Source organism: Ciconia boyciana, chromosome 16 (genome assembly GCF_034638445.1).
Source record: "Ciconia boyciana chromosome 16, ASM3463844v1, whole genome shotgun sequence".
NCBI classification, from domain to species: Eukaryota; Metazoa; Chordata; class Aves; order Ciconiiformes; family Ciconiidae; genus Ciconia; species Ciconia boyciana.
The window spans coordinates 6849117-6959261 of NC_132949.1; the positions used below are offsets into that span (position 1 = coordinate 6849117).

A 110145-nucleotide genomic window follows, 5' to 3' on the forward strand; every position below is an offset into this window, starting at 1 on the left:
CTGATGCATGCAATTTGTTTCTAATGGGCCTTGTTGTGGAAAATTAAAACTACAGCTCTGCAAGTCTTACCAGTCAGAGGTTTCTCCATTCTATTTTTGGCCTAATTTACTAACGAAATGAGGCTTAAGCAATTACTGTACCTGTGTGTCTTTCGGTCCTTGTAATAATTACTTAACCTGTTGGCTAGCCTTAATAAAAGTCAGCAGTCCCAAAGATACTAAGTTCCCATAGGTTTAATGAAATAATGGATAACTCCATTTCAGTTACAAGCCTGTTCTTCCCTTGCAAATCCTTCAAGGTATTTCAACAGAAGATAGGACATGGTTTGACTTAGTGATCAGCATTTATTTTCCTGTCTGAATATAGTTACTGTTAGTGAAGCTGTCTGCAGAGGTGCTTGTCACCACTTCATAGTTACAGCTGACTATAAAGGCATATAAATTCCAGTCTTTAATAGTGGCCTTCCTAGCTGAGTATCTACAGAGTGTTAGCCTTAATAATGGTTGGGAGGTTTTTTGTGTGTATGGGTTTAATTTTAATTTTTCACATTTTCTAAACCAGTCTTTAATTTTCTGCAACTGTTTGAACTGATATTTAAATTTTTAACAAGCATTTAAAAAAAAAAAGGTTATGCTCTTGGATAGCATTATGGCAAGAAATTAAAGATGAAACTGCTTTTAATTTTGCACCTATATGATCATTTTGAAATAGTAAATATTCAAGGAACACATAGTCCCTATGCCACATTATTTTTGAGTTAGAGGCTGGTCCTGCACACAGAATAATCAGATCTTTAGAAAACATAACATTCCTACAAACTGTTTAGCTAAGACTAGACTGAGGGAGGGGAAGGTCAGGAATATCTCCCCCTCCACTTCTGTCCTCTGATGTTTGTTATGTCGCCTATTATGACTCCAAATGCTTACCATAGTTACATGCTTCAAATCCAACTTGATCTAGCTCATGCAACTCAACGACACTATGTGGTCTACTTGTTAAAAGCGCATACAAGGCTAGTCTAGCTAGACAATCTACATGCCAGAATTCTTCAAAAGAAAAAAGTCAAGGACTGTGACATATAGTAGCATGTATTATTATTCAAAAGAGTAACTAGGAGTAGGGAAAAAGTACTTAAATGCTGCTAAGCAAGGAACCAAGAGGTTTCTCGGCCTGATATACCACGACTGGCAAAAAAATGCATGCATATCACATCACTGTCTTTTTCCATATCAGGTCTCCAGAGTCATCTGTAAATGACACCTAAAATTGCTGTGACCATACAAGGCTGCTGGACCCAGACTGGAGACAACCTAGCCCTAGCATTTTCTCTTAAATCTGCCTTCTTCTCAGACTTACTGTGCACAGTTGAGCTGACAGTTAATCAGAATTTGGGCAGGAAGCATTTGGCAGATTGCTTCTGCAGTGGGAGGCAAAACAAATGAACTCCATTTTCACAAGATCAAAGGTTTATATGTTGAAGGGAGACATGGGCACCTTGCTAGCATGAAGAAGCAATAAAACATGAATTATTATTGCAACACATTTTGCTCTAGAACATTATATGATAGTTTGGGACTTTGCAAGTTGCAACTCATGAATAGTAAATTGTGATTGATTTGTTTTCCCCACATAGCTTCAAATCATCATCATGATATGAGCTCAGCAAAGACTGCTTTTAATGGGGTGAAGAACACCACAGTGATTTCTCAAACTAACGTGGAATAGGAAATCTGGTACACTGCAGATATGCTACTAATTATGCAATTAACAAAAACATTCTTCCTAAATTATTGTGCTTTTAATAGGTGTCTCTACTAGTTTTGATGTTAAACCTCTCTTTCACTCCAATCCTCAAAAAGGGCATTGCCTCCACTTTCTTCACGTCTGCAATTACAGATTTTATTTGCTATTATGAAAAGCAAAGCGGTAGAGGATGGCATCTCATCCTAAAGCAGTTAACGCTCCCATGCATTGCACAAGAGAGCCAGGACACCCAAGTCAGGGAGGCAGACAGCAGGCAGAGGGAGAAGGATGCCTAAACATTGGATATTACTGTGGAACATCCACTTTCTCTGTGACCTGATCCTGCTGAATTCCTTAAGAAAATCCAAGAGATCTGTAGCCCAGCAAAAGTCAAATCCGGGTATTTCAAATCCCTCGTTAGAGTGTCTCAGACAGTGGGCTATCTCCTTTCCTTTAATACTATGACAGTTATGAAGAGAAAGGACTATACATATATATAGTTATAGTTATGAAAGAAAGGAATAAAATCACAACAAAAATCCCTCACTGGAAATGGCAATTTCTTTATAAATCTCTTTATAAAGAAAACTTCATTCTTGGACAGGCCTGAATTGTGAGAAAACACACTAGTCTATGTGAGGTGACAGCTATCATCCAATCTGCAGATGATATAGTGATTATAAATTCTTTTTTCTCATTGACACGTAGTGAATACTTTGATATTTCTGAGTTACATCTCTCCTGCAGAAGCCCTATATAGGAGTTCTGAACTCTTAAGGAAGCTCCATCATCTTTAAACAGTATCTTCTCTTTTTTACGCCCCCACCTCCCCCCTTCTTCTTCCAATCCCAAGCAGCTTTGGATTTCTAATAGTTCTCTCACAATCATCATATTCCAAGTCAAGAGGTGTTTTGGTAACATGTATTAGTTCATATAAACACTACAGTATCAACAGGATGAATGAGAGGCACTGATGAAGTTAGACACTAGCATTCTTTCACAAACTGTTTTTTTAATATTGCTTTATGATACTTACACCAAGCCTTGCCAGCTCACGGAGGTGGACCTGCCAGAAGTGTTGCAAAACCCAGCATACAGATGTACACCATATTGTGTCACACAGCCTTTCTCAGAATACCCAACACGGGTGCTGCTGGTTTTAGTATGACCATCCAGACAAGAGAGTGTCACACTGGCTTCTCTAATTTCGTTTTGATTGTCCACTTACAAGACCATTCTACCAGAAGCTATTTTATGAAGTTTTGTTTTTAACAAAGCATTTATCACAGTTACATCTGAGCACTTTTCAGCAGAAGTGTTAACATCTGCTATAGGATGTATTTTCTATCATTGCCATGTATGCAGGTTATAGGATTATCATCCTGGATAGCTATTTGCAGCAGGCTTTGGCAAAATTATCTGTGGTACTGTTGTGGTTTAGTACCAGTCGGCAATTAAGTACCACACAGCCGCCCGCTCAACCTCCCCCCCGGTGAGAAGGGGGAGAGAATTGGAAGAGCAAAAGTAAGAAAACTCGTGGGTTGAGATAAGAACAGTTTAATAATTGGAACAAAAATATAATAATAATAATAATAATAATAATAATAATAATAATAATTGTAATGAGAAGAAAAACAACAAGAGAGGGAGAGAGGAACAAAACCCAGGAAAAAACCAAATGATACAACTGCTCACCACCCACTGACCGATGCCCAGCCAGTCCCCAAGCAGCGATCACCGCCCCCCAGCCAACTCCCCCCCCAGTTTATATACGGAGCATGACGCCATATGGTATGGAATAGCCCTTGGGCCAGTTGGGCTGTGCCCCCTCCCAGCTTCTTGTGCAGCTGGCAGAGCATGGGAAGCTGAAGAGGCCTTGACCAGTGTAAGCACTACTTAGCAACAGCTAAAACATCAGTGTGTTATCAACATTATTCTCATACTAAATCCAAAACACAGCACTATACCAGCTACTAGGAAGAAAATTAACTCTATCCCAGCTGAAACCAGGACAGGTACTAATGCTGCTGCAGTGCAAGTTTTGCGATATTAGTTTTGTCTGTGTTTGCTTGCACCATAGTTTCTGTCCTGTGTGCCATATGCTGAAACTACAGTTTAACAGTAACCATTAGTCAGGTCTTCAACTATTCATCCTCTTGCTCTTCAACAGGAGCTGAGCAAGACTGGAACAAATCCGTGAGTCTTTACAGTGGAATTGGGAGTGCTGCTCTGTCCTTTTGCCTTTGAGGAGGTGACCTGCCATCATAATATGATCATGATGTGGACTAGGGAACGATGATGTGCTCAATTTCTACACGAAGTCCAAAAAGTTTATTTTCCATGAGTGTGGGGGTGGAAAAAACCTGCTGAGTACCTTGACAAAATACAGTTCTACATGCAAAAGGATTTAATCCAGAGAACATGCTTCCGCTTGGTGGCTCTATTTCAGCCTCTCCCAGGGGAAGTTTTATTAACCTTTTGTCTGTGGAGAAGTTAGACTTCACCAAAACTGCACAAGTTATAAAAATACAGCTTAAGAAACACAAACCAAAGCATTCACAGTTTTTCCAGCCATAAGGTTTGTCATTCAAATGCAAAGCAAACACATAAGGGCAGTTCAACATAGTCCCCAGTGGAAGAATATAATGCTTTCAGGGCTAGCAGTGTGAGCACAGGAATGCTAAAATCCTCAGTTCTCATCCTCATTTGCAAAATCCTTCTGCGGCCTTAGTAAACAAGGATAAGTCACACAAAGATTTCCTCAGCATCTGCTGATAGCTCTAAGTACTCAGCACTTGGAAAAAAAAAAAAAAAAATCAGATTCTGTCTACAAAGAAAGATCTGTTTAAGTGTCATTAATCTGGTGGTTGTTTAACCTACTCTGCCAGGACTTGATAATAATAAACAAAGAAGTGTCATAAGAAAGGGAAATACATGTTTATATAAACTCCCTCCCTCATTCGCAATGTGAAATTATATTGGAAAATACTCAGTTATCACCCACTGCCCCCAGGATATAAACAGAGAGTTTTAATGGATTCATGCAAGAAATTCATGGAATTCTCTCCGCTGTAAACAGCTCTTCTTCCTATTCTATCAAAGGCTATTTCAACATCAAGCAGCACAACCACCTCCCCTGGTGAATCCAATTTTGTATCTGCAATCACTGCTCCCAGATGGTGGATATTATCAGTCAAGAATCTGTTTTTAATAACAACTTGTTTGATCTGTACAGCCTATTGCAAAGAGCAGATCCCCCTGGCACAAAGTACTTTTCACTAATATTTTGCAATTATCATAAAAGGGGGCTGCATAACCCCATCTTGAAAAGATTCTTCACAAGTTTAATTTAAAAAGAGGAGAAAACAAAACCAGATGCTAGATTAGGACCAGAAGAATTGAAAGCCTTCCAAATCTTTTTAGCAATGGTCATGTTTAAGGGGGGTAAATAATATATCCAGAAATACATGCACACAACCTAGGCCACCTAAATTTTTGCCCTTGGTTTTCTGACTGTAGATGTTTTTTATCTACAGTCAGAAAACTATAGTCCATTTTACAGTTTCTTGTTCAGAGTCAGGACTTTAAAGTCAAATGAATTTTTAACATCAGGTTAAAAAAAAAAAAAAAATTACAGCATGAAATGCCATTAGCCTGAGCATAAAGAGATTCTTGATTCACTCTAGCTGAGTTTTACACACCTCTGCCACAAAAGATGTGGTATGAACTTTTCCCATGCACTGAAAAGTTTAAATACCCAGATTCTCCTGTTCTGGCCAACCCACTCAGGAAGATACATGTAATAAGTAAAAGCGAACAGAACTTTGCTAGTTAAGCCCTCATGAATTTATGGAAGAAGACTTGTTTGTCTTCCTTACTTTTTATTAGCAGCACATCTTTAAATGCATAGTTCCATTAAAGCTTTTTTCCCTGCAATCACTATCCTTAAACACAGTAAGTTTCAAATGGAAAACAAAAAGAGTGAAACTAAAATGCATTAAGACCCAAATATAAATGAATGAAATTAACTGTCAGGTCTCTTAAGCCATATTTGCACGGAGATGGGAAGCACAATTTTTAGAATGTGTTTAGTATGTGATCAGGATTTATTAAACAAGCATAGTAACTTTTGCAGCAGCAAGAAACAGAATGAGTATCACCAATGTTATTTCATATTCTCTGATTTGGTCAAGACATAGGGTCTTTTAAACACTTTTTTTTTTTCTTCCCAATATACCATTTAATAGTAGAAACAGATTCAGATTAAATCTCTTCCTGTAACATGTCTGAACACATTTGGAAGAATTTAGTATAGAAGAGTAATAGAAGACTATATTCAAGGTTTGAAGCTAGTCTGGCTCTTGGATTTACAGATGGGTGGTAACTTCACTTTATCAGCACCACTGACATATGTTGAATTCTGGAAGTCTGGATTTTTAGCCAATGTATCTCCTAAGCCTGTTTTTACCTGAAATGGGATAACTTTTTATGCTCCATCAATTCACGGCACATTTGCAGCTATCAGGAGAAGGAGGGCTCCACTAGTCATAATCAATTACACCTACTGCAAATAATCTGTGTATTTTTCATAAACTCTAAAACTATAAAGACACTCAAAATTTTAAAATGGGTTGGTCCTTGTTTGTTCTCCAGATTTATGATTCTGTATCAATGCAAGTCTTATTCTACTCTGTGCAGTGTAAATGAATGCATCTTCATAGACCTATCTGCATTTTGATGCTTAGCTTTTGTATTGGTGTATATACATACACATATATATGCATGTATATATATTTATATATAAATAAAATCAAAGTCAGTTCCCAATTTCGTGTTTGAAATCAAACAGTCTGGGATAAGCATGCTTTGAATTTTAATAAATCCCTTCAGGGCAATTGCAGGTTATGAATACAGAAGACAAGCTCTGTGCACACATTTCCAGAGCTATATTCTCATTTAAGTGTCCTTTATTTCCTGCCCTTCGATTTGAGTATAAAAACCCTTTCTGATTTCATTTTAGATCAAACTCTTGATCAAAAACCAATGACCAGTAAAACAAAACCAAAACATTTACCCTCCTATGCATCAACTCTCTATATTAAACTATATCACATGTCAATACACAGTAATGTCTAGTGCAAAACAGACAGTATGATAAGAACTGAAAGAAGTTTCAAAAAAATCAGATAAGCAGCAGTTCACAGAAGATCAGATGTGTCTGGGCTGTTGATACCAACATAAAGGGAGGGGGGTGATGGAGGGCGACATGAAAGAAATTAAAAGTATCTTCTTAATACCAAGAATTGTCAGCTAAAAGCTTGTAAGTAGGATTTTTTTATTTTATTTTATAAAGAGTCACGGGGTTGTGATTTCGAGTCAGCAATCATGAAAAACACTGCCCCAAGGGTACACACAACTCCACAGACCAGTATGGGGTAGGTGAAGGGGCTGACCATACAGAAGAAAAGTCTATTCAAAGTGTTATATACCTTCTCCATGGACACATACATCAATGGTTTTTATTTGTGAGCCCTGGGTGTACACTTCAGAACTCTGCCATGATGGGTTAGGACAGCGAGAGATGTGTGTTACGACATCCATATTTCAGCCTTGATAATACAGGGGATTGCATAGTGCTCAGCTATGCCTGTGCAGTTTCCTCATGTTCTTGTGTACCCACGTTATAGTAAAGAATTAAGTACCTGCAAACACAGAATGGATGGATTTTGCATCAGTGCCTATAAATTCAGAAGAGAAAAAAGAACTGGGTTTTGGGATACACGTAGCTTCATTATCAGTTACCTCCCCTAGTTCAAAGGGACACCATTTCCTCCACTTTGCAAAGACGTGAAGTTTGTGAAACAAACAGGGAACTTGTGCAGCTTTCTGTCCCGCAGCCCTGCTGACCAGTTCCCTCAGTCACCCCTACCCCGGGAAAGATCACTTCGGAAAGCAAGAAACCCACTTAATTAAGCGCTTCCTAATGGCCACAGCAACAGATAAATCTTAACGTTCAAATGGTAACATTACTCGTCTTTCCAGGAGCTTACCAATGTATATGAATCCTTGAAATAATTTTGTGTTTCTATTCCAGACTTCTAATGAAAGACCTTTAGGTGAAATCCAGCCAACTCATTTCCCAGTATTATAAAAGCTTATGAAATGCTCAATTTTTGTTATGTGATGATACCTTTTATAAAAGCTTAGCAAAACAACAGTAACCACTAAAACAGCCCCTTAAGAAAGGCTCAAACCTATGCCTAGCAAAAGGGTTTATAATATTGCTGTATTCATCAAAACCAATCCATTAAGTAAACAAATTACAAACACAGAAGGTTCAGCTCTTACGGAGTTTTTCTTTACAGTTAGCCCAGCACTGGCAGAATTGGACACATTAAAACTCTTCCAAACTGTGAAGGATAAATTCCTCTCGTAAGTGAAGTCATGCAGACAATTCTCAGCTGGATAGTCTTCATTTTTCATATTGATATTTGTTGTGCTCAGGGGACATTAGCAGCCCAGCATGCAAGAATGGAAAAAAGCCGAGACCACCACTACTAATAGTCCTTAACTGCTTTAAAAGATTGGTTACAGTTCACATGTATATATACACACACACACGATACATATATAAAATATATATAAAAATAATGTGGCTTTGGGTAATCCTTATTGGTTAAAGAAAAGGGGAGGGGGGGAGAATGCCAGAAGACTCAGGGATGCCACTGCATATAAGAAGGAAGATGGAGAGCTACGCTCCTAAAGCTCATCAGAAGCCTTTGCTGCAGAAGAACTTGCTCACACAGAAATTATCTGACCAGCCTCATCCACAATTCATTAAGAAGAACAAACAGACCCACAAGGAGAAAGATTCTGACATGTGGTGAGAGAGAAGAGAGTTTCACTGCTTTCCCCCCGCATATGTATTTATTCAGGGAAAATTACCCCCTGCTCCCAGTTAAAAGCTTACCAGGTTCAGATTTCATGCACCATTCTCCCTTTAAGTTTTTTTAACAGATAGTCACAATAAGAAGCTGCATTAATTCCACTGACAAAATGCCTCTTTATTGCAGGTAAGAAAAATATTTTTCCAACCACTTTTATCTATGGAACTGAGCAGCAACACCAAAACAAGTATAAAGGGAGCTGCAGATCTCTGTGCTTACAGGTTTCTGGAGTTATTTTTGCAACCCAAAAACTCAAATGTGGTCTTGGGATTAGAGGGCAGAAATGGGATCAAGAACTGGAGAGTCATTTCCATGGCTCAGTGGATTTGCTGTGCACCACTGGTCAAATCTCTTAATCACTTTGGGCCTCACTTACTTGTATAATGGGGTTGATAATACTCCATAACCCCTACTACGATGGGGGTAAAGCATAAGTAAGGCACTTTAGGATCCCCACAGTAAGGCACTCGTAGGAAATGCAAACTATACGATTACTTGTCTAATGGCATTGTAGTCCTCAGCATTTAGTGTCATTACTGATGTCTGTTAGGAATGTGACCCTTCAGGTTTAGGCTTTTAGAGCTCTAAAGCCACCTAGACACTGTGACAGTTTTCATAGTGGTGACTTGCCTGATCCCAGCAATGAAGCAGTAAATTTTTGGTGCAGAGCAACAGAATTTAGTCACAGGTCACCATCACAGGATTTGTGTCCAATTCCCCAGCTGAAAACATACCACAGGTGTCCTGTATTGGCAGAGTTCTCGTGCTCTGCTGGGCACAACGTAACTTCAGGCAACTTTGACAAAGCCTTGCACAATGCACGCTTTTTCAATCAGTCAAATTCCATTTCTTTGTTTTAAATAAAACAGTCTGAATCAACATGCTTCAAAATTTTATAAGCCTCTTCAGAAAAGTCATAGATTACGTATGCAACAGACAAACTTCTGAATGTGATTCCACTATGATAGGTATCTAAAAAAAATAAAAGCATAAAAGGCCTCCTGTACTAGTTTAGCTTAAAAATTACTGATAAATTGACAAAAGAAAGCCAAATATGAAAACAGTACTTTCTCCCAAAATAGTGACACAGTTCTGATCTTGATCGAGAAGCAGCTAGAGTAGAAATACTGTGACCCTTTTGGAGTGATATCACCTGGTTGAACTGTAAGCTTTACTCGGGTTTTGTTAGTCACTATCACAAAGGAAACATTCAGTAAGTTTGATGTGCCTCCTATAAAAACACTCAAAAAAAAAGAAGTAGTGTCAGCCAGAGGATGCCAGACCAATAAACTCAGCCACCATTAAATCTAAAGATGTAGCTGACCATTTTGTTTCTTACAATATCACTTACTATTTGGTGAGAAGGAACAAATAATTCCTGTATAAAGACACAAACACCTAAAATGTTATCTCTGGGGGGTGGGGGGAGCTGTGCAGTCTAATGCTGTTGCATGTTTGGTTTTGCTTTGTTGTCTGTTTCCACCCCCCTCCCCCCAAACACACAACATTCGTTAGTTCTGAGTTTTCTCCAAAATTCAAGAGTACTCAGACCCCACAAAGTTTGACTTATCTCCACAAAACAATAAAGAGGATTATGAGTTGGTCTAATTCCGAAGCATTTTCCAGCCTGCTAGCATCCCTTCCCCATCCCTGATCAACCAGCCTGTCCTAGGACTGGTACCAGCCAAGTGTCTGAAGAACAGCAGACCTAGAGCACTCCTGGAGTAGGTTCATTCTCCATCACAGCTGTCTGAGCTCCTGAGCTCATTTCCCTTCTTTTCCATGTTGCTGAGTAGGAATGGGAGAGGTAGAACTGACTGTGTGTGCAAAAGGCCTTAGGAAATCCAAGCCAATAAGGAAAGAGTAACTGTATATCCCGTAAGTTAGAGAAGTAAAGGCAAACAATTTGTGAGTTTCTTGGAATGCTCCCAGCGCACATCTACCGCTGGGGAAAAATTCAGTTTGACTGATCAAAATGACGGTATTTAAAACCCTTGCTCTACCATCACCACACCCCTGAGAGAAGCCAGCCCGTACCATCATGACAGGAAGGGGCTGGTTTCCATGAAAATATCAAAACTATCAAAAAACCAGTTCTTCTCAGCTGGCAGCACAGAAAGAAAGACTGCCTACATTTTTCTGACAGTTTTTAAGAAGGAATTCACAGTTTAGGGTCCAAAAATAACTTTAATCCCATGCACATTAAAAAAAAAATCCCAATGCTATGACAACACAGGAGAGTTAGCAAGAGATAAGCAAATTTTGTTTAATACATTTTCACGAGAGCAGAACACATTGCTACACCAAATTCAATATAGCCAACTCCACACATTTATAAACCATGAGCAAAGCCATGAAGATTAGATTACTTTTTTCCCCTTTTATTTAAAACTGAGATTCCCATGGTTCCAGGAGCTTGGATTTTAGTAAAAACAGCAAGCGCTGCTAGACTCCCACCACTGCAATCAGCTTAACTACCAAGGAACGTAAAGCAATGCAGTCCCAGACTCCTTCCCCTCTGTTCATTTAAGTTCATTTCTGTGACTGCCTGCTGTCTTTTTTTAAAGTTGAGTTATTGCACCAAGTCCTGAGATGGCTACCTGCTATCAGTGTAAAAATAGCAATAGTGTTTCCTAGGTACTGACAGATATAACCTAACACTCATTTCTTCAAGAAAAGAAAGTGTTATCCCCATCTTGCAGAAGACCAGGTAGTGCATCACTAGTTTAAATGACATGTTCAAGGTTACAGAAAAAAAATTAGCAAGTCAGATTTTGAGTCTACTTCTTCTGTAACCCAGCCCAGTGCTTCTACTAGATTATCATCTCTGATCTGCTGACACTGATGTCTTAATTAGAACTTGTATCACTTCAGTTGTACGCTTTCTCTAACTACTATTTGACTATTATTTTGAAATACAGATAAACAGTTACAAAAAGATCCAAACCAAGAAAAGATGCAGCATTAAAATTTATTGCTTTTGCCCAGAAGCATCAATATCCATTTTACAGCAATGGGGATCCCGCTAGATCCCACACAATATTCTTTGTCACTGGTTGCCATTTTAAATCCCTTTTGCTAGCAGAGCCCATCAGTTTAGCAGTTGATGTATAGCTGTTGGAAATTATTTGACATTTGCTGCTTCAACCTTGACTCTTTAAATAAAACAATAATTATTTTAATACCACTGAGATGGTTCCTCCAGGTAGTACAGGAATAGGTAAAGCTATCTAAATACATTCTTCAGTCTTGGTATGATCCAATTTAACCACATTTGTTAAAAGGAAGAAGAAGAAAAAAAAAAAAAAAGGAAAGAAAGAAATTACAACAAGGCTGATTCCTTAGCTAGGAAAAAACCACATGGATTTATTTTATGACTGTAGGCTAAAGTCATATTAATTTTGTTCAAATTGTGGTATATGCTGGTACTAGAAGGAATTACTGCAAAAGGTTCAAATCCTAAATCAAGCACTGCTCCAGATAAGGTCATTGGTGACAGGAGGAAATATTAAGAAGATGTGTAACCCTGACTGATATGCACACATAATAGAAAAGGGCTGGACGTGCACCTGTATAGCAGAGGTGACCAGTACTAAATTGCCTACAACAATGTAATTGTCAACTAACATTACTCAGATTTTAAAACAGAACCTGCTGAAACTTCACAATTTTTCACATTTCATGAGAGCTGCACTGAAGGCTTCGTTCACTGTAAATGAATTCTGTTCATGATATCAAGTCTGACCTTCCATTCCTCTCCCATATCTTTCTGTACACGTTATGCAATTAATCTGTAAAGCATCGCCTACACTCCACATGTGTTATTTAACATTGCTACAATAATGCAGAGCACTTAGTTTCATCATCCCTGCATAACTGAAATTTTGAATTGCTGGAAGAAGAAGTTGTGATTTAATAATACTAAGTTTTCAGTCACAGTTGTTGAGATATTACATTAAAGAGTTAGATTTTTCTCCCAGAAACCAACAGAAACGCTCTGAATTTACAATATTACAGCAAAGCCTAAATGGAAAAAAAAAAAAAAAACCACCCCAAAAACCAAACACGCCCATTTACTTCCATTCACGGTCACAGGGCAAGTTTGACAGTTTCATGTATCCATCATTCAAGACTAAGATAATCACAGCATCTCCATTTACCATATGCTAGATAACACTCAAGGAGACTGCTTCTCAAGCTGAACTCAGTCTTTACTAGAACAACTCATAGATATGCCACAATCACAACAGCTCACTTCCAAGCCATACGTACACGGGCTGACATCCTAGGGATGATATATCCTGGTGCATTGACTCAGTTTGGATTGTTGAGTCCACTGGAAAAGATTTTACTCTGAGAACAAAACCACAGTAAAAATTTAATCAGACTGTCCAATCAGCCCTTAGACTTACTTTAAAAGTTTGAGACATTTGGATTTTTACACAAAGCAAAAGCAATTAGAAAATATTCCTCTGAACTCAAGCTCTGGCTACAGTTTATGCTGAGGCAGTAAAACATCTCTGGTCTCAAGAGGTAGCCCAATACCTAGAGAGCTAGACCACAAGGTAAAGACTTTTATACATCGATACAAAACATATAAAGGTACCTTATGGAGTTTGAGATTTGGTTGAGCTGTCCTGACAGACATAACTAATATTTCATAGAACACAATTGTCTTCCACTTTAGAGTTATAAAGACTGATTTTAAAAAAAAAACTGTACTCTCATCAGTAGGCAGGATCACATTTCAGCTTGTGTACCTGAGGATCCTTCCTATGATTTATTGAATCTAAGATCAAAGTCATTATCCTCTAGCACAGAAAAGAAGTGTAATAAATAATATATAAGAATTTCCTAGTGTTGTACTAAAGACCTTTGTTTCAGTAAAGAGAATTTTAAAGTCTTAGAAAATTGGGAACATAACCAACACATTACCAAGAAACAAAGTCCATATTCTCATCAGTATTATACAAACTAATAACGTCCTATTATTCTTTCTCACTTAATTCATGAAGTTGCTACAACGCAGTGCAATATTATTTAAACTGAGATTTTTGTCATATTCTGTTTCCTAATTTTAAGATTTCAGAACTGAAAATGTTCTTAAGACATTTTTTATTGGGTAGGATGACGAAGAAATGTGATTCAGGGGTTAATGAGGACACTAGACCCTGGTTGCCTGGACGCTTTTTATGACCATCTTCCCTACTAGTGAACAGAGGCAAGAAATTTAAATCTGATGTAATTGCATTTATGCAGACAAAAGCATCCTGAACTACAAACAAAATAATTGACCCAAGTGTAACTGTTACAGCATGCCAGAGATTTCATCAACTTACTGCAGTAACGTACCCAGCCCATGTTTGCATACACAAATGATCTTGCAGGTCAGCCAGTAGAGTCAGCCTTGGCTCTGACCCGTCTCATTTGCAAGCCATCGAAAGAGTCGATCTAGTATCAATCATGCTGAGTTTCTGGGTTCTCTCTCTTCTTTGCCTGATGCAAGCAGGTGTTTAATGAGATGCTGTTTGTTGCTTTGAGGAGGAACTATGTCCCCTCCTACGTCATCTTAATCTGAGCTGAAACTGCCTTCCAGCTGCCATTCCCTACAGCTAACTTGCCTTGACTCCACCTAAATGTAGGCGAGAAACATACCCTTGAGAGGCATGCCTTCTTGTTTTTTTTCCCCTCACATTATGCTGGGAAAGATCCATGTGGCAGGCAACACAAGGAACCCTTTCTTAAGTTTAAGTGTCCAAACATCAAATAGCATTTGTACAAAAAAGAAAGGTAGTGAGCAAGATGGCAGCTGATGCACGTAGACAGTATTCCTACGGTGAAGGGATACAGTTCTGCCAACAAGCAAGCTTCTCTAGCTCTGAACAGGTTGCCAACACAGCTTAACCCATCCCTGGTTTGCATTTGTCCCCCAGCAAAGCTGGCATATCACCTTCTGAACAGGCTCCATACCTTTATAACATGAGCTTCGGTATTTATAGCCAAGTGATTATGCATTCCTCCTGGACACTTGGGGAAGGAGTCCAAGCACTGGAAGCCAATACAATAGCTTTCTCTTTTGGACTTCTAACACCTATGGCTTAAGGGATGTATGCTTGCTATACACATTCTGAGAAAGATTATTTTGGAAAAATTCAGAAATCACTTCTGCAGCTGCTGAAGGTGGAGCTTTTTGACCAATGAAGCAATTGCAAGTCCATGAGGGAAGAGGCAGGCACAGACAACATTGCCAGGTTGCCAGACTTCAGTAGATTGGTTGAAAAGCTCCATTTTGCAGTCTTCTGGGGATCAGTTTCACACATGGAAGGGCTAATGTCTTCTGCAGGAGAGCTCCATTTTTCCTCAACTTCACTCTACGTGCAAATAAAATCCACTTGGCAAGAGTGTGGTCCAGACCACAGGACACAAGGGGGAGTCCACACACTGCTGGGGGTCATCTTCTGGAGAGTAACGTTTTGGAAGCAGACCAGCTCTTCTCCAAAGTTATCCGCTATGGAAATTTAATCCAATTGTCTTTCGGTGGAGATTTGTACTTATTTAGCTTCAGACAAAAACTCTACTCCTGAAACTAAATAATACTTCAGAACATGCTTGCATTTCTAAAACTGATGCACAGCTGTATACGGTTGGCTCTGGTGAGTACAATGCACATGAAATTCAGAAAGCTGTGCTCAGCTTAGCCCCACATGAAACTAGCTTCTATGATGGACAATGAGAGAAGATACTTAAACTAACGCAGAAAAACAGGTGCAGCTTCTGAAGCAACCTCAAATGATTTGGGCCAATTTTCCTATTTAAAAAAAGCTTTTTAAGGATCCTCAAGAGAACTCTAGTTGCTATTGCAAATATAAGTCCTTATGGTGAAACAGTGAGCTCCAACAGACCCCTCAGACAAAACTGAACATTTTAAATGGACAAGCTGCAGGATAGGTAGTCCTTAACTGCACCTAAACAGCAGTACTGGCAGAAGACTGAGGAAACACTCAAAATGTTTTCAGGGCAGAAAAAAAAAAAAGTGACTGCTGATTTAAAATTCCTTTTACGGCTATGTTTATTGCCATTCTTATTGTAATGTCTAAGCTTGCTCTACTGCATGAGCCTCAGGCCTCTCTTCCCATCAACTTCAAACAGGGAATTTATTACAGAAATAAGTACAGCTTTGGCCCAAAAAAGTACACACAGAATACTGCTAACTGCAAGCAGCCCTAAATACAAAATGTCCCCAGTATAGCCCTTTAAAAAGCCAACCCAACAGAGCTAATAAGCAACCATCTTAGTTATTGAAAACACTTAACAGTACATTTCTTCTTTACAAAGCTGCAGATTATTTCCAAATCACCAATGTCATAATGTGGAAAAAAAAAAAATCTGATAGCCCAACAGAGGTCAGATGTTTTGCTGGTGTCAACAGGTCCCTACCCTTTCTGTGCATCTGGTAGAACGCTTATTAGTGGGAGATCGAATGGATTTCAAGTCCACAGGATCAGAGAGAAAAACAGGAATAAACGATGTAGCATGTCTAGGGACCAGGCTTCCTTTCAAGCCAGTGACAGATGAAGCAGGCTGGCTTTAGTATCTTAACGGGTCAGGGATAAAATGAGCCCTTAGCAGCTGGAGAGGAGTCCCAGTGCAGATGATGTTTTTAACCTCTGCTGTAAGCTTCCAACAGAATAAAGCAGGAGATGATAAACATGAGTACGTAACGAGCCACTGTGCCTTGATGGCTCAAGATAGACTTGACACTGCCAGGACAGCCATATCAGCCTGAAATTGTGCCAGCTCTATTAGGGAGCATAAGCCATATTACATTCAATGTCAAAAAGGAAACAAAACAGAGATGTGCTATGGTGAAAGATACAGATAAAGAGCATTCTGCATTCAACTTTAATCTGAGCTTTTCACTTTGCCTAGCTTGGTTACAACTTGGGTCCCACAAAATTGAGAGGATTTAATGCAATACCTTATTCGTGTAATTCCTTTTAATCAAAACAATGAAAAAAAAAGATTAGTTCTTTAAAAACTAACCTAACCTTTTCATACCTGCCATATTCCAACCAAGAGAAAGTTATTTCTTTCAAGACCTTCACGTCTGCTACGCCTTGACTCCCATTCTACAGGACTAGTTAAACTTGAGACATCTATAAAATAGGATGGAGATACTGGCACTATTACAGTTCAGATTTAGGCTTTGCCGAGTTCAGAGTTTGTTTACTGGGAGAAAAAGAAAAAAAAAATCAATATTTAGAACTGATACTTATTTGGGCTTCGGATGTTTACTGCACATTACTAATTTATTGTTAGATTCAACTTTTCCTCAGTGTCCATAGGTGCTTCTTTGCCATCCCGCCCCCCCGCCCCATCCTACCTCTCGAGTTCTGATTTCTCCCTCCAACTCTCTTCATTACACTCCTGCCTTACCACAAGGCCACCTCTGCCTCCCTGCTCCACTACATCGACTTTCTGGCCACTCTCCATACGTGCCCGGACCAGAACATCCAACTGACGGCTCTAGGAAAGGAAAGCAGAAGGCAGCGCTGCAAGTTTCTGGCTGCAGAGAGGAGAGGCTGAGATCAGCTGAAAGGAAAAGACCCACATGGGGAATAAAAAGCCAGCAAGCACATCAATAGATCTTTTCCAGTTATTGATTAAAATATGCATATATTTAGCCTACCAATATTGCACAGGCTCCACATATAACCAGAAAACGTCATTCTTTTGGATTTCAGTCTGGCATGAGTTTAAACGTCAGCAAATTAATCACCCCAGAAATAACAATGCCATGACAGCAGTTAAAGGAGAGAAGTTAGAAAGCCTCTGTGTGGTGTTCCACCACAGCACAAGCTCAAAGCCAATGGAAATACCAGAGAAACAAGTTGGACTTCCTCCCGCTGCTGTTTATTTGTATAATTCATTTTTTTCCCAGACTCACAAGATGATGAGGGTATTTACAGACACGGTGCTTGAGAGCAGACAGAGACCCCCCCTCTCCCTGCTTTGACTCTGGATTCTTTTGACTCCTTGACATTCAGAGTTCTATCAGGACTCCCAGGGATCCCTATACGTGGAAGGTAATCTGGTACCCAGTCTACTGGAGTTTCTTTCTCATACCGTTATCTTCCCTCAAGACACGATAGGGGAAAGTACAGCCCGTTGTCCCTGTGCTCCTTGTGCTTTCCCAAACTTCTTTTGCAACCATTTCTTCCGGTGAGTTACAACACAAGGTGACTGCTGAATATCGGATACTCAGTTCATCCCTATTTTGGGGACACGAGTATCTTCTACTGCAAGTGGAATGGAGCTACATGAGAAGGTGCTTATGAAAGACCGAGTCCCATCTCTAGAGCTGCAACAAGCCTGTGGGCAGGCACAGCACCATCCAAACAGACGGGCACAAGCACGGGCAGCCAAGAGACTCTGTATGCACATGAAGTCTGGTGGCTGCAAGCAGGATTGCCAACCAAGCTCACCAGAAAGGCTGCCCACTCAGAAGCAGCATGCCGCTGCTTCAGAAGATATTGTCCTCTGTAACATATCCTTAACATCAGTTCATTTCTGCAGCCACATGAAGTGATGCCTGACCTTTGCAGATTACGAGAAGCAGACCCAGATGGCGAGAGAGGTGTTTTAATGCAGTGATCACACTGTGTGGGCTCTCTGCTCAAATCCCTACAGAAGAGGCTAACACTAACTGTTGTTTCTGTAATAGTTTCATCAAAATCAGCACACAGCACCACAGCCAACTTTGATAACACTTCCATATCCATTCACACAGCAAGAAAAATGGGGAGAAAGGAGAGGAGCTATTTTGCAGGATGTGAAAATGGAGCCTATAGCAGTGACGTACTGCAGAACTTGTTATTTTCTCTGTAGAAATATTTCACGTCATGCCTCTGACCCATGAAAATAGTTTAACAGGGAACATTCCAAACCGATTTTTACCGTGATTTTTTTCCCCTCAGGACTGAAGTATGAAAGTAACCAGACAATTTGTGCAGCTTCTGGTGAAAGAGCTGAAATAAGAAGGCCACTATTAAACAGCTTTATAGTAACTACAGTATGCTGGAATCATCATACATATATTAGTATAATACTGCTGCCTTCCACTTGCCTCAGTCCTAACGTGATGAAGATAAACTGGAAAAAGTTATCCCAGCAATTGCCTGACTCAGGGAACAGTCTATTTCCATACCGTGCCACACATTTGTGGGTTTTAGTGAAGAAATATCATTTAAACAAGCACATGTACATTTTACATACACATTGCCCAGTACCTTTCTCTACCTGCTATATCATTTTTATTTTGTAGGTATCTTTGCAGTTCAGGGAGCACAGTATTAATTTATGTCATGTATCCTGCAGAGGAGCGTCAGCTGGAAGTTTGCTCTGTGATTGCCATCTTGTGGCCACAGAAACCTGTCCTCCTCGGTGTTTACTGCTCCAGAACAAATCCATCTTAGAAAAGGTAACCTTTTTGCTATTCCTTGAGCTGTAAGGGATAATACAGGGCTTTGCCTGTCAGAAAGACAGGTTGTGGTGTCCTGGTGAACAGCTCGACCAAACCCCCCAGCCCTGTGCACCTAAATATTGGCGAGAAAGGATTAAGGTGAGCTTTTGGTGATTTGGTGAAAGGTGATTTTGGTGATTTGGTGAAAGGATTAAGGTGAGCTTTTTTCCCGAGCATCTGCTCCACGGCTTCAGCAGGCGTGCAGCAGGGGCAGGAGCTGGCTCTGCTTTCCCAAGGACATGGGAACTGTCTCTGGTTGTTATCATCAATGACACCATGGAAGTCATCATTTGATGACATATGAAATACAGCAGAGGTCACATAGCAAGTCACTACAAGAGAAGAATTTTTGACAATAAGACCCTTTAAGCTTATTTCATCTCACCTGGGAAAACCCACATATATTGTTTTAAGTGGCATTTAGCATCTGTTGATTGAAAAAATACTAAACACTCACTATGTTTGATAAACATATAGATTGTGTTTAAAAAATACATCTCTTCAAATATATACATTTCAGAATATATTGGCTAGGATTCACACACTGCTACACAGCATAACCACAAAAAATATATAATTTGTTAAAATTATCACCCATAGAATGTCTTCCCATGAGTTTAGGGTATTTCATATACTGAGACATCACAAATCTGAAACCAAATGAGACTTTTCTCCTGTGGTTATAAAAATTTATGATGCAAAACATCATTTTATCCGTGCCACCAACTGAGTATTTTGATCCCTGCTCTCAGACTCATTGTGTAGTTTAGCACATCTCCAGCATGAAATATGAATACATTGTAATTCTGACAACCACAAAACCCAGAGGCAGAAGCTTGGAAGGATTCCCAGCAAGAACTGCGAGGGAGAGAAATCGCCAAAACTCTTTAATGCTCATTAAAGGGACAAAAGTAATCCAGTCTTAAATTTCACTAACAGGTTTCAACAGAAAGCAAGCCTTCAGGCTTCCTCTGTAAGAGCTGAAAGGTTAAACAAACCAACCAACCCACACAAACCCAACAACTTCTCCCTTAGAAGTTGCCCTCTAGATTGGACGCCGTTGTAGATACCAAAGTTTGCCGATCCCTTTTATGGTGTTCTGGTCTTTTCTGAAAGCATCCACCTTACCCACCTGCAAGAGATTTTTATTTTAAGAATTTCTATTTTAATATGTGCTGGCAGGTGCTATACAGAAAGAATGGTTAAAAAAACAACAACAAAACAACACGCCTAGTGACTCATTATATGAAAAGGGCCACATGCAGATAACAGATACCTCTTATCTTTCTTCCTTAGCTCTCCTAAGATCTGTTCTACTGTGTTCTTGTGTCGTCTAGAGCTTCTATAATTTTGTCCAGCTATGCCAGTTCTTGTAATAAGTTACAGCACCTACATGTCTTACCCCATCTATGTCCATATACCACCATGGCTATAGCAAAATACTACAAGACACTTTTCCCTATTTCATCCTCATCCTGGGATCTTCCTGTCAGCCTCTTTTAGCCTCTCCTTTTCCAAAGAAGTGACTGGAGAAACAGCACCATCTTTCAATGGTACCAAACCCTTTTAGCCAGGGAATGGAATTTGCAATCTCACAGCACAGATCAATATGTAAGTGCTTTCAGAAAGAAAAAAGCCTTAATTATTCCATCCAAAGCTCACACACAAAGAACAGGCTCATTGGTTTAATTATTTTGGGAGAGACCAGTTATTTGTTTAAAAACAAAACAAAACAAAACAAAAACATGTTAGGTAGAGCTTTTTCTCTTGAGATCAGCACTAATCCACCAAGCACAAACCAGGAGGGCATTAATTCTTCAGGCTCACCCTCCTTTACCTGCTTCATAACCAGGAGGGAGCAAAATCTACAGTTAAACCTATTGCAAACTGCAAATAGAGGAAGGACTCCACACACACACACACACAAAACCGCAGAGACTTTCCTCCTCACTTCAGGAACTGCCTCGCTGCCTCCCAGCCTCCCCTTCCTGAACAATCCTGTTCTCACTACTGGGATGAGCAGAAGACATGGAGACCTCAGGTTCCCTCCTCCTTTTCTCAGCACACATCTGGAGGACAACAGCCGATACAAAGTTCACAAAGGAGAAACACAAAGCTTCTGTTTGACAATTTTTCCCATCTTTTTCTAAAGCTCCTGTGTAAGTGATGAGAACATCTGTCTTGGTTTGCAAGGCAAGCTGCTCTGTATTCATCTTCCTGGTGACGTTTGTAGCTTTGACGCCCAGCCAAACCCACCCAATTAGTGCATCTCTTTCCTACAGCACAAATACTCCATAACTTTCAGATCAGACTGAATTGGTTGGCAGACAAAAGGCAGCAGAACATTAGGTGTGAATTTGGCTCATTGTGAAAAAAGGAACTTCGACTGTAAAAAAAAAAAAAAAAAAACGTTTTTCAGTACCTTAGAGAAAAGTGAAGAAAAGCTATATTAAGAAAGGCAACTAGTAACAGCTGTAATCAAAAAAGCCACTCACAATTCTGCACTAGATCTGTCTACAGCTGTGCCTCAGAAATACAGAGGGAAACAGCAAAGGGCAGGGGCGAGCCCAGGGCCATTCCCGAGCTCCAGCCCCCTGCACCCCCTCAGCCCCCAGCTCTGCACGAGCAGCCAGCAGCCACCATCTCTGCTGCAGTAGTTCCCTGAAAAACAACGATGTGGGGTGCTGTTTTAAGCTTTAAAGCTTTCTTTTAAGTAACCTAAAACAAAGAACTTCTTACAGTAGTCAGAACTCAGATCCACTGGCCAAGAGAATGAAATTAAAGGGGGCTATAAACACCCCCCACACACACTTGCATCTATGCAGAGCAGGCTCTTTCCGTCAGCCTTGGACATTGCCACAGCCGCCCCTCAGCTGCTCTAGTTCTCCAGATAAAAGCCGCTTTCGGTCCCTGGGAGGACGAGCAGCACCCTACCCGTCCCAGCATCAGCCGTCCCCACAGAGCCCCTCTCCTTCCCAGGGAAGCTGCTCCCAGGGATGAGGCTGCTCCCTCTCCCCTCCAGCACAACCGGGGAAAGCAAAGACAATCTTCCCCTCTGCTTTCCAGTCACTCCCTTCCTAAAGGAAAATAAACACCCAAACTGCAAAGCAAATAAAGCAGATATCTTCCATCAAAGCCCTATTCAGAAAGGTCCCCTCAGTTCAAGAAAACCAAGGGCTCCAAGTAGAAAGTCATAATTAAAATGTAAAATCAAGCTTTGGAGGCTGCGGACAGCTGGAATCAGAGCAAACACCACCCTCTGGCCTCACATTCGCTTTATCCCCTAGGAACAGGGATCTTGCAATTATATCTCAGTCTTTTAGCAATAGAGCATCAAGGGGCCAGAAACAGAGCAATGCAACAGAGATGCACTTTGGTGAATCCCCAGCCCCAATTACGACAGTGACAATACAGCGTCTGGAGGATTTACCCCGTATAGGTGATGAACACATTAACAATTCAAGCAATGAGCATTGTTTAAACAAGATAACACTAAAGTTTCCCTCTGGGGGACTACACAAATCATAAGCTGCCTTTCTCAAGGACATTCAAAATGCAATAATAAAACTTCTATCAAAGAAAGATAAACACTAAAACAGGATTAGCAACATCCAGTACTTTGACATGTGATGTGTTCCAAAATTAATCTGAGCAGCAGGAACAGTAAAAGAAATCCTGAATACACAGCTATAAACATAATTTTTCTTTTAATTTCAAGAGGTCCAGAAACACAAGAAATTAATCTTTTCACCTAGATCTCCCCTTCCAAGTGTGATCTCAAACAGATTAGAAAGAGGTTAATGGGGTACATTTTATGTATGATTTCCTTGGAATTTTTATTCCCCTCTTGTAGGGGCCAGACCAGCAGTTCAGCACATGATTTCAGCGCTTAGCGAGATCTGGGGCAAAGACTGTTCACAAAGATCTCGCGCGGCCGATCATCCAGATCGTTATTTAGCAACCGCTGGCTGCAGGGAGCACACTTCCACACCACCCCCAGCTGCGGGGAGAACCAAGAGAGGCTGTACATGGTGAAATCTCAGTGACCTGCTCACGTATGTTTAATCCCAGTAAACACATTGAACCCTCTCATGTAAAAGTTTACCAGAGATTTCACAGCAGATGCAATTAAATTGTCCTGTAGGTGCCTTCAATGGTATCCTTGAAGCCACATTTATCAGCTGGCCAAACCGACTAGCACTCATGCCGTCAGAGGAGGACGGCTCAACTGGGGCTGGTTCAGACAGGGCCACTTGGGCTACACAATCCAGCAGCCAAGGTAGAGAAAATGAACTGCCCGCTACGGCTGCCACTAGCTCCATCGAATGCAGGAGTCTAGGCAGCTGTCTTGGACTAGACACCTAAAGTTAGGTTAGATTAATCTCAGCTCAAGTGCTTCAATATCATTTAAAATCTTCAGGAGGAAAAAAAAAAAAGCACCAAATTATTTACTATTAGTTTGGTTTGAAGGGGAAAACAGAAACAAAACATCTTTCTTAATGAACTTCAAGTATTCTGTCAGTGATGTTTACTGTTGCTACTAGTAACGCATCCTGTCAAACACAGGATTTATTTTAATTGGCTTTTTGTGTGTGTGACCAGTTTGTTTCTGCAGGTCTTTGACACATCGACATGAGAGGAAAAACTGCAATGCTTGAAAGCCAGGTGCTTGTTATTGTAAAACAGTGCAAAAGCGACACAGGGTCTTCTTGGAATTACTTAAATGAGTTTTTTTTCTGATCACAGCATCCGTAATACTACCTGATAACGTTCTCTTTGATCAGCTTTTTGACTGCCACAACATCCTATTAGTTCAAATTCAGTATTGGTGTAGGATCAAGGTCTATGCTGAATTTGGCTAGCTAGTTTAAATTAGAACTACCTTGTCATGACTGCATTACATTTCAAAGGACTGGGCTGCTACTGGTTTCACTTACATAGCCCAGCAGTAATTAAAACATTTTTCCTCTCAGATATAAGCTTCTTTATAAGAGTAAATGCCATTCGTAAAATACAAATTAACACAGCTAAAGTTTATGTTTTGTAGAGATACGTCTAATCCATCGATGTCTAAGGTGGTGAAAGTAAAACATCGCATGTACTTTCTACAAGGGTTAAAAACTCAGAATACAGAACTGTGAAAGCAGATAGTATGATACAGCAGACAAAATGAGAAAGAGCAAGCAGTGCCATCATAAATGCCAGCAGAAATGAGAAATAAAAGTGAAATGAAAAAGAAATTGAAGGAAAAGAATTAACTGTCTCTATTATCAGGCTCAACTTACAGCCTGACCCTCTTGTTTACACTGTCAGAAAGATTCGTGTTTAGGGGCACCGCGTTGCTTACATCGTATCTGACAATGCCTCCAACATCATTTGCTATTAAATTGTTATCTACATGCAAAGGAGTCTGGACAGATTTCTCATTATGAAATTACTTCTGGTAGCACAATATTATCTCAAGTACTCTGAGCAGCCATAAAATGATCATTATTTGTTCCAAAATAAAAAGGACTCCTCCACCATTTTTCTGAAAAGGTATAATAGCTTCCTTTTGTCGCGGGGGAAATACGCCCCACCAACAAAACAACACAAAAAGCAAAATCACAAACTACACAGTGAGGAAGGGGAAGTGGTTGGGGTTTTTTTTCCTGTTTTTACATCACAGAACATCCTGATTCCAAACAGAATATTTTCAGTGGAAATGAAATTTGGAAAAACACTTGCTTAAGACAAACAGGAACAGATGAGTGCCATCATGTGGCACCGAGGTGTGTAAAATTCAGATTTATTTTCTTTAAACACATAGCATTTTCAAATACAAAACACATACATATGGTAGAAAAATCTTACAATTAAAAAAGTATCTGTAAATACATCCCAGAAATCCTTTGAATTAAGAATGTCATAATCAAATTTCAGGAGTATCAGCTCACAATTAATTGAGTGTGACTCTCTTTAAATAAAATGCTACATTAAAAATAGAGAGACATGATTGAAAACTTCCGATGCATCCATTACTTAATGGAAAATATTCATAGTTCAAGAAAAATATGTAGATTAGGAATGAAAAATGAAATTGATAATTAGAAGGAATAAACACAACTACCTGGGGACAATTCATATGGAGAAGTAGTAACCCATGCTCAAACAGAAACAGGGCTTCACTGAACAGCTATGCACTACTGAAGAAAAAAAAAACAAACCCCAAAGTGAAGTGCATCACGAGTCTGTTCCTGCAAAATGTAAGGGAAAGCTGCATTAGAGAAGACTCCATGTTTCTGATGGGAGATGTCAAGCAAGGGCGATGCCTCAAAAATCACCTTACTAGAAATGAATGCAGAAAATACTGTACAGGGAAAAAAAATAATATCAAAATGTACCAGGATCTTGTCAGTTATTATATCCTAAGATAGCTCAAACCTGAAGGAGGTGGTGCTGCCTCCTGTTTAATGACCATCAACAAGGAGAGTTATAGGGTCAATTGGCTCTTTGCAGGATTAAGATGTGCCTCACTAGAAAAAAGTAGCTTCCATCAGTACTATCCACACACTAATGACTAGTTTATATGTACTTATTAACCTCATAAAATCCACCAAAATCTGATTTTTTTGGTTTAATGACCAGCCATTTCTTAACAGCTAACAGCACCCACAGTTCCTTATATCATATTTCTTAAAGAAAAAAAGGTCAAGGGAAGAATGTCCGTCGCTTCAAAATTAAACACCTTGGCCCTGTTTATGTTCATCTTCAAAGTCCTTCAGCCCCACGCAGGCACGCGCGCAGCAGCAGGAGACCGTGACGCCACGGCAATGGGAAGCTTCACTCCTCCTCTCCCCCGTGGGTCCACGTCCTCTGCATCACAGTCAAGCAGCATCACCAGCGCAGGAGCTACAGACACATCCACGGACAGGCAAAGGCCTTAATTTGAGAAATGCATCCAGCTGAAAAGAAACATGTAGTTTTTCCTGCAGCATTAGAGATGATGCACTATAAATACAGACCCGGAGAACTCACTTCAACGTTAGCAAGAATCCAGGAGTGCTGCCCGCAGGCTAAACGGGGAATGAACCTCCAGTTGCTTTTGTAGGCTGTGTGTGACATTTTCAAGGAAGATTACTCCACATAAACAGAAGAAATAGGGATATACAGTTCCTAGTTCTACTTCTGCCTGTGATAGAATTACTTCAAGCAAGCCTCCCTAACTTCCCTCTGCTTCAATTTGGCAAGCTCAAAAACGCTGAATGCAAAGTGTTACAAAAATGTAATGTAGTCCCACTCTATCACCGGCTTCAGAATATTTTGTCATAAAATGCAATTTTTTTCCCTGAAGATTTTTATCTAAAGAGACAATAATCCAGAAACTGTGCTGAATAGGTGCCTCTTTAGACACTAGAAAGCTTTAGTCAATTATGTGCATAACTATGAGCAATTCAAACTTTGAAGAGACTTTAAATGAGAAAATATAGTATTGAATAAAAATAAAGTAAAAAAAAGGACATTTGAAATTTATTTTCTTTTAGGTTTTTTCCTCCACTGCTCCAGATCAGGTTTTGTTTTCCTATTCTAACCCCTCCTGTAACAGGAAGCTTTATCTTAAAACCAGTTAGGATTTCTTCCTTACACAGTTCCTACAGGAAAGTTGTTTCAAAACTTCATTGCATCAACAGTTACCAATGTCTTTGTTTTCATCATAAATTTGTCTATAAACAGTGACATAGATAAAAAGTCTTTCTTTGCACCGTCATTGTCCTTCTGTTTGGATACCATGTTTCCTTTCCTTTATTTACTTTTCTGAGGGGATTTTACAACAGGGTGCCCAGGACAGCACCAGGGCATCTAGATCTCATGACACCAGAGGTGCCTGCAACCCTTTATGTACAGTAGCCACCCAGGTTCGATTTCCTTGCCCAAATTCCTGATGTTAATACATAGATATTGCTGGGTAATCACTTTTCCCTGACCTTAGAGCCAGAACCTAGCCAGATTATGCACTGTACTTTTACTGACTGTATAGCCTAATGATTTATTCTTTTTAGTAGTTTAAACACCCTCTCTTCACTCTCCACTCTATTACCTCCCGCTATAATAGTACTGAAGGCAGTGGTTGTGGTGCAGTCAAATAAATTACATTCATGGTATCCCTTTCTGGAGTATTTACAATGCTAGTTTAGAATGGCACCATTCTACTCTCTCTCCCTGAAAAGAGGAGAGCTACTCAATAGCAGTTAAAGATTAGAGACCCTCTTTCATTAGTGAATTACCATCCCATAAAGATGCAAATACTGAAAGACTCTTCCAAGGCAGTAAGGTATTGTACACAAGTGAGCTTAAAATAGATACAGGTATATGAAGCAGAAGTCTGCAACAGTAACAAATATATAATGATTGATCCATCAATGTTTTAGATAGATGGCAATTGCAGCAATTAATTTGAGTTCAAGAAACAAGAAAAATGTTAATTCAAAGCATTAGGAGATTGTTCACCTGTTTATTTATCTATTTTTCCATTATCCAAAAGGAAATTGATACACTTCATTTACAGCTTCCAATTTATACATGTTAACATTATTAGTATATACAGATTACCAAAAATCTTCACGTTTTACTTGTTCTGCCATGTTGATTTCCAGACTGCCAAATAAGCTCTGAATCCTAGCTCACAAAATAAGACTGACCTCAGAACCTAGCTCTATCAGCTATCTGACATTCAGAAACATGAGTCTCCATAATGCAAAATTAAAAGCTTTGAAAAGGCATGTTCTTTAGAGAATAGCGAGCTTCTAGAGCACGCACAGTCTGAAAATCTCCACGGCGTCCAACAGGCTACAAGCCATTTGCAGCCTGCCAGGACAACCTGTCTTCTCTAGAGCATGGTCTCTTCTGGACCCACATAGCCCCCAGAAACAGGTTACAGTCTTTGCTCCGGCAGCAGCAGCCGCCTCTATCAGGATAACCAGTGGTCAATATGAGAAGATTGCGAATTACTTGTGCAGATATGTTCGATGCTGCACATGGATAGACCTGATAAAGCACTGGGAAGCATCACGAGCATGCACAGACCAGCTCTGGGATTCTCTTCTGGGTGGATATTTCTTTTGCTGAATTAATAAAATCCTCCTCCCCTTTTCTAAGTACTATTGATTTTTTTAGTTGTTTCCAATATTAGTGTACTGTATGTGTAAACAGTGTATAAAGAGAATAATTAGCCCGATTTCTATGTGTCTACATCTATGTGTTCTATGTCTCTAGAACTTCGAGTCAGATTGCATTTGATATTGTCTCACAGGCATTAACTAGCTTTTATTTACAAGATTCATTTAAAAGCAGGAACCCTTAATTAGATTTTACTAAGTGCATTTTTACCTATATTTAAAGGGCTTATATATAACATTAAGATAAAATCAGGTCTGGTTTTCAATGTCTTTCAAAACTAAGAGGCTGGTGTGAAGATTTTCAGTGGGAGTTTTGCTTTGGTAAAGACTGAAAGAAGCAACCACAAACAAACAGCTTCTACTAATGGAAGATGCTGCTGTTTCACAACAGAAGCCTCATGGAGAAAAAGTAGACTGAAGACATAGCAGCACTCTGCCCAGTGTTTGAAGACGCTTGTGGTGGTAAAATTATTGACATTATTTAGTTGTTTTACTAACCTGAATTTACACTGGCCCTGAAAATGCCAATGTTTTCCCAGGTATGCTGCCTTTTCAAAGGCTCTATCATTATTAGCTTGTTATACCCCAGTGATTTCAAAGCCCTAACTTTTTGTTCCTGTCATATTTACTATTTTATAATCTTTAAAAGAAAAAGGAAGGAAAGTCTATAGAAGCCTATAAAATATTATTTACTCAAGAGGTGGATGGTTTCTTTCAAGCAGCCACTACCTATCTTCCATACAAATAGAAATGACAAAGTATAAGAAACCTCCATACAATTCTTCTGGAAAAGGCAGCATTTCTGTGAACAATAACTACCTCCAATGTCACTTCTCTTATTCCCATAAAAACTTTGATTACCTTTTTTTCCCCCCTAAGAAAATGGGACAGCGCATGTGCCAGTGGCTACCCTGTGCATCAGTACAAGAATATGGTATGGCACTGAAGCCCGTACACTTAATTTCAGATTTAACCAACTATGACATGAAACAACAAATGAAACCAACAAAAGAGAAGAAAACAAAAAAAAAAGTTGAAAGATTTAGATCCCAATTGTGCAGGTAACGTGCTAGCACATAAGAAAGAGGAAAGATCACAGGGGATCTTCTCCCATCCATACAAATATCTACTTAGCACTAACAGCAAAAACACAGCAAACAAGATGCTATCTAGACAGCATTTTCCTGTGAGGTTTAGTCTGGAGCACAGGGGATACAGATAGTATCTGTGGCCATACTGCCAATAAAACACACAGGCAAGTCACTCCTGCCCTGCACTATTGCGACACAAACCATCCCTAGGGCACTCTGCGCTGCTGCAGGGCGAGGAGCCCCCAGCACCAAGCCGTGGTTCCTATTTCCTATCCTCACGCAGGTCTGCGTCCCAGGCAAGTCATGGAGCTAGATGACTGACAATATTTCCATGGCCAGATGCCCCATCACTCTTCTGAACTCAGTCAAGACCAAGACGACTTTGGATACTGGATTTATGAAGCTGATCCCTGAGTGTACAGATGTTCACCCCATTATTCATCAAACATTCATCATTTTTTATTCATCATAAAACTCTTCACACAGATGTGCATACAAACATTTCCTATTTACATATGGTTCCCATGTCCTACCCACCACTGCAAAAGATGAAAGTTCAAGCCAAAACTCCCTCACAACAGGAGGGTTTTTTTTTAATGCAAGTTAATGCTATCAAGTTAACTGGGGCAAGGTAAAGCACACAATTTCTCTAAATTTCAGCTTCATTACATGTGCAAAAGGAGCAACCAGATATGTAATGAGGTGCAAATACATACAGAGGCGATGAAATGCATACAATTGGTAAAAAAAAAAAATCTTCTGGTACAGTTGTGTGGATTGCCATAGTGAGACAACTTTCGTATTTTGTTCCTTTGGAGTCCTTAAGCTTTTTCCCCAACAGGTGCCACACTGAGCTTTGCCAAATTTAACTACCATATTCCAGCAGAAGAATTCTCTTTTTAATACACTGATGTGTTACTATTTGTCCCCACCAAGTGTATACCTGACACACCAAGGATACCAGTCTATCAAAACTCTTATAGTTCAACCAGTGGCTCCTCGGTGTCAAGTTTGAGATACAAGCTCTAGCAAGTCTATCTCAGCAATAAATATCAATCAAGATACAAACAAAAATCTTGCAGTAATCTGATAGCCAGATTTAAAGTGGCAAATCACTTATCATCCACCAGATAGCACAACAGTTGATCACTGAATGCTCAGTGTTGGTTTAGTATTACACGCTGAAATACCAGCAAAACTTTGAAGTTCTGGCCATCCGGGGGGGAGAGAAAAAAAAAGAAAAAGGACCACAAGCTCAAACAAACATAAAGGATCAATTGAACACACGAGCAGCCACACCGCAGGCAGCCCTTTTTTACTCCAGCATGGACAAAGACCGGCTGCACTGAAGAAGGGAAAGCAGGAACCCAGGGGCACAAAGAGCTCCTTAAGGAGGTCAGAGCATGCCATGCTGCTGCCTGCCACCCACGTGCAGGTCCCTTCACAAGAGCTCGATACCTTCATTCATAACTGCAAAACACTGATATCCACAGATGGAAGGTTCTATCGAAATACTATTGCTCTATTAGTAATAAATTAGAAGTTAAACACTCGCCAGGTCTGGGGATTTAGATGAGGAACACGAAGGTATTTTGTCAAACTAATTTCTTTATTCAGTGAATGAAGATTCGTAAGTTCTGTGCATTTGGAATCACACTCCTACAGTTTTATCTTTAAGAAGTAAAAAAGATTATTGCAACAGGGTAAAGTAGGTTTACTTTCTTGGTGTTCTTCAGAATGGATATCTTGCATGATTGAGCAGAGCTTTGTTCAATTCTCAAAGCAATTTACTAGAATTGAGAACAGAACGTTTGGTAGAGCAAGTTGGTCAGTCCTGGATGATTACTTCTTATTCCAAAACAATTACAATAAAGGGAAAATGGGTTATGTTCCTGTAAAAATATGACTCTTTCCAAATAGCAGCAGAGAAACACATAGATACACAATCACAGCCACAGAACCCACTAAAGAAAACAGAGTAAGTCCATATTGTGCCAAGAAATACCTAATTAAAACTCATTACGCAAGTTCTTCATTTTTAGTGTTTTTAAAAGAGCTATATAAAGTAGGATATATGCCCTATGGTAATAGGAAATGTGCTTTTTCCCATTCTGTGTTATTAGCTCCAGCTCCATGCAGGTTAGAAGTAGCTGGTGCAATGCTGAACTGCGATACAAGCAGTGCAAGGGTACTGCTTGGGACTACACCTCTGGTAGATTATTGAATCAAAGAAAATGAAAAGCCATTGCTTTTCACTGCACTTGTTCCATTGACAAAGGACTTCTCCCCCGCTCTGGCAATCGGGACTTTCAATTGCAAAGCTCTGGGTTTTGTTCCTCATACCGCTGCATACTATTTACTCTCTGAAACTGCAAACAGGGGAAGGAAAGCAGCCTCAATTTTCAGAGGTTTCTGCAACTGTAAATGAAGCCTATTTGGAAAATTGAGACCTCATCAGCTTCTGTCTGAGGAAGGAAAGCAAGGGATGAATTCATTTCAGTCTGCAATAAGGTTATCACACAAAATGAAATACAATAAAAATAATTTAGCAGTCAGAGAAAATGTAAAGAGAGACAGAGAGGTTTGAACTCTGAAGATTTTCATTCAGCCAGTCAAATAGTCAGCAGAGTTTTAATCTTTACAAAAATAGCTTGCTTTTGAAAATTTACTAAGCCAGCAGAAGATCATACATACCTGATGAAGTCACATTACCAACACACCAACACCTAAATCCTGTTCTGCATCACAGGGGCTTGATAGCCCAGAGAGCTCCGCGTTTCCCTAACACACTTGTCTGGAGAATCCTTATTTACATGGAGCACTTGGAACAACGTAGGGAAAGTGAGACTTGAAAAAACAGTCTGTGATGCTTATGGATTTATAAGGATTGAGAACTAGAGATTTACCTGTGTATGGGTCTGTCGTTGAATCCCAAGAATGGATTCCAGTGCTCCCATGTATTTGCTAATACCAGGTTCCTTCAACAGAAGTGTTCGTACACGGCAGCAGGATTACAAAACAAGCTTGTGGAGAGATACATTGAATTTGCCCCTTTTCACAAAGTTCTTCTGCATAACAGCCTCTTCAACAGAGCTTGCAGAAATCATCCACACCTGTGGCTTCTCCCCATCGAAGTGCCTCACCTGCAAGCGACTGACCTGGTAACATTTTGGCCCACTGGGCACTAGCTGTTCTCAAGGCTTCACAAAAATACTGAATGTTTGCAAAAATCACTTTACGGAAAGACAAAGGGCCACATTCTTTAAGCTTCAGAGCGCACAGATGTAAATGACAACAAGGTACAAGAGAAAGTACAACAAAGTACAAGACAGACAGAAAAGGAGCAAACTCTGAGGATAAATGGATATTTTAACATCTGTGTTCCTCTCACATTTACATCTCTGGGCAAAGACTGCCAGCAAGGCAGCTAATTAGTGCTAAATCTGGTGAGCATTTTTTGGATGATGAGTATACCTGTCTACTAAAGAACAAAATGAGACCAACAGCTTATTTTGCAGACTGGAATGAGCAGCCATCAGGTGGTGATTATTTTCTGTCTACCAACTAGACACTGTCCTAGAGAACTAAAAATATTTGGAGTCCATACCTTACCTTACCTCTTGAGCCAGTTTTGGACTACCTGCCCTTCCTCAGCATATCTAGTCCAGCAATAAACTCACACTTCGCAAGTCAGGAAAAGTTGCAGACCAGTACTTGTAGAAACATTCCAGCTTTACAGTGGCTTCCTCTCTCAAATAGATATATCTATATAAAAATTAATTAGGTGCCATTGAAGTGCTGCTAGTTGAATATTAAAATAAAACATCTGCTTTCACTGCCCATTTTTACTGAGGAGCACGTTGTAGTGTCAGGTTATTGTAATGTCAGGTTACTGTAGTTTATATGCTAGCCATGTACAAAACCAATTACTTTCAAATGAAGCTGACATCATTTGCCCTCCTGTACTGGAGCTGTTCATCAGATGTCTTACCTCTGCCATGTATCACTTGATTCTCTCTGAATTAATCTGCTAGGTCATGAAACCTGCTCATTTTAAATTTTTAGAAGACTTACTTTTTTTTAACCCTCTTCCATACTCTTCAAATGACTTTACAGTCTTACTCGTGGCTAAACAACAGAATAGATTAATTTACCACCTCAGAACAAAATATAAAGTTGGAGAAACTGGGTTGACTTTTGCAAAAATATAACCTGACAAACCTTTTTGGGGCAGACAACATCCTTTTGCTTTGTGCCTGCCTACTGCCTACAGTAAAGGGGCTCTGCTCTATGGCTGGACTTGCAGATGGCATCTTAATACACAGTAAAAATATACAAGGGAAATTAATTCGGGCCTTAGTTGGGAGAAGCTGAAAATGGTTTTATGGGTATGTGCATATAAACAAGATAAGCCCCAGGTAAAACAGAAGGCAGAACAAAGGAGAAAAGGAAGAAATCCAGCCGTGCAACCAGTCCCTTGAACAGCCTCCTTTTCCCAGCTTCACCGAGCGGTCCCACCCGCTCCTCAAAGGGTACATCACTCCTGCTCTCCTCCACCTACGTCACCATTACAAAATTAAATTTTGCTTGGACACTGGAAAAATCTGGGGACAGCCCTAGTACATATATGCATGCCTGGGACTATTTCTAGGATTTAAAAACATTCCAAGTTTCATGTCATCACTAAAACTGCTGCAAAGAGACAGTACAGTGGCATGTTTAGGGGAAGAGACTGTTCAGTCTTCTTCCCCCTTCCAGCAGCAGTGCATGAGGTTATTAAAGATTTACTTCTTCAAGCTCCAGTCCCAGGTTACAATTAACATCCTGAGCCGTAGGAGCTTTTCAAAAGCTATAAATTTTACCTAGGGTGCAGCAACTTACACTTTGCCTTTATCCCACTTGGGCTAGTTATATTAAAAAGAAAGAAGTGAGGTTGGAAAGCAGATGTAGGGGGAAAAAAAATAGAATTTATCACAATGAAAAGGATTTAGCCCTGCAAATGAGTTTTCTCCAGCAGTTGTCAGAAGCAGGAATGGCAGAGCCAGCACCCCTTGGTAGAGCTGCTAGACCAGGGAAGCCCAACAGCCCAGCCCTACAGGGAGCTGTAAACCAGAACAGCATATACAATCGTAACCAAACACGACAGCGGGGATGGTATGTCAAAGGAGAGCCCCATATAGCCTTGCCAGCTGTTTCACTCCTGCATGCTCTCACACTGATCAAAAAACCTGCATCATGGTAGAAATTCTGCCACATGGCCTAATAAATACTTCTTTTCCCCTCTTTTGTAACCCACATTTTCACTTAGTGGGAGAAAGATTTACTAGAATGAGAATCCTTCTGTCTGAGCAGAGAAGTGGGGAGGAAAAAAAAAATACCCCATATCAGAGCTGTATGTTTTTACATACTATTAGACAAGGAGAACATTTGAAAGATTTAAATTTTGATTTGAACTTTAAAGAGCATCCCGTTCCCTTGGGTAGCAGAGTTCAGCCGAGAGAATGCTCATCCACGCTAACTACTCTGCATATGGTTCTTTTCTGAGTAAGAGCACCAGAAGGCTCTTTTTATAAAAGCTTGATGTCTTTTTTTTCCCCCTGAAATTTTCCAAGACATTTATACATAAAAACCATGAAGCTTCTTTGCAGAGCTAGTACAAATTTTTTTCCGACAAAATAAGAGGCCTTTTTTCACGCTTACAAATCATCCATAGCTCTTTTAGCTTTAGAGGGACCATATCAGCAAAAATACTGCCAAACCAGTTACCTAGAAGTGCACCCAGGTATCAGTGACAAACCTGTCCAGCAGCTCGTTGTCACCTTTGCAAGGGACATACCCCCAGACAGCCTGCTCCATCCTTAAACTGGCAAGGGGAGGTGGTAAGCAACATTAGGGAACCTTGTCAGCGTAATTCATGGAGACGTATCTAACACAGTTAACTGCTACACAGCAAGACCACGCGATAATTTTACACACACTGAGAGCAATTGAATGGCTTTATACGCAGAAAGCAAAATATGATAACCCGCGGGAAAGGAGCACGAGGGATGCGTCTCTGCTCAAATACGAGCTCCTGCCGCACTTCCACCTCCCTCCTCATCCTTACTGGTTTTAAAAGTCACATTGCTAAGCACACTGCAGACACAACAGGGCTAATACCAGGCTGCAGGTCCTTCAGGACAACTGGCTGCATGCAGAGTCACCGGGTTTAACACATTTAACATCATAAAAATCCCTGGCACAGATGGACTCAAAGCAGGACTAATTAGGATACTAATTTCAGGGGCTCTCAGCATTAAACATTGAGGAGCCATGAATTTCCTAGGCACAGCAATACATTAGCATTCTTTTGTTTGTTCTTTTTTACTTCTGTGAGTGCAGGTTAACGTGGAACAAACAGACATTTCATCAGACAATACTGTGGAAAGCTAATCCCAGCAGAGGGGAGGCGATAAAGGAGCACAGCAGCTGCTCCCTCCTCCGTAAACTGGCAATCCGCAGTGCCCTGGGGACAGCGGGCAAACCCAAACCACCAGTGAGAAGCCAGGAATTAGGGAAAAGACCAAGGAACACGTAAGCAGCCTCCTGTCCTAGCAGTAATTCCTCTGGCCTGCATGCCCACAGCTTTCCTGTTAGAAATCTGTGAAGGCAAACAGATCTCTCAGGAAAGGGATCCAGCCTCAATCCATCCCTGAATAGACAGTTTCTGTGACAACAATAATAATATTGCACTCTGTATAGCTCACCATGTTTAGATTAACTGATCTATCCTCGGAGCTTTCAAGAAAGCCCTTTAAATTCCCTTGGGAATGCCTTTCTCCAGAACTCAGTTATTATCAAAATAACAGAACTAAAATGTCTAGATCAGAGCTGGTATCTGCAACTTCAGCTCTGAGCTGCACCAAAGCAACTTACCAGCATTGCATAAATAGACCAACAAAGTTTTGACCTCTAGGACAAGGATTCAGAAAAGCATGATATCATAGGGAAACTCTTACCTGCCTTCCCAAATCCAGCCACACCTTGACCCAAGGTGAAGTTGTCCATGCAGGGAGCTTCTGGCTGTGGTCTGAGCCTGCCCAGGCAGAGCTTCCTGCTGCACCGCTGCCCCATCGCACGCCTGCTAACACAGGCTGGGCCATTTAACCCAGTAACCTGCCAGCGTTAACAAGTTCAACCTGTCCTTGCTCTTGGCACAAATCCATTTGTGTAGTCATTTCTATAATACCATGGATGGTCACAGTTCTTAGTATGAGTAAGAGACAGTTTTTGCTCAGTATGGTGAAAAATCTGGTGCTGCAATTAAAAAATAGTCTAAAATGGAGAAATATATACCTGCTCCTTCAGAATTCTGTGGGAACAAGACCCAGCCTCGTGACTGTGAAGGTTTTTTTCCATTTTGTAAGGACTTGCTGAATCTATGCTTCATTTGTAAGGCTTAGAGGTGAATAATTGATATTAAGTAGGTCTTAAGTGTTTAACCCCATGACTACTCCACTCAGTGAGTGCAGGAAGAGAAGGAACGAACCCCAGGCCCCCCGTAACAACACAAATGCAAGCTTCTCCTACTAACTCCAGCCAGAGCACAGGTGTTCAGCATCTCAAAGCTCAAGGGTTTCTGCAGTCTAAGACCATGACCCCATAAACCTTCATCCAGCCAGAAACACCTGACATACCCAGCTGATATTTTGCTGGGTAAAAACTTCAGAATAAGGCATAAATACAAATGATTAATGAAATGCAGAACTCCTTGAAATACTTTTAAAACTCCCATGCATTCATGAAATTGTTTGACAGAAAAGACATATACATCTGAGTTATTTAGAGTGATCTCGCTTCTGCTACAAAACACGTGTGCAAGCGTATGCTCCAACAATTAATGATGCTTATAAGTGCTATGATACCACTCTGTGCAGGGACTAGCATTTGATATTTATGAAGTCTTAAGTAATTTTGCCTAATAAAGTTAATGAAGTATATGTTAGTAGCTGGAGTATATCAATCTCTTCACTTTTATCACAATATATATATGTATATAAAATCATTACCATAGAAATTTATTAAACTCCCTTCATTTTTGCAAGTTTTCTTCCCTAACCCTTCTTACTACGCTGATCTCTGGAAGTGGCATGGCCACTTACATAGTAAAACGTATCTGTGTGATATCACCATGTGCTTCACAGAAACACGCGCTCTGGCTGTGTCCTTGAGAGCAAAGGATCATTTGCTATCAAAATGCAGGAAAACTACGAGGGGAGAAAACTAATGAAGCAATGACATACTCATCAGGAACGTAATCTAACTGTGAAGTAGCCCCATTAAAAATACTGGCTAACTTTGCACAGACTTAAAACTGTTACGAGTGTTAACAGCAATTACGTGCCTCATATTTTTAGATTGAGAGTACTGGCTGAGCTAGAGACTTACTGCGATCTTTTTTCTAGGGTCTTCTCTGAGTCTACCTGAAAGGAAGGAAGAGGTTCCCAGAGGATAGACTGGGGAAAAGGCAGAAAAGCTCAGAAGAAAGAGAGCAATTCAGGAATTCTGGGACTCCCTAAAGCATCAGACTAGAGCAGCCATAGGCCTCACTTCTTTTACTGAAGTAGTAAGCTGGACCTATACTCAGAGCCACACCAGACCTGTAATACCAGCTTTCTATTGCTCATTAGCCAGACTGCTAAAACACCGATTACCAGAGACACCTAGTGCCTAGAACTCTTGCGAACTGTAAGCAGTAGGAGAAAAATGAGGTTTCCCCTCCCCTTGAGCTTCTTCCCCACATTGAACTTCTGCCTTGAAGTACGACGCATCAGTGGCCGAGCATTAACCTTCTCCTTGCCTCACCAGTACTTTACCAGCCCTTCTGGAGCCTCCTTGCGTAGAAAAGCATCCAAATAACATCCCCTTGCATCCAACCAGGATAACAGAAGCTATTTCATGGGAAGAGTGAAGGTCGCTTGTACTTGCTGAGCCACGTGAGGAGTCTCGGCGGGGCTACCAGCGACCACCTGCCAGGCAGCCGTGCCCCATGTCGGGCACAGAGGGCAGGAAGGGCTGGGGCAGGGGTTCCTCTTTTCGCAGAGCCCTTCAGCAGAAACATGTTAATTGCTATAGTTAATAGTTAGTAAAATCTTCCAGAGCTGGGAAAGTGGGATACCAGAGACCTAACCTATTTGTTAATTTATCATATGTGCTTCACCTTCATTTGTTCTTGGCAATGTTTTGCATAAGCACACACAGGTTTCTGAGCTGAAAACGCACCTGAAAATGTTGGATTTATTCTATGCAACTAAAATACCAAATCAGCTAAGCCAGCTTCGAGATTCCTATCCTTTCAGAGCTCAACAAACACCCACTCGTTTATTATTCTATTTGGAAAATCTTATACGGTACTCAGATTTTCTCCCTCTGGGAGAAAGCAGCATATGGCAAAAGCAGGAGTAAAGCATTAAACGCATTCAGGTGAAGTTCTGTTCCACTGTTTTAATTGCACTGAGGTGAAGACATGATTTGCTGGAGGATATATTCAAACAAATCAGTGAGTTACTATGGCTGTTAATTTTAAAGGTATGCCCCAAAAATGCAGTTTCCAGAGGGGTGTGTCAGCTTTTTTCTGGCTAGAGGTAGGAGTCTACCAAATGTACTGCAGGATTCTGTACGTACTGTAATGAGACATTTGCTTACCAAGACATGCTGAGTTCAGATAAGCAAAATAGCATTAAGTAATTATTTCAGCAATAGATACAACGCTGACTGCATATTACTGAACACTTTTTTCAATTTGCATTTGAGTCTTGTGCAGTGCACCGATGCAGCCTGTAGAAATCATCACAGATTAAAGTTCCCATAGATGGTTTCTTCTAAACTTTTTGCTAACTGCTGGGTCATCATTCTACTGCTAAATGTCACAGCCCCTAAATATCAGACCTACCCCCAATATCACTGGAATTCACTTTATTGATAAGAAACCGGACAGCTAATATAAAAGGCAGTCTCCTTCAGGCTTTGTGTAAAAACTTACTTTCTCAGGGATTTGGGGGTGGGGTTTATTCCATCTCTCTTAAAGGCTTTATTTAATGTCTCTCATATAGAGTGAAGACAGATGGTGACAAAATGTTTAGGATCTCAGACAAAATTCACAGTGGAAAAGCAGCTCTGGCATTATTAGCCATGCAGACAGGAGGATATTTATGTAAGTTTATTATAGTTATTTTTACACAGCCCTGACCACAGCCAACATTATTGCATCTACTTTTTCCACAAGCCCCCCTCCCTTCCACATTGCTGGATTGCATCTTCGCCTCTATCCAAGAGCCACAGGAACCTACAAGTTTTTGTGCAAGATTGAATTTTCTGCAACAATCTGAACTTTTGTAAAGTGAGTATCTTTGCAGAAACCTGCCAAAGCTGACAGGTTAGTTAGAAATACTGATACGAATGTCAGTTCCCACAGAACTAGTATTCTTCACAAAAATCTAAATACCCTATTCATCAGCAGAGTCACTTTTAAGTATCTGGGGAAGGAGAACAGATTGGAGAATGAATGAGACACCTTAAGTATCATTCAAGAACTGCAAGCCAGTTAAAAAGGAAATAGCAGGCATTGCATGCAAGAACAGAACAAGGCATAGCTTTCAATGAGACAAGCTGATCTAGTGTTTTAAAAAAAAAAAAGTGACAGGAAATCAGGAAACTAAGCCGAAATTCCCAGTTTTGACTCAGCATGTAATTCATTTCACCTCTGTATTTCTTTCTCCCACCCACGAGATGAGCCTAATATTACTTACTATGCATGATTCCTTGCCTTAATAAAGCCCTTCTGGATCTTCAAATTGAAAGGGCTGCAGGTACAGATGATTACAATCAAAGAATACATTAACATTTTTCCATAACTTAGCCATGCTGGGCTTCAGGACACTGTTTTGAGTTACACAGTGCCTTCACCTTAAGACTATCAAGTGGACATGGTACCTACAGTAAGTACAAATTGCTGTTAAGTTAAGCACAATAGGATGAGTTTTAAGCAAAGTACTGGTTTCTTTTCTGCACCTTGGCTAGTCTGTGCCTATCATGCCCTTTATTCAAACACCTTGAGGAACGTTAGAAACATGGATTCAGCTTCGCAACACTCCTAGGGGATAAGTGTGAGGCTGCAGCATTTCTCCAAAAGCTATAAGACAGACACATGTAATCCCCATCCTTCAATGGGAAAGAGTATCGTTTATAGCCCTGAATTTCAAAAAGGCTTTCAAATATCCCACAGCTTAGACTTACCCTGAAGTTACATAGGTCTATTTGGGAAGTGTAACTATGCAAAATCTAAAACTTTTGATTGACCCCATTATAATCTGTATATTACTGAATTCCTCAGTATCTTTAGGGTAAGCCATTTGCTGTCAGGACTGATGTCAGACATCACTTAAACCAGGAATAAGAGTCACAAATCAAGAGTTTTCCACTCAACTGGAAACAGCATTCAATCTTGGCTTCTTCTGTAACTGAAATCTGCACACTTGAGGGATCCCAAGTACAGCCTCTATTCTTTTCCACAATTAACGCTAGAATAAGCCATTACATCCAGTTATAATAGGTCAAGACAAATTTAGGGACAGAAATTCAGCATTGTTCAGTCAAACAATGTTCTTTTTTCAAGAAAGAAAACTTTAATTGGAGATTTGCTCAATTTTGGCCAAGTATCTGTCCATAATACTCAATCTTTTACAGTAATTAATTGATACAGATCACTTTATAGCCTCATCACAGTATGTGGTGTAACACACAGCTGAAATACTCCAGCACAAAGTCGTTTGAGAACTGACAGCCCATGAATTCCTCTGTAGTTATTACAAGCAGCTTGGGGGCCTGACTCTGGTAGATAAATTTATGCAGATGAAAGACTAGTTTGTGTTAATATAGACGTACATCTTTTTATAAGCAATAATGGCTTTGTTACATACAAAATTAACTTATACAAATTTGTCTCTTATTCATGAATCCCACCTCATTTTTCTATTATATTTACCCAACCACTTCTTGGGTCTCCTCAATTAAATGTAACCTTGAATTTCCTACTATCAAAGACCTTTCCATTCATTTCCAAGCTACAATCTCTTCATCTCACAGTATAGTGATCTTCCCTCTAGCTTAGCCTTATTGAAGCATACTGCAGCTAGGACAGAGTGGTAACAATTGTCCCACAGTATAACAGATACTTGTATTTTGCTAAGAAGAACTCTTAGCAGTACAAATTCAATACCCTGCAGAATTCACATGAGGAATCTGTGCAAAGGGGGCATAGTTTTTTCTTCTGTAACCTAGCTCATATCTTCCAACCTGTGAAGAAACTGCTTCTTCAACAAATTGAGCTAGTATCTCCAGAATCTAATCCCTGTGTGCAGAAAAAGGTAGTTTGCATGGTCTCCCAGATCCACTGAAGTCTGTTAGAGCACACATAAGCATGGCTGTGATTGCAGTCATCTGTAACATGTTTGTACAAATGAAGGGCAACATTCTCCAAGGAAGGACAATGCAGCTGCGGAGTACAGCGAGACTCAGAACAAACTCTTGCTGCTGCAATGCATTCATTAGAGAAGCTACAGAAGAAAAACCCCATGGCTTAATTATTTCATTCTTAATGCAATTCCCCCCAGTAGATCAGGGCTAACAGTTTTTCACCAAGTAACTGAAACAATCTCATGATAAGCAGGGTGCTGAGGTTCTGAGTGACTACGTAAGTTTTTGAACAATTATTTTTTGAATCGCAAGTACTCAAAACACCTTTTCTCTTCCAGTAACGTAAGCTTTGGATGCAGATTTCTAAAACAAAGATTAAAGAGGAATAAAGAAACTTTGTGTTTAAGCACATGATAGACCATTAGCTAAACACTATACTGCATCAGAATTTGCAGACAGAAGTTACTCAGTCTTCATGAAATGGATGTGTCTTCAAAGATCCTAAATTGAAGTTCAACTCTCCCCCAGTTCCTAGCCATGTAAATCTGTTAAAAACATATTGCTAGGCTTAATTTAAGTCAGCCCCAATTCAGTAGAAGCTCACTGAAAATACAATAGAATACATACTAAACTCATGATAAATAGATCCCTGATCTTCTGACAAGGCAGAAGAATAGCAATGGGTAGCAATTGTAAGTAAGGGCTCCTGCATCACGTTTCCAAACTCCCCTCTGCTTCAACTCTTCCTCCCATCTGTTTAAGCATAATAAAACATTCAATATTGCACACACAAAATGGAAGTCTCATATGGCAGGCAATCTTATGTGCAAAATATAACACTCTGAAGACTGAGATCTTGGGCACATTTTGCAATATCTATTATGAAAACCAAATCATATTGCAGCCATTTCAAAGTGTCTGATCAGCTTACAAGATTTCATTGAGGTTAAGGGGTCTCAAAGTATTTTAATAAGATGTATAACTTTCAGAGTTTTAATCACTGGAAGAAAATACACAGGTGCAGACTGCCTCAATGAAAGTGTCCCAAAACGGGTTAGACTGTATTGCCATCTCACTGTGATACAAACATGGGACAAAAACATCTGAGTAACCCAAGAGATGTTTTGTTCCAGAAAACACAGTAATTGTTCCGTGTTTTCAACAGAAGAAAGCCAAAGACAGACACTAATGTGCCATTAAGTGCCCAGCACACTGCTGCTGCTAGTTATCCAAAAGGAAATGCAGCATAAATACAGCAGAATTCAGTGCAAGAGTAAGCGATGGCGTGGTGTATTGGATACCAGCTAGGCTCCTGGAGGTACTGGACAGCAGTAACTGAGGATTTTATCCTGCACAGACTTATTTCAGACACCCTCCAGAAGACCTCTGTATCCTTCCCTTAGATCTTACAAATTATAGCAAAAAAAGGGATTTAGAGAATCACCAGAGGCCTTCAAATACTTTGAGAAACATCCTTAGGCAAGAAACGAACTGCTTTTCAAGGTGTGCTATGACCACCACATCCACTAGATGGGTTCAGTGCTACATCCAAAGAGGAGAATCTAATCAGCAAGCATTTGGAAAAAATCATGTAGCAGTTGAAACAGTTCCACATGGAAAGAGATTTATAGAACCGCAACTTTCCAAGTAATTTTGAGAGCAGCAATCCTGGATATTGAATGAGACAGAGGAGAAAACAATCATTCAGTCCTTTAAGAATTTGCTAAACCACCTGCACCATAAACACAGCCCTCAAACAGGAGCAGGGTCAAACAGCAGATTCCAGACAGACTTAGTAGCAAACTCAATAATCTTCTAAATAACCAGTGTTACTCTAACATCTAGCCAGGTTTTTTTTTCTTGGAGGTTTCCTTTTAAGCACTAACCAGACTAATTCTCTTTAGCTTGCAAAATCAGACAAGATCACAGCCTGAAGGGGAAAGGCTGCAGTGATAAATATTTAATGGACTACATCAATAAAATTTATTTTGCCAAGGAGAATGGAAGGAGAGGAAAAGCAGAGAAATAATTCATTAAAAGAACTTCAGCTTAGCAATGCCAGAAAAAAAGCCATGCTAGGAAAAAAGGAATTAAACACAAAGAGGTTTTAAATAGGTCAGAAGCTTAAGTACTCTTAACACATGGCAAACTGACAAAGAGCTGAGTTTTTCAGAATGAGAGTACAGTGGTATGTATACTTAACAGTAATTCATCCCATTGCAAATAAATATCCCTGGACACACTAGTAAGTTTCAACTTCTTGCAATACTTCATATAATCCGACCTTTAAGACCTGTTTAGTACATGAAAGTATCATTGCACAAAACCAATAAAGAAATGCAACAAGCACCTTGAGGTTTTCGTTATTTCTCAAGGCAAAAGTCTTCCCTATTTTGTATTGGATGGGGCAGTAAGTTATGCTTTCCAGAAGACAAAAATCAACAGCAAGAATTAAGGTATTTAGTACAAAGCTTAAACATTCTTGTACTGCAGTGCTCCCCATAACTCAGTATAGAGCTTAGTATTTGCAACTTACATCATAGAATTTGCAAAAAGAAATGTTTAATCTTTCCTTCCTTCCTGCCACTATTTGCAATCACTTGCAGTGTTACAAGAGCATACAGTGTCCCAGTATGTCTTATGACACCTTTTCCCTTTACTCTCCTGCTCCATTCAATCTGGACCTCTTACAACCAGAAGTCAGCAGGATGGGCAAGGAAGATCAGAAACTGTTGTGTTTATGCTAACTAAACAAGTCCAGGAACTCATTAATTCTCAAGTTCTAATTCTAGATCTGCTAATGACTTGCTATATGGCTTTCAATCACTGGATTTGGGATTTTTTTTTTTAATGGGTAAAGTGGATAAGCACATACTGTGCAAAGAGGGGCACAGTCTCTGGACAAGTGGATTAAATGGTATTAAAATACTTCACAGCTACTTCAGAGAGATTTCATAGAAGACAACGTATTTTAAAACCTTTTTAGAAGTCTTTGATTTAAAATTATTTAACAGTTTGTGGATGAAGTCACACTACTTAAACCTCCCCAACAGTGAGATACAGAGATGATTAAAAAAAGGCAAATTGTGTCAATAACCACAATCAAAACCTCACTCATCAGCACTGCCATCACAAGACAAACTGTTCAGTGACATGAAGCAGTCAAGTCTCCAAATAAGTGATGAAGTGCTGCCCTCTAGTGAAGTCATAAACCAGTTTCAGCATCTAGATTTCTGAAATTCAACAAAATCTCAGTCCCAGCCAGATTCTAGCTAGATTCGTTTTTAACAGAAGAATCCAACAGCAAGCATCTTAATAAAGTGTGCTTATGATTTCATTTTATTCTTCCATACTAGGGTCTTTAGTTTATGTTTAGCACTGCAATAAGGTTAAACACTGTAGCCAATTTAACACCTCCAGAGCATATTCTGCTTTTTCCTCCGATTTGTGAAATCAAGTTCTCATCTTACAATGAATCACTGGCAAAGCCATTTTAAAACTCCACTACATCAGAAAACACAATATTCTGTTTTTTAAAACAGTATGACAAGAATTTAACAATAGGCTCATGTATTTAAAATTTTTGACAGGGTTCTAGAATTAGCTTTTTCTCATACTCAGAGTACCTTTTTTGTAATGCCACTTTCACTGAAGGCTTAATGACTTCACTACTTGTTACTGGCACACCTTGGCTCTTGATGTTACTGCCCAAAAAGCTCCCCCATGTGAAGTGGACAGACATGTTAGTCACAATTTATTCTCAAAGCAGGGTTTTTATTGTAGCAGATTCCTAGTCAACTTTTTGTTCATGTATTTAAAAAGAAAGAGGTGGCCACTTCAGGAACAAAGTGATCAGAGGTGCAATATTTGGTATCAGATGACAAACCAGCAACAACAGCTGTGAAGCAGTCCTTGCTAGGTGACCCTAATGGTATCAGAATTTCACAACTGATTTAAAAATCAAGTATGAAGTGATACTCAGGATGCTTTGCTTTCACAGAAAAATAAGAATGGGGTCTTCCTTAAGAATTAAAACCACATTACATACAGTTCTTTTTGTGACACGTAGGAGGCAGTAAGCACCACTGAGGGTGGTGTTTCTCACTTCTTGGTTTCAGCTATCTTTAAGCTATAACTGGCCCATTAAGTTGGGCTGAACGACAATGCCTGCATCAACAGGGTTTCAGGTTAATTTGCTCCTCCAGTCAGCAAAATGCTGTTTCCAACCCAGCCTCAAATGAACCTGGCTGATAGAAAAGCTCGAGCTAAATGCATGGAGCAGAGGTGACAGTTTACACAAAACTAGTGTTTTCTGCATTGGAATACTTCATATGCTCATAATAACTAAAGACATTTAGGCATTTCTTGAAGACATTAGCTTGAATGCCAACCATTAAAGTCTACTTAGTCATTAACTTACACAAAACATTGGAAAAAGTTGAAACAACTTGCCTGGAAACTTATCAGGTACATTTATTAAGGAACAACATTCAAAAAACACAGATGTTATATTAGTATTTTTGAACTTCCACATAAAATAAAAAAACTTGTTTGATTCTGTCATCATCAACATCTGCAGGTTACAACACCTGGGGAAAGATCAGTACAGAGAATTTTGTTAGTATCTTCCAAACGTTTAGCCATCAAAAAATTTTATACAAGCTTAACATGCAGAAGACTTACCTGCTTCCAGTCTGAACGAGTTTAGCTTCCAATCATTAACACATTTTGGGTCAAACAGAACTACTGTATTACTATCAAGGCTACAGGTCTTTCCAGTTTCCGAAGAAGAGGTTAAAGTATACAATAAAATCGTATCTGCACACAAGCTATACTTCAAACTTCAGTAATTTATGTAATCTAAATTTGAAATTATGCAGACTCATGTGAGCTCACTTACATGACTTCCTAACAGGATCAAGCCAAGTATCTGCCAGCCTACAGCTGTTTTTAACAACACTGCCTATGAGTTTGATTTAAATAGATTCAGATTTTTAAAACTGCTGTCAACAGGACTGAGCAGAAGTTTAGTTGAACTACCAACTCCCTGTAAGAGTATTATTAGAAAAGCTTAGATTGACAAGACAAGCCTGAATCTTGCCCATCACGTGGAGCCTACTACATGAGTGATCCAGACAGAACAGTTTCAGACTACAAAGTATTAAAAACTTGTTGCCATCTATAAAGAGGTGGAGGTAGCAAAATGAAAATGAGGTTCCTCAAGACAATGTTGTCAACAGTTCTAGTGCTACTTTTACCTCAGTTACTGGTCCATTTTCTCCTGTATCTTCTTTTAAAAATCTGAATAATGTTTCAGCCTGAAGAAAAAAAGTTGAGACAGATTTAAAACTTTTCAGTAACCTGTTGAGTGAACACCACAAAGCAGCAACAACTACTCAGTAGTGTCACTTTGGGTATTCTTAGCTAATCTGAAACACGTGTAGCAAAAGATAGCCATCATCCACATGCTAGATTTACTTGAAGTGTCATTATAATATGCGGATCAAATTAAAATAAAGGACAAATCACAAGATTTAATCCACATTTTTACAGACTTGCTTGGGAGTCTTTTCGTAAATTCTCCCTGTCAGATTTCATAAATCATTAAAATCTCACATTAAAAATACAAAGTGTTTCAAGCATCACATAAAGTCACCTAGTTTAAAAAAAGAAATATTCCTGCTCTGAGTTATTACCACTCCTTACCCCTGACCACAGCAGCAGAAAAAACCACACCACCTCTCCCTTCTCACAAAAAGGCTAAAGTTAAGCTTATGATAGTCAGACATCAACCACTGAGTTCGAGTTCCGCATTAAAACTAGGATTTTAGAATCTAATTGTAAGCTGGCAATTTCCTCACAATAAACTATGCAGTCTTGCCACATGCACTATCCAGCATTTGCAGCAAGCCTTCAAACCTCCCTGAGCCTGAGCAGTAATCGCAGGATCACAGAACGGTTGAGGCTGGAAGGGACCTCTGGGTCATCTGGTCCAACCCCCCCTGCTCAAAGCAGGGCCACCCAGAGACAGCTGCCCTGGACCATGTCCAGATGGCTTTTGAGTATCTCCAAGGATGGAGTCTCCACAACCTCTCTGAGCAACCTGTGCCAGTATTCAGTCACCCTCTCTCCAGAGGTGCTATTCACTCTGCCTTTACAACTAGAACAAACCCATGCCAGATACAGACATTAACACTGAAGCACAGATCTTATTTCAATCCTCTGAACTATTTTTTTTAATGGGGAGAGCATCCAGTATCTAGCTTTTTACATCCTAGTTATTTCAGAAAAGGACAATGACAGTTTTGACAGGAATGTCTGCAGCAATGTATATTTTATAATCAGACAATAAACAAGGCTCATTCTCCAGAAGAGAAAGCCAGCTCTGCACTCAAGTCATCAGGTGAAGTTCAGATCACAAAGTCAAACCTTATCATTTACCAGTCATCTGCCCCATCTTACAGAATATAAACATGTTATCTGCGATTAACAAACCTAATTTAGTACATACCTAAATAACAAAGCTTTGCCTTTGTTATTTGCTACAGAGAAAAAACCACTTCTGGGAGAAAAGTCCATAGATTGAGCAAGATAAATCTGTTTTCTTCTGAACACTGGGAAGTTTGAGAATACAGTATATGAAGGAATGTGTACCTATTAAGAGATAGGTCATTAGTTATAACAATTAGGAAAAAGCCACTAAAATTCAAATTAAAGTACAAATTTAAAATTGAAGGTCAATGTTAAGTTCAAATGTTCAGTTATATTCCTATCCTACACCACTCTATATATAGAGGTCTACCAGAGAAAAGGTTCAATGAACACACTACAAAGCCAGTTATAGCAACTCATTTGTTTTCAAGTAATTACATCTAAGCAGTAAAAATAGGCTTCCAATCCCTCAGATTAATTCAATAGTTCCACTGTTGGCCAGAATTCTGACAACACTGGCAAAATTTTGAAGGAGCTAGGAAAAATACCACATAGTAAGACCATTACAGTTAACAGCTGCTGAAAATTCACATTTGTTGCTGTTATATTTACAGCACTAAAATAAGGGCATTTTTAAAAGGGAAAAACAAAAGGTAAACTAGACCATAAGATGTTATTTTCAGAACAACTTCCCTGAAGAAAAAAATTATTTCCTTATAAATGTACAGTATCTTGTACATGTCCTGATCTGCTCGGTCTAGCAAGTTTTGCAGTATACATATCCGCTCAGTATCAGTTTTACTATGTCACAGGAACATTTTTGATCAAGATGCAAAAAAGCTTGTACTAAAGAAGCTGAACATACCAATTTAACAGCCTCATCAGTTTCACGGGAAGCCACTGCCAAAATTTCCGTGGTGGGATTGAAGGTCACACATGTAGCAGATGTAACTAGGTTCATTATGGCTTTAACTGGTTTAGGACGGTTTTCTTTGAGACAGACATCAGTAGTATATAAATTTACAACTCCAGAAGCTGAACTAAAAGGAGAAATTAACAAAGACTATACCAAGAAGTAACCTTTACAGTACATATTAGCTTGTTATCTGTAGCCACCATTCAACTAAAAATGTAATTTCCAATTAGTTACTGGAGTTTGTAATGATATTTTGTTTGGAGCTTGATTTTGCTTTGGAGTTTATAACAGTATTTAGTAGAGGGGTTTGGTTTGTTTGGGTGTTTTTATTTATTTATATATAGACACACTTAACTGTGGAGAGCCTTGATAAGCCCATCTCTTACACAGAAGGAATTCAAAGCAATGAGAGCTTAGTATCAAAAGATTCTGAAATAGTTTCAAGCTTTTTGATTGTTTTCTATACCTTGTAGAGTAAGTCCACTTAAAAATCCTCTTCTACAGTGGGCTACGAAAATGCATACTGTATTTAAGTATTTGCTAGTCTCATTTAAAAGAATTGATATGCTAGCTGAAGTTGCATCTCAGTAAGCATACTTGGAGAAACGCTTTCAAGCTTGTGGCTTTGAGTTGAGGCACCTCTTCAAATGTTAACATGCTATCTTGCAGGAGCCAAATCAGGAGTATAGGAAAAAGAACTAGAAAAGGGGGAAGACCCTGAACTGACATTTGTACTACAGAATTTATGATTTCAGTCAGTATGATTTCAAAATTAACTGCTAAACCCACACACGGCAACAGTAATACATTAGGAGTGATACTGGTGTGTTATGGTATTTTAGATATACATGGAACACTAAATTATTATCATAAAACAAGCAATATTCCTCTATTCACCTCTACTCTAACTTCATTAAAACCAAACTTATTCCATGTTCCTACACTCTCACCAGCCACCAATAAGTTTACTGAAGAGCTTCAAAATGAGATAGAAAGAAGTTGTCAAATCCAAGTCACTACTTACCCACATGCCACATACTGGTTATTTTTTGAAACAGCGATGCACTTTCCTTCCAATGAACCTTCATCTTCAAATTTATGTAGACACTTTCTGCTTCTCACATCCCAAATGAACACTTCGCCTTCCTCTGGTTGCAGAATAAATTAGAAAATTATAGAAAACATATATACAGAACACATTAGTTTGTCTATTTTGTTAAAATAAATTTCATTAGATGACAACTATTAGCTCATTTGCAACTATCAAATATAGGGTATTTAAAAAAAAAAAGGGCATACTGAAATGGTTAACTCCATTCTTTAATAATTGATCACTTGGTTGTATTTTTTAGGCCAGATACTGGTATAAAGTCTTTTAATTATCTTTGTAAAACAATAAATGACTTAGAAAAACATACACAATTTAAATGGAATTATGATTAGTGCTGTTAGAGAGTACTTACTTGAATAGCTATATATTTTACTGCTGTCTGGAGTGAAAGCAGAAGCAGTGCATCTTCCATTTACCTTCATAGTGCTAATCAGTTCCTTTGTCTATAGGATGAAGAACAACAATGGCAACAATGATTCTGCCAAAAATCTGTAGGAAAGTTGTTTCCATACTCCGTCTCACAAAAACCTTCTGTTAGCTACACTGACATTAAAAGAACAGCATCAACATTTTCAGTGCTTACAGATCAGAGCACAAGCCGATGCTCACGAGTCCATGATCAATTTATTGTTGCACAACTACAGCTAGTTCAAAAAAACTCATTTACTCCCTCACTGAAGGGTCTTCGTTATATAATGGAAATGAACTTTCTTTTTAAAGTGTTTTTCCTAGTAAAAGTTTAAAACAAATCCAGCTGCCATCATATGGCATTTTAAGATTTTAACTGAAAAAATTCTATATACATTATGAATCACAGTAGACCGCATGAGTCATGAACATGGTACACCAGCATGCACTAGTGCTATTCCCAAAAAAGCAGTCCTGTATTTCCTCCACCCTCAGATGCCTGTTTCCATGCTGACGCCATTCCTTTTGCCAGTACAGTGTTTATGCAATCGGCCAAAATACAACATTGACATACAACTTTTTCCAGTGACAGCTTAAAAACCCATGAAACTCTGGCCTTAGCTCCACCAGTCCCAAAGAGAAGTGCATAGTCAGAAAAAAATTCTCAGACACCCCAAAATAATTTTCTAAAGCTACAGTTAGTTGATTCAGCAGCTCATTTTTAAAGGCTGTCATAGTATGCGTCGTACCTTCGTTTCAACTGAAAGCTAGATTGCTTTTCAGATTAAATATAAACAGATTCAAAAGGAAAAAGGTACCAAGAAACTAAAGCTACATGAATAATGAAGAGAAGCTACCTTCATTGACAACAAGTGAAGGTAACCTGAAGTTCCAGTTAGAAGCATAAATGATCCATCTGGAGAGACTTCGAAACTTCTGAGAAATCTTTCCTCCACACCTTTAAAAAGAGATTCAGAACTTCAAATTGGCATAATTTATTCCTTTTCCTCAACATTCAGAGGTATGATGAATAAGACTTGACTCCATTTCAGCTTTTCATTTCTGTAATACAGTCACAGTAAAGCTGTAACTCAACATTGTTTATCTGTGACAATTAACTTTTAATATCCGAGACAAACTAAAGCTAAAGGTACCCAAGTAAAGATCCCTGAAGACAAGTTAAAAATATGACCTCCAACAATTCACTGCACTTCCTTTTAAAGCAAATTCATATGCCATCTCTATTTGGGACAGCTTCAACTATGCCCAGACACTTACAGCACTATAAAACGTACCTCTTACTTTCTGTATAGGAATAATACTTCCACTCATCATGTCATACACAAAGAACATTTTATGGTGAGTACCAGTGGCTATAACTTGTTCTCCATCAACACTGAAACAAGCCTTATAAATTGGAAAACTCTCTAAATAGATGCTCTGTATTCTTGGATTCCTTATACCATCAACCTTCAAAAAAAACAGATTATCATATTAAGGAACATACCAAATACTTTTACATAGAAAATTCATATCAACTAGCCAGTACAAGAGGCTTAAACAGTAAGAGGTACACCAATTCGAAGCATTAATCTCTTCCTCTCATCTCAATCTACAAATAACCTGGCTCTTGGCTCCTCACCCTATGTATCAGGCACTCCCAGCCTTCCTGGATATACCTCACACCTCCTACCCTTCCCTGTCTTGCCCATGCTTTGTTCAAATAATCACTTCTATTGTGATTTTCCTTTAGAAAATCATGCTTTTCTAAACAGGAACATTTGCTTCCGCATTGTTGTTTCCCACAGCCCTGTAGGAGTGTCAAATTCGACTTGTGTCTGACCATTACATTGATACTGGGCCATGTTGAAAGTTCCTAAATAGAGTTATGATCTTTAGTTTTCAGAGGAGCAGGGCAGGAGCATCCCAGAATGAGTAGTTTCCTGCTGCAGTACAGTCTCTCCACCCCCAAAATGATTTCACAGCAATATTACAGGTTTAAATGAAAGTGGACTGCTCCCCACACTACAGGTTTTACAAACAACTTAAGAAAAAGAAAAATCTCATTAGTCCTCATCACTGCAAAACTTAAAACCAAATATTTTTAAAAACAAATCTTCAACTAAACATTCTCATACAACTAAGTTTGCCTATACTCTGTAAGTGGTTGGTATGAAATGACAGATAGAAATTTCTTCCAACAAGATGCTTTCAACCAAGCAAATTCCACTGTAACCACAGACATTACAACCCCTGTGAGCACACCATCACAGGAAGAAAGAAAAGAAAGTCTATCATTCCAGGCTATTTCAGGCATACTTACAAAAAAAAAAGATTCTGTATTAGTGGCCATTTACATAGCATAGATTGAAATTCTTCACCTGAAAGAGTGACACAGATCGATCATGTCCAGCAGTCATGACTACTTGAGCAGACGGGTGAAACTGCACAGTTGCCAGTTTTCCATTAGCAAAACGTTCCTGATTAGCAGGCAAGCAGGTCCTCATCTAGAACAAAGATCAAGCAGTTTAAAAAAAAAATACAACAACAAAAAAACCAAAACATTTTTGCTTACACTGATGAACAGCCAATTTAATTGCTCTTTATTCTACAAGAGCAAGATCTCAAACCCTATGATGAACTTTTAAACAGCATGACATAAGCATAACATACAGTAAGTTCAGTAAGTTGCTTCAATGCAGCAGTGTAGACATAAGATAAACTAGCTAGCCTTTCTACTGACTTTGAAATTAACAGTTTATGTAAAAGTAGTTGCATTCCAACTCATCTGAAATAGCTGTAGAAGAGACAGTGTAAAAAACACTCATTTAAAGCCGTCACTTGTCAAAGACGATTTCAGTAGCCTCAAAGTTGTGGGAGAATTCCATCCTTTCTATGCAGAAATTAAAATCCTACTACAAGATGCTACTTTAAAGTCTTATAAAATAATAATTATGTCAAACAATACATCTCAATTTATTGTTTCATGCTTTCATGATGTGAACTATCCAATTTGTCCAACTGTTTACTCTTTAGAGTTTCCAGTTACAGAAACAAAGAAGAATTAATATGATCACTAATTTTACTGCCCAAATAGCAACAAAGAAGTCAAAGTGTGCATATGGGTCAAACTGAGGTAGAAAGATAGGCTTGCCTTTACCTTCAAAATACCTCTTGGCAGGGACTCTGAGTTTGATATGAAATTACCAGTCCTGCACAGCAGATCATCATCTTCATCACTGTCACCTAATTAAGACAAAGCACATTGAAAAGGCTAATTCCAAAAGCACTCCCACATCAAAACCTACAAATTCCTTACAGAAACAAATTAAATCAAAGCACACTGAAGGAAGAAAGGAATAAAGCTGACTTATCCAGCATATTATCACACTACCGAAACTGAGAAAACATCAAAAATAATTATTTTCTAAGAAGCTGAACAGGTTAACACAAATGCTTATTAGAATAGTAATGGATTTAGTTACTATCACTTGCAGTCCTTTTGGATTTCTTCCTGTTTTCTAAATCAGCCCAGGCAGGAACTCCTCCCATGGCTCGCTGAAACCTAGCAAGAGAAGAGTGAGGGGGGAAGAGGATTAAAAAAACCAGCTTTTTTGAGAAAGTAATTTCCTTCTATGTATTAAGTACTTACAAGACGTACAGTCACAATTTTGCAAGATTACTTGCACTTTGAACGCTACCAAGTTTTTTAAAATTTCACTCAGCTTTCTATGTTTTGCTGACTTCCTGAATGTGAAGCTAAAGCAAAATTGATACCAAACATTAAAACACTGTTTCTTTGGAGCAATACAAGACAACCCAAACACATCTATAAAGTTCTGCTTTGCTGTCCGACTATATTCACATTTAAGCTCATTCTTATATACCATGCTAAGTTAGCATCTTCCATCATCCTATGTACAAAGCAATGTGTCACTATAAAAAAATTCTGGTATAACTCCCTAGAAGACAAATTAGTTTGTACACCTCTACTAAAACAAGTATTAAACAAATTAGTCTAGACAATACTAACGCACATTTTATTTACTATTCTTAGTATTATCTGGCATTTAAAAATACTGCAAATACTATAGGAAGCACTGCCTTTAAACAGGCCACGTGAATATAGTGGGTAAAGAGCAAAGTTGACTTTGAATGTCACGTAAATGTATCTTATGTCATCATTAGCCACAAAAACATTAATCAAACTCACTGTTCTTCGAGTCTTCTTTTTAGCTTTTTCTTAGTAAGTATCTTCTCAGTGTCACTTTTCATGAAATCTTTCCTATACCTATGGGTCATATCAACACTAGAAGGAAAAAACACACAGAACGTGAAGATCATTCAGACTGAAGCCACTTACAGTCACTCTTTAAGTGTGCCACGTGATTCCTACCTGCAAGCTTGAACTTACTTTTCCTCAGCTTCATCATCTTCATCCACCCAGGCTGGCTTTTTAGACAGCAATTTACCTTTTGCTTCATTTTCTACTTCTGAATCACTGGAGTCTTTCTGGAGACTTTTCCTTTCTGCAGCATTAAGCTGAAAACAACCGAACAGGCCATTTTAGCCCAGCCACAGATTGGTGGAGGGAGATGACAGACACGGCGGCGGGAGACAGACGGGGCAAGAAGCCGAAGCAAGCACCAGCCCCTGCTCGGGACCGCAGAAAGCGCCGCCTCCCCGCACTCCCCTCAGGCAGGGCCCAGGCCCCAGGAAAGGCCGTGGGGCAGGAGCCGCCCGCCGGGCCCCGAGCCCTGCCCGCCGGGCCCCGAGCCCTACCCGCCCGGGGCCGGCCAGGCGCTGCAGCAGCTCGTCCTCCTCCACGTTGACACTGTCACCGAACACCAGCTCCTCCAGCTCCCGCTCGGCGCCCGCTGTACGGGAGAGCGCCTTCAAGTGCCGGGCGCGGCGAGCCGCCTCCTCCACCGCCTGCTCTTCTGCCGCCGCCGCCGCCCGCTCAGCCGCCGCCGCCGCCGCCTCCGCGCGCGGCTGGATCTGCTTCACTCTTTTATTCGTTTTCTTTATTTTCGTCGGGTTTTTTTTCTTCTTCTTCATCGCCGGCGCCCCAGCCGGCGCCAGGCCCGGGCGAGGCGCCCCCGCCTGCATCGCTGCTCACGGGGCCGTCGCCCGCCGGAACCGGAAAGCATGCTTGCTCGCCACGTGACTCCCTTATACCGCCTTCCTTGCCCCGCCCCCCGAGCGGGATAGGCTCGCGCCGCTGCCCCTCGCTATCCCACGTGACCCGGCCACTTTCCACAAGACACTGTCACGTGACCTCCTTTCTTTGCCTTCCTTTTCCCCCTCCCCCCACCCCGCGTTCCACGTGACGCGGCCCATGGCTGGGCCCCTCCATTGCGCGCCTAGAGGGGTCCCGCGCCCCGTGTGACAACAACCGCCCCTCACCGGCGGCCCAGCGGCCGCCCCGCGCGTGCCGTCATCCACCGAAAGGCAAAGCGAGCCACGGCGGGGCTGCTTTTATCCCCTAGCCTCTACCCTGGCGCTGAGCCCCCCCGTTTCCGAATGGTTTCCCCCAGAGGGGGTACGGCGAGCGAGGAAGCCCCAAACAGCTGGGAGCCCAATGAGGGCGCGCGGTGGGCCGGGCGCTGCGCGTGCGCATGAGGCGTTATGCTAATGTTGTTGATATCCCGGCGCAGGGAGTTGGGTTTCTTTCTCCGGCTGGGTGAGAGGCTGAACTTTCCAGGCCGCCTCCTGCCCCGCCGGGCCCGGCCCCTCGCAGGGGGAGGCGGCAGGCGGAGGGGGCCGAGCCGAGGGGAGGGGGCAGAGGCAGCGGGCGTCTCCTGCCCGTGAGGGCCTGATGGAAAACACAAAGGACCTGGTGAGTACCGCAGCCCGGGGGAGGCTGCAGCCGCCGCGGGGGCTGTGCTGCTGAGGGGCAAGCGGGGCCCCCGGCGCCTGAGGGGAGCGGCGGGGTGCCCGCGGCAGGGCATGGGGGTAGCCCTGGGGAGGGTAGGCGGCGGGCTTGGGGGCTGGGGGCTGAGCAGCCGTTCTCGGTGCTTGTGCTGGGGAGGCCGGCGGCCGCACCGGTGTGGGAGGAGCAGCCCCAGCACCCTCCGGCTTTTGTGGGGGCGGGGAGGGGGCGGCACGGCGCGGCTTGGGGGGTGGGGAGGGTGCCAGCCCGGGGCGGGGGGCTCCGCCGTGCCGGCCCCCCGCGGGGTGCGGAGCGGGGCTGGCTTTCTGCGGAGCGCTGTTGCGAAAAGTTTATTGCGGAGCCGAGCCGTCCCGCGGAGCGGGGGCAGCCCGAGGCGGAGGGGCCCCCCGGGGCTGGGGGGCGCGGGGGGAGCCGTGGGTGGGCGCTGGCAGCGCTGCGAAGCCTGTCACCCGCCGAGAGCTGCGGGCACGTGGAGGCGGACAGCGGCGGCTCCCCTTTGTTGTGATCGCGGCTGCTGGCGGAGCGCTGCGCTCTGCCCCGGCCTTCCCGGGCTGGGGGGGGTGGTTGGTTTTTTTTTTTTCCTTCCTCCCCTTCTTCCTGCCGGCAGTCAGGGTCGGTAGTAAAAAGTTTCAGCTTATCTCGTACGGAGCGATACTGGCGTACTCGGGTACGCGTTCTTGCAGTGGTCCGCTGAAGTGCTGGTCTTTCAGCAACTTCCTCTTGTCGTTAAAGCCTTTAAGATTTAGTTTTCTAGTCGTGCTCGTTTTAAGTGCTGTAGAGTATTCTTTAATATTAGCACTTCAAAAGTTTTGGACTCTTTGCATCCAGGTTCCCCCCCCATGTAATTTTTATGACTGTTTATATTGTGACTTTCTTCTTAATGTGAAGAGCAGTAAACCCGTGAAACCAGTTTCAGCTTGTTGCTGGAAATGTGTTAAAGTGTAGCAATTTCTGTCCAGTGTGGCTTTAAATAAAAAAATCCTGCTGCAAAGCATATGCTGATTACGGTAGAAACTACTGCGTGTGAAAAAGTAATTAATTTTAAAATAACGATTTAAAATGTGGGTGGCAGCCCTTGTGATTTTTCACATCTAAAACCAGGTAAAACTGAAAGCTGCAGGGCAGTCTTCTGTATTTTAAATTAAGATTATTCTGCAGGTTTGAGAACCTGCATTTACTTACTTGTTTGTTGTATCCATTTATAACAATCTGATTTCAACTTGTAAGGAATGGAATAAAAAGGCTATGAGAGAGTCTAATCTGGAACATTAAATGGGAACTAAAACAATATATTCCTTTCAAAAAAGCAATCAAACTTGGTAGGTTGTTAGTCTTTACTTGTTGCTTCTGCCTAGAGATCATTTTGAGGAAGTGTGTAGTGTAAGCTGTACGGAAACATAGCAGAGGTATATACTCTCCTATGTGGAAGTTACTGTTTATGCCACAAGAATAGTTTAGGTGTTGTTCTTGAGAGTGTGTAGGCTTGTGCATGTGCAAAAGGATCGTAGACTGAAAGTAAGAATTCTCTTCATTGTGGTTCCCTAAGGAGCTAGATGACTGTGTCAGTAATGCAAATATGTACAAAAGTTCCCTCTCTTTGGCTTTCATTTCTCTTACCTTCTAAAATTTGATTTAATTTTGCAAGGCTTTTGATACCTTCTGCAAACTGCTACTGCATACCTACATTTCTCAGGTAAGTCAGTCAGTACACTCTGGGCATGTGTGATATTTTGCTGAATCTGGCTCTGAGCACATGGAATGAATTCAGCTGTTGAAGACTTTGGTTTTGGGTTGCTGTTGGTTTTTTGTTTTTTACATTTAAATTTTTTTTAATGGTAACACAGTGTTTAAAGTGAAATATTTGCCTCTTCCAGATATTCCTGTTAAGGGCTTTGTAGAAACATAATGGAGTTTGTAACAGATTTTCAGTTTTCTCAAAACTCAGATATTTCACATATTAATCATCACACACCCCCTCCAAAATTGCCTGCTAATTTGATATATTTTTTTATGAAAGAGTCTCCCCTCTTGTGTGAAACCCCCTGGGGAAGAGGCTATGGACAAAACCATTGGCAAACAGCAGAAACTGGCTTCAGACAAAATGCTGTCATACATAGCAAATGAAGAGACAGGAAAAAACATTTCTGTAATTTTCCAGCAGAGATTTTACTTATAATAAGAGTGGAAGGCACATTTCCAGATAGAGGTGAGTTGCTTATATAAAAAAGTAAGTTTGGTTGGTTCTGATTTCCAGGAATCCCAAGATGTTTAGCTTTGGGGGTTTTTTGTTTGTTTGTTTTTAATGAAAGCTGAAAGTATGTTTTCTTTAAATTGGTACCATGTTTGAATTTTCTTTTTTTGTCATGCTATGAGGCACGATTAGACTTCAGTTCCACAGGGGGCAAGCTAGTATTACTACAGTAAATTATTTTGGCCAGCTTACATTCAGTTGTAATAAATTAGTTCCATCGTCTTGTTTCCTTAATGCTAACATCCGGAGCTAAAACCAAGCTTGTAGCATAAAATATTAATGAACTTTTGAAAACAAAACTGTGCATCAAATTTAATACCACACTTGGAAATACACTATGGGAAATGCATGATCTGTTAAGGATATGTGATTAAAGTAAATGTGTCTTGTCACAGACCCTTGGCTTGAAGGTTGTGGTGACCTCATTGTTGACCTTGGCCTCAAATACCATCTGTCCATACTTCTGTCATGTTTCTGGGGGTTAGATCTGTATCTAGAAAGTGATGCCTATCTGCATAGGTGCTGGTAGGCCTTTGTTAAGCTACAGCTCTTGTACTCAAAGCTCTAATTTGCTACCTTTCTGAGTTCAAGCACCAAATTGATTCAGTACTAACAACCATTTTGAGTGGTTTGAAACCTTTCTGTGACTGTTCTGGATCATCCTCCTTTGGCCAGGATGCACTTATTTGGGGGCAAGAAGCTTGGTTACTTAATCATGGGGTATTTTTTGTAGCAAGTTTTCACCTTCAAAACATTTTCTCATAAATTTTGCCAGTAGTTGAGCGTAGTCTTCATCAAGACACCAAAGTAATTTCCTGAGTAAGTATTTGATGTCTAATTAACATTAAATAGTTTTATTTTGTGTTTTGGCCATGCATTGTTGACCCTTTGTGACCAACTTTTTATGCTGAAAGAATAGCTATTACGCTCAAAGAACGTATGCTATAATGTGCTGACCAAATTGAACTGTATGTATATAACAGTATATGTTAAGAGAGTGAGAAACTAGTTATTTTTCATATTTGTTTAGAGTTGCTTTCCTGCTTTTAGGGAAACCGGTTTTCTTAACTATATTCTTTTATCGTGCCATTTGCCTTGTGTAATGGTTAATTAAGGGTATTTCTTAAAAATACATTGTTGCCAACTATTCCCAGGGAGGAGAGGAAGAACAGGAAAATGGGAAGTGGGGCAGAATAAGAAGGCAGTTCTTAACAGTTCCTTTCTCCACCCATCCCTTCAATAAAGAAAAGTATGCAAGAAAACCCCCAAGCAAATAGTCGTACAGGCTTATTTGCCAGTCCCGCTTACCCTAGACTTTGTATTGCTCTGACTAAAAATCTTTCCTGTTGAGGAACCGGTAATCTCATTAGGAAAGTAAGCCTTAGCCAGTATGCCTAAAAGTTTGTCTTGTTCTTTTGTTTGTGCATCGCTTCTGCTTAATGTACTAGTAGACTCTTTCTTAGTGGTGGAGTTACTTAAGCTACTGCCATTTTGGTATTAATCAGCTACAAGGTTCTAAATTTTAGAGTAAGCCAGACTCTTGCTCAAAGAATGTTTTGCAGATAGGCAGGATACTATTCCCTCATTTGTTAGAAGTGAAGGACACTGATCTGGTTCAGTTTTGAGGAAAAGACAGCCTCCTCAGCATGACTTTTTAGTGCTAAATCCAGCTTCTGTTGTCTCTCAAACGGAGTTCGTTACCTGGTGTGCAATACCCAATATGCACACAGAGCCGAGACACCGATTTATTTCAAGCTTTGTGCAAAGCCGGGTGCTAGGTGGTAATTCCACAAAGCTAGCACACCACTCGTTCATACAGGTACAGTATTTATACAGTCTAATTATACATATGCATAAGTAATTACACAAAGCAGTTTTCCATTGGTCTACATTTTCTTGTCTTACTCTTAAAGCTACAGTACTACTTCAACATTCTGCGCATGCCCAAAGGTGAGGGCTCTCTGCTTGGGCCGGGGTCTCCAGCTCAAGGGGTGTCACTTTTAGTATTATAATGAGAATAGTTCACGTGAGGGTGTTTCTTATCACACTTCTACTGGTAGCTTCAGATTGTTCCCAAAACATCTTAATTAGCTTACATATTTCTCCAGGATGTGTTTCACTCCCAAGGACAACAATTTTTTTATTAGACATTCTGCGTTCCAGCCTGAATCCCCCTTATCAACTTTACCGAAGTCCTGGCCTTCCACCAGCTCCTGATTGACTACACTTCTGAGAGTAGGAAACTTTTTTTTTTCCTTGTATGCCTGTGTTCTGAAACATGCATTGATCTTACTATGGTTGTAACTGCTAGATCAAGTTACTACTACTGTTAGCCTCTGGTAGCTTTTTTGGGTGAAGGACTGCATTGTCATGGACAGTGACTCAAAATTCAGTGGGAACACCTTGCAGAGTAGTAAGCTGTTCTTTCTGAGGCTTCCATTCATAGAGGCCCTGTAGCTACCATGGTGAGGTGCTTTTTTGTCAGACAGGCAAGATATTGCTAGTCAGCTGATAAGGCACACTGCTGCTCATCACTTGCAAGAACTCAGCAGGAATTGCAGGCTGCTGCTGTTACCGAAGCAGCTGCTTTATCTCAGTTATGGTTCTGTTTGAGATGTGTATTGTCCTTGTTGTAAGGATGCCTTTTTTGACCTTTGAGTTCAGAGTTATACCCCAGCTCTTTTCTGTTTCAGATGTTAGAGAGGGTTTGCAAATGAATAGGGACCTCTAAGTTCTCCAGGAAGGGTTATCAGGAATTCCATGTGTTGTTCGCTTGTTTCTACAAATGCTGTCTCTCAACATGGGTTAAAGAACCGTAGTGGTGTTTATTATCAAAATAGAAATATTTTGATATGCTCTAACAAAATTCCAGCGTAGGTATTTGCATATCATCTTGCCTAACTTCCACCTACTTCTGCGCACAAAGTACTTTGTATTTTTTTGTTGCAAAACTGTACCTTTTCCAAGTCTCACAAATCATATTTTGAGTAGTTTCCCCAGAATTACAATCCATATAACAACTATAAATGAACATTAAGAATGTTCTACGTAAATTGTCTGGCAAACATGGTTATCTTCTGGCAAAAGCTTGGATAAAAATGTTTCATAAAAACTACAGTATTATTTTAAAACAATAAGCAAAGCTGCTGTTTTGAATCGCTCATAACTTTGAACTGGGACAATTTGGCCAAATATAAAGTAAATGGAAAGGTGATATATGAGACTTGTTTTGACAGTGTAGTTAAACTCAACAAACTTGACTGTTCTTTAGGAACCCGCTGAATAATGATTTTCTTAGTAGAGGGCCCAACTTCCCATATAGAAAGTGGAAATATTTTCTTTCTCATCTGTGGATATTTTGGCAAAGAGGGCTTGGCAGTAATATTGAGGTTCTAAATATATGTGATGCAAAAGAAGAACAAAAAAAAAGAGCCAGCTGTGCTATTGTATCTGCAATTGTAATCTTGCACCATGCTTCAACTTGCCTAGAGCAGCCTGTCTTCCCTTCTGTGCCGCTGGTCCTTCATCTTGCCTCCAACCTCCCATGTCTTCTTTCACCTTCCCTTGCAGCGGGAGCAGTGCTGGCTGCAGAGTTTCTGTACTGTAGCATTGCGAGTTGGAGGGACTGGGAATGGGCTGCACTTCTCTCCCTTCTTCTGAGCTGCTGCAGCGTTTCAGACCTCTGCCAGCAGAGTACTGGGCAAAGCAGAACTGCCATGTGGGTCCAGAGTTCTCCAGTCTGGAATTGGAAAAGGGGTGTCCCGAGACTACCTTTTCCTGCAGCCTCCACTAAAGGGTTGAAGTCCTCCTTTATGTGGGACAGGCCCTAATCTCTCAGTGAAATCAGATCAGCTGACTTATGGAGGATGAGTGAATGAGGAAGGAGATCCTGCCTGTGGGCTCTGAAGCACCACTAATATCTCTCCATAACACTAGAAGGCATCATGGTGTTCTGGTATTACTGTTGCGAATGGTTAATATGGTATTGCGTTTTATTTCTTAGTGGAGACTGTGGTCAAGGAAAGTTAAATATTGTGAGACATTAAGGAGTACATGAAATCTTGAGGAAGATGACTAGTCTTCGTGTTCTGATCTGTAAATTACTGGCACTGTTCGCAGAACACTGTATCCATGGCAACGTTGTGCTCAACTTCTGCCTTAATCTACCCACACGTGCACACACAAACAAATAACTGATCTTGCATCTTGTTGGCTAAATAGCATCAGTAATAGTGTACAGGTAAGACTTGTTACCAGTGCAGGTCAGGCCTAGGTTTTGTTCTGCCGTCGCTCAGTGTTTCCTCTAATGATTGCGACTGTTACCCTAGCTACTTCAGGCAGATGTCAGTTCCTTCAAGGAGTTGTTAAGTTATACCCTATCCTAAGCTTTGATTGGTTTTAATATAATTTTGAGTTGTTGGCTGAGGAATGTGTGCATAATTAACATTACAGTGACTTTTTTTGTTGTTTTGTTTCAGAGCTGCTTTAAGTGTTTTAAATTTGTTTACCTTATGGCATAACCTTTTGTGCTTACTGGCTTTTGTTTGTTGTTTTGGTTTTTGTTGTTGGTTTTTGTTTTTTTTTTAATTGGATGCTAGGATTGGGTCAGTGTGGAAATCAGTTTTCCCTTTTAACTATAAGGAAATCCTTCCATAATAGGATTTAGTCAGATTGCAAAGGAGAATAGAGAATATTATAATAAAGGGATAGCATGGCAGAAAAAGGCTCGGATGAGATCCAACAATAAAGATGTTCAGGCATATACTCTCTAGGAAAGGGATTTGGGGAATTACTGTGATGAAATCTTAAAGCTATGAATCCAAATGCAATTTAAGAAGAAAAAGTCTGATCACATATTATTATTTTTCTGTCTGCAATGACTTAAATAAAATTAACTCTTGGAAAAGGAATTAGGAATTAGAGGCAAAGGCTTTCTTAATATTTTTTTCTGTTTTCTTGGCTGTACTTCATTCTCCTAACTTGTGCTTCTATTGCAGAATTTTTCTTTGTCTTCTCTTTATCTGTTATTTCCTCTCAAACTTAGTAGATACTGTTAAGGATAATGGAAATACTTTGAAAAATTTTTTTTTAGCTTAATGAGGGCAGCTCACGTAGCAGTAGCCTTGTTTCAGTAGAGCTGTGTAAGATATTAATAAAATGAAAATTGTTGCTGTATTAAAATGCATGTATTGGATGTGCATCAGAAAAAAGACATCAGTTAATCTATTGCTTATACTTCTTTAATGTCTGTGCTGGAAATTGCTTAACTGTTATGCTTCTTCAAAATTGTATGTTTTTATTTGACCTCAGATTTTTTGGTTGTAGGAAAACTATTATGTAACAAGTTTTTGTATATGACAGTGGCAAATTAGTCACCTTTCTATCTTTTAGCATTTATACAGACCCTATTGCCATAGTAACTGAGCTCTTCATAATTGTTAATGTATTAATCCTCAGAACATCCCTGTGAGGTAGAGAGGTATTGCTGTTTCACACGTGAGAAGCTGAATCATAGGGAAGCTGAGTGGTTTATCGATAACCCCACAAGCCAATGAGAGCACAGATATACTCTCATTTTTGTTCCTGTGGAATAAGTGCCCTCTTGGTTGAACTGTCTTTTCTCTGCCCAGCTTTCTCAAATGAATGAATCTTAGTGAAATTGGCTGCAGCCATCTGGAATGTGCTCATTTGCATATAAGATCTGTGTGGCTGTCATTATTCAGCACATCAGGTTTAATGAACTCTGAAGAGACCAAGAAAAAGAAATGTATGGACTTGCTACTGTGTATTCTCAGTGGATTGAGACAGATTTTTCTTCCTGTATATCACAATACCAAAATTGGCTAATTTTGACTATACCAATACTAATTTAAGTGGCAATATATGGCTCATATCTCTGTGCTGATAAAGCAGTTCGCTAGTACATCTTCTTTTGAAGGCTGACTTTGACCTTTGAAACTTTTTAAGCTTGACTTTGAAATATTTGTGTTCGGAATGCTCTGCTATTCTTTGGGGTTTTTGTTGTTTGTTTTTAATTTTTAGACAGAACATACTTCACGAGCAGAAAGGAAAAGACGTGATTCATTCGGGATGTTTGACGGTTATGATAGTTGTAGTGAGGACACCAGCAGCAGCTCCAGTTCAGATGAGAGCGAAGAGGAGGTTGCTCCTTTGCCGTCCAGTCTCCCAATTATAAAGAACAATGGACAGGTCTATACTTATCCAGATGGCAAATCTGGCATGGGTAAGTATGTGGTGCATGAGTACAAAGAGTTTGATAGTTATGTTTTTTAGCCTGTGCTGTGGGATGTGAGGGTCCAATCCCAAGTGTTGGTCCCAATTGAAAAGGGACCAAAACAGCTGAAGGGCTGGGGTTGGTTTGTTTTGGGAGGGGGGAATTGTTTGGTTTTTGCTAAAGTGAAATAAGATGGATTTTTTTGAATCTTGCTGTCAGGAAAGAAATAGTATGGGAACATCCATCCGCCCATCAAATGTATGTTGTGTATATATGCATATGCATTTGTCTGTTCTCATGTACACTGTTTTTATTCTTTGAGCTTTGAGGAAAATGTCAGCGTGTTCTCTCTACACTTGGGCATATATTCTCTCTACCTTTTATGTTATATATACAATATATTAAAATATATTTCTTCCTGTACTAGGAAAACTTTGTTACTGCTACTGTATAAAGCCTGTCAGCGTATACCTGTTCACTACCCACTAGCTGTGAGCTAGAGTATACTGGAAAAAATAAAAAAAGGAGAGATTGCTTTTATCATCGGGGGAAAAAGTATTTTAGCCAAAATCATTGGTGATTAGTAGAGCGCTCTCTGGGTAAAATCTTGATACTGTCTCATTGGCATAAGTTGGTCACAAACTCTTATTCATCATGGAACAACTCAGTGGGTGATGCTGTCAACCTCAAAGCTAGAAGAGAATATTGGTGGGCTGGGGTACTTTGGCTATAGTAATTTATGATTCAAAAAAGAGATCTGGTTTTATTTCAGGTCGGAAGTATTAAATATTTAGAGGAAATCAAGATTGGCAGGCCCAGCTTCAAAGCAGACGTTTCCTTGAGAACCATGAAAACACAGAAATTTGCTTTAGCCAATTTAGCTGGGTCATTCACTTCTGCCAGTGGTAAAATTAATAGGGAGCAGAAAAGAGGCACCCTTTCACCAATGAACTTGAGGTTCTTAGTATTTCACTGACATTTGTGGTGGTATTTTTATTTTAAGTTACTTTTCTGTGTAATTCTCTCTGGGGTCAGACCCTAAGAAACTGTTCGGCGGTGCCACCTACAGGACCTTCCTTATGTTGTCTTTGTTCTGAATTTTTACTGAAGTCTTTATTACACTCTTAACATTTGGCTTTTTCTCTCCTCTGATTAGCTACATGCGAGATGTGTGGAATGGTTGGTGTCCGTGATGCTTTTTACTCTAAAACAAAACGCTTCTGCAGTGTGTCATGCTCTAGAAGCTATTCATCGAACTCCAAGAAGGCCAGCATTCTGGCCAGACTTCAGGTAGCGGTACAGACACCATTTTCTTTATATACTTATTGTAGTCTGTGTTTGTAAAACTTGCATGATGTTTTAAGATAAGTCAGGTTTCTTAACACATTAAAATTTTCACATGAATGATTTTGTAAGCCAAAACTCAGAACTGTATCAGTCATGAACAAATTACTTTGCTCAGCAGAGCAAGTTCCAGAGCATACTGACTCCTTATTTTATTTCTGCTGCAGTGGCCCTTCTGCAAGAAAAAGATCAGGAAAAATCTTCAGTCTACATATGTAGTGACTTGAAATTCCATGCATCTCATACCCAAGATATTTTCTGGCTTTAGAGAGCATAAAGGCTTATTTAGCATCATTTGTTTTGGTTTTGAGGGTTTTCTTAACTATATAGATTTGCAAAATGGGTTTTGGTCTCTTCACTTAAAATATTAATCAAATGAATGAAGGTATCAAATGAAGGTATATTTGTAACATTGAAGAAAAGAGATAGAAATGTCAGGAAATATCATTATATCCTATCTCACATTCATTGCAACAAATGCCAAGAAATTGCATTGGTATAAATTAGATTAAAAGTTCTTCCTTTTGACCTGCTTATAAAAGATATCTTTTTTTCAGGTAAACAACAATGAATCTATAATGCTGTTCAAGTTGGAATACTAGTACAAAAGTCATCTTTTGGACATTCTTTGCTACTGGTTTTTAAATTTATTTAATATTGCATGTAGTTTTGTGATACTTAGTCAACTTCCATTCTGTGTTGTTCTAATTTTAGTTAAATGTACCAGGGATATACTACAGACCTATGGAAATTTCCTGATGGGAGTTTGGAAAGACTTTATTTACTTAGCTTTTTTTGTTTTAGGGTAAACCTCCGACAAAGAAGGCTAAAGTTCTACAAAAACAACCTTTAGTGGCTAAATTAGCAGCATACGCTCAGTACCAAGCAACTTTACAAAACCAGGCAAAGACTAAAGCAGGTAATGGCATATAAACAGAGCTTTAACAAATTCTTGGTAATACAAGATTTGTGGCTCATTAGCAGCTTCCTAAATAAAATAACTTTCTCTTAGCAGCTGTCCCTGTGGAAGGTTTCAGCTGGGGTAACTACATCAATAGCAATAGCTTTACAGCAGCTCCTGTTACCTGTTTTAAACACGTAAGTATTTTTCAATATGTGCTATCCTTTTGTGTGTGTGCATGAGAGAGAGAGAGAGAGTCCATGTTAATTCTTGAATTCATTTTTGCAAAACATTCATATCCAAATATGTTTCATGGCCTTGGACTATGAAACTGACATTGTAAACTGTGTTAGTATGCCTGCTTTTTAGATAGGTATGTTTGTTTTTATCTGTCCTTTAAAACCAATCTGAACACTATCAGTTACTCTCATCATAAATGCTCTCATAAACAAAGAAAAAAAGTAAAAGGAGGACTCTTAAGCACTTGTGAAATTCTTTTTCTCACATTCAAGGTGCAAAATCATCGAGTATCAAACCAACCAGATCATGCGATATTAGAAAAAGTTACAAAAAGCTTTTTAGATTGAGTCAGGCTTGCTCCATTATATTGAACTGATCTTTTGGTCACATATTTGGACTTGATTTTTTTTTTTTTCTTAATTTTTAGTCAGATTCTCCCTGTCAGTTGTGCTGCCAGGTAGTGTAGAAACAGAGGAAAATGGAGGTTTTGTATAAATCTGAAATTAAAGAGGTTGGTTTTCTTTGTATTGGAGTTACAAGAATTCCGAACAAAAAGTCCTCAGTCATTACAGAATGTAATTAGGGGATGAGGAAAATATTTAGCAGCATCTGTCTTTAATGTGTTGGTTAAATTCCAATTATGAGATCTCATTTAAAATACTGTCAGTATTTTCTGTCTTTTAAGTAAAAATTTTCTGACAGTGTTTTCTCAGCGTACTTTTTTTTTTATTTGGGAAGCTGAAATGTTTACAAAAGTCTTACAAAAGTTTTATTTTGCTCAAAATTATCTGATGAAAACTGCAATCAAAACAAACATTTTGCTTCATGGAAGTTGTCCATAAGGGAGGAGAGAGACATATTTTCTGTCCAGTCCTGGAATTCATGCTGAGCCCTGTCAACTCATAAATCAGTAGGAGTTGAGGGCTCTTGGCAGTTGGCACTTTCTGAATAGCACCCTTTATTCTTAGAGGCCCTAACTATTGCCCAGAACAGAGCCTTGCATTAGTATAGCTTTGTGAATTTGTATCGAATTCCACCTGCTTATGTAAGCATGTTTGCACTTTGCTTTAACAGTTACATATGTGCTATAATAAGTAATGTCAGAAGTACATATCAAAAGGTATTGTTTGATGTGGGCTGTGCTCTTATAACAACAAATGCTTCGTGATGTGTGGCATCCTTAAGATACAGCTAGAATAGTTAGGTCACTTGTAAATTATGCTGTAACATTCTATATTAAAAGGAGTTATATCTTCCTTTCTTAACTGCTTCATTCATTAAATTGAATGGTACACCAATAATGTGAACAGATACAATACTAATGTTCACATTTTACCTTGAAAATTTTCACAAGCTACATGGCAACAGTGCTTCCAAGCCTGAATGTTGTTTCTTTTCTGTCCTCACTTTCCTTTTTTATACAAGTAAAATGCAACTCCTGCAGTCTCCTTTGGAGATTTATACTTCTTTGGTGGACATTAGTTAGTGTTACAAGGGTGTGATTTGCATTTAGTTTTACTGTAATTATGTCCTTGAAAAATATATTATTTAAACCAGTCAGAATCTGAAAACGCATGAGTAGTATCTTGTAAGATCCTTCTCTCTCTCTCCTCTACTCTCTCTTGATAATTACAAGAAACAATATTCTTTTTGTCTGTCTGGAAAGATTATTGCTGTTTTCTGTGTACTATATTGCTTTGATTCGTATGAAAAGTTTGTATTAGTGGATGTTTGTTTACCATCCATATTATGGATTCCATGCACATGTTGTGTGTGTCCACAAGATTGAATATATAAAGCTTACTCTGTTCAAAATAAGTTTTGAATTGACAGTAAAATCATGACATATCTACCCTTAAATTTGCTATTAGATAAAATATGTATCTTGTTATACTGGGTATATCTGTATGGATATTTGAATAGGGAACATGGGGATCAATATTAAAGGAAATTTAAGGGAATTGTAAGATGTGGGATTTGGCTTATTGATTATTTAATAACCTGGCATACGTCAGTATTTCAGGTCTGATGTAATTTTCTCAGGTCTTTTTTTTTTTTTTTTTTTGCCCCGGGAGTTATTTCCTCTTCAATTTAAAACAGTTACATTTTAGAATGAAAATATTTAAATCTTGAAGTTCGCTTTATCTCTGTGTATGAGAAGAACTAATTTCAAAGTCTTTTGGTGCCCTTAATGTGGCTTTTGTCCTTCCCTGTCACCTTCATTCCAGACTTGAGTGTTGAGTAACACTAATGAAACTCACTAGCCAACAGTACAACTACGCTCACTTTATAGTTCAGTAAACTGAAGTAGAGAAGCTGCTTTGGTTTGTCTTATAGGAAGCCTGTGACAAAGCCAGAGTTACAGTTTGTGCACCTTGCAGCTTTGTTTTGTCAAACTGTGTTAATCAGACATACTGCAGTAGCTGATGCAAGGAGGAAAAAATCTTAAATTAATGTTTTTAATATTGTGTTATAGCTTAGTAACATACAATGTGCTCATTGCTAACCTGCATTCCAATGTCATTTTCTTCTAAACAGTTTTTACTTTTTTCTATATTTGCTTTTATTAGCTCAAATCATTCCTAGAAATGAAAGCAAATACAGTGCTTTGAGTTGTCAGTACTAATTAATGTACAACTTAATGCACAATTAATAGTAATTATTCTTTTCTACTCTCTTGCTAGTGAGATGCACGTTTTCTGAAATTAAGAATTTTTTAGCCTTTCTTCTAGTTTAATTTTATTCTGAGCTGAAATATTTTCATTCTTTTGGTTTCTTTTGTTATTAAAATAAATAAATAAGCAAATCATTTGCTCGAAGGAAGCATTTCCAGGATTTTACACTAGGTGGCAGTGCTTTGCTTTGAACTTTTTATTTTAAACCGTTTTGCACATTGTCTTCTCTGGCATTACCTTTTGCGGGGGTACTGTTCACACACAAGGTATCAGTATAGTATCCTTACGCTTCAGGAATTGGTAGCATCGCTTTGCCATTAAAATCCTGGTTCTAGTTTCAAGTCTGAAATCATGGCAATGTCGGTGCCATCCAGAACTTTTAAAGCCAATTATTTAACCCACCAGATCTTTGTTCAGCCAGGCATGTGAGGATACTCAGCCTTTAGGTGCTCCTGTCAAACAGGACCTTCCTGATTGCAACTTACCTTGCAGAGAAGGCAGCTGCAGCTCACAGATAAACCCTCCCAAGTCATCTCCCGGAGCAGGAAGCGATGAACCAGATCTTCCTTGTTTGGGAGTGACATGAAGTGGATCTCTTCGTCATGAGTCTGAAAGGTAAATTTGTTCTTACCTGTAAATTATGGTTCTGCTAGTTCGCACAATGCCAATCCAGACTTCAGAGTTACCCTTCCAGCCAGCAGATGAATAAGACTTAACACTTACGTAGTGCTTTGAGTTTTTCAAAGCACTGTGCAATCACTGATTGATTAATCAGATGAAGACAGAGAAGACATGAAGGAAGGTGGCTGTTACAGCCCTGGTTTATCCAGTCTTCCTCCCTTAAGAATATTCATAATGAGTGAAAAAGGAAAAGATGGCACAGTATACCAGGTATACTGTAAACCATCACTTCAGGACAGTAATGTTATCTGGCATTTCAGTAGTGATGCTACACAGGATGGCGTCCTTCTTCTAAAGGGTGAGCCATATGGATTGGTGTAGGAGAACTAGCAGAACCAATATTTTCACAGACAAGGACAAATTTAACTTTCTGCTATTTCCCTCTATACCAATCCACGTTCTAGAAATAAAGATTTGTGACGTTTCCGTTACCAGTTGATGTGAGAAGTGTTTCGATATACTTTTCTCTCTGAATCAACTGAATAGATGCACAGGCAGTAAAATATATTTCAATTAAGTGCAGCTGGATTATGAAATTATTCAGCACTGCCATTTTTGATTGTTTGGCCTCATCTGTATCTCTATACAACGCAACAAGATTTACTAAAATATGCAGTTTGAAAAGTTTATCACCCCAATTCAATTCAAAAAGCTACATGTCAATTTAGAGATGATCGCGAATATGTAATAGGACTTGATTAAGAAGCTGTATCTGCATATTTTGTGTGTGAAAATAAGCCATCATCTTTCAAGCTGTTTTTTTCTCTGTCTGCCAGATGACAGAAAAGAGCTCTGCAGTCTAGACTGGTGTAGATGGGACATAGCAGAACATGAAGAGACCAGGCTTCAAGAATAAGAAACTGCCATGCTTGCAATAACTTATTTTTCCTTTAATAGTTAAAACTAGTTTTTAAGTTTTGCATGCCTAGCCTCAAGTATTTCTACTAGTGAAGAGTATCCCTTTTTAAGATAAGTTTGGCTTTTAGTGCTGCTAGTTGGCTATTGCTGATTGCCAGCAAAATTCCAGTATTGTGATTTCCAATCATTCAGAATTAATCCAACTTTCTTCACGTGCAGGGCTCAGCCAAAATTCTGTGAAGTTGGAGGCTATTGCCACTGAGCTGATAAGTTCCCTGTTTGCAAAGAGCTTTGTAAATGAGACACAACCTTAGAATACTGTCTGCCCACTATGGTACAGAACCAGAAGGTCCCTTCAATTGTCCCTGTGATACCTGGATATTCTCTGAGCTGATAAGAATTTTTTTCTCAGAACACCTTAGAATTGATATGACTGTTGTTCTGAAACACCCCAGATACAAATCTTTCCCTTCCTGGTGATCTCTAGTTTAATGTAGACTGAGTCTTTTTCTATTTTGTTACCAATATAACTTCAGTTGAGTCACTTTTAACGTTTTAGATTCTTCAGCACTGTGCACTTCTGATATCTCTACAATACCGTCTTTGACTATCTTTTCATGATGCTCTGTTCAACAAAACATTCTTCTTGAGATAGCAAACTGAATGTAATTTTTATCTCCAGTTTCCCCAAGTCCTTAATAGTTCGTCAAGCTTGTATTTTTGTTACTAACACATTAGTCTAAACCTTTGGGACAGTGTGTGAGGAATCTAGCTGTGCACTTCCTTTTGGCGTTCATTAAAAAGGTGCCACTCAGCCTTCTATTCTTTGTGCTTGCTTGATGGAATGATCTCTTGCAGTTGATATGAAAGTCTGTTCCTCTGAGAGATGCGAACCCATGGGTGATAAACCTCACCATAATAAATTGTTGGAATAGATTCAAGAAATAACTTCTAGGCATTTTTTCAGGAACGTTTCTGATTTACAGAATGTAAAGATTTTAATGTCTGAGGTACAGGTATGAATTTAAAGTACCACAATTTTCTTGCAAGTAGAAGTGCAGAGGAATTACACTGTTCTCACTAAAATCAGAAGCTTGCACCTAGTTGAAACATAGTAGAATAAAGCTGACCTGTGAGTATATGCAATTTGTGCTTGTGCTTTACAGATTTTTAAACTTGGAATCCTATAGTTTTTGCAGGAAACACACAGTAATAGTTGTATACAGTTACAATACTACACATAAGGTTCAAATCAAAACCAAAGTAGGTTTTCATGAATGACTTTTCTAAACATATGCTTATGTCTCATCCTGTGTATTGATTGTTTTGTCTTTTTAAGTTCCTTGTAAAATACTAATATAACCAAAAAAAAAAAAATTATTTTCACATGGTGAACTGGTGACTTTTCCCCCCCCTACCTTAAATGATAGGCACCTATGGGGACATGCTGGGGTGATATCTCAGAAGGAGTGCGAGTGGAGGTTCCAAACACAGACTGCAGCCTACCTACCAAAGTCTTCTGGATAGCTGGAATTGTAAAATTAGCAGGTGAATATATTTTAGTTGAAAGTATTAAAATAATCAAAATAACTGTGTGAAGAGAGCTAATAATTTAGTCAGTGGTCACCTGGTTAGTAGAATGTTGACACTGGTTAAGTTGTCAGAGCTGTGTCGATAGGTTATATGTTTTAGCATTATCACTATGTTACACTGTTTTACAGTGGTTTCAGTGAAGCTCGAGAATGCCTGTTTGTGTTTTTTTTAATATTGCCTCAGAGTACAGTAAGAACAGTGCAGAATGAAGAGACAGGAAATTGTATAATAGCTAGCAAGTAAGCCTCGTTATACAAATCACTTTTCTTGGTTAAAAGTACAGTTAAAAATTCAAGGTCACATAGCTAAGATATAAAAAAGCAGATACTGTGGATAATTAATTTTGTCCTCCTACATATAACTTCTAAAGGTTTATAGTTCAAGAATTTTAATTAAAATTTGACTTACATGATAGTACATGCACATTTATCAAAGTAATCCATTCTGTGGATTAATAACATGCAGCACTGTCACATAAGAATAATGTTCTAGTCTAGAAAATCCAACGTAATATACATTATGATTGGTAAAGAAATATTAATAGATCTTTCATAATCTTGTTTAATTTTTGTCTTTTTTAAATGGGATTGCTTTCTTTCAGGCTACAATGCTCTGCTAAGGTACGAAGGCTTTGAAAATGATTCAAGTCTTGACTTCTGGTGCAACGTTTGTGGGTCTGACATCCACCCAGTTGGTTGGTGTGCAACCAGTGGGAAGCCCCTAGTCCCTCCTCGAAGTATGTAACTAGTAGCCTTACTGATTGATATAGAAGTCTGTCTTTATTAAACTACATTTGCTCATGGTTCAGATTTCAAAGTATTTTTTTACCATAGCAACTCTTCCAACAGTTTTGAATAAATCATTTTAACTTTTGGAAAAATAAGGACTTGACTGATGCTGAACATGTTTCTTGGAGTAGCCCATCTGATGTGACTTTTTAAGTTTTTAAGATGAAGGTAGAAGCAGTTAGCTAACCAGTGATGTGAACATGCACTGATTTTATTTATATTTTGTTATTAAATTCTTTGCCCTGACATACCCATAAACTTAATCTTGGGTAGCATTCATTCTCTAAAGAGGTTTTTGTCATTATTGTAATCCAGGCTTTTTAACAGTCATCTGGGATTTCTTCTTTACATATTCCAGACTCTAATATTGTCTCTAACGGACACAATTAAAAATCAGTGGCTTATTTTTTCCCCTTCATTTGCAACAGCCATCCAACACAAATACACAAACTGGAAAGCTTTTCTAGTGAAACGACTTACTGGTGCCAAAACACTTCCTCCTGACTTTTCTCAGAAGGTAAGGCTGATGCAATATCAATGATGTACTGTAAACGAAATTGCAGCACAATGTGAAGAACTGAAGTATTTTAAAATGGCACATTAGTTCCTTTTATAGTGAAGACGATATAGTAGTTTCTTCCCTTAAATACAGTTTTCCTTGGAATCTCTGTTTTCCATTTATGTCCGCACTTGTCAGTATGTGTTTGGAAAACTGTTTCCTCTAGCAGAAAGCAATTTTCTTTAAAAACTAGTTAGTCTATTTTAATTTTAAAATACCCCAATTTAAAAAAAAAAAAGTGCTAATAAGCTACCCTGTGATACATAAGAAATACTAAAACTGATTTTTCTAATTCAGGAATTATTTTTATCATGCACTATTTCAAGAAACTGAACAAAATGTGTTAATATAGCACATATCTAGATACAGTAAAGTACATACTTCTAAATGTTAATATTTTTAATCTGCTCCAGAATAGATTTTTTTTTTTGCTGTCTTTTAAGTCATGTCTTTAAATGTGGCAGCTGCCTGTATAGTGTGCTGTAAGTTTACTTACTAATATTGTGAGATGGTACATAGCTTTTAGTAGGAGTATGAGACTTATTTGTTGTCTTACACTGCATCTAATATTTAAAAACAAAAACAAACAAACCAAAAAACCTTTCTGTAGTTGTTCATTTCTATTTAAAAATTGGCTCAGTTGGCAGCCAAATTAAATTGGCAAGATCTCAACACTTTGGGGATTTCATGATGGAAATGGCAAGTGACAGATACTGATTTTTAAATGGAATGTAATTGTCACAAGGCAGACTAACATCTATTTCCATTCTCTTCCTTTCTTTTTGGTATATTATGAAGAAATATGTTTGTGAGTGGCCAGCTTTAATAATGTTGAAGGTTTGTTTTCCATGCCTTTTATAATAAAGTATTTAAATCCTGTTTTTAAAGTGCTATATTTTGGGTGGATGACAAAGCAAAAAAAAACTGTCTTGGGTGGTTTTTTGTTGTTGTTAAAATTGTTCCTCAAGATAATTTTATTCCTTGTTAACAACTGAACAAACTTTCATTAAGTCAGTGGAAAACTCCTGTAACCTATGTGAGAATTGTATTAGGGGCTGAACTTGCTACAATTAAAACATTGTAGGGTCTTTTTACTTAGTTTTCTGAAACATTTCATTTTTTCCCCATGCACAATGAAATATAAGAGAAATCGTTTCTGTCATTTTTGCAGGTTGATTAACAAGTACTTGAATTAAATGAGAAGTGCATTGATACTGCGCTTTAATAGAAGACAGATGACTAAGGAGAAGCAGTGTATATTCTTACAGAACTTTTTTTTTTTCCTATTACTTTAAGGTGTCTGAGAGTATGCAGTATCCATTTAAAACTTCCATGAGAGTAGAAGTTGTTGACAAAACGCACCTTTGTCGAACAAGGGTAGCAGTTGTAGAAAGTGTCATTGGGGGACGGTTAAGATTGGTGTATGAAGAAAGCGAAGACAAAACTGATGACTTCTGGTGCCATATGTACAGTCCACTCATTCATCATATTGGTTGGTCTCGAAGCATAGGACACAGATTCAAAAGATCTGGTAAGCTTGTGTTTTAGACGTGTCTTTGTGGGCAGTATTGGCTTGTGAAGTCTGACTTAAGCAGTACTGTCATGTTATTCAAGCTAGTTTTATTAATTGTATAATGATCTTTAAAAATTTATATAATGCAGCCCAGGCATTTTGCCAATTATATTACATTTAGGAGTTTCCGTTAAAGTATAATTAGTGTATTTTGCAGCACTGGAAAAGCCAAAATAAATTTTTAGTTGATTTGTAGTATGTCAATATCTAGAAAGATTCAGTGATAAACGGTGGTTAACAAACTGCCTAGGCAGGAAGGCCTTGAACTACAATATTCAAGCATGGTAAACCTCATTTTTCATGATGATACCTGGAATTACACTGTCCTGCTCCACAGACTCCTAGTTTCTTCATGTTTGTCTCTTTTGTACAATACAACATGGGCAAGTATCCTATTAGATACTGGATTTTTTTTTTTTACTTGCAAGTTTAAGGACTCCCTTATATGCTCTCAATAAAAATATATTATTTTTATATTGCAAGATTTACATGTTTTAGAGGACATAAGGAGATGGGCAGGGAAGATGAAGTGACAGTCTAATAGATGGTACATAGTTAAGGCCCTTGTCTAAAATACAAAAATACTTGTATCTGAAATATTTACGGTTTCTAAACAAAAAAAGTCTGTTTTTTAATATTTCTCTGCTCCATTGAGCTTGTTTCCCTTGTCAGAAACAGAATTTCTGTAAAACATTCCACAAGGCATCCCTTCAGGAAAACCTTCAGTTTTCGTAGCGCTTAAACTTTCACTTAAACCATTTATAAATAAGAGTAGTTAGAGAAATCAAGAACAGTGCTACTTCCCAGAAATAATGCCTCTAACAGAGTTCCAGGGATTCCCCTTGGAAAGTAGTATTCAACAGTTGGCTAAAACCAGCTACATGCATGTATTTAAAGTGATTATGTATAATTATATTAAAAAATATATATATAATTTTCTGTCGTAACATAGTGCAGTTTATTTGCCAATTTTTTGCAAAAGCTTCTATGTATATTTGTATCAATTTTGTTACATGATCAAGTGGTCTTATAAATATTGGAAATTTTTTTTTCCATAAATGCGATTGTGTTATAGAGGTATTTCAGGTAGAATTCAATAAGGAAAATAGACAGCTTATGTCCTCCAGATTTTTGTGGTAGTCTTATTATAAACTGTGGCCCTTCCACACCAATAATATGGTTGCATTGTACTAGTTAGCATATTCAGAAAAACATACTGTCTGCTCTATTAACTAAACTCCTGAATAATATGTACTATTACTCCTTGTAGATATTACAAAGAAACAGGATGGACATTTTGATGCACCCCCACATTTATTTATGAAGGTGAGTTTGCTAGCAAGAACACTGTTTTCTCAGAGTTGACTTTCTCAGAGTTGATTGAGGACCTTCAGTTCCTGGTGTGCGTAAAACAGACCTGAAGTGCTACTTAAGTCCTGGAAATATGCCCAGCACAAGCATTACTTTTTTTTATTCAACACTTACCTAATTTGGCCTCCTTGACGTAGGCAGAGATGATAGAACAGGTATTTCAATCGATTGCTTTGATGGTGTGGGGTTATATTTTGTTCCAGGCTTATTAGATTCTTAGCTTCTGGTGCTGTTATGTGATTCTTTAGGTAAAAGAGGTTGATGCAGCTGGAGAATGGTTTAAAGAAGGAATGAAATTGGAAGCTATAGACCCCTTAAACCTTTCGGCAATATGTGTGGCAACTATTAGAAAGGTAAGGAAACAAATGTGTATTTTTGGGAAGGTAGATAGGAATCCTTTTTTTACTCACCTTTATTCAGGTTTGAAACAAAAAGCTCAAAAACAAAACAAATGCAGTTCATTCACACAGTGAATGTTTATGGAATAAGTCCATTAATTGTTTATATACAACTGCTAGGAAAAAGAATATACTCATGTAATTTTTTTTTTATTTTGACTTTAATCTTTGGAAATTCAGCCTTACCTTTAATTGGAATATAGTATGTTTGTGAAATTAATTTGCAGGACAATCTTCTAATTATAACAGATGTTGTGCAGCTGTTCAGAAAGAAATCTCATCTTGCTCACTTGCAAAAGTCTATGAAGACAGTTTAAGGACAAACTTTTTTCCTAGCTTGATTGAAAGGGACCCCATCCATGTGAAATCTGTTTTAAAAGAGGAAGAAAATGTAAAAAGCTTAGCAGAATTGCATAACCTTACCAATGAGGAGTGTGGGTATGATCTCAAGTCTTTTTTTCTGATTAATGGTGTGCAGAATATCCTTGCAAGCTAAAGAGTAGACTGAATTACAAAGTTCTAGAAGTAGAACTGATCTTCACAAGAAAAATAAACTAGAGATCAGGAAAAGGAAATGTTCATCTCTCGTACCTTTGCAGTTAACAAAGGTACATTTGACAATAGTACGCACGATCTTGGAGACAGGTATGATTTGGAGTTTTTTGTTTTGTTATAATTGAATGTCCTTCTAAGTGTACTTCATTATTGTTGAGTTACTTTTCACTCTTTTGAAACATGGCATGCTTTCTTTCTAGCCTTATCACACAGTTAAAGGTATTTAATGTAAAATTTTGTTTTTCTTTACAAAGGTTTTAGCAGATGGCTATCTTATGATTGGGATTGATGGCTCAGAAGCAGCAGATGGGTCTGATTGGTTTTGTTACCATGCCACTTCCCCTTCTATTTTCCCTGTTGGTTTCTGTGAAATTAACATGATTGAACTAACTCCACCCAGAGGTACATATAGCATTCTGACCACATTTTATTTTGAATATTTTTTCAGTGATATTGTATGTGCCATATGCTTTGTTTCTTAACTCAGTTTACAAAATTCATGTCACTTTTTAGGACTTTCTCAAGTCTGAAACAAATACAACAGCATAACTTCAAAGTAATCTAAAGCAGAGATAACAAACTTTTCATTTAGAAAAAGTCAAATTGAACATCTGATTGATTCTCTGGTCAAAATAATTTGCTTTTGCTGTCAGAAATTGAGGATAGCCACTAGTTGAATAGTATATTCATTAAGTGAATGGGAAGTATGCTAGTCACTAAAGGGACTGTTCAGAATATGTCATTGCTTGGGAAGCCCTGGCCACCAAAAGGATTAACGAACATTGTAAAGAATCTCTGACTTAGGCTAATTTGCAACAATACCAGTTAATTTTTTTAAGAATGTGCACAAACTTGAGCTTCAAGGAAGTAGCCATTAGAACTGTATGCTGAGTAATCCCTTCTGTGAGAAAAAGCTGTCTGTCCACTAGCACATATGCCTACAAAAGACTGTATTGCCTTCATTTTTCCATTTTATTGTCTTGTTCTAGCAATTTATAAAGCGGATTGTAACTAGCTGTGTAACAGCAAATAATGATGGTTTTCTATGGATTTTTTTCTCCATTCTCATTCTTGCAGGCTTCTACTTGTATTTATTCAATTATTTTTCTAGGTAATAACTACAAAGACAGTGTAATGCAACATGAAGAAAATAATTTCATATCATTTTCATTATTGCACACTAATGAATCTGTCATCTTTGAGGATGTGGGAAGTGCAGTTGGACAGATTTACTATTATTTTTCAGTCAACTCATGCAGTGAATTTATTGCCTAGAAATTCATGGGCATAATCACCCCTCAAAAATATGTGGTGCTAGAGTCTCTTGCAATAGGAAGAGTTTTTGTGGGAGAAAAAAGCATGCATATCGATACATATCAATCAATTTGGAAATAAATACATTAAATTGATGATACAGAATAGGAGAAAAACCCTTCCTTCTTCTGTGATGAAACTTTTCCTCTTTACTCTTCAAACACTACTTACACAATAGTATGTGAATTTTGTTGTTAACGGATTTATGATACTTCTATGTTTCTTGTATCGTGGCAACCTTATTCTTTATCTTCGTGTATATTTTCCCTTTTATTGCAGTTTTCCCTAACAGACCTGTATCATCCACTGAGAGACGATTATAAATCACTGATAACAATAATCTAAAAGTCACTTGGAAGAGGAATTAACAGGAGTAAAATACAGAACATAATGCGCATTAATGCATTTAATAGGATCAAAGTGATCAAAGCTGCTCAGCTCTTAGAGATGTGTATTTTGCTTCCCAAATTTCGGGCTTGAAAATGGACAGTTTCTTAATTCTGACTACTCTAACAAGGACCATGTGCATGTATCTCTAGTGTGTGTGGTGAGAAGTTAATTAAAGGATTTGCATACAAATATATTGGTCTAGCCAGAGGAACTGTGCATTAAGAAGAAAAGAATTCATATACAGGACTGATACATTGTTACCCTTCTTAATTGTTAGCTATCCAGCTATATCTGTTCATGCAGATATTACATACCTAATGTGAACACTCTTTTCCAAATTGCATTTAGCAATGTGGATAACTTATTTAAGTTGCTGTGAAACCATTGGACTTTATAAGCTCATTCCTTCCAAACACCTTCATCTCTTGCTGAAATCAGTAGAAGATGAAGATGCTTAGACACTTTCAAGAATGGGATTGCATTTTGGGCTGTGAATGTTAGCTACCTGATGAGTCTGGCCCTGCAGTACTGAGCTATGACGCAGTGGGAGCTCTCTACCCCCACTTAGATGATATCCAGCTGTTTCCCATAACTCCCCATGCCACACCCACTACGCTGCAATCTTTTCAGAATGTCCGTCACTGCATACTACCACAAATAAATCTTTCAAGCTCCAGCTCAATCTTGTTGCTCCAGCTAGAATTTGAGAATTGTTGGTTTAAGCAGTTGTAGAAGTTGCCCAAAGTAAAAGAAGTCCTGTGTTTTATGCATATTCAGTAGATGAACAAAAGCTAAATATATTTGAGAGACTATTTTCTTCCCTTTATAATAGCTTTTAAGATTGGAAACAAAAAATTCTGTAATTTTCCATATTATTGCTATTTTTAGCCTTATTTAAGTTTTAAAATATCCATGCTTGTTCTTACCACTCTGTTCCTAACAATTCAGGTGTTTCAATAGTGGAGCTCTTTCCCCACAGGAAAGACACTGGATGTGCTTAATTACATGATCTGTTCTGGGTCATTTGTGTGGGGCATTGTAGAGATCAAGGACCTACGTGGACAGAAAGCTTCAATTACGAATGATTAATCGTAACATTAAATGACACTTTCTATATTATCCAGAGGTTTATTCATCTTGTTTGTTGCAAATGGGCAATGTCCAGATGACTGTCTTGTCCCTTAGACCAAAGCTCAGAGAGTGGAAGTTTCTGGTGTTAATGTTTTGCTTCTTTGTTGTCTTTTTAGCCATAACACAGTGCCAATATACTATTTTTGTTGTTGTTCTTATGCATGAAGTTTGTAGTTGATGTATGAAAATGTTGTTTAAATTTCACAGGTTATGCAAAACTCCCTTTTAAATGGTTTGACTACCTCAGGGAAACTGACTCAATAGCAGCACCTGTAAAGCTTTTCAATAAGGTAATAAACATTATACATGTGTATTTATAATTAGTATTATCTTTAAATTTCTGTCTGCATAGTCCATGGGATTGACCCATTTCATTAAATACAATTTTGAAAAGCTAAGACAACAAGAGACTTTTAGAAATAAGAACCATTTGAGCTTGAATATTTCTGAAATGTCAAATAAATGCAGGGGTGCATTAAACTTCTAAGTGGTACTTGATATTTTCCTACTTCAAGTTGACCGAAATACTCGCTTCAACACTGTGCTTAAACCATTTCAATTAACCTGTTTGTTTACTGATGTTTGCCTTGTTTGTGTTGGCTTTTCCAGGAAGTTCCAAACCATGGGTTTCATGTTGGAATGAAACTGGAGGCTGTTGATCTGATGGAACCTCGCCTGGTATGTGTGGCCACAGTAACTCGCATTATCCATCGTCTTTTGAGGATACACTTTGATGGGTGGGAAGATGAATATGATCAGTGGGTGGATTGCGAGTCCCCAGACCTCTATCCAGTGGGATGGTGTCAGCTAACTGGATATCAGCTACAGCCTCCAGCGCCACAATGTAAGTTCCTGTTTTGTAAATAATGTAACGGTTGCTTACTGGTCCTTGTTCATGTGTGGTGGTTTTGCTAACATCATCCTTTTTGTTATGCCTGGTGACCTAACTTGAAAATAGAACAAAATCATGCTAATGCTTAGCAGTACACAGATCTAATCTCTTCCACCTTGACTTTTAAAGTTCTATATGGGTGTTTCTGTGGCTACTTACTGTTTTTTAATGCCAGAAGATGCTTATCTCATCCAGGGACAAAGCCTGTTACTTACTCGTCAGTTCTGGATAATATCACTGAGAATTTATATTGCTTTAAGATTGCAAGTATATATGCTTTACATACTGAATTTGAGAGAACTCAGTGTGTGCATAGCTATTCATGTGCAGAAGGCTGTATTTTTAGTGCATCAAGATTTGTCCTGTCAGGTCAATTTATATGGTAATAATTGACAGCTGTATTTTGAGAACTGTTAGTTGTTTAATGGGAGTGTAATAGTAGTTTAATGGGAGGTTTTTCCCATGATAAAGGTATTCTGCCTTCATTCAGTCACTAAGGAGAAATTCTTTAACTGTGTAGCAGCTTTGACACATTCTGAAGTGTTTTTCCAAAATACTATACTTTAATTTTGAATTCTTAATTTTTTGTAGCATCAAGAGATAGCCAGTCAAGTTCATCAAAACAGAAGAAAAAAGCTAAATCACAACAGTACAAAGGACATAAGAAAAGTGGGTGACAAAGTAGTGTTTGCACTTTTCCTGTTGTTTAAAAAGTTTGTGGTCTCTCCCTAAGTCCCTATTCTATTTGGAAATCTTTGTGTGTAAACAAGGTGTTATGCTTAAAGGTGCAGTATGCCATAAAAGGAACTCTTTCATTGAGAATAACCATTTTTTATAACTTGCAACAGGGTTGATGTTGCTAATAATAATCTATATGAATTGTAGGTGGACAACTGTTACAGTATTTTTGGTATTCGGACATTATTTTAGTTGAATGATACATTGACTATGTAGGTATACTGCCTTATACAAAATACTCAGGTATCAATTAACACTGTTTTAATTCTGCTTTTTGTAACACGAGTGTAGGAATAAGAACCAAGTTACTTGGATCAGAAAGAAAAAGATGTACAAAATTTAAATTACCATTTAGCTAGTTCCTTTTTAAAACAAAAAAGTGACTTATTTGCCAGTTTTTTAGATGAGACATCTGTAGGAAGCTGTATGTAAATAAAACTTTTATATGCTTATTTTCAGCAACAATAAATAGCATTGCTGTATGTGACTATTCTTGTCACAATAAAACATAGTAATGACATTTTTAAGAATCTGAAGTATTCAGGTTCTTTCCATAGTAATTGTTTTCCTCTGGATCAAGTTATCTTCAAAATTCACAACCAATTTGAATTTGCACAAATGCACATTTCGCCTTCCTCTGTATTTTTACTTCCGTGATGCTGTTGGTTTAAACTGAAAATCTGTTTTGTATGAGTAAAATAAAGGGAGTAGAGGCAGCCAATCGTAAGAGGACCTTGTGCCTTCTCCCATCATTCTTCTCTGGAAATCAGATCCATCTGTATTCTCTCCTCTAAGCAATATTGTACTTTCATATGGCAGTTTTATTCCAAAGGTTCTCAAGCCATTTTTCCAATAATTTGACAATTTTGAAAGGCAGCTACTTCTTGAGTCAAGAGCAGCAGCAACATGACAGCCGCTGTACAAGAAATGTATGTGCAAGAGCTGAAGTGGTAAATAAGAACATAGGGTAAGCCTATAGTCTTGTTAAGTGCTACACAATTTTTAATTATGTTTATCTCAAGATTTTACAGTACTTTTTTTAAAAAGAACCAATTACAACTGGGGGGGGAGGGTTTTTTCTGCCACATAAGAATGAATAGTTCTTCTTGATAGAAGTAGATGGTCTAGTTCCAGACAGCCTAACTACGTATATTACATTTGGAGCATCAAATCGTTATGCTGACACATTCTTTTGGTGTTTTCTTGGAAACAGTGAAGAGTTGGAAAGAAGGTGCAGTATTTTATACTACAGGCATACGGACAGATCAGCTACAGAAAAGGATCTATTATCTGTCATCTTGAATTGGCTCTGCTTCTTTGTTGAGATATTTTCTAATAGGACAGCCTCGCAGACAATCAAATCAACAGTTTTGTTGATGTTGAAAGTTATTTTACCTGCAAACTTGACTAACAATATTTAACAGTCCTTAATATGACATTAGGAGGGATTTTATTATGTGAAATAGTCTTCTAAGCAAGAACATTAGGCCTTTCTTACCATTAAAATCTGTATCATCTTGACTTACTTAGACTTGTTTCCAGAGTTTTGTTGCTCTGAGACTTGAGTTCATCCAAGTATAAAACTAAAGTTTTAAGGGACATTCCCTGAAAGATAGCAGAACAGTTTTCCCCCATCCCTTAAAAACTCACTTTGAAATATAGAGGGTGTTGAAATCCAAACTATGCTGTTCTATATATGTGAGGTGTAGCTGCTTTGCAGCTGTTCTCAGCAAAGTGTATTTCCTGATGATGAATCCTTATGTGGTCTTTAAATTCTGCACAGCCTTATCTTACAAAGCATCGATCATTTTCATGACTTCAGTATTACTGCCAGTGACTTCAAGAGTGCTTCCAAAAGGTGATGTGAATTTCTAAGGACTATCATGTGTCTTTGGCCACTGGTCCTAGGTGAAGGAATAGTTATGGGAGGAAAGTATTGGCAAGGTGAAAGATTTCATAAAAATAAAGCTTTAAACATGTTGAGGGAAAAGAACTCTAGATGAGTCTGACACTCATTGTAAAGTCTGATTAAATGGACCAATTGCTAGGTTGAATTGTGCAAGGTGAACTAACTGCCCCTAAGAAAACTCTTGCATAAAACCTAGAGCAGGAGTCTGTAGACAGATGCTGATCTATTTTGAAGTGATTCAGTTTCAACCAGAATAGTTATCAAATCTTTATTCATGGAATTAATCAGCTAATCTTGAGGTGATTAGAGAAAAAAAAATTCAGACAGGTTTGTGTGAGCTAAAAAAAAAAATCTGTCATCAATTTCCCTTATTTCAAATCTTTTTATCTTTGAATGGTAGTTTGTTGTATTGAAATAAGATGCATCCACTGATTTCTGCTCCATCACAGATCTAGCTGTTGGGGAAAGGCCCATTGACCTGGGATAGGAAACAAGATACCTTCATTCTGAGTAGGACCTGAAGATAAACTCTGAGTTGGGTCTACCCTAGCTTCCTGCAGTGATTTTGAGAATTGTATCAAATGAAATAAAAACAAAGTATTAATCTGAGGCTTTCTCTGTAGTAGAAAAATCGACCTAAATGAAGAGCTGTGCTGCAGTTGTGTAGAGCTAATGTGAGGAATTAAAACCCGTGTCTTCCCAGTAAATTTGTGAACAGATTTATTAAGGCAAACAGGAGCCTTCTTCACTAGTCATTGCAGGCAGCAACCTGTGCTATTTTGGTCTTTGGACATAAAAATAAGTTGACCAGTGGGTGCCACGGATAAAGCAGGTGTCTGGGAAGTTCTTACGACCTCTCGTTAGGTGCCTCAAACATTGCACTGTTTCTCCTTTCTGCTGTTTGAGGAAATAAACAGTAAAATCCAGATCCTGTTCAGAATCTTGCAGCAGTATTTTTAAAATAGAATTTAGGTACAGAAAAACTGCTGATTTGAGAATATCTAGAGAAAGCTGTGAGTGCTGTTGCCTTAAGCTAGGGAAAGATGGCTAGATCATTGATTACCTTTGTGTAGGACCTGTTCTTGGATAATTCTAGTCTGTCTGAGCAGATTTTGTTTAGCAAGCTATGCTAGACCATCCTGCTCCTTACCTCATCCCTCTCCTTCCACATAATACCTCTGCAAAAGTTTCTTGATATCTCTCTTACAGTAAGGTGACACAAACACTGGAAAGGAAATTCCCCTTATCTAGTGCCACAGGAAGGAGATTTGTTCTAGTGGAATTTGTTCTTCATTTCTCACTAACCTGAAGTAAATGTGGGCTACGGAAACAAGGAAGAACTTCTGATGGGTTTCTTTTTTGGACTGCTTACTCAATACGAAGAAATCTACTTAATCATCAAAAGGAGAGATGAGAATAAGGTCATGAAAGGTTATAGTTGGCTGCCTCTTACATGTTTATTCTTTGTAGGTTACAGTAACAGAAGGGCTGAATCACAGGAAATAATACTAAGAAAATGTTTCTGTAGCCTTTTATTGTTCAGCACTTGTAAATAAAAATAAATAGAAAGCCTTATTTTGAAAGGGATTTAAGTCATAAAACTGTATAATGCAGTAGTAATGCTTTTGTGGTAAAGTAACAACAGCTGATTAGCAAGAAACTCTGTCTATGTCCTAATTAAACTAGATTATTTTAGAGAGGTGTTACTTCCACATATTTTTCTCATATGTACTCGCAACACATTCCAGAATGTCTTTGAGTCATTCTGCTGTGTATAATAATGCAGATTTCTAATGCAATATTTTACCTCCTTACTGAGTCCATTGAGAAGCGAGTAGCATGTATTCAGTGTGAAGTAGAACTGACTATCCCATACTGAACTCTGCCATGATGGGGTCATGGTAAAAGAGAAGAAAGTCAGACTCCTGTTCTACTGTACCAGTACAGAAACTAGTATAACCAGCTGAATTATCACTCACTTAACACTGAATGGGAACAATTTAACAAGCCTTGCATCCAGCCATAATGTTTAACTTCTCAACAACAAAAGAATACAAGAGAGGATTTTAAGAGATCTTGGTTTGGAAGAATTTCTTAATCCATAAAAACAAGTAGATTTGGAGCTGAGAATACAGCTGTGCTTTTTTTCCCTTTCTTTAAAATCTACAATGGGCAACATAGCGTAAGTCACAATGACATAGGGGGAAATTAACAAGTAGTTAATGAGCCCACATTTAGTAATGAAGATAGAAAAATTACATGTCAGGTTGTTACCCCTTTCATATAGAGGCTGATTATAATACAGATGTCCCTAGGACTTCTTTTAAGCATCATTTGTTTTTGTTGACTGTTGGGAATGCCCAAACAATGATTACTAATACACAGAGCATGAAATATTTTTCTTAAAGCTGTAACAATATCTTTGTCCTATTTTAAATAAGGAGGCTGTCCAAAAGGGAGTAGAAATTAACTAGCATCCTACCTGGCCTAGCCTTCAATAAAGCTGGTATTTTTTCTTAGATTTATTATGTTGCTATGCAAGCAGCTTGTCATGTTGACAGTGAACCCATTCACTAGCATTTGGATTGTAAAGATATGCTTATTTTACCCTTTTGAGTTTTCTACTTTTAATTAGAATGTTTTTTAACTGTAATATGTTCTGTGTGCGTGCAAAATACCAGGTGGACTGTTTGAATTATGCCTTGGGCCTTCTGCTTTGTCACTGCCTTCTCAGCCAGCAGCGTGTCCGTCACTGCTGCTTGCTTTTTATTCAAAGGAAGGAAGATCAAGTTACAGGTAGTTTGTATGTTTGCTGGATAGTTACTGTGTTACTTGTTAATTTCTAATTGCAAGTGTAAGTTTTGTGAATACTTGGGAATCACTTCCAATTTTGTTTCCAGTAGTGTTTATTTCAAGCGGGTAGGGCTTTGTACTGTGTTCCTACTGGTCAGAAAGCTGTGCAGATGAATACTCGAAGGGTAAATTACCAGTTTACCTAGACAATTCATTAATGATGTAGTATGCAGTATCTGCTCATACTGTTTGCTTTCTAGTAGGTGTATATATTGGAATAAGGTTATTGAAACGATAATGTGACCTCAACATTTTAAAAGCTGGGATACTGTAGACAACATTCTGCCTAATTATGGTGTTATCTCTCTAAAAGGCTCATCCTGAAGTCAAGTTGTTTTGTAAGAATAATATTTAAGCATGGTGATATCTCTAGCATATGCATAATCTAGTTGCCTTTTCTCTTCAGGGCTAGGCTTTTGTTTGTTATGTCATCTTTATCTGACAGTGCTGAGAATATTTAAACATTAGCAACCATAGTTTTGATATAGCTGAAAGCCAGTGGAGATGTTACATTATAGTGCTTGCATCCCTGATATTGTAGGGAAGTTTCCTCGGGTACAGAATCAGAGCATCTAAGTGATAAAGGAGGAACACATTAATAATTTGCATGGGAAATGTTTTCATAACTTTTTTAATGAATGCAACATTTAATAATTTGAAGGCATTTTGGAAGATATTTTTTCTAAACACCAAAATGCTCATTGATGTTTTTAAGGCACTGTAAAAAAGGGAAGCACCATTCTAAAGTAATTAAGAGTATGTATTTTTAAGCTAGGTTTTTGGAGGTGATAAATTTTGTCTGGACTGGATTATTTCCCCAGAGCCATCCTTTCTGTCTGTCAGGCACACACACTGAAACAACTGCAGTTTCAAACTGAGCCTGTTTATCTTGGGTGTCCAACCAGAGGATCGTATATTGATTGTGCAGTGTAGCTCCAACAGAAGCAATTTATGGCATTTGTATTTCATTGATAGAGTATGAAATAAGTGGATCGTGTTTCTAAGCAATGCACTTAAGGTCCTACCAGCCAGTCTCTAGAATTCACTAACTAAAGTGGGATTGAGAGCAATATTCCCAATAACTGAATGGTGCCATTGTACAGGCCCTCGTTTTCCAGAATCAGTGAATATAAAGCAGAGCCATTGCTCAGTGAACAGTCTGAGTTACCTAATGCACTTTAACCCAAGCGTTTATTTTAGTTTGACTTGATGTTTAGAGAGGAAGATACCAGTTGGGAAGAAACCTGTCAGTTTGTCCAGCCCACCCATGACAGGTGAGGTGCGGAGGAGCTTCTCTGGTGATGACGAGTTGACTCCTCCTCCATATCGAACCCTTCCAGCACAGACAGCCCCGGAGGCCTTCCAGCCTCCCAGGACTAGCCGAGAGTTCAGTCCCAGCCTCAAAACAGGTAACTAGTCACATCAGTCTCTGTTACTGCAGAGGGAAATGACGGACAGGGTGGGGAACTAAGCATGGTCTAGCATGTAATGTGCTGACTCATCAAATCTTTCTTTTTTCTTTTTTTTTTCCCCTTTAAATTTTGGTTGGTTTTATTTTTTTCTGTTAGAGAGCTTTTCATTCTCACTGATGCACCATGTCACTGAAATAATCATAGGAAAGGATTGCAGCTGTTTTAGAACTTCATAGGAGGCCATGTTGTAGGCTACTGAGGCACAAAGGCACAGAGGAGCTCTGCAGAGTTTTAAAATACAAAAATACACTCTGTAAAACTGAATGGTAGTGTGGATTTGGGAATATTTGATGTAAGCAGGAAGTTAGTGTGGATTATCTTTTGCAGAGGAAGTAACTGTATACAGTAAATAAGGAGTGATTTTTGCCTTTGTCAGAAAAAGGCAGTTATCTGAGAAGATCTTCAGAAAGTAAGCATTATTTGAAGTTTTGTGGGTTACTAATATAGATAATATATTTGAAAAGAGTTTGTCTTTTAGAATTTGGTCTTTTCCCTATTTTTGCTGTAAAACTTGGGTTTAGTTTAAGTATCGACAGTATAATTGTGCATTGTGTATGAGTAAGCAGAGAAAAACTCTTAAAAATTAACTTATCGGTAATATTGAGCAAGTAGATTAAAATTTTGAGCTTATTTAGGGATAGTTTACGTAACGTAATCAGTCTTCAATGATAGAAGTCCACTGCAAGGATCTGGTAGTTTTTTCTCTTCCCTTTTCCTAATATGTATGGCAATATAATGTAGCAGGTAAACAAATTATTTCTAACAAATACGTTGTAGCAATATGATCTGTCAGACAAACTGGATTATGCTGTCCCTGCAGGACAGTTGCCAAGTTGATAGATTTAGCTTCAGATTTGCTTGATTTACTCCCTTAAACCTGCTTTAGTCTGAGCAGGCTGCCATATTGGCACTTTTCATCGACTGCGGAATACATCCAGACCAGTTTCTCTTGTCTGTGTGTTATCCATTAACAGAACGAGACATGGTAACCTACTTGCCGCCTTTAGACCCCAAGGACAAATCTTGACTGTCTTCTGCACACCTCTCAATGCTTCTCAAGAACTCCTTTATTTTTACTTCAGCTTGCTACTCGTGTGTACATGCCTGTGTTTTAACAGAGTCTTTGATGCAAAAGAGAAACCTTGCTTAGGAGAGAGTGTTCTGGAGTGTGTTTTTTCTACACAGCTTTTCTTCTCTTACTGCAGATCTACACCTAAATTGCATTTATGTAGTGCACAGACATGCACAGGCTGAGTCTTCTGTGTCATTAGATTGCTGAGTTCCTACGAAACACCTGTGTTCTTTGGTTTCTGATACCTGATGCTTTCTATGATCATTTTGGGGGAACTTTTCAAAGTTCTGAATTTTGGAGAGGCTGGACAAAGTTAGTTTTATTTGTGATGTAGCCTTGTTATTGTCCAAAGATGTTTAACTTTAAATTGAAACCAGCAAGACCACACCCTTTAAGTCTGGGGAAGAGGAGGGCATAACCCTGCTGGTATCATTATAATAAGAACACATTTGAGATCATCAGGAACTTACTAATTGCGTGCATATTCCTCAGCATCGTACACTGCCTCACATTTTAGCAGCTGTAGCTAGAATGTAGCCACATCGCAGGTGATGCTTATATGGCTTTGAATGGAAGTAGTGTAAGATTAGTAATGAGACAGGCATCTGCTCTAAAACTTCTTATCTATAGGAGATCTCAGTAAGGCTCATTGAACAACTCTCTCCCATTTTGTACTGTCATAAGCACAGGAGAAGGTTTCAGTACTTCATCTTGTACAGTATGAAGTGGTTTTGCTCTCTGGCAAAGTTGTGGTGCTTCTTTAGCGTACACGAGTGCTTTGCATCTTTTAGTCATATGAAATGATCTTTTAAGCACTGAAATGCAACTGTTGGACAGCTTTGCTTCTGAAAAGAGCCTATAGCCAGCCTGTCAGAGGAGATAGTTCTGAGATACTCCTGCTACTTCTGCACATATTCTTGACCATATTGCTCCATTCTATATTGATGTTTTGGGGGTTTGAACGACACTGCATCAGACGCAGTCTTTCTTTGTTTCCAGGCAAATCACTGAGACTAAAAAGGGAGTACCTCGCACATCTGCATCCCTTTTACTTCCAAGATGATCAGTCAGATGACTTCCATTAGCTTTTTTTATTCTTCTTTCAAGTAACTTTGGTATAGCATGCTCTTATGGAGAATTGTAGTTAAAAGCTGTATAATAGGGACAGATGAAGCAAAGTATCATTAAATATCTAAATGTAAGGATTTCAGTTCAAATTAGCCAGAGGCAAGCCAAATTATGGAGGCTGCTATTACTCTTGTACCTGCAGAAGCACTCTACAAATACTGGGGGTAGAGAAGAAAAAGAACATGCCTGGTGGATTTCAGATTGTATCCCTGACCTCTGTGTAGCCTTTGCCTAAGGTATTAGGAGCATATCCCAGTAATCAGTTCTGTGTCTTATCATTTAGACAGCACTTTTTTTGTCCTCCACAGGTCAAGATTCTTGATCAGAGTTGGGCATAATGCAGGGAAAAGTATTTAGGGGGAAAAAAAAAAAGGGATTGTGGGCTATGTAGGTGGGAGGAGGCATCTATTAAAGAAAGAAATGAGGAGAGCTTGCATTATGCTGCAACTTTTTGACATTTGTTAATATCTTAATTTTCAAATTTTATTTTTATTTAGCACAAGAGTTTGTTTCAACATGGAAGATGACAGAAAAATAATAAAAGAATAATCAAATGGCTTGTAAGTTATTGCAGGGCTACTAGTAGGAACAGGTTATGGGGTGGGGTTTTTTTGCTTTCACTGCATATTTCTGCATTTCAAGATACATTGGTAATGCATATAAACTTTGTATTCAGTAGCTATAAGCTTTAATACTCTTCTCATTCATTTGGTCATAGAGAACCATTTATTTTTGTATAATCAACCCTTTAATGTGGGTACTGCACCTTTAATGAAAGTCTTGACATGTTTTGTTTTCAGTGTTCTTTTCATTGTGCTCATATTTTGATAGTTATCACTATTCATTAATGAAACTGGAAAAGTAATTGTGACATTATTGCTATTCATAACATCTTTTTTTATGTCTTAGATCTCATTTCTATTTTCTTTTTACAAAAGAAAGAAGAGAGAAGATTAAAACTACAAAAAAGCTGTTTTGCTTGAATGAAACTTGCCTTCTGGGATCTTAAAATTTTTATGATGTGTTGAGAATCTTTGTCAATGTTTTTTCTTGTCTCACATAGACCATTTACAGTAACTGGGCGAAGTAATGTGATTTGTAGATTGTAAATGGCCAACATTTTTACTTATTTTTACTAGTGTAAAGACTAAATAGGAAGTAAACAGTAAACAAAAGAGTAAACAGTAAAATAAGTGTTGTTATGAGCAACCATCATTATTCCTATTAACACGCTCAGTTACCTTCTTAAACCAGTGATTTAAAATAGTAAATTCTTGAGAAAAGCCTGTGGAAAATGTATTATTCTAAGTAATTTGTTCAAATGTTTAATATTAGAGCATAACTTAAAGTTCAATTTACGGTCAGAAAGCATCTGCTTTCTGTGGGATACTGAGTGTTAAAAGAAGAATCACTAAAATGCAGGATTTAAGAAAATGGGAAATCTAGGGTCTGTTCTCAATTTAATATGAAGTATATTTAAGGAAAAGTTGTACTTACTTTGAATTTTATAGATCTTTAATGTTCATTTTTTATTTTTAGTTACTTCATTGCAGCTGAAGGAGGAGTTGCTAGATGGAGAAGAGTATAGCTTCCTTCAAGGAGCATCTGATCAGGAAAGCAACGGATCTGCCAGTTACTACATCAAACAAGAACCATAAGGCAGCTCAGAAAAGTGAGGGGCAGAGTATTGGTGATAGGAAAAGAGCCTTTCTCCAGGACTGACTGATTTTGTTCCCACTTCGATGGTACAGTTCAGGTGACTGTACCTGGGGCACTTTGCTAACTGTAGATGAGTTAGACTCAGTTCAGAATTTTTTGGAAGGGCGGGGAAACTATTTTAGTGAAAAAAGATTTTTCAATTTATTAAAAACAAAAATGGACACTTTTGTGTTGTATTTGAAGCTTTTGAAAGAATTTTGTAATATTTTCAAGTTCAGATTTATTGTGCATTGTTAACAAGAACTGAAATTCTAATTTTTTGGTAAGATTAAAGTTTAATTAGCATGATTGTGGGAAGCGGTTGGAGGAAGATATAGTTGCAAATACAAATGAACTGTCATAACAAATGAACCTTTTTGGTACAAGTTGGGAGACTTTTAGACTCTTGTGAACTGCACTGGTCACGCCTCTGTTTTTTTTATTGTGAAAATAAGGCATTTAAGCCCTAATTTAGAGGCATAAATTGTATGTGGAAGGTAATCCTGTAAAGCTCTACTCAGTGAGTAGCCCCAATTGCAATGGAGCCGTCGCCTGAGGAAGATTTTAACTTTTCAAGATGTTTTTATTTAGTTTAAAGTACTTCTTTTTTTTATATATATACAAATTTTTAAAACAAAAAAAGTTCCTTAGGGTCTGATTCAGTGCCCGTTAATATCAGTAGCCTTGTCTCCATTGACTGCAGTGGGCATTGGATTGGGACTATAAAGCTCTTGTCTGTTCATGGATGTCTGTAGTCTTGGAATGCTTCAGCAAATGTTTACAGAGCCCTATGCCAAACTGGAACTTCAGAAAATTCCCTCCTTTGGAAGACTAGTTTTAGCTAGGAGTTTAGACTAAAGAAAAAACTTGGACGGACAGTAACTCGGGCCTCCCTTGGTAATGGGAAGGAACTTCTGAGTATTCTTCTGATTATTTTCTTCCATTCAGGAAGACGTAGATGTTTCCTTACCATCTTAAATATTTATTTGTGAACATTCAAAACCGATATTCCACGTGGTTTCAGGTGAGCTAAAAGGAGCCATACATTGCGGATTAAAAAAATGAGTTCAGTTCTGCACAGCCTGCAATATTCTTTTCTTGCTGCAATAGTGTAATATGGAAGTTGAGACTTGAGAACAGTATATAAATCATATTCTGTCTAGTATATAATTCATAAACTGGATTTGCTTATTGCCTGGAATCCTTGTGTCTCACTTCAGGTATCCCATTAGCCTCACCTGCTTAACTGTCCAGATTTTTTAAAGGCAGAAGTCATATAAAAGGGTGAAAATGACTACCAGTAAAATACAAAGTATTTTAGCATGAGCTCTTAATAATTTGGATTTTGTCTCTCTGTATTTTTGAACTTTGTACATTTTTGTAAATTATCACATTCATGGAGTTGATTAGTAAAATGGTTAATCAGCCCTGCAGAGCTGTGACTGGAAAAATGTGCATCAAGAGCTTTAGCTTTTACCAGTAAGGTTCATTAACTAAACTCTCAGGAATTAACTGCATATGTTCTATAAGTGCTTCTGGGTCTTAGCAGGTCCCCTTCAGAGCAGTACAATGATCATCTGACTCTTGACCATAAATTAGGGCTTAAAAAAAAAATTAATCAAAATTATTAACGTCTGTGTTCCTACAGCCTAAGAAATGCTTTAAGGATATCAACCCACAGAGCCCCAGGAGACCATTTTTGTATATTGTTTGAGCTTAAAAAAAACAGTGCATAGAAAGTTGAAAACCAGCAATTTGATTATTTTCTAAAATATTGCTCTAACTTTGGGTACATAGTATTGGTAATATGCACAGGTTTACCTCATTCTATGCAAGAGGGGTTAATTATGTAAAGTTTTGTATTTACTACTGGAAGTAAAAAATGTCCTGTATAGTGTAGGAATGTCTGGAATTCTCTTCTCCCTTACTGGTAAAATTTCTTAAATAATGACCCCTTTTTAACAACAGCTTCTTGTATTGACAGAATCTGGTTATCAGATTATAAGTATCTGTAACTTCAGGTGGTAAAGACATTTTAGCTCTCTAAAATAGCCATAAAAAGGACTTTGTCAGGCTTGGTAGACTTCAAATACATTCTCTCAAAATCTGACCCACCCATGACGTTTCTTTTGAACAGCCTGGATTGGAGAAGTAGGATTAGAGGCCATTGTAGTGACACTTTGAGCCTTGGCTATATTTTTTCCCTGCATTCTCAATTGAACCTGCTGTAAAATCCAGCTCTGCAAGCATTGATTTGGTTTGGTAAGTGCATCACTGTTGATTTTAATGCAACAACTTGCAGATTGTCCCAGTCAGCTGAAACAAGGTTGGCACAATCCTGCTTTCTTCTCTCATCGGTAGCTTCTGACTTAAGTAGAAAAAACTGCTGCATTAATTTGTGTTTCATAATGTGAAGGCTTGGGCTAGTCATGAGCAAGGTATATTGCCAAGTCACTAAACCTTGGGCTTCTGTGTATTGCCCAGGCTCATACCTGATTTCTGAGTTATAGTCTTCAAATGTCAAGAGGGAAAATTAGCACTTAAGTTGAACACACTTCCTGTGTTGGAGAAACGTAAGAGTCAGATTTGAAGTCTGTCAGTCTTTATAATGTTCTTTAAAAATAGGTCTTTTATTCATTAAACACTAAAGTCTGTGAATTGACATGCATTCTCAGATACACATGTGATTTCAGTAGGAGTTGCGTGTTGAGATTTATGGGTGAAATTTCTCCTGTGTTTCTGAATTCAAAATACACCTAATTGTGTAATTGTCAAGTACAGTGAAATCTGTCCTAAGCAAACCACACAAAGAACTAATGGAAGTCACTTGCTTAGGGAGAGGTTTAAGGAAAACCTGAGCAAAATTCTGCCAGGTCTCTTCAAAGAGTGGGTTACCTGTTGGCTGTGGTGTCCATAGTATAGGCTTCACTGTACTTGTAAAGCATCCGTCAGTAACATGGCTGTAGGTGTCTTTATCTTTGTTTTACTCCAAGCTGTGTTACTTGGCTAAAAGAGCAGCAAAGTGTTCGACATCTGAAACCTTCAGTGGGGTCAAACTAATTTCAGTATTTGGCATAGCAGGTTTTTATAACCGTAAGGTAGCGCAAGTTATGTACCTTACTTTGCAGCTACCCTTCTTTTATTGCTCAAAATCTTTCTGCTGATCTTTTGATTTTTATGTTATTTTAACTACAACTCTTTAACCTTTTCCTTGCTGCATCTGAGGAAAGCTAAAGCAGTTACAAATTCCTTGTTCTACGGATACTAACACGGGTTTCAGTGTTTGTTTGTTTTTTTTATTGTTGTTTTATGTGATGTGAATACCCTCTCCCGTCAATATTTGTACGATGGTGCTAATATATTTGGTAACAATCCTTTATTGGGAAGGGATTTTAAAAAACTGTGATTTAAACTGAATTTTTCTTCCTTTTAATTTTCATATTTAAAACAAAAAGCCACAGCCATTTATACAAAAAAGGCATCAGCTTTGGCCCCTGGGAGAATGTTGGGGCAGGAATCAAGATGAAACAAATAGGGTTTTTACATCATTTCTGTATGTATTTGATATATAGATCAATATCTGTACAAATTTAATCTTTTATTTTCTTGGTAATTTGTGTGGTCAATGAGAGAGAGTATTTAAAGCTTTCTCATGCAATGTACCTAAGTGGAAAAAAAAAAAAAATGCTTTTGGAGAAATTCATGTTACTTTCATTTTTACGAGACTGCAGATTTTCAGCATGGATGTGAAAAGCATTAAAATTATAACTTTGTGTACAAGATGAAAATAATTCACTAAATTTGCCTTTTTTACACAAAATAAAAATGATAAAAAGCCTTTTTCTGAATAGTGATTGTTTTGTTTAAACGGCACTCTCTGGCACATACATAAATGCATCCTAGCTTGTTTCTCTCATAAGAGAATGCAGATTAAAATACCCCGTTTGCAAAAACATGAATGTTTTAAGTAAGTGGGTATGTTAATCTGAGCACAAATAACACGAGAGGCTTGGAGCACAAGGTAAGGTTTTTAATATGAGACAAAGGTGGCAGTAGACAAGCATTTAATAGAGAGCAAGCTTTGCACTTGGTCTCAAATTTCACAGTTGGTATTAATAGTTGTATAGGGAGGGAAGTTTTGTCAGGGGGTCATATCATGTTTTTCATCTAGTTCAGTTCTGTTGGAAATAGCTCAAGCATCCCTTCAACTCTCCCTCTGCAAGTTGGCTTTGCAACTGTAATGTATTTCATTAGTCTTCAAAGCAACTTTGCAATGAACAGAAGTCACTGAATTTTTATTGATAGGCCTGTAGAGGGAAGTTTGTGTTAACTATTCCTTCTACAAGAGGAAAACAGAATGACTGAGTAAAATGACGTTATGTTGCCTATCTGAACACAGTAGTCTGTTTTACAGTGAATGCACCACAACAGTTTAGTTCATATCCATTTATTTGACAGTGCTGAAAATGACTAAGATAACTGTGGTGATAATTGCTCCCAGGTCAATAGCTGGAATGAGATGATGTGTTAAGAAGGCACAATTCAGTGTGGAAACTCATTTCACTCATAGATCCAGTCATGTGCACAAGATTTGAAGTCAATGAGCTCTGCAGGTTTGAACCACAGGTTGATCTCCTTCTGCGCACTTTCTACGGAGTCACTGCCATGAATGATGTTTCTGTGGAAGGAGACAAAGGCATTTTTCCATATAAAAATACTTTCAGTAACTACTACTCAATATGCAAAAACTTGGATGAAGCATCTAGAGCTGCAAGACTACTCCTTCCAGGACAGTATTCAAATACCCCACTGTAAGAGCTAATCAAGCCTAGCAGGGTGACTAGGGCTACTTCACTACATGAGCCACTGCCACTGACTCATCTTACATGAGGCTCTGATGAGGAGCTGATATTTCAAAAAAAAGTCAGTTTTGTACCAAGCCATTTTCTTAAGTAGTAGTTATGGATTGTGACCTGCAAATAAAATACCATGAGATTAGGGTATCAACCAACAATTTTGACTTTCTGGAATAAAAGACTACTAACACTGCATCTTTAATCTCAATTGATAACAAACTGAGTACAAACCTTCCTACTTGAATGCAGAAGTCACCACGGATAGTACCAGGCTTTGAGTCAGCAGGGTTTGTTTCCCCTAGCATTACTCTCCCAGTTTTAACCACGTTGAGTCCTTCCCATACCTTAAGGAAAAAAGACAAATAAATCCTATTAATCCATGCTTATACAAAATACCAAAGATTAATCTTTGTTAGTAACATACTTTGCAAAGAAATAAGGGTTTCACCACAAAAAAAAAAATTCAATCTAGCCTAGACTCTCTCTTAGGCCTGTAAAGACTAGGGAAAAAAAGTCTCTAGTTTTTATAACAACTTTCAGTTTAAAAGTGATTATAAAAAGGACTATCGATGTTGTCACTCCAGTGAAGGAAATACATTACCTAGCCTCAGAGTTAACTGAGGTACAAGGCCAACTTGAAAACCTTTCTGTAGCGATAGGATAAGGAGAGCCTGGTGAGTTGCAGGTGCTCCTCGTTATGTACAGTCAGGAGGAGACACTGCGGGGGGCAATGTTATTGTTTTGGGGGAGTGCAAAAAAGAATGACACAGAATATGGGGTTCTGGGGGAGAGCCCTGACCCTTTTTTGCCCAAAAGATTCTTTGGTGCAGAGGACTGGCTTTCAGGAATTTTGCTTAATCCATGTTAAGCATTTTAATATACATTTTATACATGCACACTTTCCTTCTTGTTAATAATAACTTCTTACTTGATTGTCTTCATTTTAATTTTGGTTTTCTTTTGCCGCTGTCAGAACTGGGTAGTTTGAAAAAGTGTTTCTGTAACGCTATATCTGAATATTTTAAAATAATTTACAGCGTGAAGCAAATATATTCAAGAAAGTAGTCTTTAAGTAAAATCAAGTCACTTACCATGGCCACAACAGGTCCAGAGTTCATGTATTTAACCAAACCGGGGTAGAATGGTCGGTCTTTGAGGTCAATGTAATGTTGTTTGAGAAGGTCTTCAGAGGCCTTTAAAAGGACAGATGTGACATTAAATATCACTTTCAAAATATCATACCACAAAAACTGTTACTACTGTAAGACTACAGCATTAGTGACTGGATTCACCAGTCATTAATATTATCAACACTGCTGCAATGCCATTGCGGGTTTCAGTGAAAGCTCCTAATGTAAAATGAGGAGTGCATGACACGTCATCTTTCTTTGTAGTAGTGTTGCGAGCTGTCAAAATTATTTCTTTGCATTACAGTAATCCAGAGCAATGAGCGGAGCGCAAGATGTCTGGATGACGTTACCCGATACAACCTTTCAGTCAAGGTCATTTCGGCGCTCCGTTAGGCTGCATTAAGCCATACGAGCAAATGTTGTTTCCTTAGGAAATGGCAGAGATCAAACGTCTGTGATTGCCAGGAAGCTTGGCCTGGTGAGTGATCCTGTACTTCCAGATTTGTACTTGTGCAAATTCAGCATCAGATGCCCACTCTGATGCAGGAAAAGCCGCACAGAAAGATATATGTATTTAAGTACTCCGGCAGGTGAGGGAAAGCGTTTACGGCGGAGCCGGCGCAGGGGCGATTCCCCGGCCTCGGAGACTTACGTGCACGAACTTCATGGCCACCAGCCGGAAGCCTTTCTGCTCGAACCGCTTGATGATCTCTCCCACCAGCCCCCGCTGGACCCCATCGGGCTTGATGGCGATGAAGGTGCGCTCGCAGTTGGCAGCCATCGCGCTGCGGGGCAGAGGGACACGCAGGCGTCAGCCTCGGCACCGCCGTCCCCCGCCGCCGCCTCAAGGTCGGAGGGAGCCGGCGGCCGCCCCACCATGGCGGGGCCCGGCCCGGCCCGCCCGGGCCCACGTGGCACCGGGCTGGCGTTGTGCCCCCTCCCGCGCCCGGCGACGCCGGCCCTGCCGCGCTCCGCTCAGCCCGCGGGGCCCCGCTCCCGCCCCTCCCCGCTCGCTGAGGCGAGGCCCGCAGGCCGTCGCCGCGCCCGGGGCTGTGGCGGAGGGTCCACCATGCGGCGCCCGCCGTTGTTGCGCACACCTCGGCCTCACCTCACGGAGCGGCCCGGAGCGGCCCGGAGCGGGGGTGGGGGACCCGGCCCTCACCTCCCCTCCCCTCGCCTCGCCTCGCCTCACCTCGCCGGAGCTCCCGCAGCTGCTACCGCCCGCACCGCAGCCGCCGAAGAAAGAGGAGGAGGAAGCGGGCGGTCGCCGGATCCCCCGCCCTGCGGAGAGGAGGAGCCGCCCGGCTTGCGGCGCTTGGGGGCGGGCCTGGCGGGGCTGGGGGCTCGCTTCGGCGCCCGCCCGCCCACACCCGCCAGCCCGCGGGGCCGCGGTGCGGGCCGGGCCGGCCGCCGGGACGCTGCTGCTGGGCCTGGCGGCGGCCGCTGCGCTCCCTCAGCGCCCGACGGGGCGCGGCCCGGCTGCCGCCGAGCCCCCGCCGCGCCTGGCAGCCGGCCTGGCCGCGGGCCCCTCGCCGAGCTGCGGGCAGCTGTCGGCCGGGCTGTGCCGAACGGCCGGCGGCACCTGTCGCCTTCACCCCCTCGGAAGCCGCCTTGGAGGGTTATTAACTTTCAGTTGCAGCAACGGGGGCGTAAGCCTTTTCCACAGTGAAAAGATTAAGGATGTTTAACTAACTTTGTCGACAGCCGCCTGAGTATGAGCCAGCAGTGTGCCCAGGTGGCCAAGCAGGCCAACGGCATCCTGGCTTGTATCAAAAATAGCGTGGCCAGCAGGAGTAGGGAAGCGATCGTCCCCCTGTACTCAGCACTGGTGAGGCCGCACCTCGAATACTGTGTTCAGTTTTGAGCCCCTCACTACAAGAGAGACATTGAGGGGCTGGAGCGTGTCCAGAGAAGGGCAACAAAGCTGGTGACGGGTCTGGAGCACAAGGCTGATGAGGAGCGGCTGAGGAACTGGGGTTGTTCAGCCTGGAGAAAAGGAGGCTCAGGGGAGACCTCATCGCTCTCTACAACTACCTGAAAGGAGGTTGTAGCGAGGTGGGGGTCGGTCTCTTCTCCCAGGTAACAAGTGATAGGACAAGAGGAAATGGCCTCAAGTTGCGTCAGGAGAGGTTTAGGGTGGATATTAGGAAATTTTACCTCACTGAAAGGGTTGTCCAGCATTGGAACAGGCTGCCCAGGGAAGTGGTTGAGTCACCATCCCTGTAATTATTTAAAAGACATTTGGATGAGGTGCTTAGGGACACGGTGTAGTGGTGGACTTGGTGGTGTTAGGTTAATGATTGGACTCGATGATCTTAAAGGTCTTTTCCAACTTATACGATTCTGTGATTCTGCGATTCTGTAACTACACTAAATCATTTTTTACTAAGAGGTACTTGCTTTGCTATTTTCAGAGATATCCCTGCAGCCTGCTCACTAACAGTGCTACTGCCAACCTAGCTTGACCCAAGCAGCACGCCTTACAGCTGCTTGAAATTACATTTCTCACAGAAAAGTGACATAGGATCCATAAGCTAGGAAAGTTATCGGTGATATTTCTTTTGTTGGGATACAGGAAGATGAAAGCTGCAAAGCATCAAAACGCAGGTGTAAAACTCCACAGTCCCTGGACCCGCATCACAATGAGAATTAGGAAGAGTGTTGTTACTTATTATGTTTACTACTTGGTACTTTATGAATTTACAAAACACATTTTATCTTCCTGAGCTAGTTATATACCACCACTGCAATTCTAATACTGAAGAAATACCCTTTGCAGTACTTATTGTCGGCAGTCTCTTACTGACGGGCCACTTACAATTAGTGAAACTGGACATGCTCACCCAGGCATCTAAGATGTGCAGGAATACTGCATCTCTTCCCAGAGAGGGCTGACCTCCACCTCCTCTCAGTCTAAACGCATTAGAAGTACTAATCAGTAGCTTTCTGACAACTCCCACATCTCCAGATAACCCAAATTTCTCTGTTTTGTAGTAAGCAAATCAAGAAAAAGAAACCTCAAGTAATCCTTCAAGCAAAAATGGAACTGGAGAGTACTCATCTTGTGCACAGGTTTGTCACATGTTCCCTCTTCTCTAACAACCTTTAAGTTAATTATTTATCTTCCACAGCACTGAGTATTTTCAGAAGAGAAACTAACAACCTCACCTACAGTTTGGTAAACTAGGGAATTTGTTCCCTCTCCTTATAGTCATTAAGCTCTAAGACAATGTAATGAAAATTTCCTTTTATTTCACTTAAGAAACAGCAAATGTTGTTTTATTTTGCACCATCTCTTTTTAGGAGTTAGATATCTTCATAAAGTATTGTAAGCATTGAATTCAACATTCATTGCACAGTTTAGTATTTGAAACAAGAACTCACCGTAGGAAAAAAATATAGGAGTGTGAACAACTAACTTCATTAAACTCTTGCTTTCAATGAATAAAATGTTGCAGGTAAATAAACACATAATACTGACCCCAACACATTTCTTGTTCTTCATCCAGTACAGCTAGTGAATATTTGTTAAAATTTCTGCAAGAGGCCAATAGTTTTCTCTGATAGAAGCAGACACTTCTACTGAAAAACATTTAACATTATGACTGTATTTCCTTACACGATTAAATAAATTTTAAAAAAAGCTACAGTCACTTCTGAAATACCTTATCCAAGAGCACCTTGCTTTGTAGTTCCAACTATTAAGGAAAGAACACAAATGAGAACATAGCTAAATTATCAGCTGTTCAGTCAGTAAAGCAAACATCACTGTTGCTCTGTGCAACGTCAGAGGACTGCTACAGTAACGTGGCTGAAGGTAGATCACCCTCACCCATCCTCACATTAATCTTCTTTTCACATAAAAGGGCATTTCAGAAAGCCTGGCCTATTAATCCTTCCATAAAATGCTAAATAAATCCCGTGTGGGGAAAAAAAAAAAGAAGCAAGTTGAAACAGTGTCAATCTAGAGGAAAGTTCCCATTTTAATCAAAGCTATGCTCTGTGTACAGACATAGTGCATTCTGGAGAGAGAAATAAAGAAGCTTTTTTCTACAGCCGTTTTGGGCATGGGGATTCTCTTGATATCAAGCTCAATCCTCAACATTTGGGCACACTATCAATATATTTACATACCACCAGTTGTCCCCTAACATTTTAACATTAACCTTTGACACTGAGCCATTTGTGTATTTATTTACCAAATAAATTTTTACCAGATTTTTTTCTATTTACCAAAATACCCTCTGACTACAGAGTGTTTCAGGAAAATATAGGTGTTATATGCTCCGTGTTTTAATCTCATATCTTTCACCCCCAGAAGCAGCTTTTAAAAAGTACAATTCCATCTATAACTTGACAGCTTTTTAACCAAAGCAGCAGCAAACACTGACTATATTTAATATTCACAACAGAGCAATCTCACAGATTTCCGAGACAGGTTTCTACCAGTTTATATGAAGAGCTTTAAAAAAGCTGGAGGCTAGCAGCTGTTTACAGACACTAAGGATATCAGAAGGTAGAGGCTCAGTTTCACTCATAGATCCATTCATGAGCACAGCTTCTGTAATCAACCAGTTCTTCAGGAGTGAACCATAAACTGATCTCTGTCTCAGCACTTTCTACAGAATCACTTCCATGAATGATGTTCCTAGGCAAAAAAAAAGGTAGATATAAAAGTAATATAATCCTCAAACGCAAAGCAAAGCAAGCTTCGTTTTCTGAAGTGGTCTCCATTATGGAGAGAAATTGTAAGTAATTGTAAAGTAGTAACAGGCACGGAGTATGCAGTCCCAGCTTTGCTCATCATTTTTGTCAATGGGGAAGACGACAATTTGAGTTCCATCTTTCGATCGTAACGTTACATGGGCACAGGGAATGGCAGCTCCGTGCACAAGACAGAGCACAGTTCCTACATCTATCATGACATATATCATGACATACCACTGGACAGTTAGTGTCTTTAGACGATATCAAAAGTTTCAAAATATACCTTCCAACTTGAACGCAGAGGTCACCGCGAATAGTGCCAGGCTTTGAATCGAATGGATTAGTTTCCCCCAGCATCACTCTTCCAGTCTTAACCACGTTAAGACCTTCCCACACCTTAAAAAAAAAAAAAATCCATCGAGATTATTAAATCTTAGCGGTAGGTAAAGCAGCAAGAGTTAATCATACCTTCCACAATTACACAATGCTGTCCATCATGGCACAAATCACCATCCAAATATTCCTAATAGCAAGACGTATTTTATCTCCAATTTTTCTGTCAGATTCTTGAAGCATCTGTTGAAGTTATCTCCTTCTGCACAATACCTCTCCTCATCAAGGATGGGAAGAGGACAGTTTTAAATCTCAATATGGTAAACAGCCTTACAAAGCTGTCTGCCCACTGAAGATCTAGACCTCCAGCTCAACTATTTTACAAATACACTATCACAGAAAAAAAGAGAAAATCCCTTCTAATGAAGTTAGACTGAAAAGATTTTCAAAGTTACTATAGCTTAGGAGTATAGTAAAAATATTCCACCATCAGTTTGCAGCTTACTTAATACGTGGCATTTCCTAGTGGGTTTTTTGTGCAGGTTTACTGTTTCTCAAGGTCCCAGCTTTGGTTCCCCCTTTACCCCTGCCCGCTTCCTCAACATACTGACTCAAAGGAGCAGAAGATTATGAAAAAAGATTAAATAAAAAGGAATTAACAGCACATCTTCCTAATTACAGTATTTGAATCTAGGTTTTAAAGTCCTTTTAAAAGTAAACTAGAATTCAATAGGTAACACAATCTTATTGCAGCTAAGACAATTAAACAGTATATTTTTCTTAGCTGAGCTTCATTTTTAAGAACTCACCATAGCTACAACAGGTCCAGAGTGCATATACTGCACCAGACCATCATAGAACGGCCGGTCTTTTAGGTCAATGTAGTGTTCTCTCAGAAGGTCTTCAGAGGCCTGCATTAAGAACCAACCAACCAAACAAAAAAAGCTTACTGTAAGAAGTTAAGAGCATACTGAAATCACACAGATTAACCACAGAGCACTATTAATCCTAAAACTTGCACGCACTTGAAAAGTCAGCATTTCTAGCATCTTCCTAGAAGTACTTTTGGTCGATATGAATTTGAACTGTTTGCTTTAACCACAGCTGAATTTAGCAAAGTATCTTTTGGCAATATAGACAGCTTATGTGACCAGGTATTTGCTGAAGATATTGAGAGATATTTATTAGGTATAGGATGCACTTAAAAGAATATTCTCTTCAGATTAAGTACATCACGTTACTAAAATTAGCGTGCTTAGCATGTCTAAAGCATTTAGCCAGAGCTGGGAATTGGAACTTTTCCAAATATTCAAAGACAGACTTCTCAAAATTTCAGGTTTAATGGTTCTGAAGACTACATTTGTCATTATAGCATGCTGCTCTATTTTAAGGCTGCAGTTTATATGAAAAAGGAGACATACAAATTAAGGAAACCTTACATGTATTAATTTCATGGCCACCAGCTTGAATCCTTTCTGTTCAAACCGCTTGATGATTTCTCCCACCAGTCCCCGCTGGACTCCATCAGGCTTGATGGCGATGAACGTGCGCTCGGAGATAGAAGCCATTGTCCTAATGAGGAAGGGAATAAAAGTCATTATTCCAGGACCAGCAGGCAAGTGCAATCACAGCCCCGTATCGCGTGTAATATCAGCTATTATTATAATTAAATCAGTCACATCTGAAGATCATTAACCCATGATCTGCACCGATTTGATAAATCAGTCACTGCACACGGGTTTTCACAAGTGCTACAAGAGTAAATTTAAAACAATAACAATGTGCCACTATAGAAACAAGCAATTAGCAAATATTAAAATCAGAAAAGCTTTAAGTGGAATGGAAGGTAAAGACTGTCACAGACACATCTCCAAGTGCAGCGTGGGAGCCTGCTGCCCACAATTTAGGGCAAAGTAGGCTGAATAAATCCATATGCATCATTTTCATCTGTAAACCAATATTATCGGGGGCTTTTTTGGAACACTGTTTTGCTGCAAGTGCGTGTCTATGTGTGTACACATATATACGTATACAGGTACGTGTAGATGCATACACACACACACAGGCGAGGGGAAGCCCGCCCGGGGAGGCTGGATGCCACTGGGCGCGACGCGGGACGCAGCAGTTGGTGCTGCTTCAGTATGGTAGAAAAGCGCTGAAAGGGGTCGGGGTTTAGCCCCTGCCCGCGGTGGGGTGAGGCGAAGCGGCTGGGGCGAGGAGGCCCTTCCCGCCGCCCCTGTGCCCCGCCGAACCGGGGGATGCCCGGGCCGGGCGTCCCCCCCCCGCCCCGCCTCCTGCTCCCCACCGCCGCCGCTTCTCTCCCCAGCACCCCCCCGCGCCCCTGCCGCCGCCCCGTCTCACCTGCTGCCGGCCCCGCTGGCTCTGGCGGCCCGTCGCGGCGGCCGCTGCCGGCCCAGCCGCGGCTTAGCCCTAAGCCGCCCCCGCGGGCCGCCGCCTCGGGGCGGCCGCAGGCCGGGGCGGCCGGTTGCCATGGCGACGGGGCGGCCTCCCGCCTGCAGGGGGCGCTGGGCCGGGCCGGGCTCTGCGGGAGGCCCCGCGGGCGGGTGTCGCCGTTCAAACCGCCGCCGGTCCCGGGGACGCCGCCGGTCGCGGGGACCCCCCCGCCGCCCTCCGCGCTTGGGCTGCCCTTAACCCTTCCCGGGACCTCCCGATCGGTGTCGGCCCGCACCGTTTCTCCTAATCCGCTAATGGGCTTTGGTTCCGCCTTCCCTGTTCATCTCCCGCCGGCGGCCCCGGCCTGTGGGTCCGACCTCTCCCCGTCTCCGACGCCCCGCGCCGCCGCCTCGCCTCCGTCTGCTCCGCGCTCGGAATACTTGCTGTTGGTCTATACCATCACCTACTGATTTTCTCTTTCCCGAGTTATTTAAAGTGAGGATGCTAGGGAAATGCCTTTTTAAGCATTTAAGTCTTAGCTGCTGAATCGCATTTAACAAAAGGCACACAAAAATATTTAAATAAAAATCTCATTATCACACTGTTCTGTTTTCTTTAAGTTTCCTCTTTAAAGAAGGCAGGGGGGGTTTGCTGCCTAGACTGTTCTAGATCTCCGAGTCAAAACACCCTTCAACAATTTACCACTGAACTGGTTTGCCTTGAGCATTTTATTCCCTTGGAGAGATCCGAGGATAAAACATCTGGGCGCCCGATTCCTGCGTTCTCAGCATGTCCTGCTGAGAGGAGATCTGCGCTTGTCCTGTTTTTGTTTCTCAAACTGGGATGAACTTCCTGGGCTCTACTCCCTGGCTCTTCTTGAAAGCAAAATAATGTGGAATTCACTTCCCTCTGGGCAGGACTTAGCTGCTGCTTAACACGGATAAGTTCAGCTTTTTGATAGCATGACTTTCCTTACTTGGGATCCCTTTTCTTCGCTACAATCCGTCACACATCCATGCCTTACTTTTAGTTCTGGTGGGATAATCTAGATCTGGCATCTATTCATGCAACCTGCTTACTAGCATTCAGGGGTCTTTTTTCCCAGCTATGATCATACTATGATGTACTCATTTCTCCAAGGTCTCTGATTTAATGAAAGATGTTTTTAAAACCACAGCATTGTATATTCTAGCAAGTCCCCCTTGAAGTTATTTTGGACTTAGAATTTCTGAGTATTCTCCTGATAATGTCAATCCACTATATTCTGTTGTTTCAATACACATTTATTTAAGACATTTCATACTGCTATTACAAACTCTAATGCTGTAATCCTCACTAAGGCAAAGTAAGATTTAAAAATAGAAAAAGGTCTCTAGAAACAGAATGTTTAGAAAAATAGTCACTTAAAAGCAGCAATAGGACATCTGTTTACAGCCTCGTTAAAACTATGTCATTTAACGATTAAAGCTTAGGACTTGCCATAAGGTGGGCAAGCACTATTTGCAGCTTTACCATAGGTCTGCTGTGTGATCTTTGCCAAGTCTTTTAACCTCATTAAATAAGGGTCATCTTTGTCACTTTTGAGATTAATCCATGATTAGCAGAGCATGTTGTGCATTATATAGTACACGAAACACCACAGAAGCATGCTTCCTTGTTATTTTTAATGTATAAATGAGCAGCTTTTTTGCTGGTTGAAAATTCTACCAAAATTACTAAATTACATTGAAAATGACATGTTTACCTAAAATGCAAAGAAGTAGTCAGTCTAGACAAATAATTTCCTAAAAACAGACTCATAATGGGAAGAGAAAGTAAAGACCTTCAAATTCTTCAGTGAGTGAAATAAGCATAATTACTGAGCTCAAGCCAGTTACGCGTTACTTAAAACCAGTAGAGATTTTTAAAACAGGCCTGAGGCAAAAGACTGACTGTGAATGCCTCCAAATTTCATGAGAATTTAAACATAGCTCCTAGCTTTGCTGTTTCGGCCCCAGCTTTATCATGATCTCGGCTAACAGCCTGTATCTGTACCACTCAGAACGTTTGGGGAGTTCTCATTGGGACTCACATTTTGTGCTGTGCACCTCTTGCTCCTTATAACCAGATGCACAAGTCTGACATGTTTTGTTGCTCGTGGTTATACTGCTCTTCATTTAGCTAAGTATTGCTATCATTCATCTGTTTTTAGCTTGATTTCTGTTGCACCGTAAGATATAAAGCACCATAGAATTAAGCTTTCACAAAAATTTCTTCCTCTGGGTAAAGTCCCAGTTAAGCTCTTCTCGCCCCATACCGATTCAAGGGCTAATTTTCTTCCCTGGTAAACTGCAAATCAATTTACTTTCAAATAAACTGTTATTTCTACGGATAAGGCATGTAATTTTTCTTAGTATCCAGAAAACTAATTTCTTTTTTAGGCAGTTCTTTCCCCAAGAGTGTGAATTGCATTTTACCCTAGTAAAGTAAGCCACTGCTTTCAAGCTTCAAAGCGAATACTATTGGGTTTCTTTTGTGCTGTTTCATATGCTTGATTAGTTTACTAAAATAACAGGTCATCAAAGTCTCTTAATCTCCTGGCAAGCAACTAGGATATAATTCCATAACTTGTTCTATTTTTAATCCATCACTGAGTTTCTGATCTCACACTGACTGCGAGGTGCACGTCATAAAACGTGATCACAGTGGTAAGACTTGTCCATAAGATACATTTTCACACCACTTGAAACTTGGCTCCCAGGTAATTTTTGTAATGTTCATCTTTTTAAATACTTCATTTATCCATGTTAGAAAACCCCCAGGTGACTAAAAATAAACCATGAGCACACATGGCTCTCTTCTACCTGTACTCATCAGTCTGACTGCAACTCCAGTGGCAACAGCCTGCCTGTTCAGTGATGGACTCGCTCCGGCTGTGAAAGAAAACCACATCTACCAATTTTGCTAATAGAAACAGGATAAAAATAGTATATCCTCAGAGACCATTTCCCTTAAAGGCTGTCAGCAGACACCTTGACCCATTTTTGCCATCTGTCAGAACGTATGTCTTTTGAGCTAATATATTTGTGCAATTTGCCAAGTATGATGGCAATAACTATAAAACTCGACATAGAGAAAAGGATCTCTGCTACAATTCAAGACGATTGGTATTTTTATCCTCACAGTCATCTGCAGTTGTTTAGAGCTGTCCTCACGTTGTGCAGTATTACGTGTGAATAATGTGGTGAGGTCTAGGTTAAAAGTCCACTGCAATTACATACGGCCTGCCAACCTTGTCCTGAGAGCAGAACAGTTACCTCTCAGCTTTGGCTGTTGGCAGTCTCCCTACACAATTTATTCAGGCTCGGTAAAAACCCCACAAGCCAATAACCCCCACCCCAAAGGCTCTCAGTGTCTTCCCCCGTACAGACAACGGAGGCAAATGGGAAACTACG

The 110145-nt window shown here is 39.3% G+C and overlaps 4 protein-coding genes across 20 annotated transcripts; 1 reads left to right on the top strand and 3 right to left on the bottom strand.

The window, feature by feature from the left end:
* Positions 1–46369: 46369 nt before the first annotated feature.
* On the bottom strand, positions 46370–55932 carry UTP18 (UTP18 small subunit processome component). The gene is made up of 14 exons (XM_072881464.1): positions 55562–55932; positions 55194–55321; positions 54993–55088; positions 54265–54344; positions 53940–54025; positions 53161–53286; positions 52075–52249; positions 51637–51737; positions 50724–50814; positions 50285–50408; positions 49210–49384; positions 48424–48566; positions 47171–47230; positions 46370–46501 (listed from the first exon to the last, which is right to left on the bottom strand). The coding sequence occupies exons 1-13, from the start codon at positions 55886–55888 to the stop codon at positions 47206–47208; spliced, it is 1677 nt and encodes a 558-aa protein (XP_072737565.1). The 5' UTR covers positions 55889–55932; the 3' UTR covers positions 46370–46501; positions 47171–47205.
* A 430-nt stretch (positions 55933–56362) lies between these two features.
* MBTD1 (mbt domain containing 1) lies at positions 56363–97123 on the top strand. Of its 17 annotated transcripts, XM_072881459.1 has the most exons (20): positions 56366–56618; positions 58318–58365; positions 58690–58878; positions 64966–65167; positions 66315–66454; positions 67307–67421; positions 67515–67600; positions 73288–73405; positions 74052–74186; positions 74667–74755; positions 76094–76328; positions 77641–77696; positions 77990–78094; positions 78949–79096; positions 81737–81819; positions 82139–82373; positions 83013–83090; positions 89139–89330; positions 92091–92153; positions 93133–93602. In XM_072881459.1, exons 4-19 carry the CDS (start codon positions 65014–65016, stop codon positions 92129–92131), a joined length of 2010 nt encoding a protein of 669 aa, XP_072737560.1. In that variant the 5' UTR covers positions 56366–56618; positions 58318–58365; positions 58690–58878; positions 64966–65013; the 3' UTR covers positions 92132–92153; positions 93133–93602. The 17 variants fall into 17 exon arrangements, with proteins under 17 accessions (XP_072737549.1, XP_072737547.1, XP_072737550.1 ...); XM_072881448.1 differs by lacking the exon at positions 58690–58878 and having other exon boundaries at positions 56363–56618; positions 66315–66451; XM_072881446.1 differs by lacking the exon at positions 58690–58878 and having other exon boundaries at positions 56364–56618.
* Positions 97124–97722: 599 nt separating this feature from the next.
* On the bottom strand, positions 97723–100628 carry LOC140660517 (nucleoside diphosphate kinase). The gene is made up of 5 exons (XM_072881467.1): positions 100470–100628; positions 99930–100062; positions 99239–99340; positions 98379–98491; positions 97723–97969 (listed from the first exon to the last, which is right to left on the bottom strand). The coding sequence occupies exons 2-5, from the start codon at positions 100056–100058 to the stop codon at positions 97852–97854; spliced, it is 462 nt and encodes a 153-aa protein (XP_072737568.1). The 5' UTR covers positions 100059–100062; positions 100470–100628; the 3' UTR covers positions 97723–97851.
* Positions 100629–102526: 1898 nt separating this feature from the next.
* LOC140660516 (nucleoside diphosphate kinase A-like) lies at positions 102527–106824 on the bottom strand. Its single transcript, XM_072881465.1, has 5 exons — positions 106679–106824; positions 105757–105889; positions 105127–105228; positions 104268–104380; positions 102527–103925 (listed from the first exon to the last, which is right to left on the bottom strand). Exons 1-5 carry the CDS (start codon positions 106807–106809, stop codon positions 103808–103810), a joined length of 597 nt encoding a protein of 198 aa, XP_072737566.1. The 5' UTR covers positions 106810–106824; the 3' UTR covers positions 102527–103807.
* Positions 106825–110145: the final 3321 nt, after the last annotated feature.

Excerpts from the sequence above, each read along its gene's own strand:
- UTP18 (XM_072881464.1), bottom strand. The coding sequence starts at position 55,888 with ATGCAGGCGGGGGCGCCTCGCCCGGGCCTGGCGCCGGCTGGGGCGCCG. Across the intron at positions 55,089-55,193 it reads GATGATGAAGCTGAGGAAAA|TGTTGATATGACCCATAGGT; the intron begins GTAAGTTCAAGC and ends TTTTCCTTCTAG. Across the intron at positions 50,409-50,723 it reads TAAAATATATAGCTATTCAA|AGGAAGGCGAAGTGTTCATT; the intron begins GTAAGTACTCTC and ends TTCTGCAACCAG.
- MBTD1 (XM_072881446.1), top strand. The coding sequence starts at position 56,598 with ATGGAAAACACAAAGGACCTG. Across the intron at positions 66,455-67,306 it reads TGGCCAGACTTCAGGTAGCG|GGTAAACCTCCGACAAAGAA; the intron begins GTACAGACACCA and ends TTTTTGTTTTAG. Across the intron at positions 89,331-92,090 it reads CAGTCCCAGCCTCAAAACAG|CACAAGAGTTTGTTTCAACA; the intron begins GTAACTAGTCAC and ends ATTTTTATTTAG.
- LOC140660517 (XM_072881467.1), bottom strand. The coding sequence starts at position 100,058 with ATGGCTGCCAACTGCGAGCGCACCTTCATCGCCATCAAGCCCGATGGG. Across the intron at positions 99,341-99,929 it reads TGGCCATGAAGTTCGTGCAC|GCCTCTGAAGACCTTCTCAA; the intron begins GTAAGTCTCCGA and ends GTCCTTTTAAAG. Across the intron at positions 98,492-99,238 it reads CTGGACCTGTTGTGGCCATG|GTATGGGAAGGACTCAACGT; the intron begins GTAAGTGACTTG and ends TTTTTCCTTAAG.
- LOC140660516 (XM_072881465.1), bottom strand. The coding sequence starts at position 106,809 with ATGGCAACCGGCCGCCCCGGCCTGCGGCCGCCCCGAGGCGGCGGCCCG. Across the intron at positions 105,890-106,678 it reads GCCAGCGGGGCCGGCAGCAG|GACAATGGCTTCTATCTCCG; the intron begins GTGAGACGGGGC and ends CTTCCTCATTAG. Across the intron at positions 104,381-105,126 it reads CTGGACCTGTTGTAGCTATG|GTGTGGGAAGGTCTTAACGT; the intron begins GTGAGTTCTTAA and ends TTTTTTTTTAAG.